The following is a 144,179-nucleotide window of genomic DNA, read 5'->3' as shown; positions in this document are numbered from 1 at the left end:
ATGAGCAAAAGCAATGATCAAAGCTGCAAAGAAAATGTTGTGAACAATTTAATAAAAAACAACAAACCAGTTTTTATTTTATGTGTGGCAGTAGCAGGAACAGTGGCATCTGGTGGGCAAAACCAGGTACTTTCACACTAATTTATGGGGGAAAATACAAGCGACTTCAATAGCTAATTTATCTGAACAGGGGGGGGAAACATCACCAAATGCACTGAGAATACATTACATAGTATGAATAAATAATAAACAATGCACTGCTTCATAGTACTTGTCAAACGTAGAGAACTGACACTGTATACTGGCCGATGGGGTGGGTGGGGTGTGGTGGGTCTGTCGGGGGGTTCTGGAAAATGTATTTGGATTAATCATTGTCAAGAAGTACTATTTTATTGAATGCTTTGAAGAGGCCAATTTGGGTTCAATCAATTATCTTATCTGTTTTTAACTACAGAAACGATTTCGGAACAATTGGCGATGGTGGGTGTCAAAATCCTCTTGTGCTTTTTCAGGTGGAACGAGTCCGTTGACACATCAGAACTGTTGTGCGCGCACTTTGATGGGTTCATGCACAATCACAACCCAAAATACACAGTCCCAGTGTATGTAATACCACTTACTTAGATTGTAATTTTGACTACAGTACTGTACATCAGGGCTTCACAAGTTCCTACTTTTGCCTTTATGTGCGCGACTCTCACCTTTATCACCTCATCGCCGGAGACCATCGAGACATCATCATGGTCTTGTTTCTGCTCTGTGTGGCCATCGTAAACAATGTTCCACTTCCCCCTTTGTTGACGTGGTTCTTACCTCTCTCGCAGTGTGGCAGGCTCCTCTTCAGACCCTTCAGTCTGACAGTACCACTGATTACCAGCCGGCAGGCCTGAATGGAGAGCAAACAGTCAGCGATAGGCTTATTATGAATGATTCATTTCAGAATGCATCTGCTGTTATAGGCTAAGGCGATATATGGGTTGGTTGAATGCTCACCACATGCCTTATTTTTCTATCTCTGTTTAAAACAGAATTTAAAACAGAACACGTGCTTGCAATCGTAGACAGGAGTGACCATCCATTTGTCCTAGTATTTCACACTGTCATGGCTACGGTGTGATATATGGCCTTCAAAAAGTTACATGTTAGAAGCTTAAACCAGTGTTTTTAAATGAATAAAATAAGTTTACTTTTCACTTTTTGTTTTGTTTTATTTGACTTGAAAGTGTTTTACAATTTGTTGAATGTGTTCTCCTCCTCGTAATAGGTTCCGGCTGTGCAAGGTACCACTTGGTTGCCCTGCTACAGTATTTCTATGTAAATGGCTCTAGAATGATTGCAAATGAAATTACAGTAATGCAAATGAAATCCCACCAGACTTCTATTTTTTTGTGTTGCTACCCCATTATCTATCGGAAACTACAGTTGATCTAATATTATACAATAAGTGAAATTGTGTCAAAGCATCATAAATCAAATCACATTTATTTATAAAACCCTTTTTACATCAGCAGATGTCACAAAATGCTTATACAGAAACCCAGACTAAAACCCTAAACAGCAAGCAATACAGATGTAGAAGCACGGTGGCTCGGGAAAAATTCCCTAGAAAGGCAGGAACCTAGAAAGAAACCAGGTTCTGAGGGGTGGCCATTCCTCTTCTGGCTGTGCTGGGTGGAGATTATAAGAGTAAATGGCCATTAAGGCCAAATCGTTCTTCAAGATGTTCAAATGATCATAGATGACCAGCAGGATCAAAAAATATTCACAGTGGTTGTAGAGGCAGTAAATGTCAGTTGGCTTTTCATAGCCGAGTATTCAGAGGTCGAGACAGCAGGTGCGGTAGGGAGAGAGAGAGTGAGAGAGGGTAGAAAACAGCAGGTCCGGTGAACAGGTCAGGGTTACATAGCCACAGGCAGAACAGTTGAAACTGGAGAAGCAGTACGACAAGGTAGCACATCTTGTGAACAGGTCAGGGTTCCATAGCCACAGGCAAAACAGCAGAAACTGAATCAGCATGTGCACAGCCAGGTGACATCAGGACAGATAGTCCTGGTGCATAGGCCTAGGGCACAGGTCCTCAGAGACAGAGAGAGTGAGAGGGAAAGAGATGGGAGGATTAGAGGGAGCATACTTAAATTCACACAGGACACCATAAGACAGGAGAATTTCACCCGATAGGAAAGACTGACCCTTGCCCCCTGGAACATAGACTATTGCAGCGTAGATACTGGAGACTGGGATAGTGGGGTTTGGGGGACACTTTGGCCCAAGAAAGTTTCTTCTTCTTATTGGTGTCCTTTTAGTAGTTGTTTCTTTGCAGCAATTTGACCATGAAGGCCTGATTCACGCAGTCTCCTCTGAACAGTTTATGTTGAGATGCGTCTGTTACTTGAACTCTGAATGATTTATTTGGGCTGCAATCTGAGGTGCAGTTAACTCCAATGAACTTATCCTCTACAGTAGAGGTAACTCCTGGTCTTCCTTTCCTGTGGCGGTTCTCATGAGAGCCAGTTTCATCATAGCGCTTGATGGTTTTTGAGACTTCACTTGAAAAATGGATGACCTTCCGTAATGACTGACCTTCATGTCTTAAAGTAATGATGGACTGTCTCTTTGCTTATTTGAGCTGTTCTTACCATATTATGAACATAGTCCTATTTGGTAAAAGACCATCTTCTTTATACTACCTTGTCACAACACAACTGATTGGCTCAAACGCATTAAGATGGAAATCATTTCCACAAATTAACTTTTAACAAGGCACACCTGTTAATTGAACGGCATTACAGATACCTCATGAAGCTGATTGAGAGAATGCCAAGAGTGGGCAAAGGGTGGCTACTTTGAAGAATCTCAAATATAAAATATATTTTGATTTGTTTAACATTTCTTTGATCACTACATGATTCCATATGTGTTATTTCATAGTTGTGATATATTCACTATTATTATACAATGTAGAAAATAGTAAAAATACAAGAAAAATCCTGGAATGAGTAGGTGTGTTCAAACTTTTGACTGGTAATGTATATAATTTATGGTAGAGTGGTCAGATGGAAGTCAGTCCTAAGTAAAAGGCACAACAGCCAGCTTGGAGTTTGTCAAAAGGAACCTAACGGACACCTGGCACCATCCCTACAGTGAAGCATGGTGGTGGCAGCATCAGGCTGTGGGGATGTTTTTCAGAGGCAGTGACTGGGTGACTAGTCAGGATCGTAAGTACAGAGAGATCCTTGATGAAAACCTGCTCTAGAACACTCAGGACCTCAGACTGGGGCTATTGTTCACCTGGAAGGCTGGGCCACTCAAGGACATGCTGTCTTGGCAGTTTGCTTAGGGTCATTGTCCTTAGTGGCCCAACCAGAGCCTTGACCCCGATAAAACTTCTCTGGAGAGACCTGAAAATAGCTGTGCAGCAACAATCCCCATCCAACCTGACAGCGCTTGAGAAATTCCCCAAATACAGGTGTGCCAAGCTTGTAGTGTCATACCTAAGAAGACTCAAGGCTGTAATCGCTACCAAAGGGGTTTAAAAAAAGTACTGAGTGAAAGTCTGATTACTTATGTAAATGTGATATTTTAGGGGGGGTTTATTTATATACATTTGCAAAAAATTCTAAAAACCTGTTTTTGCTTTTCCATTATGGGGCATTGTGTGTAGATTGATAAGAACTATTAAAAAAAACAAACATTTTAAGCCATTTTAGAATAATGCTGTAACGTAGCAAAATGTTGAAGCTGCATGGAACAACAGGTAGTCCCTGCAAAATAATCTGAAGTGTCTGTTCTATATCTGAGAGAGATGAGAAATATCAGGAAACATTTTTTTGTTTGTCAGACCTTGTTGCACACACACACACACACAGCAAGTGGTGTTTGGTTTAATCATTGCTCATTGATTTGGTTAGAACAACACGCACTGTGGGGGAATTTAGTCCTGAGTTTGGAACGTTATTCCCTGTTTATGCACTTTTATCTCTATGCGTATTCTGGCCTTGAACTTAAACATAAGGAAACCATGCATATGTGACCCGTTTCAGGAAACTAGGCGTATGTAGAGGGTCACGACTTCACAGGAGAGCCGTTTGAACTTTTTTGGGGGACACAGAAATGCCTTCTCGAACTTGTAAACTTTCATGTGCCTTAAAATAACAAATGTGTATGCCATCTGTAAATACAAATACAAATGTTAAATTACGAGCCTAGTTGGTTTAGCCACAGAAAAAGTGAGCAGCCTTCCCACTAGCCATGATCGGCTGAGATAATGAGAAGGCTGGACATGACGAGAAATGAGTTGGGATTGGTCTGCCATATATCACACCTTCTGTCTATTTGAGCTGGTCAGTATGTCTAGGTAATCCTGTCTAGCGCAGCTTTTTTTTTTAAATGTATCGTGTATTAAAACTGCGTAAGAGTTGCTCTCCACTTTCTGGAGGACTGAGTTTTGCTAGCTAGCTATATTTTCAGATATGACACATTTCTAATTTTAACAGAAAGAGCCATATGCTTAGCTAGCTAACATTGAACCTGGTTGGTTAGCTAAGTTACCTGCAGATTCATGCTGGGTATTAACGGCATGAGTTGTGATTATGGTTAATTGTTTACCTAGCTGGCTAACGTTAGCTGGCTGGCTCGCTAGCTAGCGTTACGTATATGACCTTATTATTTGTATCTCAGAGCCATTTGCTTAGCTAGCTATAGCCTAATGTTAGCTAGCTAACATTGAACCTGGTTGGTTAGCTACCTGCAGAGCTAGCTAGCTACATGTCTTAACAAAATACTCCACTATGCAAGTAACCATTTTGGGTGTGTTCATAAAAAAGTCTGTCCATCTACTCCAATTTAAGAGCACTCTCGTCTGAGTGTGCCAGAGAGCGCAGAATAAATTATGAATTTATAAACGCTCAACACCCGTTGAATATGGCTGGTGTCAGTAAACGTCTGCAAAAAAGTACAATTAAATTGTTGCCAGCAGAACAGTTACAGTCACCAACACTCTGGATAACATGAAAACAGCCTAACCAGCTCTGCTAGGGTGAGTAAAATGGTCAGAGTGGGGTGTTATCTCATTATGTGCATGTAAGTAGCTAGCAAGCTAGCCAATGTTAGCCATTTAGCTCGGGTGCTTGACAGCCGCTGTGAGTTTAGAACGTTTTAACCTGTTCAACTCTGACGCCCTCTGGTGGAATCAAAACAATGCATAATATTGTATACTACCCACATAAAGGACATTTCAAAACAGACAATCCTACAAACATATGCTTAGTAATGTTAGAAAGGTTAGACCTGTGGGACTTAAACAACCTGACTATTACAGAGGCCGAGATACATCTGGCCCCAAAAACGTACATTTATTTATTTATTTTAATTTTGTGGGGGGACAGTGTCAAAATCTGATAATTTACCTAATGGCTCGCTTTTAATGGGAAAATTCCAATAGGAACACAGACGTTGTAAAAGTGCAGGCAGGGCTTGTGCAAAGTCATTTTGGAAGCTTGGGACTATAATTTTCTATTTGCAAAAAGATACATCTGAGGTAATTGCCTTTAAAGTTCCAAACCCTCATTGGTTTGAATGGTGCCAGTGATTTTTTGAATTTAGCAACATGAATTGGGGTATTTCGATTAATCTATTGGTAAAAAAAATTGAACAGAACAAGGCTATGTCAATAACAACATTTGGACCAAAACGCAGATAGAAACTTATAGTTCCAAGCTCTCAATGTTTCATCTTACGGGAATCATGTTTTCATTTTACAGGAATGATATGCATTTGAGGAGAAAGCTGAAGTCTCTACATAGCGCATGTGCACCACACAACACTTGTAACAATAGCATTGAAAGGCATTCCTTTAGAATGTGTAAAGAGTTACCCAATTGTTTTCACATTGCACAGAAATTCACTTGAAGAAATGTTGGTTTTAACTGTGAGGCAAATGTCTCCACAGACACCAAGGCCAGCGTCCAGAGGTCAAGCTGTAAACACACAGGAATGAAATTGATCATTTCCACAAGTGCTTTCGACAGTGACAGTTTCAGCGGACCTTTTTAACAAACAAATCACTTCACACTTCCAAGTGGTGCTAGTCTGGCTCTGAGACACTAATCAAAATGTCGACAGATAATATTCATTCTTATGCACAAATCAAACGGAAAGCATCGTTTTATCCTCGTGAACGAGTGGGTACACGCCGAATATCGAATGCAAGGTAGTGAATGAGAGAAAACAGATGGGGTGTCATAGGTCAAATTAGACTCTGCATTTTTATGTCTGGAATTGTGACATGTATAGTTAAAAAGTGTATTTAGTGTTGATAATAATAATACTGCCTGCCAGTGCCAATAACTTTATTGTTTTCAAATATGTATTATCTTGTTATGGCTGCAATGCCACTATCGGGATAAGTGTCATCAACAACCGCTGAATAGCATAGCGCTACATTCAATAAATATTACTACAAATATTTATATTCATGAAATCACAAGTGCAATATAGGAAAACACAGCTTAGCCTTTTGTTAATCCACCTGTCGTGTCAGATTTTGAAATTATGCTTTACAGCGAAAGCAATCCAAGCGTTTGTGTAAATGTATCGATCGCACGATAAAACATTAAGTACACTTAGCATCAGGAAGCTTGGTCAAGAAAATCAGAAAAGCAATCAAATGAATCGTTTACCTTTTGATGATCTTCGGGTGTTTTCACTCACGAGACTCCCAGTTACACAACAAATGTTCCTTTTGTTCCATAAAGATTATTTTTATATCCAAAATACCTCTGTTTGTTTGCCGCGTTATGTTCAGAAATCCACAGGAAAGAGCGGTCACGACAACGCAGACAAATTCCAAATAGTTTCCATAATGTCCACAGAAACATGTCAAACGTTTTTTATAATCAATCCTCATGTTGTTTTTAAAATATATAATCGATAATATTTCAACCACTAATGTCTTTCACAGTAGGAGAGGGAAAAGCAATACCTATCCAAACTCTGTTGCGCGAGCAAAACTCTTGTGACCACTTGATGTGATGTTATCGCTCTGGCTCATTTTTCAAAATAAAAGCCTGAAACTGTGTCTGAAGACTGTTGACACCTTGAGGAAGCAAGAGGAAAAGGAATCTGGTTCATATCCCTTTAAATCCAGCAAAGGGAGGCTATGGAACATGGAGTTTTCAAAATAGAAGCTCCTGTTTTGATTTTCCTCAGGGTTTCGCCTGCAACATCAGTTCTGTTATACTCATAAACAATATTTTGACAGTTTTGGAAACGTTAGAGTTTTCTATCCAATACTAATAATAATATGCATATATTAGCGATTGAGGAGCTGGCCGTTTACAATGGGCACCTTTTCATCCAAGCTACTCAATACTGCCCCTGCAGCCATATGAAGTTATGCCTACCTGTGTTTATTTCAGTCTAGACAGGCTACGGCTGGCAAAATCGAGGAAATCTTTGCTAAATTCTTTATAAACTGCTCGGGTGTATTAGCTACAACTGTCCTCACGTTTGTGAACTAACGTAACAACTGTTTAGAGCAGAGGGACGGTGGCTCCCGTAGGACAAACAGTATAAGGTGAGTCAAAAGGAACACACAACAATAATTCACAAGAGCTACATAGTGAACATAACAAATACAACTATATTATGGATTATTGTGACAATTAAGTTGGCATACGCTACTCAGTGTATGTAAATTGACGCTCTCTAGCCAGTCATATAAATACGGTTCCCTTTAATATAGACCACATAGAAACTTTCAGAAAATCAACAGTTTGACATGTCTCTCATTATGTTTCTCTTTAACCCACAACACCAAGGTCTGGTACCTGAGGTGAATTCAACAAGGCTTCTGTTTGCGGCGACATGTTTCCAGGGTAACAATTTCAGTTGAAAGGTTTTAATGAATGTTCCAAAATATTATGATGAAACATCAAACTGCAATTTTTTGTGTATTTAAATGGAAAATGACTTAGCTATTCCTACTACATGCCAACAGGAAAGTCTACATGGCCGCTTTTTTAGAGGTGCTTTAGACCCAAAACAGACACTTATGTTCGCCACACACTACCTTCTCACACTGTTAGCGAGCAGTCGCGGCTCGCACAAAACAAATTGATTAAATCAAATCAAATCAAATGTATTTATTATAGCCCTTCGTACATCAGCTGATATCTCAAAGTGCTGAACAGAAAACACAGCCTAAAACCCCAAACAGCAAGCAATGCAGGTGTTGAAGCATGTTGGCTAGGAAAATCTCCCTAGAAAGGCAAAAACCTAGGAAGAAACCTAGACAGGAACCAGGCTATGAGGGGTGGCCAGTCCTCTTCTGGCTGTGCCGGGTGGAAATTATAACAGAACATGGCCAAGATGTTCAAATGACCAGCATCCTCAGAGAGAGAGAAAGAAAGAGAGAATTAGAGAGAGCATACTTAAATTCACACAGGACACCGGATAAGACCGGAGAAGTACTCGAGATATAACAAACTGACCCTAGCCACCCGACACAAACTACTGCAGCATAAATACTGGAGGCTGAGACAGGAGGGGTCAGTAGACACTGTGGCCCCATCCGATGATACCCCCGGACAGGGCCAAACAGGAAGGATATAACCCCAACCATTTTGCCAAAGCACAGCCCCCACACCACTAGAGGGATATCTTCAACCACCAACTTACCATCCTGAGACAAGGCAGAGTATAGCCCACAAAGATCTCCGCCACGGCACAACCCAAGGGGGGGGGGCGCCAACCCAGACAGGAAGATCACATCAGTGACTCTACCCACTCAAGTGACGCACCCCTCCTAGGGGCGGCATGAAAGAGCACCAGTAAGCCAGGGACTCAGCCCCTGTAATAGGGTTAGAGGCAGAGAATCCCCATGTCTAATATATTAGCAAACGTTAGCCAGCAATCGCAAACTATTTCCTTTGTTGAACGCACCTCTGGTGTGGTCGACATGAGCAGCTCTGTGTCAGTAACTGTTATCCTCATCTTAGTGTCTGGGGACTGAAGGGTCCAGCAGCTGTTTGGGACAGAGTTTATTACATACAGTGGGGAACGGTTGGTCTCAGTTGGCTGTCTAGTTTACTCATTATGGAAGTGCCACCTGACCTCCTATGACAAGTGTCTTAAAAAGACATGGTCAGTGGTAGTGTGAACTTTAGTTGTAGTGCCAGCATCCATTCTTAACATGCCAGCCGCAGAAGGAGAGTTGAATGAGGTTAACCTTGGTCGCGCTTTTAGCAACCCTACTGCTCTATCTGTCCCCCTTCTGCAAACAAGCTGGAAATAGTCTTAGACCAACTTTTCTTTATGAGAACTACCCTATCCAGCTCTGCTTTCCAAGATACATGTTGTGGTAATGATGCGTGTTAAAGCAATAAGACAATGAGATAATGTAATATACACCCAGACCATTAAGGTCTATACATTTGAACTGAACCTATTGGCTTTAACATGGTGGATTTAACATCAACATACACTGAGTGTACAAAACATTAGGAACACCTTCCTAATATTGAGTTGCGCCTCAGTTCGAATGAACTCTACAAGGTGTCGAAAGCATTCCACATGTTGCCAATGTGGACTTCAAAGTTTCCCGGATGTCCTTTGTGTGGAGGGCCATTCTTGAAATACACGGGAAACGGTTGAGTGTGAAAAACCCTGCAGCATTGCAGTTCTTCACACTGTCACACCTGTACGCCTGGTTTCTACTACCATACCCTGTTCAAAGGCACTTAAATAGCTTGTCTTGCCCATTCACCCCCTGAATTGAAAACATCCATGTCTCAAATGTATTTTTAAACATGTCTTCTCCCCTTCATCTACACTGATTGAAGTGGATTTAGGAGATGACATCAATAAGGGACCATAGCTTTCATCAGGATACACCTGGTCAACCTATGTCATGGAAAGACCCCAGCCACCCCAGTCATAGACTGTTCTCTCTACTACCGCATTGCAAGCGGTACCGTAGTGCCAAGTCTAGGACAAAAAGGCTTCTCAACAGTTTTTACCCCCAAGCCATAAGACTCCTGAACAGGTAATCAAATGGCTACCCGGAATATTTGCATTATGTGCCCCTCTAACCCCTCTTTTTACGCTGCTGCTACTCTCTGTTTATCATATATGCATAGTCACTTTAACTATACATTCATGTACATACTACCTCAATTGGGCCGACCAACCAGTGCTCCCGCACATTGGCTAACCGGGCTATCTGCCCCTTGATGAAGGAGCAAAAAATTTCAAATACAAATACTGAGCTACAGCATTATTGTATGCTAATACAATTTCTCAGAGAAAATTAGATATTTTTTTTTTTTTAAATGTTACTTTTTTTCCTCAACGATAAGTGACAAAGTTATTGGCACCCGTAAAGATTCTTACATAAACAACCCCCCCCAAAATATAATCTGCCTTAAAATTCTACATTTTAAGGAACTGTGTTGTCGCCTTCAATTGCTTCGTATGTCAGTGGGGTATAACTATGAGGTAACAAGTCCATTTTGTCATCCATGGCCATGGAAAAAGGCAAAGAATAACAGCATTGTTCAGGGAGGGTGATGATGAATTTCCACTGGTAGAAACAGTATGATTAGTTTGCAGTGCCTGTATGATATACATTTTTATGAAACATATACCTTTCAAATGACCATCTCTACGATAATGATACAACCTGTCAGACAGGCAGCACTTTGTGACCCTGGGGCCCTTCAAATCCTGAAGCTGTGCGCCAGAAGAGAAAATAACTTGTTCCGGTCATAAAAGCTGCCAGACCGCATGGTGACATTGCTTACAACCGTTATGACAGGCTCATTGTCCACCCAACCTCCCAAAAGCCTGGAAGGGATGCGAGAGCCAAGCCTCTGGGTTCATAGCTTCCACATCATAGCGCGCACACACACCAACATATTCATGGACTGTTTAATGTTTTATTTTTCTCTCTTGCTTTATTTGTTATTTTGCATATTATGTCTATCTAGCTACCCAGGAAAGGGCTGAACATAGCCCATATTAATATATGTAGGCTTAGAAATAAGGTTTTTGAAATCAATAGCTTGCTAACATTCATATATTAGTCACTTTGGATACAGCAGTAGCAATACAAGGATATAACACCTACAGAAGAGACGGAAATGCTTATGGGGGAGGAGTTGCTGTATATATTCAGAGCCATATCCCTGTAATGCTTAGAGAAGATCTCACGTCAAGTGTTATTGAAGTGTTGTGGTTGCAGGTTCACCGGCCTCATCTAAAGCCTTTTATTTTGGGGTGTTGCTGTAGGCCACCAAGTGCTAACAGTCAGCATCAAAAGATTGTCTGTAAAATGCTTGATAGTGTGATGTAAACAGATATCTACTTTCTTGGGGACCTGAAAATTGACTGGTTTTCATCAAACCTTCTCACTGTAACTATTGCCTGTAATCGCCTGCCATATGATTTCTGTTATACTCACTCACAGACATCAATCAAACAGTTTTAGAAACTTCAGAGAGTTTTCTATCCAAATCTACTAATAATATGCATATATTAGCAACTGGGCCTGAGTAGCAGGCAGTTTACTCTGGGCACCTTATTCATCCAAGCTACTCAATACTGCCCAAAGCCGTAACCGTAGCCGTTGGATGCAATGATCACAATATAGTGGCTATATCTAGGAAAGCCACATTTTCAAAACTGGACCTTAAATTATGTATAAGAGATTGTACAAATGATACATTTTTGGGGAGTCTGATACGATTAATAAGGTGCATCCAGATGCCTCACTGAAATTGCTTCTTCCAATAATTGATAAACTGACTGTTAAGGCTCCATGGAATTGAAAAAATGCATGGTTGAAAGAGATGGCTACTAAGTCAGCTGCACATCTGACTGGCTAACTTACTGTGAATGAATTAATTATGTGACTAGATTCAACAACAACAAGAATAACCTGTATTATGAAGCCAAGATCAATGACGTGAAGAATAAAGGAAAACAACTTAAGTACAGAAAGGCGAATTCAGCTCTATCTTTCATTGAATCAGATGGCTTATTCATCACAAAACCATTTGATGTTGCCAATTAGTTTAATGATTACTTCATTGGCAAAGTGGGCAAACTTAGGCAGGAAATGCCAACAACGAACAGTGAGTCATTATATTCATGCATAAAGAAACAAATAATGAAAGAAATGTATTGCAAGTACGAATTATTGTTATGCTCAATTAATGACAAACCTCCTGGCACTGACAACTTAGATGGAAAGTTGCTGCCGGCTCTTAGCAAACTGTTGGGGAAAATGGTGCTTGACCAAATACAATACTATTGCTCTGTAAACAAATTGACAACAGACTTTCAGAATGCTTATAGAGAAGGGCACTCAACTTGTAATGCACGGACACAAATGACTTATGATTGGTTGAAATAAATAGATAATAAGAAGATTGTGGGAGCTGAGACTTCAGTACAGCCTTTGATATTATTGACCATAACTAGGGCTGTGTCAGTCATGCAATTTTGTCAGCTGGTTATTGTCATGCAAAAGAGTGCCATTCTCACTGTATTTGACCGTTAATTTACATAAACACGTTTAGCATCTCCAGGCCTCCATGTATACAAGCCGCTGATGTGCACGCCTTTGGAACATGATTTTATTTTATATGATTGTATAGTAAGAAGAATATAGTTGAACTTAGCTGAATAAAATAGAAAGGATATTTTTCACCTTAATTATTAGGGCTCAAATCCCAACATCCGGTGAAATGGCAGAGCTTCAAATTATTATTATTTTTACTATAAATATTAAACTTTTGTGAAATCACACATGCAATACACCAAATTAAAGCTACACTTGTTGTTAATCCAGCTAACGTGTCCGATTTCAAAAAGGCTTGACGGCGAAAGCACACCATGTGATTGGGTTAGGACAGTGCCTAGCCACAAAACCATACAGCCATTTTCCAGCCAAGGAGAGGGCTCAAAAAAGTCAGAAATAGAGATGAAATTAATCACTAACCTTTGATGATCTTCATCTGGTGGCACTCCCAGGACTCCATGTTACACAATTTGTTTTGTTCAATAAAAAACCTCAGTTTAAATTGGTGTGTTATGTTCAGTAATGCATTGTCTCAAATAACATCAGTTGAAATTGCAGAGATACTCATCATAAACATTGATGAAAGATACAAGTGTTATACATAGGATTAAAGATACACTTCTTGTTAATCCAGCCACTGTGTCAGATTTCAAAAAGGCTTTACGGCGAAAGCAAACCATGCTATTATCTGAGAATAGCACCCCATCAAACAAAGACAGACAATCATAATTCAACCCGCCAGGCACGACACGAAACTCAGAAATAAAGATATAATTCATGCCTTACCTACCTTTGACGTCCCATAAACATCAAAAATGGTCCTTTTGTTCGATTAATTCCGTCGTTATATATTCAAAATGTCAATTTATTTGCCGCGTTTGATCCAGAAAAACACTGGTTCCAACTCGCGCCACATGACTACAAAATATCTCAGAAATTACCTGTAATCTTTATCCAAACATTTCAAACAACTTTCCTAATACAACTTTAGGTATTTTTTTACGTAAATAATCAATAGAATTTAAGACGGGATAACTGTGTTCAATACCGGAAGAAAACAAAGTGTAGCGAGCTTTCAGGTCGTGCGCGCTTCAATCAAACAGTACAATTCACTTGACCCTTGTTATGGACAGCCGTACTTCTTCATTACTCAAAAGAAAAACATCAACTGATTTCTAAAGACTGTTGACATCCAGTGGAAGCGATAGGAACTGCAAGGAACTGCCTTAATTCTAAATTCCCAATGAAAACCCATTGAAAAAGAGAGTGACCTCAAATGTTTTTCCTGGATGGTTTGTCCACGGGGTTTCGCCTGCCAAATACGTTCTGTTATACTCACAGACATCATTCAAACCGTTTTAGAAACTTCAGAGTGTTTTCCATCCAAATCTATTAATACTATGCATATCCTAGCTTCCGGGCCTGAATAGCAGGCAGTTTACTTTGGGCATGCTTTTCATCCGGATGTGAAAATACTGCCCAATACCATAAGAAGTAGCTATGTTGAGCTTTAAAAGTGCTCATTTGAAAAAGGTCCTTTATTAGGTTTAGTTATTTGGCAACTTTAGTTGTGAATGATTCAACCAGTATAATGTCATAGAAATCAAAACGCATAAGGGCTGTAAGGCTATTGATGATTGAGAAAGTAGCAAAAAAAAGTTTGTGCTCTCATCAAGAGATCATATTTTCACCCATCAGACTCTTCTCAATATAACCTCAGCTTTACTAATACGTAAAATTAGTTTTGATTTAGAATGGTCGATTTATCAAATGGGCAGTATCAGGGGCAAGCGGAAAAAGACATTTCATAGGTATGCACTCGAATAGCGAATGGAAGCCACGTACTTTCCCACCGGTCTGTTTTGTAAACTACTTTCAGATTGTTAGCGGAGGATCATGTGCTTAATATGGGCTGCTGAGAAATAAATATAAGAACACTTATTTCATTCCGCTCATCAACCGCTGTTTGAGGAGCGTGCTCTCACTGCCCCGACAGGTGATATTCCGCCTAAGCCATGAACTCTCCAACCTTGCAGCTACCCAGTGCTTAATTTGGGAAACCAAGTGAAATCTGTTCGGGAACATCGCAACAAACATATTTCACTAAACTGTTGAAAGCCTGTCTGTGTGCTCAAGAATGGAATAAAAGAGAGAGAGGAGATGGAAAAGCATGGTGGTGAGATACAGTATTCTGTATAGGTAATGGTTAAGGTAATGTGTAGGCTATTCAAATCCAAATTCACCAACGGTAAGCCACCCTGCACAATCAATGAACCAACAGCATCGCCTAGGGCTATACATTCTCTCCCAGACTCATGGATATACATGTTGGAGCATAGCATAAGTTAACCAGTCCATCCAGTATACGTAATAATACAGACCACACTCAAAGGTGATTACTCAAATGTGTTTAATTTTGGAGTATAGACTAGACCAATTATGTACCGGAAACATCTTAAATCAGTTTTGTTTAATGATTTATGCCACGCCTTATATGTGGTAAGCAGGGTTGGGTAGGTTACTTTCTAAATGTAATCTGTTACAGTTATTAGTTACCAATCCAAAATTGTAGTCAGTGACGTATCTTTTGGATTACCCAAACTCAGTAACAATCTGATTACATTCAGTTACTTTTAGATTACTTTCCCCTTAAGAGGCACTATGTTAAAATGTACATTACTGGCCATATATAGATGTAAAATTTGACTTTATGGTTTGGTTATGTAGGCTTCTTTTTAACCCATCGCTTACTACTACATATAATAATACAAATAAATTATATCTTTACATTAAAAACCAAAGTTTATGAGAATTCCAGTCATTCCAATAAATGTAATACGCCTTGATCTTCAAGAATAGGACTTAGAAATATGGAAGTAGAGAGAGGCCAAATTGTTTTACTTGAGCATAACCCCAAAACTAAGGACTTATTAGCCAGCCCTACTCTGCTGTTTATTGTAAATGCTGCGCTCATGGAATGGCATGCTTTGAGCTCTACTGAAAAGTACTATGTACTGTATATGATGAACAGAGAGTAGCAGTAGCGTAAAAGAGGGGTTGCGGGGGTTTGGGAGGGGGCTCATAATGCAAATAGTCTGAGTAGCCATTTGATTACCTGTTCAGGAGTCTTATGGCTTGGGGGTAAAACCTGTTGAGAAGCCTTTTTGTCCTAGACTTGGCACTCCGGTACCGCTTGCCATGCGGTAGTAGAGAGAACAATCTTTGACTGGGGTGGCTGGGGTCTTTGACAATTTTTAGGGCCTTCCTTTGACACCGCCTGGTGTAGAGGTCCTGAATGGCAGGCAGCTTAGCCCCAGTGATGTACTGGGCCGTAGGCACTACCCTTTGTAGTGCCTTGCGGTCAGAGGCTGAGCAATTGCTGTCAGTGATGCAACCAGTCATGCTCTCGATGTTGCAGCTGCAGAACCTTTTGAGAATCTCAGGACCTATGCCAAATCTTTTTAGTTTCCCGAGGGGGAATAGGCTTTGTCGTGCCCTCTTCACGACTGTCTTGGAGTGTTTGGACCATTCTAGTTTGTTGGTGATGTGGACACCAAGGAACTTGAAGCTCTCAACCTGCTCCATTACTGCCCCGTCAATAACAATGGGGGTGTGCTCGGTCCTCCTTTTCCTGTAGCCCACAATCATCTCCTTAGTCTTGGTTATGTTGAGGGATAGGTTGTTATTTTGCCACCACATGGCCAGGTCTCTGACCTACTCCCTATAGGCTGTCTCGTCATTGTCGGTGATCAGGCTGTTGCATCGTCTGCAAACTTAATGATGGTGTTGGAGTCGTACCATGCAGTCGCAGGTGAACAGGGAGTACAGGAGGGGAATGAGCACGCACCCCTGGGGAGCTCCAGTGTTGAGGATCAGCGTGGCAGATGTGTTGCCACCTACCCTCACCACCTGGGGGCGGCCCTTCAGGAAGTCCAGGATCCAGTTGCAGAGGGAGGTGTTTAGTCCCAGGATCCTTAGCTTAGTGATGAGCTTTGAGGGTACTATGGTGTTGAACGCTGAACTGTAGTTAATGAATAGCATTCTCACATAAGTGTTCCTTTTGTCCAGGTGGGGAAGGGCAGTGTGGAGTGCAATAGAAATTGCATCATCTGTTTGAGCGGTATGCAAATTGGAGTGGGTCTAGGGTTTCTGGGATAATGGTGTTGATGTAAGCCATTACCAAACTTTCAAAGCACTTCATGGCTATGGACGTGAGTGCTATGGGTCTGTAGTCATTTAGGCAGGTTGCCATTGTGTTCTTGGGCACAGACTCAATCAGGGACATGTTGAAAATGTCAGTGAAGACACCTGCCAGTTGGTCAGCACACGTCCTGGTAATCCGTCTGGCCCCGCAGCCTTGTGTATGTTGACCTGTTTAAAGGTCTTACTCACGTCGACTACGGAGAGCATGATCACACAGTCATCCGGAACAGCTGATGCTCTCATGCATGCCTCAGTGTTGCTTGCCTTGAAGCGAGCATAGAAGTGATTTAGCTCGTCTTGTAGGCTCGTGTCACTGGGCAGCTCGTGGCTGTGCTTTCCTTTGTATCCTGTAATACTTTGCAAGCCCTGCCACATAAGACAAGTGTCAGAGCCGGTGTAGTATGATTCAATCTTTGTCCTGTATTGATGCTTTGCCTGATTGATGGTTCATCGCAGGGCATAGCAGGATTTCTTGTAAGCTTTGGGGTTAGAGTCCCGCACCTTGAAAGCGGCAGCTCTAGCCTTTAGCTCAGTGCGAATGTTGCCTGTAATCCATGGTTTCTGGTTGGGGTATGTACGTATAGTCACTGTGGAGACGAGGTCCTCGATGCACTTATTGATAAGGCCAGTGACTGATGTGGTGTACTCCTCAATGCCATCGGAATAATCCTGGAACATGTTCCAGTCTGTGATAGCAAAACAGTCCAGTAGTTTAGCATCTGCTTCATCTGACCACTTTTTCATAGACCGAGTCACTGGTGCTTCCTGTTTTAATTTTTTGCTCGGAAGCAGGAATCAGGAGGATAGAGTTGTGGTTGGATATTTGTTGTACCGCAGCTCTCTAGGCACTCTACTGTTTTCTATTTTTACCAATGACCTGCCACTGGCATTAAACAAAGCCTGTGTGTCTATGTATGCTGATGCCTCAACCATATGCTTGACCGTTCAAAAGTTTGGGGTCAGTTATAAATGTCTATGTTTTTGAAAGAAAAGCAAAAAACAATTGTCCCTGAAAATAACATTTATCAGAAATACAGTGTAGACATTGGTAATATTGTAAATTAGTATTGTAGCTGGAAACGGCTGATTTTAATGAATATCTACATAGGCGTACAGAGGCCCATTATCAGCAACCATCACTCCTGTGTTCCAATGGCATGGTGTGTTAGCTAATCCAAGTTTATCATTTAAAAGGCTAATTTATCATTAGAAAACCCTTTCGTAATTGTGTTAGCACAGCTGAAAACTGTTGTACTGATTAAAGAAGCAATACAACTGGCCTTCTTTGGACTAGTTGAGTATCTGGAGCATCAGCATTTGTGGCTTTGATTACAGGCTCAAAATGGCCAGAAACAAAGACCTTTCTTCTGAAACTCATCGGTCTATTCAATGCTGGCCAGACTAGTTCTGGAGCTGGATTAGCCATAAGCTTTTAGGGAAAACATGACCACAGATAGAAACCAGTATCTTTGAATTTGCCATATATTGTTAATGTCCAAAGTTTTGGCATCTTTCATTAGAGACATTTTTGTACATTGTAATGGACACGTTGCTACCTTTGGTATGTGGGCTGCTGACAGGCTTTGTCTGTGGTACAGCAAAGCCAAGTCAGCCCCTGCTCATGGTTCTCACAGGGGAAGTTTAGCTGCACCAATCAAAGCAGTGAAGACTTAAATGGTCAAAACCATTCACCTTGGGGTGATGGGGGAGCAGAGTTGCAAAATGCAGTCATAACACTCAATTATACCATACATAAAATTGTCAGATATACAGTATATATGTTTTAATACAGACTAGCTCAAAATAAGTGAACATTTACAAATTATCCAATGGATTAGCTTGAGAAACAAAAGTGGAGGTGGAAAAACACAAGTTTACAACCTCTATTTTAATTTGCTCCATGGCTCATGTGGCCAAGTCTAGGCTACAGCGAAAAGCTATTTGGTTCAGCTCAGTCGCAACTCGCGAAGCGGAAGAACTTGCAGATGTTTCTGATGAATTAATAAAAAAAACGCCATGCTGGTTGGTGGGTGGTATCATTCAAATAACACCCAACATTGAAAATAATTAGCATGTTACAGTATATCAGAGCATTGATACCAAACAAATGTTAAGTCCCCACTTCGGATTTTCCACTTCAAGCACAAATATATCTGTGACTTTGACTAAAACGATATTGACTTCAATCGTCATGCAACATCGTGGGTAAACTCTGGGCATCGTATTTCACCTGAGAAAAAGTTCATTTTTGCTCTTTTGGTACTTCAAAGTAGCCTCTAAATTTTAACTGCCTTGATAACCTTTCCGCTGTTGTTTTACCCCAAGTATTTTTGATCTTGCTATTATTGTGGTGCCATGTTCCTTTTTTTGTAATGCACTTTATATTAGATATTAAATGTTTCACTTTGTAATTGTCCTTGTGTGTCTTGAAAGAAGCAAGTAACATGTATTATTATTCTATTTATATAAAAACATATTTAAATGAGATCCACACGGGTGATTTTCATTTCAAGAGGCACAGTCAATCCCTCCCAGGTGGTGAAGGCAAAGTTAAACATCCATAAATCACAATGGTTTGGGGTCAGCATTTTTATTTACTGGAGAGGAGGATTTAGTTAATGGCTTGTCATCAGTGTTATGATGGATTTGGAAATGTGTGGGATTTAAAACGAGAGTTTTAATGCGTCATTGGGAGAAGCTTTCTTCTTCTCTTTCTTACCCTCCCCTAACCCCCCTCCCTCATTGACCTGTGTCCCCCCTGGCCTGCTCGACATCCTTTTGCCATAGTGTTTGATCCGAGAGTGACGGGCTGTGAAATTAAGAGTCACAATAATGTAGCTGAAAGGTTCCCTGTCTAAGAGAGATGAGTGTTGGATAATTCATAGCATTCATTTGGGTCTGCCCTCTTCTAATGGTTCTTTAAATTATGTTTATGGCTTTGAATTAACACAAAAAAAGGAATTTCAGAATGCTTATAGGGACGTGACAAATACAGAGCTCGGTTGACACCACCAATCTCCTCAGCCGGTAAAGTCTCAGTCAGAAACATGGTTAAGCAGTAATCTGGCATTGACGCGATGATCGATTGTGTTCGGTTTTATTTGTTTTGCCAAATGGATAATCTTTTTTTATTTTATTGAGTAAACATTAAATCATTTTCTACAGTATAATTAGATGGCCCGCCTCCTATGCTGCTTAGTGATGCTGATGCCTTTTCTCACCCGTCTCTGTCTTGGCTGAATTTGCATGTCCCCGGCACTAACCCACACTCTGTCAGAGCTGATACATCACCAAAAGGTCAGCGTAGGGAATCTCCCTGGGCGCAGCAGTAAGTGCCGCTGACTTTCCCCGAAACAGAAAAAACTGCCAACAATACCCCGGGAAGCCTGGGAGTTACACTGAGACTGCCTTTTTCTGCCACCTAGGCTGCTGACAGCATCACAACATTGCCCCGCAGGCCCCGAAAGAGCCGACTCAGGGAATCCCATTTATACATGTAAATAAAAAACAACTCGGGTCATGATTCAGTAAACCCCTGTGACAGATTCAAATTTTCCTCATTATCATTCCCTGCGTGACTGGTTTTTAGCGTCCATGGCATTACTGAAATCCAAAGAGAAATTCAAAATATTATGTGGGACAAGAGATAATTTCCGATGTGTGGTCAAAGTTGCACTGCTAGTCCTGTGTTCATTTTCTCTGCTCTTACCTCCTATTTGGGATCCATTCTTTTGTTTTAGGTGACAGCACTGACGTACCCCAACAGACACCAAATTGTGTATTAAATGAAGATGTAAAATCGTGACTCGGTAATTACAGAAAGCTGTTTGTTATCGGATTAGGTGTTTGAGCAGGGCGTTCTCAATTGGCTGAGATGGAGGTGAAGGAGAAGCTTAGACAAACTGTAATCAGCTGTGGCTGTGCCCATCCCACGTCTGCCCCAGTCTCTTCACTTCCCCCCCCCCCCCCCAGGGTTATTCGAGAACAACGCAGAGAGTGTGAACCACGGCATCACATATCATTGACTGGATGGGAATTGTGATTAAAGGTAACAGAACGTTTTATATCTGACACTACTAAAGATTGCATTGGAGTAAGACGAGAATAGGCTTCTTTGATGAAGTCCACCATCACAATTTTCAGAACCTATTTTAACCAATTTTCAGAACCTAACTCCAAATAAAGTGAAGTGTGTTTGTTTTCCTCTCACAGCAGAGTAAACAAGACGAAGGCCTTTAAAAGTCCAACTGGAGCATAATGCATAAATTAACAGGCTCCCAAAGCAGTCAAAGGTGTACACGAGAAAGATTCCTTATTTGGTCTTAGCATAACATAAACATTTTATATGTACATATTTTATACGTATATTAACTGTTTTTATGGAAATGTGTGACCTGTTGTCAAAGAAGGTACTCAAATTTGACTAATTAACATTGTTAAAGCCATAATACATACGCATGAACCCTTTGAGCATACCTTGAACCCTCCCAGTGACAGAACTCCCTCTGGTGTTCTCAAGCTCTTAGAGAAATGATTTAGCCTGACTTGCCCACCCCAGCCCAACCTATATTTACCTACGTTAACTTTGCTAACCAGCCTGTGGTTATTCCTCAACATGGCCAAGCAGCGTTTTTTGCATCTTGTGCTCATGAGCAATAAATCACAAGGGAGGTTGACAACCTTAAATAATCATTTCCACGATCACATTACTGTGAAGCCCCTTGGGATTTATCTAGTACAATTTTCCTGCTTAAATTACCTGAGATCTTGTCAGTTGTGCATAGTCTGTGAACAAAATACTGATTAACAATGATGTATTAGTATGATGCTATGTCTGGAAATGGATATGAAAACTAGATTTGTTATTCCATTCTTGCTAATCCCTGTAACCAATGACTGTGGTGATGCAACCTCATGTAATGATACCTACTGGAAGAAAAGGTACATTTAGTCAGTGCTACCCCTTCCAGTCTCTTGTTTCAACCTGTAGTCTGAACCCTTGAGATTCCTACATTGAACCATATGGATGATTCCACGCCAGCTTGGCCCGCAAATATTTTTGACAATTCTACAATAGAAACTTCATCAGGCGGGAAGGATGTTTGATATGCTTTTTACATTTGTATCACAAACAACAACAGAAAACATAATGAATGTGTGTGTTTTTTTTTTACTTATACATGCTCCTGTATGATGCTATGATCTGTAAATCAAGATGATGCGGACATCTTGGTATCATTATACTCCTTGTAGTCTGCTCTAAAATATCGAGTAGATTCTGAAGTAAGTAGTGTCTAGACTAGAGTCTGAAATACAATTATTCATATGGATTTATTCAACATTACGAATATGAACTCTAAAGTACCCTTTTCAATATTTGTATTTTATTTTTAGACATATTGTTTTAAACAAAATACTTTACAAGTACATCACATTTCCAGAGTGGGCGCTCCCATACTTTTGAAGTACTGATCTATTATTTTAGCACCATCAACACAGTGAATGGGAAGATGGATTTGCTAAATGTGCAATCCTAAAGTAGGGCTTTGATTGGTTAATTACCTATAATGTAAATTTCTATGTATAAAATTGTTCCAAACACTATGTTTAAAAATAAGCTAAATCAAAAAGGATACTTTTGAGATATGCATATTCATATGTCTAATGTTTAATAAATGTATGTATCTTTTTATTCTTCTAGATATACTCCATTATTTAGAACACACTTTAAGGAGTATGACACCAAGATGTTGTCTGTATCATGAACGGTTCACGAAATATAGGTTCTTACAAGAGGCATGTATACAGTGCAGTCGGATAGGATTCAGACCCTTCCCTTGTTTCACATTTTGTTACCTTACAGCCTTGTTCTAAAATGCATTTAAATAAAAACAATTATCATTAATCTACACACAATACCCCATAATGACAAAGAGAAAACAAGTTTATCAAAAAATGTAAAAAAAAATATATATATATATATACACCTTATTTACTTAGGTATTAAGACCGTTTGCTATGAGACTCGAAATTGAGCTCACGTTCATTCTGTTTTCACTGATCATCCTTGAGATGTTTATACAACTTGATTGGAGTCCACCTGTGGTAAATTCAATTGATTGGACATAATTGATCAATATAAGGTCCCACAGTTGACAGTGCATGTCAGAGCAAAAACCAAGCCATGAGGTCAAAGGAATTGTCCGTAGAGCTCTGAGACAGAATTGTGTCCGGATCTGGGGAAGGGTACCAAAAGAAGTCTGCAGCATTGAAGGTCCCCAAGAATAATGGAGGCCCAGTGGCCTCCATCATTCTTAAATGGAAGAAGTTTGGAACCACCAAGACTCTTCATAGAGCTTGCCACCCGTCCAAGCTGAGCAATTGGTGGAGAAAGGACTTGGTCAGGGAGGTGACCAAGTACGCGATGGTCTCACTGACATGGCTCCAGAGTTCCTCTGTGTAGATGGGATAACCATCCAGAAGGACAACCATCTCTGCAGCACTCTACCAATCAGGCCTTTGTGGTAGAGAGGCCAGATGGAAGCCACTCCTCATTAAAAGGCACATAGATTTGCAAACATTTCTAAAAACCTGTTTCTGCTTTGTTATTATGCGGTATTGTGTGTAGATTGATGAGGGGGAAAATCTATGTAATACATTTTTGAATATGGCTCTAACGTATCAAAATGTGGAAAAAGTCCAGGGGTCTGAAAGTTTTCCAAATGCTCTGTAGGTCTGCAAAATAATTGTGATAAAAAAATTAAAAGAATGTCAAACATCCTTCATCCCAATGAAGTTACTTTGTGAGAATTGCCAGAACGATCTGAGATACCAAAAATATTTTCGGGCCACTTTGGGATGAAATTGCCCATATGTCCATAATGTTCAAGTAGATGTTTGGCGACAACACATTATAGTTTTCCATGTGTGCATGGTGAATGACTTGACTTCTAGATTACACGTTGATTTTCAAACCTTCAAGCTCACTGGTTAGCGTTGTGGTGCTGAACCATAAAGGTATTTCTGCTCTTTGCTTTGTCCTTGAGTTTTTTTCCTCACCCTGTTGCTGTGATATGAGCTTGGGAAAGGGAAAGGTTTCGCACCTCAGGCTATTTATTATACATCACCAAATACACAAACATGATATTTTAAAGGCATTAGGACATTCTCATTTAACCTGTACATTTAATTGTTTCAGAATTGTTTTATTTTAGCTCTCACGCAGAGCATATGATGCTTGCCTGTTGCCAGTTTATTGTTTCGTTAAATATACTTGTTGGCAAACCAAGACATTATACTAGTTTTATTCTCTAGTAAATCCTGGAAAGTCTTACTGTACCTCGGTCGATGTGGCCTTATACTTTCAGATCATAGTTTGTTTAATTATGCCAGTTTATTTCTGTCATTGTACATGACTAGAAGCACTGCAGCATTTACAGCTAACCAGAGAATATAGACTGTATTTTCAGTAAAAGACAACACAGATGGTACTTGATAGGGATAGTGTAACGTTTTCAGGGGGCCTGACAAGTGTTATGGACATTGCTGTAATCAGACGGCAGACCTTGTGCAGGATGCAAAAAGGCAAGCATGCTAATTATCAGTGAAGATGCTGTTGGAGTTGGACAGGTGTGACAGGACTTGAGAACATTGGCATCGAGAGAAAGCAAGCTAACAGCCTCCACAAACGTGTCCCCTTTAATGAATCTGTTTGATTTGAGCCAGTAAGGCGGAAAGACACTCATCCCCTGTATCTCGAAACAATTATTTGGAGCCTTGGTACCCTTCCCCAAAGCTCTGCCTTCAGGACATGTTCTCTAGATGCCTCAATAGCTGTGAAAGTGCCTCTCTAAAAATGTAGTAAATTAGCAAAGCTGGGAGGTAAGATCAACAATAACTTTAAATCGCTCAGTTGAGAAATCAAGAGCCTTGAGCTGAAAAACAACAAGGAAAATCTACTTTGAATCTAAAGTGTAATACTGGATGAAACTGAAAGGCTAATGCTGTGAAGACATTTGGTTACCATTATATAGTATCATCTAGCATGCTCTTTAGAACTGAGATATGCATTGTTATTTCAGATAATGTTGGAAAATGTGATTATCAATTAGTTTGTTTTGATTGAGTATGACAGTACGCTATAAGGCTTCACCTGTGCCCTGTATAAAATTTTCTTCAAGAGACCACCCATTCAGATATTTCCTTGTCATTATTGACAATCACGAGTCTACTAAGTAGTCGCCCTGATAGACCAGCAGAGACAAACTGAGCTCTATTTTTGACTAGCGTCAAACGCACGGTCTTCGACAATTTTTACTTGTAAAAGCAAGTGCTCTACTATTTTCCAACCCTGGCGCCGGGTTTGGTCATTTACCTGCCTTATATCAGCTCACTTGCTCTTGGATGGGAGGGGTGGAAATATTTGAGGTGTGACCCCTAAAAACGTGTGCCAATGTTCCAATTTCAGACAGCGCTGCTGATAATGATTAAGACTGGTCTTATCCGTAATGCAATTGGTTAAGGCATCGATTTTGCCAGTTGAGGCACACAGTAGCTTATTAATAAGTAGCCTATAACCAATGTTTTCTTAATATATCACAAGCAGCAAAACAGTCAACAGACATTCTTATTTTTTCTTTATAATGGACATAAGTTTTGTCTGTGCAGCTTCTGTGAAAAGTTTGGACTCATTAGGCCTATGTTTAGGAACATACAATAGACTGCTTATTGTTTTTCCTTTTTCATTTTGTAATTTTCCACTTTCTTGTTGGACCTAACTGTCAAATTGCAGGAATTCCAATCGCTGTCCTTGGTGCTGAATCAACTTGTAGCCTAGGCCATTTGCCTGTTTTTGTTTACCTTCTACGTGGCAAAGTCACTAACAGGGCATATCAATAGCGATGTTAGGCTAATCTTATAATGTTTGGGCAATGTCCAATTGTCTCGAACATGCAGTGCATTTTAGAAATGGGAGTGCAATGTTTGTAGACTAATATTTCCATTTTGAAGCCAATAATCAAAAACTAGATTGGCTACAGGTTTGTAATAACTAGGCCTATTGTCGGGTTAGTGTTCTATTTGATAAACTATATTGTTTAAAAAAATAGACAGATTGTTTTCTGTTCAATTTGGTTAAGAAACTAAATGATTACACTGACTCACCATCCATGGGTTTATGGTGAGAACGTACATGGCTCAAACGCATTGCAATTTTGTCTGCTATTTCTGGAAATTTGCAAATATGATTTGTAAGGTTTCATGATGTTTATAAAACATTACATTTGTGAGCAGTATAACGGTGAGGGGACATTCCCACTGTAACGGTGTGCGCTGAGAGTCGGGAAGCAAGTTCAGGGAGTGAGTGTTTTAATAAAATAAACGGAACATCATTTAAAAAAAACAAGAACCTCGAACAACGCACATACATGAAACAGAAACACCCAAGGGGAGTGACAGATATAGGGAAGGTAATCAGGGAGGTGATGGAGTCCAGGTGAGTCTGAGGATGCGCAGGTGCACGTAACGATGGTGACAAGTGTGCGCCATAACAAGCAGAATGGTGACCTAGAGGCCGCAGTGGGAGCACACAGCACATCCACTTTCTCATTATATTGGATCTTTATCCAGTTTGGATGTGCAAAAAACCCTCCAGAGTCTAAGTTGGCTTGTCTGTATTATACGACCACAGGGAATAATTATCAAAATTGCAACTGTATTTAAACAGAGCCTAAGTTGTTGTTTCGTTTTATTAGAATTTGATTAGAATTATACATGGGGTTTTTAGTCCTTATCAATAACCGAGTGAATGTAATATTGCTTATTGACTGTTTGGTATGTACATGTCCAGTCTGCAATTTAGAGTAGGACTTTCCATATTGAAGCAACGCAATTAATACAATGTAAACTGAAAACAGCAGGCAATTTAATGTACTAGGCTATAATGGACTAACATTGAAATTGGAGTTGATGACAATGCAATGTATAAAAGACCATAAATACACATCTTGAAGCAAGCACATGTTTAGCCATGGAGCACGTTCTGATTGGCCAGTGAGGGGCCAAGCCTTGACATACCCACAACTTGTTAATTCATCAAAACCCAGCCCTTTCGCGCTACTGCACTCATAGTTCTTGTTGTAGTGCGACGCCCCATTCGCAATAGCTAGAGCTTGCTTGCCATGTATTTATGTGGGTAATCTGCCTTGGAACAGGTTCCTAAATATATGTTGTCATCTAGCCCCAAACCAGAGATTCAGCCAGTGCCCTCTAAGAATATCTGAACGCCGATCCTTCCAGGCATTCAATTTAAAATCAGCTGATGATTTGAAGACTGCGGTCTGTTGGTCTCATGAGTAAACCAAAAGAAACAGAAAACAGGCCCAAGGGCTGATGGTGTTACAACTGATTAATAACACAGGTGTGTTGGAGCATGGCATCTCCAATCTCTTGTTATTGGCTGTGAAACTGGTTTGATTACAACTGGTGCAAACTTCAGCATGATGTCCTTCTGGAAAGCCAATTTCAGCATACTGTGGATGATTAGTATTTTACTGCTGCATGTTCATCATTAACCGTGATCCATTCCTCAGCTCATCTGCAGCATGGCAAACACAGGCCTTAGCTGTGACACAAAAGATGCATCTAGATTTGTGTGTGTCTATGTAAATGTGTATGTGGATTTTCCCTGGTACTTCATGGCATAATAAAGTACCAAAGGTTTGGACACACCAACTCATTCAAAGGTTTTTCTTTATTTTTTTGTATTTTCCACATTGTAGAATAATAGCAAAGACTTCAAACTACGAAATGACAGATATGGAATTATGAAGGAACCAACAAAGTGTTAAACAAGTCAAAATATATTTTAGATCTTAGATTCTTCAAAGTAGCCACCCTTTGCCTTGATGACAGTTTTGCACACTCTTGGCATTTTCTCAACCAGCTTCACCTGGAATGCTTTTCCAACACATGCTGAGCACTTGTTGGCTGCTTTTCCTTCATTCTGCAGTCAAACTTATCCCAAACCATCTCAATTGGGTTTAGGTCGGGTAATTGTGGAGGCCAGATCATCTGATGCAGCACTGCATCAATCTTCTTCTTGGTCAAATAGGACTTACACAGCCTGGAGGTGTGTTGGGTCATTGTCCTGTTGAAAAACAAACAGTAGTCCCACTATGCGCAAACCAGATGGGATAGCGTATTGCTGCAGAATGCTGTTGTAGCCATGCTGGTTAAGTGTGCCTTGAATTCTAAATACATCACTGACAGTGTAACCAGCAAAGCACCCCAACACTGTCACATCTTCTCCTCCATGCTTCACGGTGGGAACCATACATGCAGAGATCATCCATTCACCTACTCTGCATCTCACAAAGACATGGCAGTTGGATCCAAAAATCGCAAATTTGGATTCAGAAGACCAAAGGACAGATTTTCACCGGTCTAATATTCATTGCTTGTGTTTCTTGGCCCAAGCAAGCCTCTTCTTATTTTTGGTGTCCTTTAGTAGTGGTTTCATTGCAGCAATTTGACCATGAAGGCCTGATTCACACAGTCTCCTCTGAACAGTTGATGTTGAGATGCGAAGCAACCAGTTTCATCATAGTGCTTGATGGTTTTCACAACTGCTCCGTTTTGACTTACCTTCATGTCTTAAAGTAATGATGGACTGTTGTTTCTCTTTGCGTCTTTGAGCTGTTCTTGCCATAATATGGACCTGTTTTTTTACCAAATAGGGATATCTTCTGTATACCACCCCTACCTTGGCAATGCTGATTTGGTAGCTTCCATGGGCACCCGAGTGGCGCAGCGGTCTAAGGCACTGCATCTCAGTACCATAGGTTTGAATCCAGGCTGCGTCACATCCGGCCGTGATTGGGAGTCCCATAGGGCGGTGCACAATTGTCCCAGCGCCATCCGGGTTTAGCCAGGGTAGGCGGTCATTGTAAATAAGAATTTGTTCGTAACTGACTTGCCTACTTAAATAAAGGATACATTTAAAAAATGTAAATACCTTGTCACAACACTACTGATTGGCTCAAACGCTTTTTCTTTTTAACCTTTATTTAACTAAGCAAGTCAGTTAAGAACAAATTCTTATTTTCAATGACGGGCAAGGAACAGTGGGTTAACTGCCTGTTCAGGGTCAGAACGACAGATTTGTACCTTGTCAGCTCGAGTGTAGTCCAACACTCTAACCACTAGGCTACCCTGCCACCCCACATTAAGAAATTCCACAAATTAACTTTTAACAAGGCACACCTGTTAATTTAAATACATTCCAGGTGACTACCTCATGAAACTGGTTGAGAAAATGCCAAGAGTGTGCAAAGCTGTCATCAAGGCAAAGGGTGGCTGCTTTGTAGAATCTCAAATATAAAATATTTTTTGATTTGTTTAACATGTTTTTGGATACTACATGATTCCATAGTTTTGATGTCTTCACTACTATTATACAATGTCGAAAATAGTGTAAATAAAAGAAAACCCTGGTGTGTCCAAACATTTGACTGGTACTGTGTGCATCAAGGCAGTTGTTAATGTCATGATGTGTTGCAGCGCGCACCTTGTCTTGCACTCTGCATGCATATATTTATGAATCTAAATACATTTCTGGTCCCAGGAATCTGCTGCATGATCAAAATAAACATAGTAATATTCATGTCGCTGCAAGTAATATTTGAATAACAGCACTGTAATATACAGTAACTGTTCATCACTGAAGCGTACCAATGCTATTAGCTTGGTTTAGCTTTCCTGGCAGATACACACCCTCGAGCTCAGAGCATGCAGGGTATCGCAGTGGATTATGTGTCAAAAGTGTACAAAATTCACCATTAACAGGCATGAATTGACAAAGAAATGGATATATGAAAAAGCACCTGTGGAAGCCCATGAACCATGGAATGACCACATCCTCCTAACAAACCCTGTGAGGATTTCAATGATCATTTAGCCGGGAGGTTGCACTATAGATTAGCTATTATACCTGACACAACTGATTGACACAATTCTATTTTCAGTTATATAGACGCAACACAACCATTACATTGAACAACATTTACAATCATAACCTTGATCAAACAGCAGCTGCACTTACACAAACATATTGTATCACACAGTTATATATCACATTAGAAATGCAAACATACAACTATGTATATACTAGGAATTATGTAATCAATGTTTTTATTCTGTATTGGAAAATAATACACTTATCTTCTTTTTCCCTCATATGAAATGCATTGTCAATCATCCCACTTTGTTTAAAGTCTGTGCCTTCCTTCTGTCTGTGACATTCATTGGAGTGAAAAGTCCTTTGCGTCTTTGGGAGATGGGGACCAGGTTGAGAAAATGCTTCGAGACAAGGTTAGAAAATGTTCCACAGCCTGTTCTGTAGCTCTGAACTAGGACATCTCACGGGGATTTTGTGAGTCAGTGTTAGTTTACCTTCACAATGTTAATAGTAACAATGGCATGAACCGGGCATATCTGAAGGAGACGTTGGCAATGCTGATTTGGTAGCTTCAATTTCATAAACTCAGGTAACCTTGAGAGAACTGTTCTCACTCCTACAGCATCTGCACTTAATTTTTTGCTGTGCTTTACCTCAATTACAGTACCCTTCTACACACACCCTTGTCTGCTTCTTGGGAATGTTTTACCTTTATCTTGTAATTCTGTTATTCCAGGTTTCACCTTATCTTCCATGTTCTCCTGGGATAATGCATAATTCAGTTGGGATACTCTTCCTTTATCTTACTCTGGTACAGAAACAATAGTGCCGTTTCTTTTTACCACTGTCTTGAGTCGGTCTGGTTATTCACCAGGAAACCTTAAAACCTTGTTCCCACGTCCTGATCCCAAGTCCAGTATTGACTTTTCCACACCTTTTTTTATCTTCAATCAATCACTCTTTCATTGCCCTCTCTGAGATAGACATCCACTGGTGGAATATCTCTTCGTTCTTCCATTTGCGGATCTCAATCTTTCCCTCTGTCTCTTTTTCTCTCCAACGGTAGAATGAATGACCTGCCTGGTGAGTTATCTAAAGGTCTGCTGAGTTCAACCTCTGTGTCACTGAAGGACACCTTTTTAAAACAACTATTGGCTTTTCAAAGTTGTCTGATATTCTCAACATTCCCAAAGAACAAAGTTGAACATGGTGGTCTTGTGATGTATGCAGGTACACTTGCTAAACAAATAGGTGTGATAACAGGTGTGATAACAAATCACAATACAATGAATGAGCCAAAATTATAGACAAGATATTTTATTCACTACAGACAATTCCTTAAAATGTGTTTGTATAATCAAAAAACCTAGTAATTCAGGAAATTTGCATCCATAAGGATGTCTGCCTCAACAACTATGTTTACACTACAATGTTTTGTTGGAATCTCCTTGAGTATGCTACTTTCATCCCATCCCATCCACTGACTATACAGAAACTCCCAAAACTCATGCAGACTACTGTGTAAATCAATATGGTCAAACCTAACCTAGGCTAATTCTAAATTGAGTGATTAAGAAGGGATTGATTGATTGATTGGCATAGAACCTGAAGGAGTATGCTAGAGACAGTATGCCTGCTACTAGAGACAGATGGTTAAGAGTGAAGTACTTTTTTCCATAAATCCAACTGGGACTTGAACCCATGTCCCTCTGGTTTCTCCCAAGCAGACATGTTCTCCACAAGAGTTAACTCCCTTGGGGGAGCTTATCTAGGATGGCTACACTACTAATCCCTCTTTCTGGAGCTCATTAATTTTTGCCCGCAAGTCAGATGTCCTGGCAGCCTCATCCCACTTTTAACACCAATGTAGCAAATCTAAGGAAAGGACACAAATCAAAACCTCAAGAAAGTCAATTCCATTGGAGGATTTTGGAACACACCTATGATGGAGTGCTTGTATGCTTCAACGACACTATACATTAACAAATGTGTCCTGACCAACAATTTGGTCAAATTCCCTAAACCAAATAATCTGATTCATTCTACTGTCCTTTTGAACTTTTGCCCTTGCTCGGACTCAAGTCGATTAACTTCACTCACTAACTCGCTACTGACTGTGGTTCCATTTCTGAATCATCATTGTATCATCGTCTGTCGATCAGTCCCTAAAAGCAGTCATCCCTAAAATGACATCAACATTGTCAGGATCCGCTCTGCCACAGAGGTAGCAAAGAGAAACGTCTCTGAGGGAGTGAGCGCTGTGATCTGATCAGACAGGATTTTCAGACCACAAGCTGGCTGCTGTCCATGTTACTACGTGAGGAAACGGTGCTGAATTTCTATGCGTCCTCGGCCAGTCCGTGGTGATGAACTGACTAGCGATATGGCGAGTTCGGGCCCTGAAATCACAGTTTTCACTGGTGCGATTGAGTCACTGTGGTATCTAGTCTTAATCAATATTTACATTTAAATATAATAGCCTATATTACATTTTCAATCTACATGTGTCAGAAAGGACACACACAGCCCCTCTCTGCACAATCCCCATCATATGGCTCTGAAAAAAGTGGTTTGCGTGTACAACATTTCCTCAAATTAATCCTATAATTGCGCACGTTAAAATAATCATATAAAATCTCAAACATGTAAATTGAGCACAGTAATCCACTCCCTGCTGTGGGTTGGTTAATGTAGACGCTTCATCAACGCGCACGCATCATCATCCTAAATGGTGGGCTTTTTTTTCCTATTTGATAAGGAGTCCTCCGTTTTGTGATGGAGGCTTTAATGTCAATACGACGTATTCTTTGATAGCAGTCAATACACTGTCTCCTAAAGCAGAACACCGCGCTCGATGGCATGATTTGACAGTCATCGTTACCCTTATTTCTGATTTGTAATCCCATAAAGGCAGTACCATTTTGCCAATAGAAATCGGAGGTGGAAAGAGCTTGTGGCTGCGGATTGTAGCTGTGGAGAGGCTATGTTAGTACTCAGTGCACAGAGGGGCGCGATGCATGCGTAAACTGGCTCAAACCTCTCCCCAAAACGCCCCTCACTTCGCACCGTGGACCGCTGCCGGCCGCTCACTGCCTGTCAGTGCTGCACCGGACTTGCCTGGCTATCCAGACTCCTTGCTCCGGCCAAACGGTACGCCACGCCCACGGACGTTAGTTTCTTCTCCGCGAACTACAGAGCAGCGGAATAATGTAGTGTGAGTCGTCAGTTTAGCACTGGACACCACCGACTGAAACTTCTAGGTCTTCGCTCCAAGGATGTATATCTGATACGGATATTCCTGCCTCAACAAGGCTACTAACGATCGAAATTTGGCCGCGGATATGCTGGACTCAGCAGATTAATTTACAATCACTGCCACTATATGGAAGGACGATTGTGTTCTGGAGAAAACATTTGGAAACAAGTATTTTCTGTCTGGGTCGAGTCATTTGACGCTAAAACGGAAGAAATGTCATACTTGGATATCCCACGCATAGATGCTACTCATTTGTGTGATAATATACGTGGGAACTAATTGCAACGCAACTGCCCTCCTCGGTGCAAGTGAGTGTTCTTTGAGCACCAAGTCCAGAAATATTGGGTGGTTGTTGTGCTTCTTCACTCTGCTACTGGGGAAGCAGACCGGCGGCAAATCGATGCATTTCTTGCTCAAATCTACTCGGGCAATTTACCTCGTTGCATAGCCTACTGGAGATTGACAGACAACGGAGTGGTAACATCGGGCTCAGGAATAGAGGTAACCATATATCATCATGATTTCATTGTTTTCTCATATGAAAGATTTAGAAATTCGGTCATAACCGAGTAAGAGAAAATTGTTAATTGTTTCTACAGATGTGCAAGTATTGTCACATTGAGCTGTTATGTGACAGTGGAGTTCCATGTGTAAATGCATTTCATGGAAGGCTAATACGAGGTGTGGATCAGGTGTGGTTTGTTTGACGTTGTGGGGGTCTACAACAGAATGCTGTGTAATGGTCTATGGATAGGCTATTGCACCATTCAAAAGTAAAACCTCATGCCATGACTCGTTCGCAGATAGATGACTACTCTAGTCTCGTTTGATTGTCTCACCACAAACAACCACGGGAAATGTAGATGGGGTTATTAGCAAGTTTGTTCCCCGATCCAGATATTTACTCGTAAGATTCTTTTACCCAGTCAGTCTTGATTTGTGACAAATACTGCATGCACTCTTACAGCACATCAAACTGCTTTGAGACTTTGTGAAATATGCTTCTTAAGTCCATGTCCTTTTCTAAATCGATTCGATCGTGTGTCAAGTGCACCATGGCCTATCGGAGATGGTAACCAAAAATGTGACGAGAGTATTGAAGATGAAGAATACATTTGGAAATTATGTTCAACCATGTTGGCTGAACAGATCCTAGCCTACGTGTTTATTTATGTTGATCCTTTTCGAAAAGAAAGAAAAAGGGCGAGACCGTGTCTGTGAAATCGATCTTCAATCACGTTGCAATTCCACAAGACTATACAGGGTTTATGTTGGGACACTTATGTGCCTCACACAATCAATAGACACCCTGGGAGGAGGAAGTTCAGGAATGCCTGTGCATATGAGTAATGTGACAAGTATTGGAACAATTTAACGTCTGGTCTAGCCTTTTTTATTTTATTTTGTATTGTACACTGGTGGGCCTGTGTTTCTTTAATAATTCTAAATTACTTTTAATCATTCGCTTCCATTGGCATTGCATAACGCAAGACCACTTTTAATGAATCCGTTCCACCTGAGCTAGTTGGCTGTTCGGATAATGAATGTAGGTGAGCCTGTGCAATTCGGCTTTTGGCCACGGCCGAGGTCTCTCCTCCTCATTGCCCAATCATGGCAGTGTATTTTTCCACTGATGCAGCACCTAGCTCTGTATCCCTTGTACCGTAAATCCAGCAAGGAGAATTCTGAATGTCAAGCTGCAGTGCCTGAGAATGTCTTATTTTGTACCGCAGGTAGGGGGCCACGGAGCACCAGCCACAGCTTGCAGTTCCCTCCTCACATGAGCTATAGTCCGTTATGCTTCACATAACTTTGTTCCCACAGATATAAGAACATTGTCAACGTGCTACTAAACAACCCAGGTCAGCTATTACATGCATGTTTGTCTGGCTAGCTACAGGTAACTGCCACAAAAATGGAAACACTTGAGTAAATGAAGGATACAAAGTATGTTGAAAGCAGATGGTTCCACGGAGGTGTGGTTTCTCAGTTAATGAATCAATTAGCATCCCATCAGGCTTATGGTCCTGCTACACTACAGCCATGCTTCCTTTGAACTTAATGAAAGCTGCGCTACTGATGGTGTTGTGCTCGCGTTGCGTCGCGTCCAACGCAGCGTCCAGGCTCAAGACTTGTCCAAGGTTCCTTTCTCCACGGCTGACGCAGCAGTTCATTCTGCCTCGTGAATTGAAATAAGGATAAATAAACTTGATTTTGGTTGCGTTATGGCTTCGACTATAAACCACTGGTTATTTTACTAATATTCAGTCAAGAAGCTACTAGCTAGCAGAAACTCTAGCTACCTAGCTATATTGACTATGTTCACAATGTAAACAAAAGCAACTTGTGTAACTAGAAGATAATTTAGTACAACCACTAGCAACCCTTTAATGAGTACTTGCGAAAAGTTGGACCAAAGCTATTGTACTTACACATAATGGATTAATATGGTACAGAACAGTAGGGTAAAATAGAATAAAGTCACTCTTGGCTTCTGCCTCACTCTGTGTAGCAGGTAGATCGTTGCATTGACGCGCCCGCTGATGTTAAAGCAACGGAATGCACATAGTGTTGCTGAAGTGTTATGGTCATGTATAAAAATGCTGGGCAGGCCATTCATTTAGCTACCATTGCTATGCCCCCATAGGATGACAATGCCCCCATCCACAGTGGTCACTGAATGGTGTGATGACCATTAAAGCGATGTAAACCATACCATGGCCATCTCATTCACCAGATCTCAACCCGATTGAACACTTATTGGAGTTATCAAGTTTTATTAGTCCTATGGTATAAACTTACTTGCAGGTTACTTCTTGACAATGCAACAACAATAAGAAATAATAAAAGTTAAGGCAACATTTTGGCGTAAGTATAATACAGGAAGGCACAATTTACACCTGTTTTGGGGAAGGGGGGATTGGGGCGAAAGTGGTTAAATGATGCAGTATTTAGCAATCATAAAAAGAGTCTGGTGTAAATTGGTGATGGGAGAGCAGCAGTTGTGATGTGTGTGTTTTGGATGATATATCGTATCGTTTGGACAATTTTGCAATATCTTTGTGCTAGTTGGCTGTACCTTCACCAAAACATAATTGTGCTCCATCTTTTTTTTTAAATAAGGAGCCAATTTGTTTTCCGCACTTTTATTTCCAGCACTGATCCTAACTTGTTTTCTCATGGCTCTCTCTTGTCTCTCTGCAGCAGACATATGGTGAGAAATATGTTTTTAACATGGAATCACAATACAAGTACAGTATCGAATCGTGAGAATCGCAATGCATATTGCATCGGCACCTAAGTATCGTGATAATATCGTATTGTGAGGTCCCTGGCAATTCCCAGCCCTATGTAGGACAAATGTATGTATGTGTGTGTATATATACATGTATATATGTATGTATGTATTTATGTATGTATGTATGTATGTATGTATGTGTACTAAGGTGTGGAGAATCAGTGCAGGTGGTCAGTTCAAGTGTTCAGCAGGCTGATGGATTGTAGATACCAACAGTCTCAGAGACAGTTTCTATCAGACCTCATGCTCTGATACCGTCTGACCGATGGTAAGGGAATTAATAGCTCATGGCTGTGGTGTGTGGGGCCCTTCGTGAAGATGGGTGGGAGCACGGTCCCAGTGATGATTCTGGAGCGGCGCCTGAGACAGGGTTTTCCACGAACATCAACAAAACCCCAAATTATGGAATTGTTCATGGAAGAAGGGTGTCTCATCCCTCCAATAGAGTTCCAGACACTTGTAGAATATATACCAAGGTGCATTGAAGCTTTTCTGGCTCATGGTGGCTCAACACCCTTTTAAGACACTTTATGTTGGTGTTTCCTCTATTTTGGAAGTTAAATGTTGCCTTCTGCATTCTTGTATTGATCCCCTCCCTGTGTGTGTTAATGGGTAGGCTGATATTGGCTCTGGGTTGTTTAACAGCTGCCAAGGATCTGTGTGCATGTGTGGACTGTTATCTCCCTCCTTTTATCATTCTGCTGTGCCCTTGAGGTGACAAATAAGACTTGACATCGGAATATTGAGATACACTGACCTCAAATTGACAAAGAGTGTATGCGCTCCAGAGGCATCTCTCGAGATATATTAGTGCTGTCTGGCGTTCTTTGTCCCGCAATGATGGATGGATATCTGACTTTCTGCAAGATTCTCTCTCTCTCCCACCGTCTAACCCTCTCTCTCTAAGACAGGTGACAGGCAGGGACAAATAAAATGACAGTGCCCTCCGCCCATGTAGGACATCATGCCGCCAGTCTGTGGCTGTCAGTGCCAGCATGGCTCTATAATAAGGCACATGGCTGCACCATCTGCTCCTGGTTTCGCTATTTAAATGTGAGAATAGGCCTGGTGGAGCATCCTGGCCTTGGAAGGGTTTGTAAGGATTGTCCTGAAATCAGTTGGATTTTCCAGAAATAAGATTTACAGCTATAATTGTTTTACTTGAAGACCTTAACATGTGTGCTTTCATGGAATACAAAATCATGTCGAGACCAAAAGGAACGGTTGAGTTTTTTCCCTGAAATGTCACAAAATGTATCTCTCTAAAATGAAGACAGTTTAACATTATTTAACTAGAATCTCAGACCTACATCCAGATGAAAGGTGCGTGCATATTTCATGATGCATTTTGAAAATTCACGTGTAGTGTTCTATCGCTTCTGTGCGGAGAATTAGCTCAGTCATTTGTGATTGCCTGCCAGAGGGTCTCATTAACGTTTTGGGGGAAAAAAATGTTTAGTTCTATGTTGAGCAGAGCCTATAGGCTACAGTTACCATGTCCACCGAGGTGCTAGATTTCAGCAGTTTTGGACAAATCTGATCTGTTCATAATGCAGGTGTTGGTTCCTGCTTAGCAAGCGCTTCTTAAACGGGTGTTCTTCCATCCAGTCCGTAAGGCCACTAATCATTTAAAGTCAAACTCAAGTCATGGGCTTATCAGTCCGGGTGGCATGTTTAGGGAGCACTTCAGAGGGGTAATTAAGTTTAGACCGATGGGAAACCCCACCTGTCTTCCCCCCCCGGTGCCGGGGGAAAACCAAATCATGCCCCAAGATAGAGGCAAAAAGACAGAACTTCAGGAGTAGCTGTATGCTAATGTAAAATTTGGTAAAGTGATGTTATCCTAAAAATGTGCAAGGGGTTTTCATCACACGTACAAGTATGTTGAGATGGATGTGTCAGACACTTATTAATACTTTTCCTGTTTTTGTGAAGAGAGCTAGGGAAGTGCTAGAGTCTCCCGTGTCTCAGCAGCAGACTGAATGAAGTCTTATCATATACAGTACCTTGATGTAGCTGGCATCTTTGACAATGCTTCATGTCAGCTACGCCATGAAACCTGGCCTTCATTATCTGCTCCCGTGCTGATTGTTTCACAATGACTATGCTCTTACTAGCATGTGTTATTGATTTGATCCGTGCATCAGTTAAAATTAATCTAAGTACATTCCTTTCGGACAAGGCTTTTCCAAATGTGTGTTATGGTTGGGTCTTCCCCAAAAGAAGGCACCGCACCAAATGGGTTTCTTTGAGGAAATTTTTTATGCATTTCTCCCTGGGATTGAGACTGAAATGTCTACACTACAGTAGGCTGGTAATCAGCATGGTGCTTTATGATAACGACAGAAAGTCTTCCTCCCCGATGAGCACAGGGAGCGTGATTTACAGGAAGTGTGTTTTATGCATTTATAATTATGTTCTACAAAGACTAACATCCCAGCCAGCAACCAGATCTCTTACTTAATGACACTGCTTTCCCTGTTCGTCACGTATGTCAGCGCCCCAGTGCTCATAGCACCCCTCCCATCACCAGTACCACCCCTTAACCCCTCAACCCCCCTCCACTCCATCCAGTACTTAACACCACTAAGGGTAGCTCTCCACAAGCACACTAAGCATTTCCACTATACTGCATCACAATGGACCTTTTCCACTGTGGATCCACAATCAGCCCAGCATGTAATTTACCAATTGATCCTTATCAAGCTCAAATATACTGCTGTGGAAGTATATTTGACTAAGCTCCCCCATCTCTCTATTACCCCCCACTGTGATGGAACAGATGTGAAGACCAGGCTTATGACTGAAGTGGGGGGGGTCTGTCGCTCCCCTATCTCACTCGAGAAATCAGCCTTTTACGATGGAAGCAGATTGATACTGTGCTTGAAACCTTTTTACACCTCTGAGTCTGAAAAGGCGGGCAGCAATTGCAGTGTCAATTTCTTGGGATCTCATGTTGGCTGTTACCGTGGCTATGCAAGAAAGGAAAGAGACTGTGGCATCTCATAGTGTATAATTTTCTAATTTCCCCAAAACTTTTCCATTCGCAAATTCTTATTCCATATATTGTACAACTATTACTATCTCGCTAAGACACGTTCTTTTTAATTATGCCACTTGTCTATTTGACCTTTCTTATTCGTTTGGATGACATCAAAGCGAGAGGATTACGCGTCTATGGCACCTCACCGTTAAAATTTAACATTGTAATTGCAATCATTTGCTAGCAACCTTTTAGGAAGGCTCTCGTTTGATTCCTAATTACTAGCTAAGCAAACGAGGATCTTTCAGTTCCATTGGGTTTGCCATTTTACACTGAGGTAGAGGTTAAGTATGGGAGTAATGACTTTGTGCTACTTATAAATATATGCTTACCTTATCTCATTAGGTTGGCTATAGAATATTAAATATCATTCACTGATGGAATATTGGGATTCAGAAAGTCCCATCCCCTGTTATTACACAAGTCAACGTTAATTTCCTGCACCTCATTTATTTTATCTCAACAGTTCCTTCCTTTGACTTTATATCCTGGCCTGTATTCTGTGCTCTATTCTTGCCCGACCACCTCGCTCGCTCTCTCGCTCACTCTCTTGCTCTCCCGCTCTGCTGTAACCACTGGCACAGACAGAACTAATCACTTGCCGAATCCCCTCTGGGGAACAGATCTGGCTCTGTGGGGCTACTCCTCCTCCCGGCTGCCGCATTCCGAGGTGACTCAACCCTGCTGCATCCTGCCTATCGAGCGGCCAGAATCTCAATCAGCCTGCTTCTGACCTCTGCTGTCAGGCATCTGGACCGGTGCCACTCACTGCCTAGTGAGATGGGGTATTAATGGATTGCTACTGTGCTGTGCCGGGCTGGGCTGGGACAGACCTCACGGCCAGGTCTGCTTCTGTGCCGTGCACGTCCAAAGTCACATATCTCTGCCTGGACCTTATATATTAATCCTAGTGGGCACAGCACTTGGCCAGCAAATCAACCATGACACACAGCAAAACCTGTGAATATCAGCATCCTCCCACCCCCCCCCCCCCTCCCCCTCCCGCAGCCTAGTGCAGCCTGTTGGGTGGATTATATACAGTAAATAAAAATGTTCTCTATAACCATCCGCGTCCTTTCCAATCAGACGGAGGGATCAGACGGTGGGATCTATACAGACCTATCCGGGTCAGTGTCACCAGGCAATGCTGCCACATCTGGGCCCGTGTACATCCAACCAGCCGCATTAGCATTAGTGCTGCCAAGGTTAGTGTGCCAGTCGAGAGGATTCCTGAGCTGAGACTTTAGTGACACACATCAGGTTGGGATAAGGGCCGGAAAAGGAGGCAGATGTGGTTGTGCCAGGTTCATGATCAGGATTATACAGGCAGGATCACATGCCCCAACTGACTCGCGACAAAGAGCCTCGAGCAGATTGGTCCTGATCTAAATATAAAACAAAAAGCAGAGGATCTATTCATGAGCAGAGGATGAGGGATGGACATGCACGACTAAGTAGGAGAGCTGCTGCTGTGGAAATGTCCCAACAAAGAGCAGTACTTGAGGCTGCGTTCCGTACAGTACTGTCTGTATCCCGCTTAACCCCTTCCCCCACAGTGCAACGCTCCAGGACGCTCGCCTCTCTCTTTGTTCTCCCTCCGGCTTTGCATCCAAACAGCTGCAAACATAAACAAAGCACCTATGATTGACAGAGCCTTTATGGAACACGATCTGGTTACTGAAAGGTTCTTATCACGACAGTATTTTGACCCAGGCCCCGGTGAGAAATTACACATGTTGTGTTAGCACACACGCTGTACACTTTAGCAGCAGGCTAAACAACTACACAACCCGCTCCTCAAGCAGTGGCGGAATGCATCAGAGCGGTGGAGCGGCATTGTCCAAGTTGCCTGTTTACGTCTGTTTATGCCAATCTATGTGAGGAGGTGGATGCTGCGCTGGCACATTTCTCTGAGTCAGGGGGTCAATGTTCTCCATAGTATCTCTGCCACATCCTCACATTGCTCCAGCGCCCTGCATATGTTCCCTGTAACAGCTGTGTGGCTTGGCATGTGTGTGTGGGCACAGGGTGGGTAGACACTAGACATACTTGAACCTGAGTGCTGTGCGGCACATATTGAGGACAACTGTGGTGAATTATTCCATGCTAAACTATTGTACACTAGTTTACGTGGAGTGTGGTGATTCTACTGGGTGACATAAATTGCATGTCTGTAATTAGGTCCTTCATGGGCCTTGGCTATCAGGCAGCAGATTACTTGTCTAGCTGGTTTGAGAAATACTTTGTCAGCATCTTTTTGTAGTTCAAGTCAGCTGAAATCAATAGCACTTTCTTGTTTTTTCTTACAATTCGGTAATTGGAGAGAAGATCCAGTCCAGAGCCCTGAATTGAGTTAGGTTAGGCCAGGGCAACAGAGGTTAGGAGATCAGTAATGTTGTTGGAGGCCTCAGGAAGTCATGAGAGCCATCAGGCTGATCCAGAGTATTAGCCTAAGTTTTACTATATAGTACTGTGTGTGTGTGTGTGTGTGTGTGTGTGTGTGTGTGTGTGTGTGTGTATGTGTATATATATATATTAGTGCATTTTTATCCATGTGTTTTACTGCATACAGAATACATTAAAGTCAATCACAGATAGTGTCTGCTAACCAAGCACAACTCCAGGTTTCCCCCTGCGAGCTTAGGTTTGAAGAGACACCAACTCCAGGACACATCACAGGCATGGGTATGTACAGCTCGCAGTGAGTTAGGGTACTGTCAAAGTGACAAAGATCTGTTGGCAGATATCGCTCCACACATCGATATGGGTAGTGGGGGTGCATGCTTCAACAGGCTCATTTTCACGTGACTTTCATGGCCAGCCTGAATGGAGAAGCCACATTCCGTCTCCTCTTGATGTGTGACAGTATGTAATATTTTATACTAGTTATGAATCCCATTAGTTTATTTATGTACCCCATGAAAGCTAGTGTTATTGTTATTGCAGTGTGAGATGCATTGAAAATAACATAGCATTTAACAAACTGAAAGCAAATACATATTTTAACTCGGACTTATAAGCCATATTTTTGTAAGGCAAAATGGAAAGTTCCTATCACGTATTTCACACGTTTCACTTTTCATTTTTGTTCCCTCGGCACAAATTAGCTATGATAATGTTGATGGTTAATTTAAATAGGTACACCAAGTGCACTCTATCAGAAGAATACCATTTGAATCTCAAACCTTCACATCTCAACTGTAAAAGGTTCCCGCTGCCTCTGGGTGGCTGTCTGCCAAGGGTAATATATGTTAATGGGGACATTGTTACATATTTAATAAGGGCCTTGTTTTATTCATAGGGCCCTTAGATATGTGTTGTTCCTGAGCAATAGGAGTGCTCTTTTCTACTCGTTCTTCCTAACCCATACGTACACTCTTAGGAAAAAAGTCGGAATTTCTTTCTGTTGGTTTGTGTTTTTTTTGTTTGTCTTGACAACAAAAAAATATAAAAACTTGATCACTATTTTTTTTTTTATAAATATGTGCTATCTAGAACCTAAATGGTTCTTCAGCTGTCCCCAAAGGATAACCTTTTGAAGAACCCTTTATGGTTCCAGGTATAACCCTTTTGTGTTCCATCTAGAACCCTTTCAACATACAGTTTATACATGGAACCCAAAAGGGGTTCCTGGACCAAAAATGGTTCTCCTATGGGGACAGCCGAAGAACCCCTATAGAACCTTTTTTTCTAAGAGTGTATAGTTTGTTTATTAGGCCTAAAGTAGTTGAACCAACGACATCCGCTCCACTCTCACTGGCTTAACTCGACTTAGATATAGGTCTCATGCTGTTAACCCCCATACTTGTTTTGACCTCTCTTCTTACTTCTCGTGTTTCATGGCCATAAGTGGCTGAGTTAGAGCTGAATCTGTCTGCCATTTTCACCACTTGAACTCTACTCTAAGTGCATGGTAACATATGGTCTATAATATGCCTTCCTGAGTGTGATCAGTGTGTCCTAACTGCTGTTATGTAAGAGTATGTGTGTGTGTACATGACAGGCTCTCCCCTTGATGTATTCTGTTGCCTGGCTTCAAGTCCCTTCTCTCAGATGGGCTTGGCACCAACTCAACTGACCTGAGTGTGTGTAGCGGTCACATGACAGTCCTAGTTGTGCTGCTAGACTAGCAGAGATGTGATTCGTTCAGAGGGTGACATCTGTCTACTCTGCTCCCCAGTGAGAGAGCGGGAGAGGCCGTGGTGAGAGAGGGGAAATTACACAGTGATTTATTTCTATTTGGGGATATCTCACAGATTTTATTATTCTGTTTAATGCCCTGCCCTTTTCACAGAAATGAGAAGAAGCTTGAGAAATGGATGTTGGAATGTACACTGAGTGTACAAAACATGACGAGCACATTCATAATATTGAGTTGTAGCCGCCCTTTTGCCCTTAGAGCAGCCTCAATTTGTCAGGGCATGGACAAGTGTTCCACACACAGGGATGCTGGTCCATGTTGATTCCAATGTGTCCCACAGTTGTCAAATTGGCTGGATGGCCTTTGGGTGGTGGGCCATTCTTGATACACACAGGAAACTGTTGAATGTGAAAAACCCGGCAGCGTTGCAGTTTTTGACACAAACCGGGGCGCCTGGCACCTAGTACCCTGTTCAAAGGTACTTAAATATTTTGTTGTGCCCATTAACCTGCTGAATGGCACAGATACATGATCCATGTCTCAATGCTTAATTCCTTTAACTTGTCTCCTCCCCTTCCCTTTTCTATAGACAGGTCAAATCATGACCAATCAATTGAATTTACCATAGGTAGACTCCAATCAAGTTGTATAAACATCTCAAGGATGATCAATGGAAACAGGATGCACCGGAGCTCAATTATTATTATTATTTATTTTTTTTGTGAATTTTACCCCTTTTTCTCCCCAATTTCGTAGTATCCAATTGTTGTAGTAGCTACTATCTTGTCTCATCGCTACAACTCCCGTACGGGCTCGGGAGAGACGAAGGTTGAAAGTCATGCGTCCTCCGATACACAACCAACCAAGCCGCTGCTTCTTTAACACAGCGCACATCCAACCCGGAAGCCAGCCGCACCAATGCGCCGGAGGAAACACCGTGCACCTGGCCACCTTGGCTAGCGTACACTGCGCCCAGCCCGCCACAGGAGTCGCTGGTGCGCAATGAGACAAGGACACCCCTACCGACCAAGCCCTCCCTAACCCGGGCGACGCTAGGCCAATTGTGCGCCGCCCCACGGACCTCCCGGTCGCGGCCGGTTACGACAGAGCCTGGGCGCGAACCCAGGACTCTGATGGCACAGCTGGCGCTGCAGTACAGCGCCCTTAACCACTGCGCCACCCGGGAGGCCCTTCGGAGCTCAATTTTGAGTCTCGTAGCAAAGGGTCTGAATACTTATGTAAATAAGGTTTTTTATTTTTAAGAAATTCGCAAAAAAATCTAAAAACCTGTGTTTGGCTTTGTCATTATGTGGTATTGTGTGTAGAATGATTTTATAAAATTACATTTCATTTTAGAATAAGACTGTAACGTAACAAAATGTGATAAAAGGGAAGGTGTCTGATTACATTTTGTTGCATAGTATATTAGACAAAAGTCAACACAAATATACTTTGAATACACCGTAAGTACATTTTATGTATATTTATTCTAAATTACAAATATACTGAAATGGTATTTGAATTAGAATTCCTGTATTTTCTTTACAAAAAAACTGTATGTGTTTCAAATTTCCTTTTACAAATAACCTTCCACCTTGATTGACGAGGATCTTCTCAGCCAATGTTAACATGTTATTTACAAAGCAGCTGTAGATGGTTCAGCAACTTATACGGAGCACTCCTAAGAACTGTGTACTATTAGTATTTCATACTTCAGTTGTTTACATTATGGTAGTACATTAACGTTTCAATAAAATGTGTAAATTGTAATTGAACATCAAAACATTTGAATAAGGTAAATATGAGGAAGAATCAACTTCAGCTGCAGAAAAGGATGCTGGGTAATATGCAAATGTTTGTGCACATGCAAGTAGCTTTTAAATATATTTTGTGGACATTTTAAGTTAAATATTTTTTCGGGAAAGTATATTTTCTTGGGATATGAAAACGTATACTCTCAGGAAGCATGTTTTTTTAGCTGTGCAGTATTACTTTAGTTCCTTGTTGCATATATGTATGTTTTGGAAAGCATTTTATTCTGCATATTTTTATATTTTTCACTCTGCCATTTAAATCATTATTTTGGAGTCACTACAATGTTATTGATACATTGAACTCTAACTGTTTTACGTTCACAATGGCCTCATGGTTTCACTCCTGTCCTGCAGCTCAGTTCAGAAGGATGACTGGGTATATGATATGTTTAATACATAATCCATAGCATAATTATTAACTCGACCATGCTTGAGATATTCAATGTCTGATTTCATATTGTTACCGATCTATCAACCACTTCCCTTTTATGAGGCTTTCAAAAGGCTCATAAAAAAAAAACATGTAACATATTCTGTGATTTGCTTAGCTAAATTTTACTCCTGAACTAATTTAGACTTGCCTAAACAAAGAAGCAGAATGCTTATGCAATGACTATATCTAATATGTATTATACATTTTTTTTTACAGTAAATTACAATACAATTTTAATCCCACTTTTTAACCCAATTTAAAGGGGTATGAATGATTTTGCAAGGCACTGTATAGAGTTTCATGGAGAATTTTTTTTTTTTTCATCCTTCAACGTAAAAACAACTCCAAGTGTATTTTGAATGAATATACTAAATTTAAGTACAGTTTAAATTAGTGTTTTTAAGTTTAATGATAATGAGCATATAGTATACTTAATAAAGACTGAAAACAATTAATTTAAAGTATTTTAATAAGTGTAGTGAAGGTTGATAGTTTATTTTTAGTATACTAAAAATCTGAAAAAAACTATCAAATCTAAAGTAAGCTTTTAACACGTGTATTGAAGTGTGATGTTTTTAAAAAATATTTTAATATGCTATGACTATAACGTTCACTTTTAATATGTATGTTAAAGTGTAATACTATTACATTTATAGTATATCAATGGGGTGGCATAGCCTAGTGGTTAGAGCATTGGGCCAGTAACCAAAAGGTTGCTAGATCGAATCCCCGAGGTGACAAAGGTCAAAACCGGTTGTTCTGCCCCTGAACGAGGCAGTACCTAGGCTGTCATTGTCAATAAGAATTTGTTCTTAACTGACTTGCCTAGTTAAATACCCAGGCCTCCTTTAAGACTTGCATAATGTTTCATCTGTAGCTGCTACAAAGAAACAATTGGTTTCATATAGAGCTTTACCACTTGCTCTGTAATATGATTTTTTTTTTATATCAATAAAAAATAAATGCATTAACTTATGAATATTGAAAAATGTAAACATTAATCTGTTTCATTTATTTAGATTTGGTCATTTTATTATATATTGTTGAACATAATACTCAATGGGCATATGAACGTTTCAGAATGGGATCTCTGCTAGTTTAGATTTACGATTCAATTTGTAAGTGTCTATGCCATTTTGTAAGCACCATGCCAATTTCTCTCTATAAAATGGGTCATAACCTTAAAACTAGCAGAGATCCCATTCTGGAACTTTGATATGCCCATAGAGTATATTATGTTTAGGCTATTTTTTTCAATATATTGTTAATCCAAAATGGTGTTTTTCAATAGTCTTAAATTAAAGTGCTTTTTAAAAATCAAAACACTTCTCGTGTTACAGAGCAAGCAGCACAGCTTCACACACCACGCATATTTGCTTTGCACCTACAGATGAAACTCTTACTTATTTCTTACTTATGCTTTTAGATGCAAATGTCAAACAAATGTCAATAATTCTTCCTCCAAAGAACTATTCTATGGATTATATTTAGTGAAAATCCCCCAAATCCTGGTCTTTTTTTTGTCCTGGTTTCGTGATGAATCACTCACATATAAAGGTTAATCTGTCTGATTCAACCATTTTATACGGAGACTCTGTAAAAGGGGCACTCTAACTTCTGTAACCTCTACTAATTAACACCGCATGCGTGTCTAGTAATGGACGCTGACATTAAAGTTTGATGTGCCAATCTACGTGGCCTTTTTTTTATTGATGCACTTGATGTGATTTTAGGGTTTAGGCTGTACTTATGATTCTGAGAACTAGAATAAGCTCTGGCTGTATCTAGTTCTGTGATGGTATGACACATTCACACGAAAAGGAAAACTCTGCTATCGTCTAGATGCTGAGATTGACAGGCAGGTCCAATGTTCCCGTGATATGGTGTAAGATGTGTTTTTTTTTTTACTGTGTGTGTATTTTTTTTCTTCCCTGTTTGAGTTATATTTCAGCCACACAGATCCACACCAAATATGAACGTTCATGACACATCAGGAATTACATAAGACACATGAGCACAGCTCCACTGCATACACTTGAAGTCAGAAGTTTACATACACCTTAGCCAAATACATTTAAACTCTGTTTTCCACAATTTCTGACATTTAATCATAGTAAAAATTCCCTGCCTTAGGTCAGTTAGGATGACCACTTTAAGAATGTGAAATGTCAGAATAATAGAAGAGTGATTTATTTCAGCTTTTATTTCTTTCATCACATTCCCAGTGGGTCAGATGTTTGGGTGACTTTTGGCCCATTCCTCCTGACAGAGCTGGTGTAACTGAGTCAGGTTAGTAGTTCTGCCTATACATTTTATATGGCATTTAGGTCAGGGCTTTGTAATGGCCACTCCAATACCTTGACCTTGTTGTCATTTGCAAATTTGACACAACTTTGGAAGTATGCTTGGGGTCATTGTCCATTTGGAAGACCCATTTTGCGACCAAGCTTTAACTAACTAACTAACTGATGTCTTGATGTTGCTTCAATATATCTACATAATTTCCCCCACTCATGATGCCATCTATTTTGTGAAGTGCACCAGTCCCTCCTGCAGCAAAGCACCCCCACAACATGATGCTGCCACCCCCGTGCTTCATGGTTGGGATGGTGTTCTTCAGCTTGCAAGCCTCCCCCTTTTTCCTCCAAACATAACAATGGCAATTATGGCCAAACAGTTCTATTTCTGTTTCATCAGACCAGAGGACATTTCTCCAAAAAGTACATTCTTTGTCCGCATGTGCAGTTGCAAACCGTAGTCTAGCTTTTTTTATGGTGGTTTTGGAGCAGTGGCTTCTTCCTTGCTGAGCGGCTTTTCATGCTATGTCGATATAGGACTCGTTTTACTGTGGATATAGATACCTTTGTACCTGTTTCCACCAGCATCTTCACAAGGTCCTTTGCTGTTCGGGGATTGATTTGTACTTTTCGCACCAAAGTACGTTCATCTCTAGGAGACAGAACATGTCTCCTTCCTGAGCGGTATGATGGCCATGTGGTCCCATAGTGTTTCTACTTGCGTACTATTGTTTGTACAAATGAACGTGGCACCTTCAGGTGTTTGTTCCCAAGGATGAACCAGACTTCTTCAATGTTTTTTCTGAGGTCTTGGCTGATTTCTTTTGATTTTCCCATGATGTGAAGCAAAGATGCACTGAGTTTGAAGCTAGGCCTTGAAATACATCCACAGGTGCACCTCCATTTGACCCACATGATGTCAATTAGCCTATCAGAAGTTTCTAAAGCCATGACATTTTCTAGAATTTTTCAAGCTGTTTAAAGGCACAGTCAACTTAGTGTATGTAAACGTTCTTGTGTCAAGCACAAAGTAGATGTCCTAACCGACTTGCAAAAACTATAGTTTGTTAACAAGAAATTTGTGGAGTGGTTGAAAAATGAGTTATAATGACTACATCCTAAGTGTATGTAAACTTCTGACTTCGACTCTCTCTCCTCAATGCATCCTCTTTATTGATCTGTTGATCACGACAGTGTTCTTTCTTATTGTAAGCAGGCACGAGCAGAGATCGGGCTCAACCAGTGCCTGAGCACCTGCCCTTTTGCCCAGACAGCTTGGTGTAGTTTTTGAAATAAATTAATTACTTTGATTTCATTTTTGTGTCTTTTCATTTATGAGTTGCACATCAAATTAGCTAATTTCATAAGCTCTTGAAAATCAGGTATGGATCTGCGAGACTAGTAAGAGGCTAACCTAATGTAGCAGGGGTACAATAAACACTTTTTTTGGTCTTGATGAGAAAAATAAACTGTTGGAGGGTTTCTTCTGCACTGTTCAACCAATCCAGTAATAGTGGCCTTGATAATATTCCAGGTGGAAACAACTTCAGAGAGAAAGCTAGCAAACGTAACGTGGATGTCGAGTCAAACTCAAATCAAATAAAAACTTGTCAAGGGAAAATTAGGCTTTGTCACGCCCTGATTGGTTTCACCTGTCCTTGTGCTTGTCTCCACCCTCCTCCAGGTGTTGCCCATCTCCTTATTATCCCCTGTGTATTTATACCTGTGTTCTCTGTCAGTTTGTTGCCAGTTTGTCTTGTTCGTTCAAGCTTACCAACGTTGTTTCTTTCAGCTCCTATTGTTTCCCAGCCTCTCTTTCCTCGTCTTCCTGGTTTTGACCTTTGCCTGTCCTGACCCTGTTCCTGCCCGCCTGACCCTTAGCCTGACTGTCGCCTTGTACCTTTGCTCCAACTCTGGATTACTGAACTCTGCCTGTCCCTGACCCCAAGTCCGCCTGCCATCCTGTGCCTTTGCCTTACCCTGGATTTTCGACCCCTGCCTGCCTTGACCTGTATTTGCCTGCCCCTGTTGCCACAATAAACATTAGTCTGCATCTGAGTCTTACCTTGATCTCTGATAGTACTGTCACGCCCTGATCCGTTTCATCTGTCCTTATGCTTGTCTCTACCCTCCTCCAGGTGTCACCCATCTCCCCTATTATCCCCTGTGTATTTATACCTGTGTTCTCTGTCTGTTTGTGGCCAGTTCGTACTATCAGAGATCAACAGTTGGTTCTGTGATGAGGACTAACATTCAGCCTGGGCCCCAGCTGAGCCAAGCAGTCTCTTTCTATTAGTGACAGGAGCCTAGCTCTGCACATTGACACTTCTTCTCTGGTGACTTCATCATGCTTATGTACTGTAGTGAAACAACTTAACTTATCCTGAAACAGCTCTTTTCTTTTATTTCTGTTAATGGGCATCACCGAGTGACAGTTGAAAGAGGCTAAGAAAAACTTCAAATGAGATTTGTTGCTCTACAAAGTCTACACACTGCAAACAAAGTGTTTGACATATCTTTTCTAGGTCCTTTTGACATGGCAAACTTTGCAGAGTTCTTACATTTCTCGCTGTCACAGTGTGCCAACTGTCGTAGTCACTGTGTGATTTAAAAGGGTCCCGGGTGTTGGTGGTTGGGTTGGGGACAGGGGGGAATGCTTCCATTGGCTGATCAAAGGGGAGGTGTGCGGTGACAGGGCCTCTGTTAGGAACCTGATCTGTTCCTGGATCACAGGGCTAGGAATGGGCTCTGCTTCCCCAGGAGCCACATATGTGATTTGGGGCTAGCAGCTTCCATTGCAGTGAGGCTCCCAGGGAAGGGGGTCTGTGTAGACACACTGCTGTGTATGTTTTTTTTCTCATACCCCCTCGGCAGGCTGACAATCTCTCCATTTTACTGGTACGCTGCCTGGGAAAGTGGATAACTTTCACTCGCTTTCATGCTGCTTTGCAAAGCATCGTGGGCCCACGCCTTGGTGCAGATAACGTGTTAACAGAGCAATGCGTTAATATTGTATGTGGCTGTACCTTTTTATTAACCTATCTAATCCTTTCATCTTGCCCAACCAAGAAAAATAAACGGTGGACTGTCCCCTTCCTTCCCTCTCCCCGTGTCCAGCCAAGTCAAATTCGATTTTGCGATTCAGATGCTTTTTATCTGTCCAGTTCCTCTATTACTACTTGCAGCCTAAACCACTCAAGGTCATTGGCCCCTTTTTAAACTAGCACAGTTGGAGGAGAGCCTACAATAGCAGTAGATTGACAACCTGTTTTCCGGTAATATTACCATTATGAGGCTTTAAAAGTTGCTTTATTGCTAAAGCTTGTATCAAGATGGCCCAGCTGTGTGAAAACGTTGAGGAGACGTCGAGACGAGATGCCCGGTTAGATTTTTCACCAATACAGGCGAGACGGAACACAACTACACTGCGATAACAAATGAGGGGCCTTGGAAATGTGTGACCTGAGCATCACGGCACAAACATACAGAATCCCCTGTCTGGCGTCTCACAATGAAGGCAATACGTAGCAGATGTTCCCTGTGGTGGGCGACTGTTGATGTAAGGGATAAAAAGTGTGTTCTGGGGACAGGTATCTTTGACTGCCCATCTGATGGGACAGCAGGGAATGAAAGGCCCTCATCCCTTTCAAAGGAGAGATACTGGGATGTATTGCATACCTAAACTCACTCATTACCCCGGCAGCCCTTTGATAGGTTGCAATACTGTACGAGTGCACCAGGAGTGTGTGATATGATATTCTAATGAAGGGAGCAACAATAAAATGTACATGATTTCATCCCCTAGGTCAAGGAGGGCAAAGTACGGCTCGCCGGGCACTTCAATCCGGCCCACGAGACATTTACAAACAAATACACATATATATATATGTTTTTATACCCTTTTTCTCCCCAATTTCATGGTATCCAATTGGTAGTTATAGTCTTTTCCCATCGCTGCAACTCCGGTACAGACTCTGGAGAGGCAAAATTCAAGAACCACAATGCCCACTTAACTCAGAAGCCAGCCGCACCAATGTTGTCGGAAGAAACACAGTACACCTGGCGACCGTGTCAGCGTGCATGCGCCTGGCCCGGCCGGAGTCACTAGAGCGCGATGGGACAAGGAAATCTCGGCCTGCCAAACCCTCTCCTAACCCGGACGACGCTGGGCCAATTGTGCACTGCCTCATGGGTCTCCCAGTCACTGCCAGCTGTGACAGAGCCTGGGATATAATCCGGGTCTGTAGTGACGCCCCAAGCACTGCGATGCAGTACCTTAGATTGCTGCACCTCTCGGGAGGCCCCTGCAAATTGTTAAAATCAAACAATTGGCCCTCCATTTATTTTTTTAATCACATTAATTTTTAATGTGGCCCTCGAGCCAATAAGTTTGCCCACCCCTGCCCTAGGGGGCCTATGAAGCAGAAAGTGGAGGAAGTGCATTCTGGTGTCTTCTTTGACACCACACTCCCAAAAGAAAGTCTTGTAGGTTCTAGTTTTGTCTTATCTTGATTATTGTCCAGTTGTGTGGTCGAGTGCTGGAAGGAAAGACCTAGTTAAGCTGCAGCTGGCCCAGAACAGAGTGGCACAGCTTGCTGTTAATTGTTATCAGAGGGCTGAAGTAAATACTATGCATGCCAGTCTCTCTTGGCTAAGATTTGAGGAGAGACTGACTGCATTGAAAATCCCAAATTGTTTGCATAGTCAACTTACACACAGCTCTGACACACACACTTATGCCACCAGGGGTCTTTTCACAGTCCCCAAATCCAGAACAAATTCAAGAAAGCCTACAGTATTATATAGAACCATTATTGCATGGAACTCTGTTCCGTCTCATATTGCTCAAATGAAAAGCATACCTGGTTTAAAAAAATAGATAAAGCAACATCTCACGGCACAACGCCTCTCCCCTATTTGACCTAGATAGTTTGTGTATGTATTGATATGTAGGCTACGTGTGCCTTTTTTAAATTAATGTAGTTCTGTCCTTGAGCTGTTCTTGTCTATTTAATGTTCAATATTATGTCATGTTTCATGTGGACCCCAGGAAGAGTAGTGGTGGTTTAGCAACAGCTAATGGAATTCATAATAAAATAGCAAAACACAAATCATTATCGCCATGAGGAGAACCTATAAGAGCTTGAACATGAATGCAATGAGAAACCAATGTTTTAGTTTCCCATATGCTTGTTGAACCACTGGGAGGGTAGTAGCACTCAGTGGGTGGAAAAGATTGCTCAAAATGGCTGAGATGGTATGCCAGGCACATTCTCCAATTCAAAGGAACTCAAAGGCTGTATCTAACAGTTCTGACTCTTTGTGCTGTCATGCGTATGTCTGTGTGGTCTGATGGAGGCTGTGCATACGTAGTCTGATGTGATGTGTGGACTAGAGGTTGACAGGAATGGGCAGTACAGGTATAGTTTTTTTTTTGGGGGGGGGGGGGGGGGGGGGGGGTAGGTAGAAATATGTAATGCATGGAGCATTTCTGCCACACCCTGATCTGTTTCACCTGTCTTTGTGCTTGTCTCTACCCCACTACAGATGTCGCCCGTCTTCCTCATTATCCCCAGTGTATTTATACCTGTATTCGCTGTTGCCAGTTCGTCTTGTCAGGTCTAATCTGCGTGTTTTCCCGTCTACCTGCAATCTAAAGTTTTGTTTCCTAGTTTCCCCGATTCTGACCATTCTGCCTGCCTGCCCTGATTCTCTGACCGGTTTACAAACATCTGCATGTCCTGACCACGAGTCTGCCTGCTGTTCTGTACCTTATTGACTCTGCCCTAGATTACGGACCTCTAGCCTGCCTTTGACCTGTCTTTTGCCTGCCCCCTGTTTGGGGCAATAATAATCTGTGACTATAGCTGTCTGCATCTGGGTCTTATCCTGAGTTCTGATAGTACAAACTGGCCATGACTGACTCAGCAGACACAGACGAGCTCCACAATGCTGTCTCCCTGCAAGGATCCACCTCTTGGAAGACACGAGGAGTTACTACAATGTCTTATGGAGGGACTCCATACCCTGGCAGAACGTCATAACCAGGCAGTGTATATTTTGGAGCTACAGGCCATTTCGTAGCTTCCTGCCCATTAAAAACCCAGGCTTATCAAGAAGGGGCAAGTACTCCGGTGGGCCATACGGAGAACTTTTCCTCTCCCCTTTCCATGCCATCCTGCTGTGGGGGAACCAGTCAATCTCTCCGGGTACTCATCGACTCTGGGGGCAAGTTTTTTGGACGCTACCCTGGCGTCCGAGCTGGGCATTCTCACTAAGCCCCTCTGAATTCCCATGGACTTCAGAGTGCTGGATGGGCACTCTATAGGCCGGGTCACTCACAAAACCACTCCCATCAACCTACAAGTGTCAGGGAACCACAGCGAGGAAATCCAATTTATGCTGATTAAGTCTGCCTGGGATAAGGTTGTGGTATTGGGATTCTCTTGGTTCCAGTGACACAATCCCATCATAGACGACTGCTAGTGTCATTATGGGCTGTAGCCTGTTCTGCCACCCATTGTCTGAAGTCAGTGCAGCCTGTCCCGGGACGTCTTCCTGTGGGCTCGGAAGTTGCCCCAGACCTCTCCGCCATTCCAGCGGATTACCAGGACCTCTGGTAGGTTTTTAGGAAGGCCCGGGTCACTTCACTTCCTCCGCACTGAACCTATGACTGCGGGATCCACCTTCTCCCAGGCACCACACCGCCCTGGGGACGACTGTACCCTCTGTACCTTTCCGGAGGCCAAGGCTACGGAGACCTACATCGAGGACTCCCTAGCTGCAGGATGTATCCATCCTTCTGCCTCCCCTGCCCGTGCATCAACTACCGGGGCCTCAATGACATCACTGTGAAGAACCGCTACCCGCTACCACTCATTGCCTCTGCCTTCAAGCCACTCCAGGGGGCCACCGTTTTCTCCAAGTTGGACCTGGGAACGCCTACCATCTGGTGTGGATACAGGAAGGGGACGATTGGAAGACTGCCTTCAACACAGCCAGTGGCCACTACGAACACCTGGTCATGCCATTTGGACTTACCAACACCCCTGCTGTGTTCCAGGCCCGGGTTAAAGACATTATCCGCAACATGTTGAACCGTTTCGTTTTTGTCTACTTCGATGACATCTTTGCTTTATCCCACTCAGCTCAAGAACACATGATCCATGTCTGATAGGCCCTCCAGCGCCTCCTGGAGAACCAGCTTTTTGTGAAAGCGGAGAAATGTAAATTCCATTGCTCCACCATCCACATCCTTGGTTACATCATCGCTGCAAGGAATGTACAAATTGATCCCGGGGAGGTAAGAGCGGTGATGGATTGCCCCCGCCTACGTCCAGAGTGCAGTTGCAATGCTTCCTGGGATTTGCCAACTTCTATCGCCGGTTTATCCAGGGTTACAGCACCCTGGCTTCCCCCCTGTCTGCACTCACCTCTCTCAAGGTTCCGTTCACATGGTCCCAAGCTGCTGACTTGGCGTTCCAGGACCTCAACCACCTCTTCCCCACTGCTTCCATATTGGGTCATACTGGCCTCTCCTACTGACCAGGATCCAAGAGCATCAAGCCAGATGCGCTGTCACGCCACTATAGTCCCGCGGCTACACCCTCAGACCCCGTGACCAACCTTCCCACCTCGTGTTTGGCAATGGCAATCAGCTGGGGAATGTGGAAGCAGGTCAGTGAGGTGGAGCGTTCCCAGCCGGACCCCGGGGGGTGGGCCCAGATAACCAGATGTTTGTGCCTGACGCTGTCCGCTCCTCGGCTCCCATCGGATCCTGTCCTTTGTGCGACAACGCTTTAGGTGACCTACCATGGTCTCGGATGTTTCCGCGCTCGTAGCCGCCTTCACAGTCTGTGTGCAGAACAAGACTCCTCTGCAAGCTCCGGCTGGTCTTCTTTAAACACTGCCTGTCCCTCACCATCCCTGGTCTAACTTAACACTGGACTTTGTCACGGGTCTTACCTGGTTTTCCAGAGCCGCCCACTTCATTCTTCTCCCCAAGCTAACCTCTGCCAAAGAGATGGACCAGCTCATGGTGCAGCACGTCTTCCGGATTCATGGACTCCCGATGGACATGGTCTCCGACCGGGAACCTCACTTCTTGTCCTGGTTCTGGAATGCGTTCTGCATGCTCATTGGGTCATCGGCCAGCCTGTCCTCCGGGTACCACCGGCAGTCCAACAGTCAGTCGGAGCGAGCCAATCAAGACCTGGAAACGACTCTTCGATGCCTTGTCTCCGACAACCCCACCACCTGGAGCCAGCAACTCAGGTGGGTTAAAAACTCCCGCAACACCCTCCCCTGCTTTTCCACTGGGCTCTCTCCTTCTGAGTGTTCCATGGGGTGTCAGCCCATGCTCTTCCTGGAGGAAGAGGTTGGCATATCCCCTCGGCCCAGATGTTTGTCCGCCACTGTCGGCTCTTCTCAAGACCACCTCCGGGTATCAACGACAAGTGGACCGCCACTGGACCCTGGTTCCCCGGTATTGTCTCGGGCAGAGGGTACGGTTGTCCACTCGTGACCTGCACCTCCAAGTGGAGTCCCGCAAACTTTCCCCTCGCTTTATCAGCCCTTTCCTTATTTCCAAAATCGTGTCTTTTCTTGCCCCGTACCCTCCGTATTCATCCCACTTTTCATGTGTCTAGGATTAAACCTATGTCTCACAGCCCTTTGTCTCCGGTTTCCAGTAGAAGGACTGCCTTCATTGCCAAACTCTCCTAATTTGTTATCAGCTGTGTGTGCAGGCAACCATCTCATCATCGCCGAGCAGCAGACAAACAGAGCAGTTGCTATGGCTGCTCACACACAGAGCAGACAGACAGATGAACGGCTAACAAAGGAAGTTATTTCTGATGTGTGTAATAATTTGAACAGGGTGGGACTGCAGGCCGCCTAGCATTCAAGAGTATTGGGCCAGTAACCGAAAGGTGTGAACTAGGTGAACAAGTGAACTAGGTGAACAATCATCTGTTAATGTATCCGTTAGCTAGGCATTTAACCCTAATTGCTCCTGTAATTCACTCTGGATAAGAGTGTCTGCTTAATGAAACAAAAATAGAACTGTTTGGCCATAATGACCATCGTTATGTTTGGATAAAAAAGAGGGAGGCTTGCACCATCCCATTTGTGAAGCACAGGGGTGGCAGCATCATGCTGTGGGGGTGCTTTGCTGCAGGAGGGACTGGTAGACTTCACAAAGTAGATGGCATCATGAGGAGGAAAATATATGTGGATTTATTGAAGCGACATCTCACGACATCAGTCAGGAAGTTAAAGCTTGGTTGCAAATGGGTCTTCCTAATGGACAATGACCCCAAGCATACTTCCAAAGTTGTGGCAAAATGGCTTATGGAAAACAAAGTCCAGGTATAGGAGTGGCCATCACAAAGCCCTGACCTGAAACCTATTGAAAATTTGTGGGCAGAACTGAAAAAGCTTTTGCGAGCAAGGAGGCTAACAAACCTGACTCAGTTATACCAGCTCTGTCAGCAGGAATGGGCCAAAATTCACCCAACTTATTGTGGGAAGCTTGTGGAAGGCTACCGGAAACGTTTGACCCAAGTTAAACAATTTAAAGGCAACGCTACCAAATACTAATTGAGTATACGTAAATGTCTGACCCATTAGGAATGTGCTGAAATAAATCTCTACTATTATTCCGACATTTCACATTCTTAAAATAATGTGGTGACCCTAACTGACCTAAAACAGGTCATTTTTACTAGGATTAAATGTCAGGAATTGTGAAAAACTGAGTTTAAATGTATTTGGCTAAGGTGTATGTAAACCTCCGACTTCAACTGTAGCTGTCCCTTCGTGGCAATACATTAATCCATGTTAACATCATCTCTGTACATGCTGCCAACACTAATCACACATGCCTGCATACACATACAGTACACATGCTATTATACACACACATGTATGCACACTGACACGCATACACTGAGTGTTCAAAACATTGCTCTTTCCATGACATTGACTGACCAGGTGAATCCAGGTGAAATCTATCATCCCTTATTGATGTCACCTGTTAAATCCACTTCAGTCTCTGTAAATGAAGGAATGGAGACTGGTTAAAGAAGGATTTTTAAGCCTTGAGACATTGAGGATTGCGTATGTGTGCCGTTCAGAGGGTAAATGGGAAAGACAAACCCTGCTGGGGTTTTTACGCTCAACAGTTTCCCGTGTGTCTCAAGAATGGTCCATCACCCAAAGGTCACCCAGCTAGCTAGACACAAATGTGGGATTGGAGTCAACATGACTCCAATCCCACAGCTTCCCTGTGGAACTATTTCGACACCTTGTAGAGTCCATGCCCCGACGAATTGAGGCTGTTCTGAGGGCAAAAGGGGGTGCAACTTAATATTAGGAAGATGTGCTTCTACACCTGCATTGCTTGCTGTTTGGGGCTTTAGGCTGGGTTTCTGTACTTTGACATCAGCTGATGTAAGAAGGGCTTTAGAAATACATTTGATTGATTGATGTTCTTAATGTTTTGTACACTGTGTATTTATGCAAACAGACTTGTAGAGAGGACCTGCCATCAACACAACACGTGAATTGTTAACAGCTCATGGTAACACCCCAGTCGCATCAAGGTGGTTGTTACTCCCTCAGTACCACAGAGACAAGCAAAAATAGCTACATACAGAATATAACCTGTTGTCGAAGGCTTGAAGTATGTTCAAGGTTTCCCTTAGGTTTCACATGCTTGAATGTTGAAGTGTTCCTGTTGGATACAACATCAAACCCAACAGGTAGAATACATAGCCCAGTATGGTCTTCTTTTCGCTCTCTACCCTATCTTTCTATTACCCTTTTCTCTCTCTTCCAACCATTCACACCCCTATATCAGAGCAGCCCTTGGACGGGAGGGGAGAGGTGTTAGGAGGTAAGGGGGGACGAGGAGGGACAGAGATGGAGCAGGAACACTGCTATTGTCTCGGGAACATTGTATAATGTTCAAGGCCCTTTTCGCCAACCAGCACTTTGTGTACATCTGTCTGTCATACGTTCCTTTCATCCTTGCATCTCCTCCCCCTCTCCCCTCTTTATCCCCCTGTCTTCGCACTGTGTCTCAGACCCAGAATACCATTAACCTTTCACTAATAGTGCTCCTCCAGAACCTGGAACACATTGTCAATCCACAGTTATTGTGTCTGAAATGCATTTCCACAACACTCTGTAGTTGCTTAACTATTCAGTGCATCGCACAAGCCTCTGAAGTTGTAGCACACTGTTTCTCCAATGCTTCTGCCATGACAAATTTGGCGTGTGGGACATGCATGTGTGGACACAGAGCATTTTACGTAATTAAAAAAGTAACTAATTGATTCCTTTCAGGTACGTCAATAATTTTGGATTGAAAAGGTCAAGGTAGCTTAGCCAACCCAATTAAATATAAACCAAATTTGATCACATTTACATTTTCAGAAGTTGATTGATGTATTTATAGCCTATTTATTTGTGTTCCTAACCAGGTATGAATATATGTATATAACATTACCACCTTAGCCTGGCCAAAGGGGACAAGGCACATTGGCTGTAGCATAGCAGCTGCGGTGGTAATCGGTATTCTACAGTTGATCGGACTGAAAAAAATCATCTTGTTTTCATCCCATACAGCATGTCAGATCGATAATGTTTAGGTGTAGGCTACTGCAACATTTATTTTCTGGGAGTTGCCGTGCCCTACCTTTCCCCCTTTTTCTGAGTCAGACACAAAGAAACAAAAGCCATGGATCCAATTAATAAATCATAGAGGAACAAGGACAAGGACAGCTCAGGGAGATTGCTAGTATTGTTGTTTTGCCGTGGTCTTGCCGTGGTTGCTGTCTGCATCACCACACCTTTAGTAGCAATCAAACACTTCAAATGTGATTGATCGCACCTTTTCCCACAAGCCCAGAGCTGGAGCCAGAAATATCAAAGAGAAAGAGCTCTCTACTTCACACAACGTGGTCTCCCTTCTTTGTTCAAGGGCATCTGTTGGACATGTAGTTTTAGTCAGAACTAGAAGCACAAGCATTTCGCTACACTCGCAATAACATCTGCTAAACATGTGTATGTGACCAATGACATTTATTTGAATAGATGTGAACGTATCTGGTGTAATTTTCGAGCAAAAACAAAGGTGATTAATATGCAACACTTATTTTGGGAGAATTAAAAGGTCTTTCCGTTAGAAAGTAAATGTTAGGAAATGACAATTCAAAGGGAGATATTTATTTTGGCTTAACCACCACTCAGTTTTCCAACTCCCTTTATAATGTTGACTATCGGCTTATTATACCCACCTAGGGACATGCGAGAGTTGTATGTCACCATGGTCGGTTTTTAATGCTTAAATGAAAGGTTCACCCATTTTGACTGTTATAATGTTTTTGTGCATCTCTGTGTGATGTTCTATCGATTCCCTAGGTCATTCCTAGTGGCGATTTTAGCATGTAAATCTTGGTGGGGCAAACAAACACCCCAAAAATGGGGAGGCGTGCTAGCAAAGCCACTACAGATTGCAGACTCCTAAATTGATAGTTCAGTTTGTTTAGGCGATGCTACAGCTAACTAGCTACTTTACATGCTGATATTGTCTTTGGTATTATTGTGTGTAGCTACGTTAGCCAGCTAGCCAGCCCATAGACAGAGAGCATTGCATTGTGGGTTTTTGACTTGAGCTGCAACATATTTCCAAAATGATTTTCCATGTTGCTACCAACCTTTATTATAACACCAAAATGGAACATTTGTTCACAGAAAATATTGCTATCACATATTGGTGTTATTTAACATGGTCAATTAAATGATTGAGTGGTTGTTTGTGGATTTCTCCTTTAAAAGGTACAGTACATTAATAGGTTTGTAGTGAAGCCGCTAGATTTAAATAAGAAGACCTATCTACCAGAGCTGTAAAAGATGGCTGCGGTTATCCCGTTGCAGTTCCTCCTAGATTGCCTGTCACCTCACTGGAGGAAGATCAGATGAGAGCTCTCATTTCCATGAGGCTCCTGTGGCTGATGGATGAGAGGGGGTGAGTAGGTAAGAGCTCCCTAGCACAGGTATCCACAGGAAAATGTTATTTACCCAACTTTTTGTGGCGTCGGTAGGTTCTGTCACTTTTATTTTCAATCTGTGAAGCATTGCACGTAATATGTCAACTATAACCAACTGAAGCACGTTTCCTCGCAATCAGCTGGAAGTGTTTGCCGTCAGGTTAGGCTCGGCCATAATGTGCAAGTGTTTGTCACGTGCGCATTGCATCAGTATTAAAGCTAAAAAACGGAAATACATGTCTCACATTCCTACCTGTGAAAGAACCAACAATATGGACAACCAGTAAAGTATAATTATTGTTCATCATTCTGCCTTGTAGAGCTTGTGAGAGCAAACGTTCCTGATCCAAATGCTCATTTCTGCCTGATGTAGAATTCTGTGCAATTCAACGTCAGGTCTTCAAGCTAGGGGATCAAGATGTGTATTGTACTGTTATGGAGGGGATGCTTGGTAGGGGCGAGTAGTGTAGGGTGCAATGGTGAGAGAGAAGAGGTTATCGTAGTGTGAGTTCAAGGCTCAGCAGTGTGTGAAGGTGAGACTGAACAGGAGGCTGCTACTCCTTTGCTGCTGCTACTCTTCCCTGCACATTGACTCTGTACCGGTACCCTCTGTATATAGCCCCACTATTGTTATTTACTGCTGCGCTTTAATTATTTGTTATTCTTATCTCTTACTTTTTTTTTGTGATTTTCTTAAAACGGCATTGTTGTTTAAGGGCTTGTGAGTGAGCATTTCACTGTAAGGTTGTTGTATTCTGTTTTATTCGGCACTTGTGACAAATACATTTTGACTTGAAGGGAGGCAAACACACACACACACGCAGGCAGAGGAGAGGCTCACTCTGACTAATGATTCTCAAATCACATGTGAATCCAGCCCCTTTTTGAAAAGAGCTCCAATCTCCTCTCCCACCCCCCCCCCATCCCTCACTCACTCTCACACTCTGCTCCTCTATCATTGTGCCATAGAGGCATGCTGTTCAAACCGGTCTAGATGAGCATTTATGAAATCTCCCAAAAGAGATTGCCACTTTAGTCATTTTGAATAATTGATTACCATAATCACATATCGGTGATATTGATCGGTATCAATAGATGGGTCCAGAGTACAAGAGGATAAGATCAAACTGATTAACTATTAACATATCCACTAACAGATTACCGATCAATAATTTACTCTGCAGCCCTCATGGTACTGAAGGGGCCAAATGACAATATACAAATGAAAGTGCTTGGAAGACATGTGAAGCAATGGATTAGGTAAGCGTATTGAAAGTTCCAGTTGGACTTCAGTCAGTAGATGGACCCAAATCTTTCTCACCTGCCACAGATGTCATGTCTGACAAACTGTTGACAAGTGGTCCAAGAATTAGCTCAACAAGCTCAAGTCCCGGAGCAGAAAATCGATTAGAGGAGAAAACAGAAACAAACCCAATGTGTTTTCTTTTGACCCATTTATCCTCTTTTCAGGGGGAAGACAAACTGTAGGCCATTGCTACAATTGATCACAGAGAGTCGAAATAAAGAGTACCACATCTATTTTTACTTCATATCAGTCAAAATAATCAAACTCAACTTTTTTTTCATCACAAAGGCACAGTTGGCCCTTGGCTGTACATCTAATCCACGCAGATGTGAGCTATGCCATAGATCCACAACATTACCGCAGGTGTCAGATACATGTGCCTTAGTGATTGATTGCGTCATTACATGCCGTGGATTGATTGGCCCAGGCAGACCCATTGTGCATGTTTTGTTGTTGAACATATTGCAGTAAAGGAGTTGCTGGATCATAGCAGGCACCTGATGCTAGCTAGTGAGTCAGGCAGGGGAGCATTTCTAATTAATGACCTATATTAAAACATCTGTGCCTGCAGCCACCTGTATCCGTAAAGGGAAAACAGTAAACCTAATAGCTCAGGAGGATCACACAGCAACTCTTTCAAAATGGTGGACAGGGTGAAACAAATGATGTACAGTACATTCACATATGGATGGTATGGGAATGGGGTGGTGAGTCAGATGGGTCAATGGTGGTGAATGGTCGGCCAATGAGGGATGCGGCGTGCAATATGAACTCCTGTATTCCCATTGGAATTGCTCCGTCATGGATGTCTATTGATTTCTGTAGTCTAATGCTGTATCCAGGTTGTGCAGCGATGGAGGGACTCCCAGCAGGGTGTATTTCTGTGGTGCAGCAAGGCCCCGAGGATCTGCATTAAGGAAGCTGGTATGAAGGAAAAGAAGACTGATGTTATTATTTTTACAAATATAAAAAAAAAAAAAAAAAAATTATGGAAGAAACAGTCCATTGAGGATGATGTGCTGCCGCCCTGGTTTCAGGCTTGAATAACAGAACACGGAGCAGTCATTATACAGTAACTTGAAGAGTCATTGTCTGCTCATTGTCTGTTTTTTTTCTTCCACTAACCTCTATGAGGTGGAAATATGGTCATGAGTAAAAGATGATGTCTTCAACATGCAGTGTTGCGAGCTTGAGTGCACGACACATGAACTGTAATTATTTTGTTAATGATGTTAATTATTGTGCTAATCATCTATCACAGTAGACCAGTATTTACTTGGCACCATTTATAATGCTGTGCGAATTTCAGTACTGTATCTGTTGCATGTGCACAGTGGGGTCTGAAATTATTGACACCCTTGATAAAGATGAGCAGTAATTAATGTAGAAAATAAATCATTCAAATACTGAGCTATGTTGTGTGCTCCCCCCAAAATTGGGACATTGTATTATTGTATACTAATACAATTGCTCAAAAATGTAGGGGTCAAAATTCACACCCCTGTTTACAATGCATATCAATATTTCACATTGCGAGGAAAATGGCACGGAACCTTTTTCTTTAATGTTTTATGAGTTGAGGAACCCATTTAGGAGGGATCTTAGCCATTCCTCCATACAAAATCCTTACAGATCCTTGATATCCTTTGTCTCTAATTCAAACCACAGGTTTTTAAAGGGGTTGAAGTCCGGACACAATTTTGTTTTTTGCCAATTAACCATTTCTTTGTGGATTTTGATGTGTGCTTGTGATTATTGTCTTACTTTACTGACTTTATTGTCCCCATGGGGAAATTCTGTTGCAGTGTCATGTCATTGCCAGCAGCATACCACCCTGCATCCCACTGCTGGCTTGCAGTGGGAGACCAGATGCTGCTGGCAGTGGTGTTGGAGGGCCAGTAGGAGGCACTCTTTCCTCTGGTCTAAAAAATATTACAATGCCCCAGGGCAGTGATTGGGGACACTGCTCTGTGTTGGGTGCTGTCTTTCGGATGAGATGTTAAACGGGCGTCCTGACTCTCTGAGGTCATTAAAGATCCCATGGCACTTATTGTAAGAGTAGGGGTGTTAACCCTGGTTTCCTGGCTAAAGTCCCAATCTGGCCTTCAAACCATCATGGCCACCTAATCATCCCCAGCTTACAATTGGCTCATTCATCCCTCTTCTCTCCCCTGTAACTATTCCCCAGGTTGTTGCTGTAAATGAGAATGTGTTCTCAGTCAACTTACCTGGTAAAAAATAAATAAACATGTTTTATATAAAGTTGTTTTGTCAATTTGTTTTGTAACAGTTACATACCAATAAAAAGAGACTACCCTGCTGGCCTTACTGGGTCGTTAGCCCAAGCTATTTAGGAGGATTACCACACCTGGCACAAATTATTTCTTGTTCTGTTTTTCCTGCCAAGGGGTGCCCTATACCTGCGCCCAGAGGGGAGTAGTTCAAAGTCCGGGTACAGGGGGTGGGGCTTGGGTCTAAAATTATTTTGTGAGCCTTGCAGAGGACCCTGACCATAAAGATCTCATCCAGGCACATTGCTTGCTGTGGTGATAATCCTTCTAGGCATATTTCTCTGGTTGACAGTGGAATTGCCAAACCAACAATCACTACAAAAAGTTAAAATACTCTCAATTAAAGATTTGTAAAACAGAGTGAGTATAGTACAATTAACATTAAAAGATCCCAGATTTTTAAGAAGTATAGTCTCTATTTTGTAGATCAAGTCTGTACATTTACTCCACTGAGGCTTATTGTCCAAGAGGACACCCAGATATTTGTATTCGTCTACAATCTCCATGTTCTGACCTCTGATAGATGTTTCAGAGGTAGGTGGTTAATCCTTCCTGAAGTCTATGCAAATCTCTTTGGTCTTATTGGTATTGAGGACCAAGTGTGATTCATCACACCACTCTAAAATGCCATTTAGGCCCGTGCCATGGTGTTCCTCGTCATCCTGCAACAGGCTGATCAAGGCAGTGGCATCAGTGAACTTGTCTTGCTGGAAATTTCAGCCTCCTGGCAGAGGCAACCAGGTTTTTTTTAGCTAAATACTGGGTAAAGTTCACAATGATGTTGACCTTAACAAAGGCCCCAGGGAATTATCAGGAAAAAGCCAAAGAGACCCATAACATCAAAGATCCATCCCCATATTTTACAGTAGGTACGGGTTATTTTCTTTTCATTGGTGTGTGTGTGGCCAAAGAGCTCTATTTTTATCTAACCAAAAGCACCGGTGCCAATCCAAGGTCCAATGCCTTTTTAGCAAACTCCAGATGTTTACATTTGTTGGATGACATGAAAGTAGAGCTCTTTGGCTATGCACACCAGTGATGGGATTGGCATCTAAATAAGGATGCATGAGCAGAAAAGAACCCCATACCTACTGTAAACCATATGATGGTAGATCCTTGATGTTATGGGGCTATTTTTGTGTTACGGGACTACATCTAGAAAAATGTATAAGCAATGCAGGTCTCATCTCAATATGTCATTTAGAGGAAATTCATGCCAACGTATCTTTCCTCGCTGAAGATATCTACTATCATGCAAATGAAGTGGTAAAAAGGTGGATAAATATTATATCAGCAGAGGCCGGTCCCATAGAGGCACCACTCATCCTGGAAGCATGTGTTCCTTTGCCAAAGCATTCCCTCCTTCCCTCTCCGCTCTCACTGTAGCTTGTTTGGAAGTGAGTAGCGGAGTTGCAGACTGTCACAGGGATGGGGATCCTCCATTGAGAGCGATCACTTGACTGGAACACTTTCTCTTCCCCCCCACCGCCCTCTCCTCATACTTCTTCACCTCCAAGAAGAAAAGTGGAGCAAAAAAACATTATTAGTCTTGTGGCAGGAAGGTAACGGGACAGATACGTAATGCAGGAAGCCTGGAGTTTGCCGGGGAGTCTAACGATGCGGGGCTGCAGTCAGACTAGGGATATTTAAAACTAGCTGGCTGCTGAAAGAGTGAGAGCCTGGCTGCTGACAGATGAAACCTTAATGCCGGCCCATCAGATGTTCTGCATGAGCCTCAGATCACCTACTGTTAGAGATGGGGCTCGGTCTCAGCCCACACAATGGGCAGCACTGTGGCTTTTATTGGGGGGGGGGGGGTTCAAGAGATAAGCTTCTGACCATTATAAAAGGTGCAAGGAATACGTATCTCTTCACGGTGAAAGGTTTGAGAAATAAAATGAGGATCATGTCTATGCTCAGCGGTTTTAGCGTTGCCACATCTGATGTCCGTCGAGCAAGCTTGACCATGGGTTGAAGGTTGAACACACCAGCTAAGACTCACCCCCCCCCCCCAAGCCATCCTAGCTGATATGTGAATACATCCCTCCAGAATAGAAGAATGGTTCAGTCCTTTCAAAGTAAATGCAGCCTGCAGTCATCGAACTCCAGGGGGTGGGGGGGGGGATTTCTGGTTGTGGATTGTTTCCATCCCCGTCGGGGTCCCTTGGAAAAACAGGTGGTTTTCTCTCTGTCTGCGTCACTAATCCCGCTGAGAGAAATAGTCTGTCACCCCAGTCATTTTCACAAACAATCTAGAATCTTCTGCCCCTTTTGCAAGCAATTCTGACCGCAAGCAATTCTGTGATATTAGCTAACCTTGTTGTTTTCTAGACATCAGTCTATTGCCACTGTCACTTGTGAGCAACAAGAGCAGACAAGAGCAGACAACATGCTCTTATTACATAGACCCATACACATGTTTGTGTCTGTAAAAATTGCTAAATCTTCCATCTCTTAAACATATCATTGGGTAGTCAGTAAAATTTAGCTGGGCTCAAAATTCCCATTGAGCATATTGTTGTGATCTATTGAAGCAGTGGTTATATGTGGGGGTCGTAAAAAAATAATTAATTTTTTGTTGATTGCAGGTAGATGGGGGGGGGGTGAAGACCCCTGTAACTGCTTCCCATTACTCTGCTGTTGGATGAGATTTCGCAGGTTTCGTTATTGACCGCTTAAATATTGTCTAAATTGTGTGTGATCCCGCCTGCTCATGTCATTCCTTTTCCTGAACTGGCTAACAATTATGGCCTCAGGCAAGGTAGCAGAACTCCACCGCAAAGCTGCTGAGGCATCACTACATGTTATGTTCGTTTGTTGAATGGCATGTGCTTTAAGAAAATAAGTACAGTCCACCGTATGTGTTCAATGGGCCTATGATTCAAATTCAAGTGCCGAAATAATAGATTTTGACATCCACTCTCAGTCCTTTCCCGCCTCCCTTTTTATGTAACAATGTCATCCCCAAGGAGATGGACTATAGCTATGTGTGTGCAAGGTAATTGGCCATCTCACAGGGAGACTGGATGTAGACACTTTTAGCGGAATGTATGTTGATAAAGAGCTTTTAAGATGTGACAAGGTTGGAGGGTTTTGAAAGACTGTGCAATTTCAAACGGCATATTCTGTAATAGAGGTTTAGTGAATGTACATTGTATGTGGCTCTAATGGCTGTTTTATGTATGTTCCAACACCGCAGCCCATTATCGTGTCTGCTCACGTTGCCGGTCTGTAATGATGGGGTGCCTCACCAGGGTGCCCACTCTTCTGCCCGTCAAAGTCCCTATTAGTGGAGCTGATTCTGCTGTACGTGTGGCAGAGGGCACAGAGGCAGGGAGACACAGGGGTGTTCATTAAGCAACCACCTCGTTACACTGTCTAGAGCATACCGGACTGTTAGCTGAAGTGGTCCATCAGTCAATTTCTTGGGCTACTATACCTATTTTGCCAATTGGCCTGGACCCTTTTACTACACAGACCCCTGCTGATCCATCACGACTGGTCTACCAACGTAACCGCACGTAGGGGCTACAACCGACTTCTTCCGTCGCAACATCCCTCTAAGGCCCTTCTGCTAGCCCCAGCCCGCTAGCTGTCTGAATCGCCGTGTCTCCAGCCCGTCCAGCTACTCATTGGACCCTATGATCGCTCGGCTACACATGATCTCCCTAATGTCAATATGCCTTGTACATTGCTGTTTTGGTTAGTGATTATTGTCTTATTTCACTGTAGACTCCAGCCCTGTTCAATATGCCTCAGCTAACCCTCTTCTTCCACCTCCCACACATGCAGTGACCTCACCTGGTTTAATTGATGTCTCTAGAGACAACACCTCTCTCATCGTCACTCAATGCCTAGGTTTACCTCCACTGTATTCACATCCTACCATACCTTTGTCTGTGCATTATGCATTGAATCTATTCTACCGCGCCCAGAAACCTGCTAATTTTACTCTCTGTACCGAACATACTATACGACCAGTTCTTATAGCCCTTAGCCGTACCCTTATCCTACTCCTCCTCTGGTGATGTAAAGGTTAATCCAGGCCCTGCAGCGCCTAGCTCCACTCCCATTCCCCAGGCGATCTCATTTGTTGACTTCTGTAACCGTAAAAGTCTTGGTTTCATGCATGTTAACATTAGAAGCCTCCTCCCTAAGTTTGTTTTATTCACTAACACTAACACTTCACTAACACACACACTCTGCCAACCCGGATGTCCTAGCCATGTTTGAATCCTGGCTCAGGAATGCCACCAAAAATCCTGTAATTTCCATTTCCATACCCTTACTATAACATTATCCGACAAGATAGAACTGCCAAAGGGGGCGGAGTTGCAATCTACTGCAGAGTTCTGTCTTACTATCCAGATCTGTGCCCAAACAATTTGAGCTTCTACTTTTAAAAATCCACCTTTCCAGAAACAAGTCTCTCACCATTGCCGCTTGCTATAGGCCACCTTCTGCCCCCAGCTGTGCCCTGGACACCATATGGGAATTTATTGCCCCCCATCTATCTTCAGAGCTCGTGCTGTTAGGTGACCTAAACTGGGACATGCTTAACACCCCGGCCATCCTACAATCTAAACTTGATGCCCTCAATCTCACACAAATTATCAATTTATTTTATTTTTATTTTACCTTTATTTAACCAGGCAAGTCAGTTAAGAACAAATTCTTATTTTCAATGACGGCCTGGGAACAGTGGGTTAACTGCCTGTTCAGGGGCAGAACGACAGATTTGTACCTTGTCAGCTCGGGGGTTTGAACTCGCAACCTTCGGGTTCCTAGTCCAACGCTCTAACCACTAGGCTACCCTGCCGCCCCGAACCTACCAGGTACAATCCCAAATCCGTAAACATAGGCATCCTCATAGGTATAATCCTAACCAACCTGCCCTCCAAATACACCTCTGCTGTCTTCAACCAGGATTTCAGCGATCACTGCCTCATTGCTTTCACCTCCGGATGAAAAGCATGTCCAAAGTAAACTGCCTGCTACTCAGGCCCAGAAGCTAGGATATGCATATAATTGGATTTGGATAGAAAACACTAAAGTTTCCAAAACTGTTAAAATAATGTCTGTGAGTATAACAGAACTGATTTGGCAGGCTTGTATTCTGAAAAATGAGAGTAAGACCACTCTGAATGAGTGGACCCTACAGTGTCCCAGAGGTTTTTCATGCGCTCGTCCGAGAGCGTGCCTATCTTGTTTACCTTTTATATTGACGACGTTATTGTCCGGTTGAAATATTAGCGACCGTTTAGACTAAAAACAACCTGAGGATTGATTATAAACATTGTTTGACATGTTTCTATGAACTTTATGGATACTATTTGGATTTTTCGTCTGCCTGTTGTAACTGCATTTGAGCCTGTGGATTACTGAACAAAACTGAGGTTTTATTGAGTAAAGAGTAAATGGGAGTCTTGTGAGTGCAACCATATGAAGATCATCAAAGGTAAGTAATTATCGCTATTTATGACTTTTGTAATTCCTTTACTTGGTTGTAAAATGTTTGTATGCTTTTGTAAGCGGGGCGCTGTTCTCAGATAATCGCATGGTATTCTTTCGCCGTAAAGCCTTTTTGAAATCTGACAAAGCGGCTGGATTAACAAGAAGTTAATCTTTAAGCCGATGTATAACACTTGTATTTTTTATGAATGTTTATTATGACTATTTCTATCCAAATGATATGTATATCCTAGCTTCTGGGCCTGAGGACCAGGCAGTTTACTTTGGGCACGCTTCTCATCCAGACATCGAAATACTACCCCCAAGCCATAAGAAGTTTTAAGCATCTCCATTCCAAAATGAAATCTAGAATCGGCTTCCTATTTCGCAACAAAGCATCCTTCACTCATGCTGCCAAACATACCCTCTTAAAACTGACTATCCTGGTGATCCTTGACTTCGGCGATGTCATTTACAAAATAGACTCCAACACTCTACTCAACAAATTGGATGCAGTCTATCACAGTGCCATCTGTTTTGTCACCAAAGCCCCATATACTACCCACCACTGCGACCTGTATGCTCACGTTGGCTGGCCCTCGCTTCATAAGTCTTTGCTAGGTAAAGCCCCGCCTATCTCAGCTCACTGGTGACCATAGCAGCACCCACCCGTAGCTCGCTTTCCAGCAGGTATATTACACTGGACACCCCCAAAGCCAATTCCTCCTTTAGCCACCTTTATTTCCAGTTCTCTGCTGCCAATGACTGGAACGAATTACTAAAGTCACTGAAGCTGGAGACTCATATCTCCCTTACTAACTTTAAGCAACAGTTGTCAGAGCAGCTCACAGAGCTCACACTGCACCTGTACATAGCCCATCTGTAAATTCCCCATCCAACTACCTCATCCCCATACTGTTATTTTTATTATTATTTGCGCCATGGCACCCCAGTATCTCTACTTGCACATCTATCACTCCAGTGTTTAAATTGTAATTATTTCACCACTATGGCCTATTTATTGCCTTACCTCCCTTATTTTATATTAAAAATGTATATTCTGTTATTGACTGTATGTTTGTTTATTCCATGTGTAACTCTGTCGTTGTTTGTGTCGCACTGCTTTGCTTTATCTTGTCCAGGTCACAGTTGTAAATGAGAACTTGTTCTCAACTAGCCTACCTGGTTAAATAAAGGTGAAATAAAAATGAACACCACGATGCCCTACCAGGTGGAGAGGATAGCGGCTCGTCACAAAATAAATAAATGGATAAATGAGGACAGGTGCAGCCGGAGGGGAGGCTGATGCGAGGGATGGAGCGGGTGAGGAAGGGCCATGATGTCTCAAGGTCAAGCTGTTTGCTGGAATGAGAGACTTGGGGGGGGGGGGGGGGGCTTTCTAAAAGAGGAACATTGTGTTGTTGTTCCAACGTTGAGATGAAGGGGGTTCAGTCCTAATCAGCCTGAGGATGCAGGCTAGCTTAAGTCTTCCACCCTGGTGCACTCGGGCTGTCTCGGAGTGGAGAGAGTGAGGCCAAGTTTCTGGCATCCAGCAGCCACAGAGCTCCCGAAAGGTCAGGAGGATTTGCTATTAAATATAGTCCAGGCTGGAGGACCTTATGCCCCGTCTGATCGAATTAAGTTAATTTAGTGAACAAAATATCACAACAAGATGGCAAAGCACCTCCCCAACAATTTCATGGCAGAGAAAGTCAATGAAGAAATATAGTCCTACTTCCAAGTGCCTGAAAAGATAAATGGTTTCAAGAAGTTAAAGAGAGCTAGAATTGTTCCCAATCTCTGGTCTGTATTGTACAGATCGACTGAGTTCTCTGTGTCTGGTAAAAGTATAACCTTAATTGATTTTGAAAGTGCATCTAGTTCATTCTGCTATTACAATTTAGGCTTGTCTCAACAGCAAGTTGAAAGACCGACTGAGTTCCCCAAAAACGAATAAAGAAAAAACAACCTATAATCATCTGGTTAAAGAGCAACAAATCCCTTTAAAACTGCCTATGTGGCGTCAATATGAGTCAAGCAGTTATTCTATCGTCACAATTGACCACAAAGGGTAAATATTATAATTTTTGCCATAAACTCAGTCTGGTCTAAACCAGAGTTTTGAGCATCCGTGATTTGACGATGTCCATTTGCCCGCTGACGTGGAGTGAACAGCTTTGGAGATTGCTCTCTATCCAATATCATAGACAGGGAGACAGACCTGCCCAGCAGCTCTGACTGTTTACATAAGACAACACTTCACACATTTTTTTACTTGAGAACTTTTGCGCCAAACACCTTAGTTAAATGTAAAATTGTGCGACTAAAACTGAATGAAATACGGATTTCTTGAGTTATCTTAACATTCGAGGAAATTAATAAATAGGCTTCCGCAACTACAGTGTCTCATGGAGGACAAACATCATTAACCAAATGCAGAATCGGTCAGGAAACACACCTCCACTACAAATCTTTTTTCTTCTTCTAATGAGCAACAGAAAAACACGTGCCAATAGCGGTACTCAGTGGCTCTTTTTAAGGCTGGTTTATACATGGTCTAACAACATGTCTGTAGACCATTAGAATGTGACAAGTGTCGCTGGTCAATTCAAAATGTAATTTATAATCCGGTGGAATGACTGTAGACTGTCCTGCGACTGATGGTTTTCCATGTCTCAGATGCATTCAAAAAAATCAAGTTTGACCTTGTCTCAGCGTCTGTTGTCATGGTTACCAGCAGCGAGTCAGTGCACACCCATAAAGAATGATAGAGCGGGTGAGGGAGGCCTCTAATGACCAGAAGGTTGTTTTAGCATGGGCAGCGCCATTGAGGGCTTCCACCATTTTAAAGTAGTCAACTTAGTGGGGATATCTAAGCATTGTAGCCTTAATGGTGCTGCCCATGCTGTCACAGACGCAGGTGCAGTAAAATACTTGTGTTTCTAACTCCAACAGTGCAGGAATACCTACCAATAATAATATACCCATATCCCATAACAAGTTAAATAGGATTAGCCATGACTAAAAAACACTATATACTGTACATATAAAGTTGGTGAAACAGTATGCAAACATTATTAAAGTGACCAGTGTTCAATGACTCTATGAACGTAGGGCAGTAGTCTCTAAGGTGCAGGGTAGTGTCCCAGGTGGTAGCTGGCTGGAACAGTGACTAAGGTTCAGAGGCAGGGTACTGGGCGGAAGGCTGGCCCTTAGTGACTGTTTAACAGTCTGATTGATGGCCTGGAGATAGCTGTTTCTCTGTCTCTTGCTCCCAGCTTTGATACACCTCTACTGTCTCCATATGCTAGATGGTAGCGCGGTGAACAGGCCCTGACTCAGTGGTCGAGGTCCTTGATGATCTGTGACACCGGGTCCTGTAGATGTCCTGGAGGGCAGGTGGTGTGCTACTGGTGTTGTGTTGGTCTGCACCACCCTTTGGAGAGCCCTGCGGTTGTGGACGGTGCAATTGCTGTACGAGGCGTTGATACAGTCTGGCAGGATGCTTTCAATGGTGCAACAATATACGTTTGTCAGGGCTTTAGGGGCCAAGCCAAATTTCTTCAGCCTCCTGAGGTTGAAGAGGTGCTGTTGCTCCTTCTTCACCACATTGTCTGTGTGAAGAGACCATTTCCGTTCATTATCTATCATTACCATTCGACTAAATATGTGTATACGACCAACAACATTTGTTTTTCATTATCTTATCATTATCAGGTAATTATCATTACCTTGTAAATGATTACCTTGTTGTGATTTTATCTTCCTGTAATAATGAAGACAAATTAGCTGAAGTTAAGATGTCAGCTATGCTCTGGTCATTATTTGAACTAGCTAATGTTAGGAGATTCCCTAAAAACACGCCACTTTGCTACAGCTGTGACTGGAAGTGACTTTTTTGTAACAGGTTAGGATGATTAGGTTAAGGTTAGGAAAGGGGTTAGCAAAAAGTAACTTTCGGTCGTAGCTGTATCAAAGTGGCGTGTTTTTAGGGAGTGCCAGCTAGCTAGCTAACACGCTAGAAACGAACCGAAACATTGTTTAGAACGTTGCTTTTAGTTGCCTGGCTTGCAACATTGACATATACTGAAGTAAAATCCAGCAATTATGTCATTTGGACCACCATGCTGTTGATGTCATACAGCCGGTCATATTTGTTTATACTTTTACATAGCGACAATGACAAGTTTGATGTTGGGTGGCAATAGAATGTTCATGATGTCACTGCGACAACTGTATACAGCAGAGATGGGAATGGTGTAACAGGAACAGAACTGTCTCCGCCAGACGTTCTGGATTGACTGCAGTAAGACCCAGAGACCTCTGTACTATCTAGCAGAAGAACAGAGAAACAGGCAAACGTCTCTTTCTTTTTCAACTCTCTTTTATTTTCTCTTTTACTGCACCTCCTGTGCTCACATTTTCCGTTTCCCCTGTGATCTTTGACACAATCGTCAAACTAGCAACCAGCAAAGACTGAGCCTTTCACTCAAACAGCATCATTCTTTATCCACGCCAAAATGTCTTATTATTCTGCCTGCTGTGGAGTTTTAATGAAATGGGGTTTAGATACATGGGTCTGGTGTGAGGCTAGAGCAGGAGATGAGAAAAGCAGGCAGGCAGACAGAGAGGGGGGTTATATATAGACTAAATCATTAGTGGTGCTGGCAGAGTGAGAGGAGAGGCGATCTGGGCCCTGCTACAGCCACTGCCGAGACAGACCGGGAATAAGCTGAGGAGAGAGACGGTCCACTGCATTGTCTGGAAACAGTCCTGTACCTCCATAGAGGTGTCAGAAACCATCCACACACACATCTGGCAAATGACAGCCACAAGGAGGGAGGACATTAACTTGAAATAATCAGACCTAAAATAGACTCCAATCAGCCTAAAGTTATGCCGCTGGACGCTTGGGTTTGAAGGTGTGTCAAGACCATTTTGCATACTTGTAATGAGGAGCAAATGTGATGTCTTTGCTAAAACATAGCTAAATTGTCCCCCTGCTTGCACAGTAGATTATTATCTGTTGGCAGTAATGCCGGGAAATGTTCCCTTGGGATTTAGCTAGGCCCACATCTGCCGGTCAGTTATCAGCTGTCTTGCATCTGTCGCCTTGGTACCAAAGCTGGGAAAAAAACGTAGAGAAAAGATAAGAGTGGACCATTTGCATCGCATGTGTTCACAGGCTTTTTAGCGTGACTTATTTGAAGGTATTATAGGGAGCACTAACCCATCAGTTTCACACCGAGTGCCTCACTCCTCAGGTTGGTCAGGGTTGTGTGACTTGGAACGCTGCTGTAATACGAGTGACTGGATTCGTATCACGCTGAGGCCATTGCTCTCCATCCCACCGATCACAAGCGTGAGCTCCAATTACAAAGCCTTTGTTTTGCTCAACACAAAGTAACATCTCTGCATCTATCTCCCCACAATGCTTCACCCACTGTTCTGGAATAAACCATAAGACTGGCTAGAGCCCTCTCCAATCTGCAGACCTGTATAGGGAGCCTTGATGCACTCAGAATCACAATTGTCTCACTGACTGCCATATTAGAACCAACATGGTTTATCTTTGATGTATTTAAGTGTGTACTATGCATGGACTCCAGAATGAGCTTTTCAGTTTATTTATGTGACTGACTGATTCCTTTGTATGTTAAAATCTAAATCTATAATCCTCTCCTCATGATCAGCTGCGTGAGGTCAAATATTCAGAGTTAATATCAGCACTCTCAGAGGGCTCGATTCTCGCACAGCGTTGCATGTCCCTATGGACAGATAGATTAACCTCTGAGAGTGCTGATATATTAACCTTGATTAACCAGGATCGGTGTACCCCCCCCCCCCCCCCCCCGCGGGATGGTTGAGCTAACATAGGCTAATGTGATGAGATTGAGATTGAGATTGCATGAGATTGTAAGTAACAAGAACATTTCCCAGGACATTGACATATCTGATATGGGCAGAAAGCTTAAATTATTGTGAATCTAACTACACTGTCCAATTTACAGTAGCTATTACAGTGTAAGAATACCATGCTATTGTTTGAGGAGAGTGCACAGTTATCAAATTGAAAATGTATCAATAAACGAATTAGGCACATTTGGGCAGACTTGATACAACATTTGAACAGAAATGCAATGGTTCTTTGGATCAGTCTAAAACGTTGCACCTACACTGCTACCATCTAGTGGCCAAAATCTAAATTGCACCTAACTGGAATAATACATTATGGTCATTCTCTTGCATTTCAAAGATGATGAATGCTAAGATAGTGCAAAGCTGTCATCATGGCAAAGGGTGGCTACTTTGAAGATTTTCAAGTATAAACAATATTTGTTTAACACTTTTTTGTTACTACATGATTCCATATGTGTTTTTACGTAGTTTTGATGTCTTCACTATTATTCTACAATGTAGAAAATAGTAAAATAAAGAAAAACCCCTGAATGAGTATGTGTCCAAATTTGCTTTATACACATACCCAGTCCTGCACTCACACATTAGTTTTCACACTTGCACGCACACACATTTTAAATACTTTATTTGAATCCACCAATCAAATTTACAAAAAAAGGATCCAATCATTTCAAAGGTCCCTGTATGCATGGCACTCAAGGGTACAGAAAGCACCTCCTTCACCAAAGAGCTAGGCTGCCCACCACAGCTAAAACAGAGCAGTACCTAGCCAATTGCTTTGCCCTAGTTTTTGTCAGGCCTGCAATGTGGAGGCCACACACTGCAAGCCTGTGTACGTGGCTGAGACTGCCGAATATCAGCGCCACCAGCTTGCACCTACACCAGAGGCTGTCCAAGAAAACAGAAAGCAGCTTATTGGCAAAGGCCTGCTCTATATAGCCGTCAAATGAACAGCCCACTTCCAAAATGAGCACCTCCTGGCCTCCTCAACAACAATATCTGACGTATTTGGCACACAGGAAAACACATCATCATCAACATCGAACCAGCTTCCCCTTATGCATATGTGCGGTTGGTGAGACCACTTTTCCCACCTTGCTGGCTATCAGGTCAACAAGACGGTCATGTTTAGCAATGTAAAAATCCTTGTATGAACAGCAGCCATTCACAACATGGGCAATGGACTCCATTACTTTTCACTCATGTAGAATACAAAATGGGTCATGGTTTGCAGGGTACCAGAGTGCTAGATTATATTTTGTTGGTAGAATTTGCAGCCTCGCTTTAAGAGTAAAGGTGAGAATGTCCTTGCCAATGGCAGCATTCTAGTACATGGAATGAGAGACAGAGTGGTCAGCACAGTCCACACACACACACAGTCTCCCTTCCCTACTGTGCAGTATCGACCCATGCTGAAAGGCTGCAAGTTCGTAATGGAGAATTTGGAGAAGAGAGATGGTCTCGATTGGCTTAGGAGAACCAGCCCAAACCCAGAGGTGCTTCTAGAAGCTTACGCTTAGGCATGGGTGGCCAGAAATCCATCACGGCTTTTTAACCCAGCTTAATGTGGTCTCTATTTACTCAGGATACTCGTGCCTAAGTGGATATTTTCACACTGTCTCACAGACCCATGACAGGCACGTTTACCCAACACTCTCCACCCACGCTCCTCATCCACGTACAGTAGCTGCCAGTATTCCCTGTCTGATGTTTGTGTTGTTGTTTGGAAAATGAACATCTTTATTGTCTGATCAAAGTAACCCACCGGCATTGTTATTCCGCTGGTTGACAGGGCTCTTGAGCTGACGGTTACATCTGATGAGCGGGTGATAAATCACTCACAGCTCCACCATGACCGGTCACTGAGCCCAGATGATAAACTTGGATTAACTAACACAACGTGTCATTGGAACACAGGAGTGATGGTTGCTGATAATGGGCCTCTGTACGCCTATATAGATATTCCATAAAAAAAATAAAGAATCTGCCGTTTCCAGCTACAATAGTCATTTACAACATTAACAATGTCTACACTGTATTTTGAAAGACAAAAAAATTGTCTTGTCTTTCAAAAACAAGGACATTTCTAAGTGACCCCAAACTTTTGAACGATAGATTACGCAAACACACAGTCTAGGATATTGATTCGAACTTAGTCCAATGAAACAGGTCCCTAGCGGGCCAACACAATATGACACGTGTTACACAAAATAGGGATTTCAAAAGAGAAAGAAAGAGCGAGAGTGCACGAGAGAAAAGCACACTTTGGGACATTTGAAAACTATGCTTAGTTTAACCCTGACCTTGCCCCGAACTGCCACTCTTATGGGTCAGAATATAATGATGTAATTACATTTTGACAGTCTCCGATGGGGTCTCTCCTCGTGGACCAAGTTCCGACCTCTCCTCTGATGGCGACACTTCTGTTGTTACCGGGTGTAACTCTCTGATTGTCCACGCGATGTCAGTGTCCTTTCTCTTAGTGGTCTGTTTCCTCGCCCTTGTTCTGAAAGAGGGGTCTTCTGAGGGTGGCTAATCAGCCATATAGGTGGTTCCAGCGTGGCAATGAAAGCAGTGTAGACGCACGATTCCTTGGAGAGAATAACCGGGTGGTCCTGTTTGAATTCACCTTCTTAGACACAGCCACTCATCCGTAGCGTAGATTGTTAAAAGGTTCCTTTGTCTTCTTCAGCCTGGTGTTGCGTTTTGGGGTTACAACTAATCGGACCTTGGCTGCAGCTCGTGGGCCCTAGTCATAATGTTAATTCTTAACTCGCATGTTTTACACCCTCGGGTCAGAAATGGCCGTTTGCGCCTTTAGGGTAAATTCTCTGGGCGTAACTCGTTGCGAGGCAAGGTCTGGATTTTACTCAGATCCAATTTAGACAACTAACTTCACATTTCATCCTTACATAAGCGTTCTCTTTGATCTGGACATTTTCCACAGAACGTACAGTATGCAAACATCAAGGGCATATTGTGAAAACGCTTTTCAAACGTTTAATAACAGAACAAAAACTACATTGATTTTCATTTTCCATCTGTCGTCATTAGTATCATTTTGGCTGACGAAACATATTGTTCCAAAGTCCACTTATTGCATGTTACTGTTCAGAGGTAGCTTCTCCATAGACCCATCGGGGCGGCAAGTAGCCTAGTGGTTAGAGCCTTGGACTAGTAACCGAAAGGTTGCAAGATCGAGTCCCGGAGCTGATAAGGTAAAAATCTGTTGTTCTGCCCCTGAACAAGGCATTTAACCAACTGTTCCTAGGCCGTTGAAAATAAGAATTTGTTCTCAACTGACTTGCCTAGTTGAATAAAGGTAAAATAAAAATCATGCATTCCATACTGAGAGGACGAAGGGATATTGTCTGCTCCCTTAAGATTTACAATGGGCATTGAGGTGTCCTAAAACCCACCCCCACTAGCCTCGTTAGATCATGAAACCAATGAGAGCATATGGGGTTTATTTTTATTTTTTTATTGCAGATGCTAATGCGTGGTTGTTTAATTATGTTCATATTGATCAGAGAGGGAGAGAGGAGAGAATAAATATAGAGGGAAGGTGGGAAAGATATTTGTAGATAAATACTCTGATTGAATAAAAACACAATTCCTTCCTGTCTAGTTTGAAAGCAGGCCAGTGATGTGAATAACCCCAGAGTTAACCATCAGTCTCTTTTTGTTTGGGTTCTGTGCGAGTGAGTGTGTTATTTTCTTCTCCCTTTTGTAAAGTAAGGACTTGACAGTGCATCAGTGTATTATTACGCACTGCTTTTCTGCTCTGCATATGCAAATGAGGTCTGATACCCTAGGGGCATATTTCCGACCACATGTGCAAAAAGTTCTACGCTGGGCTGATTTTGGAGTCGCTGCAGAGTTTAACTCGGCTCTCCCGCTGAGGTCAGCCGTGGAGGAACATTTTAGAGGGAGACGTATCTGTCATGTACTCTAAGATTATACTGTAAATAGAATATAATAAAGTTGAGAATGTTATAGTTAAGTCGAGCATATCCTATAAATTGATCAAATAAAACAGGATTGCGTACAGTCTGGTGTAGAGTGGAATCAGTTTGCTACTCCCTTGTGGAATGTGTTTCGTCACACCACATAGCTGTTCTCTGATTTTGTTTTCATTGTTGTCTGCCTATTTTTTTCTCTGAAAACATATCAAGGGTTAGTGTACAAAACATTATGAACACCTGCTCTTTCCATGACGTGGACTAAGTCCATGTGAAAGCTACGATCCCTTACTGAATACACTTCAATGTGTGTAGATGAAGGGGAGGTGACAGGTTAAAGATGAAGGGGAGGAGACAGGTTAAAGATGAAGGGGAGGAGACAGGTTAAAGATGAAGGGGAGGAGACAGGTTAAAGATGAAGGGGAGGAGACAGGTTAAAGAAGGATTTTAAAGCTTTGGGACACGGGTTGTGTATGTGTGCCTTTCTGAGGGTAAATGGGCGAGACAAAAGATTTAAGTGCCTTTGAACGGGGTATGGTAGTAGGTGCCAGATGCACCGGTTTGTGTCAAGAACTGCAACACTGCTGAGTTTCTCTTGTCACCAGTTTCCTGTGTGTATCAAGAATGGTCCACTACCCAAAGGACATCCAGCCAGCTTGACACAACTGTGGGCCAGCATCCCTGTGGAATGCTTTCGACACCTTAGTAATTGAGGCTGTTCTCAATATTGGGAAGGAGTTCTTAATGTTTTGTACACTCAGTGTATATAATGCTGTCTTTCTCTCTCTCACCCCTAGGTTAATGGACATCCTCCACAAGGGTCCCAGTTGTTTCCTTTAGTCCCCAGTGCCGACCTCCAGATGCTACTTAGGTAGTCCCCCTTACCCCCTGCTCAGCGGCACCCTGACCACATGTAGCTGCACGTGTCTGCCCTTCTCTGCTAGGCCAACACAGCCCACACAGTCTTCATGAGGATCACGACCCTGCCAGACCACACCAGATAGAGGTATGTATATCAGTGCAGTGTACCTCGATACAGCTCGTCTTGAACAGCACTGCCCATCCTGGGATGTTACGCAGTGTGCATAATGGACAGACTTTCTTTTGAATATTGTAATGAGGCAGCAGTGGCTTGATGGTGGACAGCTGTCTTGGTCTTGATTTCAATGGTGTGAAGAGGCATGAAGGGGGAACGTTGACATATCCAAGACAAGAGACAGCTCCCTCACACTGTCAATCTGCTGGCCATCTGGCCCATCAATAGTGATGATTTTGATGATTTAAGTCACAATCCAAATCCACGGACCTAACCCTAAACAACCAGTTGGTTTTTTGGGGTCTAATTTCCCCAATAACTGAATTGATTGAATTTAAAGAAAGCCTTTCCCATTCCTGTTCATCTGAGGTTTAAGGGCTGATATTTACTTTTCACAACCGGTTGCCATGGCAGCACCTGCTACACCTTCCCTCTGGGACAGCTGTCCTTAGTGTTTAGAGGTTTAAGGTCAAAGGTCAGTGTCGTAGCCTCTATCAAGTACAGGGACCTGCTGTAGCCTGTCCCCTGAGCCAGCTGCCCCTGTCTGGCCTGGGGTCAAAAGTCACCCTAACACAAAGTGACAGGCATTTTAACAGGAAGTTAAACCTACCACAACACCATCACAACACCATACATAAGTAAAATCTGCTAGTCCATTAGCACAAACTAAACTACTACTTGTAACATTGGAAAGAATACTGTAGCTGTGCCTATGTGCAGCCAGTGATTTATTTTGTGCCAGCCCATGCAGTCTTAATTCATTCAGGCACTTTCAATGTTGCTTTAAAAGCCAGAAACATTGTCGCTCACCCTACATTTAGCGGGGAATCGATCACTGAACTAGCTGTAACAAAGAAGAGAAATAGGGATAATGCATGAAGATAACACAGTATGCAGTCTGAGTGAGTCATTTTGTAATTTGCCTGGATAGGTCTTGCAGAATTTCTCAGCTATTCTGAGACCTTGACATTTCTGTAAAACAAGTAACGGACCTCAAAGTGCCCTTTTTGTATTTGCATGTTGTTACGGTTTTTAATTTAAGGAAAACACTGCGGTAGAAATGCCAACAGGTCATTTGGGGGCAGGTGGTGGTGTTAAATGTGCATGAATTGATATTTATGCATCTTTGAGTTAATGGAGAAAAATGGAGAAGAAAAACAGATTCCCTTGGAATGATTTGAATATTGATATTGACATTACAGAGGGGGTGGCTGGTTGGGTAGCTGGGTGGTGTTTAGGATGGATTCATGGATGGATGGGTGGGTGGGTGGGTGGATGGGTGCATGGGTGAATTGCTGGAATGATGGATTGTTTGATGTGTAGTACACGTAGGGCAGGTGATGAAGATCAGAGCGAGTAGGATAGCAGGATCCCATATGGAAAAGATATAGAAGAATTTAACAAGATTGCTTTATGTTCTACCTGTAACTTTTAAGTAAAACATATGACAACAAGTACACTTAAAAGATTCAAAGAAGATTCTTGTAATATCTGACTTATACGGGTGGTTAAAATGTAGACATAACAAAAATGTTGCATGTATTATTTAAAAAAAAAACGTAATGTCTCGTGCATGTTTTAAAGGAGCAACGACTGTATGTACATTTTCATGTTTGGAGTTTCCATGGTTAAGGTTAAGCAGCACCTCCTACTGGACAGTTGATTTATTTACAGCTATACCTTTGGTCTCCCAACCAGGGTTTTAACCAAGCCCATCCCTACTTAGGTTTTATATTTGTCACTGGCTACTACCAACGTGCTACCTTCTAAGGTCTCACATACATCAGGCAGGGCACACAGGAGACCGGGGTTCAATTTCCTGATGGGGAGGAATAAGTAGGCTGTCCTTGTAAATAATAATTTGTTCTTAACTGACTTGCCTAGTTAAATTGAATCTGGAGTGCCTGCGCTCATAAATTCAGAGCGTTGTCAGTTTGTAAATTCAGAGCGTTTTGCTCTCGGAGCATACACTGGACGTTTAGACTGAGGAGTAGGGTTGATTTGAGTGTTCTGGCCTTACAACGCCAGTCAAGCACCCAAGTTAATGTTGACTAGCTTGCTAGCTACGTCCAGACACAAATGAGACCCCTCTGACCATTGTACTCGCCCTAGCAGAGCTGGTTAGAATGCTTTTGTGTTTACCAAAGGCTTGGTGACTGTAACTGTGCTGCTGGAAACAATTTAATTGCGTTTTTTTGCCCGACGGGTACTGACACCGGCCATATTCAACGGGTGTCGAGCGCTCGTAGAAGAATTATTCTGCGTTCTGGTACACTCAGACGAGAGTGCTCTGAAATCGGAGTACTGTAGATAGCCAGAGCGAATTTAAGAAAACACCCGAATGTCCACTGAGAACGCACAATAACTACACCCCAAGAACACAGTGGCCTCTATCATTCTTAACTGTAAGAAGTTTGGAACCACCAAGACTCTTCCAAGAGCTGGCCGCCTGGCTAAAGGGAGGTGACCAAGAACCCGATGGCCGAGCTCTAGAGTTGCTCTGTGGAGATGGGAGAACCTTCCAGAAGGACAACCATCTTTGCGGCACTTCACCAATCTAAGCCTTTATGGTAGAGTAGCCAGAGAGAAGCCACTCCTCAGTAAAAGTCACAGGACAGCCCACTTGGAGTTTGCCAAAAGGCACCTAAAGACTCTCACACCATGAGAAACAAGATTCTCTGGTCTGATTGATCCAAGATTGAACTCTTTGGCCTGAATGCCAAGCGTCACGTCTGGAGGAAACCTGGCACCATTCCTACGGTGAAACATGTAGGTAGGTCATCATTCTGTGGGGATGTTTTTCAGCGGTAGGGACTGGGAGATTAGTCAAGATTGAGGGAAAGATGAACGTAGCAACGACAGAGAGATCCATGATGAAAACCTGCCCCAGAGCGCTCAGGACCTCAGACTGGGGGTGAAGGTTCACCTTTCAACATGACCCTAAGCACACAGCCAAGACCTTCGCATGAGTGGCTTTGGGACAAGTCTCTGAATATCTTTGAGTGGCAAAGACAGAACCCGGACTTGAACCCTATCGAACATCTCTGGCGAGACCTGAAAATAGCTGTGCAGCAACGCTCCCTATCCAACCTGACAGAGCTTGAGAGGATCTGCACAGAAGAATGGGAGAAACTCTCCAAATTCAGGTGTTCCAAGCTTGTAGCGTCATACCAAAGAACACTTGGCTGTAATTGCTGCCAAAGGTGTTTCAGCAACGTACTGAGTAAAGGGTCTGAAAACATATGTAAATGTGATATTTCTGATTGATGAGGACATACATTTTTTTTAAACAAAAATGAGAATAAGGCTGTAACCTAACAAAATGTGGAAAAAGTCTAGGTGTCTTTCCGAAGGCATTGTAAGTCCACACATATACAAATACACCACTGATATAAGGCAACACATACACATTTTTACCAGATTATTATTAGATGTTTTACAAATCATCTTCTTCTGCCATATAAAAATCTTATTTGATATTATCTTATTTGATTTTTCATATGGGATCTTATGTTGGAGATTATGATGGACGGATATGGGAGTTGAGCGCAAAGGTGATAGAGGATGAGAGATATGAAGGAATGTACTGTAGATGAGGGACATGTATAGATGGGTTCAGTGGGGCAGTGGGAGGAGGGTCTTGGAGACATGGACCAGTCTAGGCAGATATATCCAGAGCGGGAGTGTGCCTTCGCCCAGGGTAATTCACTGGGAGTTGCTGTGAAATGGAGCAAGTCTGCTGAAGCTGACAGAGATTATTCAAACATTTTCCGGGGAGTTGTGACAGAAGAGAGTGGTTTTGAAATCAGACTCAATCCATAATGTACTTGGTCCCATCACAGACTGCAGAGTTTTCCCTTGGGCACCCATGCAGCACAAATATAATCAAAGAAAACATAGGCAAAAACCGAAGCATATTTGCAACTGTGGGACAGGGGAGAAGTCATACATTCTCTATGCATTTTGTAGGTTTAGAAATACTAGTCAAAAAGCATCGATTTACTTACAAAAGAGTCATGGAATCCCTGATTTCAGCTCGATTTGCATAGGAAAGTTTGATGAAGCATAATCAAGTGGATTTTATAACGCTCTGAGGCTGAAGGACTAGATATTTTTCACATGATGGAGGGATAGGAAGTAGGCAAACTGACAGGAAAATGCCTACTTTTTATTCCAACGTCACATGGATAAAATTCCCAGTTGAGCAATTTGAAATGTTTGCTTGATTTCCATGTACGGTAGTTGTAATACCTCAACGGTTTAGAGCATGGTTCTGGCAACAGCAGGGTTGTGTGTTTGATTCCCACATGGCCTAATACTGTGTCTTACTCTTTGACAGCTTTGTGAAGTGTCTGCTAAATGACCATATTTTTTGGGATAGCATAGCATCATAGGCTATACACCATATGCCACATACCACCATATTCACTGTTATTTTTTTGATCCTCACTTTATGCAAGCTACAGTATTTTATCTGAGAGAACCGTACAGTAATGCAGTGCTGTGAGAGTCAGATAAAGACTTCAAAGACTGTCTTTAAAGGAACTGTGAGATTTGAGGAAGGATCTGACCATTCAAAACCATTGAATATCTCTCACTATCTCTCATCCAACGTAATAACAGTAATAGTGTAACAGATGAAACAGCACACAGATTTAAAATTATAACCTAATCAGCAGTCTGAAAAGTATGCCAGCTATGCAAAAATCGGTATGATTGAAATGTGCAAATTTAACCATGTCTGATTCAATGTAAAACAAAAACAATATTTTTGTTCTATTTCACATTTGACAATTCTACCACTTTCCTCTAGTTCGTCAGCTATGTGTGATGCTGGCACATTGAGATGGAGTTGATAACCGCAACGTAATTCGCCAAGAGGGGATAAATTAACGGAACAATCAAAACAAAATAAAGCAGCATATATCTTTAAACAGTTAATCTTATCTCTTCAAATAGAGGAGCCCTAGAGGGACAGCTGCATGCAGTGATCATGAATGGAGCTCAGTTAGCACTGCTGACTACCAAGTAGGGCCCCCGCCTCGCCTCTTCCAGCTAAAAGGGGCTTTCAAAGGGAACCCGGCTTCCCAGTGTCACCGCGGTAAAGTCCACAGCCAACAGAATGTTTTCTTGGTGTTTTGATTTCACATTCATTTAAGGCTTGCTGTGATGACTCTGCAGGAAATATACACACCCATAAATGATGATCAGTTATGTTAGGTTGCGGTTGTCGTCTGCGTTACGGTTGTAGGATGCTTTAGAGGTATTGTGAGAGAATCATTCAATGTGCAGTGCTATGTGTTCGAGGCTGTAGCCCCATTAGACACTCTGAATCCCCTGTGTGGCTTAGATCTCGGTAGTGATCCCGGCCAACGTGGGGATGTGTGGCGAGGGGTCCGTCGTCTTTGAGCTACAATGCTGATTTTAGGGTTTCACCGCAAAACATTTGATCTCTAAAGGCTCCGGTCATAGCTTGTTCTTTTGAAGGCTTACTGGGTTTATGGGACGGTAAGTTTACTGAACCCGGAGGATGTTTGCCTTGCAATAATCAAGTAATGTTGTACTCTAACTTAACCACTGGAACACACTGAAAACGGCTCCAAAATGCCCTCTGGGAAAGTCTCTACAGTGTCTAGCATCATACAACACCCAGTTAATGTGAAGTGGGTGTGGTTATTCCTTTTATTTGACGAGCGCATATGGCGGGAAACTTTTTTGCCTTGTTTTCCCATTAAAACTGCATAATTGATGACACAGAGCAAAGTTCATCATTAAATGGATACTTTTGGGATTTTAGCAGTGAGGCCCTTCATCTACTAGCATTAGCACAATTACTGGAAGTCTATGGGATATCTACTCGCATGCTGTAAATGTACTATATAGGATAGATTGGTATGTTGCCCCTCAGTGTTTGTGTGTCTCATGATATAACTCAGTAGCTGAGGCCGTGTGTCAAATGATTGATTCTCTGCGGTCTCCCACCTTCTGAGCACCGCCGCAGTCCATCTCAATCCTCGCAGACCCAAGCACAAACAACACAAGTCTCCAAAATGTACAATATACTGGCTTTTGAAACCCAATCTCCTTCTCCTAGAACCCTGGTCTGCCTGTTCATCTGCGGTTGCTATGAGACAAACACCTTGGAGCATGCCTTGAGGGTCACCCTGACCAATAATAGAGATGCATGGCTCAGCGTCTTGCTGAAGCACTATGTTTTCTCTCTTTCCTGTCCATCCCTTTATCCGAGGAAGAGAGTGGTGGTGCGTAATGGGGTGTGTAAGACAGGCCTTTGGTCCATGGCCCTAATGGATAAGCTCCAGACCAGAGCCGCCTTCGGAACAAGCGCACAAACCGGAATCGGCTATTTACCCCAAAACAATTTAGAGAATATCAGCGTCATACCGTCAGGTAGGGAAAAAAAACACTGCGGTGATATTAACTCATTACTTGCCACATAAAACGATAACACGAGCGCACATCCGTCAAAGCGTGTCAGCCAGACACGCAGGATGTGGTGCCACGTTGCCATGATAAATGAACGTTTCACGCGACATGATTAATATCACGCAGCGATACGATTGTCATGGCAATTAAGTTATTGGCAAGTTGAGACGACAAACATCTGCATGTGCCAGATCTTCTCAGTCCGTTTGTGTGATGGGCCCTTCTGAGAAGGAGAAAGAATCACGCTGATATATTCCTGTATCGGTCCTCTTTGTAAGGTTATTGGTGTACTACTGTACTATGTTCTACCAGGCTCCTTTCATCTTGCCTCATGTTTCACATTATACTGTAGAAGCTTGGTAATTTATATGATTAAAAACGAATGATGCTCATGTTTTAACTACTTAGTATTTACACACGCCTGTAGCCTGTCTTGTACTATCAAGACCAGAATACATTAGTGCTCTTGTACAACTCTTCAGCATTAAAGTGAAAACATACTGACAGTAAGCAGAAGCCCGATTCCCTGAATAACAGAAGGACAAGCGATCCCATTTTCTGTTTATCCCAGAGTGGAGGAAACGGCAGCCATCAAGTGTCGCCCAGACTGTCTTTACTCCATGCGTAGTGAACCGCCCTGGGTCTTGCTCCTATTCTCTTCTCCCTCAGCCCAATCCCTTAGGCGGCGGGGCATCAGATCTCATTGACTGGGACCTCCCTGGGCCCCTGGGGCATTGCAGGCCGTTCCACTCCACAGCCGACAGCCTAATCCATCTCCATTGTGGGGAGGCATAGGAGTCAGAGAATTCTGTCTGAGCAGAGCAGAGTGGACACTCATCCTGTAAATAAGCTCTGGGATGTGGACTGTTTCCAGTGTCCACACCAAGATTCCCCAGAGAGCTGATGGCTAGCTGCTTGGCATTTCCAGCTCTCTACCTTGGAGAATTCTGCCCATATACTGTAACGATGTTTCCCGCTACAGCCGACAGGGCTGTGGTTTTAGTAAACATGATATAAGAGGAGCTGGAGATCAGGCCCTCATTCTTTGGACAGACTGTTTACCTTTAGATGATGGCAGATGGTGTTGTCTCACAACAACTTAGCCTGAGTGAGATGGGGAGAGTGTGAGTGTGAGAGAGAAATTTAACAGCATCCGTGTTATTTTGTCATTTACCTGCATTTCCTCTTATCAAGTTGAAAGTGGCCTGACCGCCATTAATTCAACAACGGAGCAGCATGTTCCTTGTTAGTCTTTATTTGTATGTACTGTATTCCCAGCGAAACGGCAATTTACAGTTGCTAATAGCTGTTGGCATGTCTTTAAAAGGACAGTTTTTTTCTGTTGTCTGGCAGTACAGTTAATTCCTTTTTAATTATGAGGAGCCGGCAGGTAAGCGTTTTTCAGAGCATCCATCATGCTGCCCTTTTTCATCCATTACGGTATGTACGGTATGGTGGCCTAAATGTCTCACACAGTGATTTGACCTTGAGAGTAACCGCACCAGTGCAGTATGCTCCAGTGCACCAGTGCATACTGCACCTCTATTCTAAAAGATCAAATGTGTTGCAGAAAACAAAACAACAACAACAAAAAAGTCTTCCAACGTGGCCTCCGTGGCGTTACTTTCGTTCGGTATTCATCATAGCGTTAGCCCCGTAATCCAAGGTACAGCTGGGAAATGGGTTGGTGAAATGAGATGCATATGGGCAGCTGCTCTGTGTCTGTTGACGCTGCATGGCTGATGGCCACTTCGTCTCACCAGAGAAGCCATACAATAACCTCATACTTCTCCATTCCAATACCATTCCCTGGTTTTATTAAATTCACAGCACAGACAGGAAACAAAAGGCCTATTTAATGGCCTATGACAAATCCCATGCAGATCCTGGTGTATTAAGTTGTAAAGCTGAAAACTGTTACCGCGGAAATGCTATCATCATTACAGATGGAGCGTGTGTGTTTAAGGTACGTCGGCATGAACAAGGAATCACCACGATAAAAATATTAAAGCACCGTTTCACGGATATGCTTCATACGAGAAAGAGAGAGAGGATATCTATATATCTCGGACATAGTCAGTTCATAGCACTTCAAATCTGTCCCGCTACCTCAGATAGAAAATGATCTGTAATAAGACTAGCAATCTTTATTTAAAGAAAAAACAGTATCTGCCATACCTGGAAGCAGGGTAGATATGATACACTGTGTGTTTCTGTGTTTGCATGCGTGTGTTTATTTTAGAGAGCATATAAAAAAGTGTTCGTAAGTGTGTGGGTGGATGACTGCGTGCTTTTGCTACAATTGTATATGCATTGCCAGTTGGCGTCTTCTATATGGATACATTTCTGTTTTCACTCATATTGGAGATGTATGTAGCTATTTAAAAGACTGGCTTTTAGAGAATCCACAGAAGCTGTGATAAACCCCTTATTAAACTGTGCAGCCAACTAACTTGGTCCAGGGATTGCATGTTGAGTTAAATGATTTGCTAAGCTATAATTACACAAACATACTATTTGTCCTTATCTCTTCATTGGGCATATTAGCACGACACGTGTATAATTCCCTAACATCTTAAAGAAGTTCCGATGAGGAGGAAAATAAGATACAAGCTGTTAAGAAAATTGGCTCTCTTGAAACATCACCTCAACCTTATGCCTCTGTGCTAAACATTTAATTTGAGGTATTGCGCATTCATTTAAATGCATTCACATACATTTACTGGCTTTAATCACCTGAATGCACTTTGAACACTGCTGTTTTGCATCCTGATCATGGCTGATAGAGATATTTAGTCTCAGTTTGACCACTGTGATAGCTAAACACATAGATATACATCTTGATTCACCTAGTGAATTCCTCACCTGGTGTCTCACATCATGACCAGTGCCTCTCTCCTTTGCCTTGCAGTTTCCCAGAAAGCCGGAGGGAGGATGGACCGGCTGATCTTCTCCTTGTTGATGCTGGCCGTCTCCACCAGGGGACAGCTGTGCCCCAAGCGCTGCATGTGCCAGAACCTGTCCCCCTCACTGGCCATCCTCTGCGCTAAGACGGGCCTACTCTTCGTGCCCACAGTCATCGACCGGCGCACCGTGGAGCTGCGGCTCACTGAGAACTATATCACAGCCATAAGGAGGCGGGACTTTGCCAACATGACTAGTTTGATCCATCTGACGTTGTCCCGCAACACCATAAGCCAGATCATGCCTTACACCTTCGAGGACCTCAAGCGGCTGCGAGCGCTGCACCTGGACAGCAACCGGCTGAGTGTGATCAGAGATGACCACTTTCGGGGGCTCACCAACCTTAGGCACCTGATCTTGGCCAACAACCAGCTGCACAATATCTCTCCACACGCCTTTGACGACTTCACAGGAACCCTGGAAGACCTGGACCTGTCCTACAACAACCTGGTAGACATCCCCTGGGAGACGATAGGCCGTCTAACCAACGTCAACACCCTTAACATGGACCATAACCTTATAGAGCACGTGCCCCAAGGGATCTTCACCAACCTGCACAAGCTGGCGCGTCTGGACATGACGTCCAATAAGCTTAAGAAGATCCCACCGGATCCACTTTTTCTGCGCATCCCTGTCTACGCGAAAGCCAAAGGATCTCCTCAGTCGTCATTGGTGATGAGCTTTGGTGGAAACCCGCTCCACTGTAACTGTGAGCTGCTGTGGCTGAGGAGGCTGACCAGAGAAGACGACCTGGAGACCTGCGCCTCTCCTCCAGACCTCACAGCCAAGTACTTCTGGACCATCCCCGAGGAGGAGTTCATCTGTGAACCTCCGGTCATGACCAGGAAGTCTGCCAAGACCTTCACCATGGAGGGCCAGCCTACCAGTCTGAAGTGCAAGGCCAACGGAGACCCGGACCCAGAGATTCACTGGATTTCCCCCGAGGGCCGTCTGATCTCCAACACGTCACGGACTGTCACCTTCAGCAACGGCAGCCTGGACATCAACATCACCTCCCTGAAGGACTCTGGAACCTTCACCTGCATTGCCTCCAACGCGGCGGGGGAGTCCACGGGCCAGGTGGAGCTGGTGGTCAACCTCCTCCCCCACCTGGCCAACAGCACCAACCGGCTACGGGAGCCCGACCCTGGTCCTTCAGACATCCTCACATCGGCCAAGTCCACCTCAACCACGGGCAACGACACACGAAGGAACCAGGAGGGAAGGGTGCTGATGGCAGAGCTGACAGCTAGCTCAGTGCTGATCAAATGGCCATATCAGAACCACGTTCCTGGGATCAGGATGTACCAGGTCCAGTACAACAGTTCCCTGGATGACACGCTCATCTACAGGTGAGGAGGGATAGGGATCTAAACATGGGTGATGGGGAAATAGTCTCTTGGTTAGATTGAGTTAATAACTTTGAACTGTTTTTTTTTTGTATTAATGACCTACTCACGGTTTTATGATTAAATACCATTTTGACTCGCAGATGTACAATTACGAAATGTCTATCAGTAGCAATCATAAGAACACCAGAAACATTTCATCTTGTACAAATGTATGTCATTATAATGAGATGATAATTAGGTGGTAATTACTCATCGTTATTTGCAAGAGATAAACAAGGACACTTTTTCATTTGCTCTGAGAAAATGTTTCCTTTGTTCTTGTTCCAAGGTAATACTTTTTTTGTTTTGATGCTTCCGTCATTGCATACTTCAGGTCCAACATCAATTTATATCAATTTGTAGAGTTTGTATCGCTCTGATAGATGCTGATGGCTCGTTCTGTTCCGCTCATTAATTATTTTGGTCCTCAAAAAGTATTGGTTTTCATTCAAGTCTTCTCACGTCTTCTTACAGGGCCTGGCCCAGGGCTGTATGCAGGCAACTTTCTTTTTTTCTTCTCTGATCAATGACAGCAGCCACCAAGGGAGAACATTGATTTAGGATGTCATTTAGGGGCGTCCACGCCGAGATTCTTGGTGGCAACTCTTAGTGACCGAAGATAGGCAGTCCTGTCCCACTGTGGAAAATGCACAGCGACAGTAAGAGAAAGAGAGAACTTTTCCATCTTTGTTTCAAGGGAAACCTATTCCCCAAGCGGTGTCTGTTACCACGGGGAGTTGGAGGGATGATTTTGAATGCTGGACACGTAGAGGAGCATTGTGCACAGAGAGGCACAGTTTGGATTGTGGACAGTTTTAGAGCAGGTACACAGTTTATAGACTGATGCTTCTGTGCTCTGATGCACTCTGTCTCAGCGGATAGTGTGGGGTGCCTAAACGAATGAACATGGCAGCTAATTAACTGAGTGGACAGGAGAGATGTTACTGTAGGTGAATGTATCTAGTACTTAAACTAAACTATCTAGTACTTATCTAAGGACTTAAACCTGGCTCCCTGATTCTTGTTCCTCATTGACTAGTTGACTGATTTGTTTATTTGGGGTGGGCAAGCAGTGAGCCCACACACACACACAGATGCGCGCGCACACACACACACACACACACACACACAGTTATGTAAACCTAGCATATTACAGTATGTATCTTTCACTTGTCTACACACCCACTGAAGGGTATGAGCACATAGTACACTCAAAGGCATTCAATACACTAATACAAACACACACCCACACAAACAAAGCAAGTACAGTACATTTCTTAAACAACTCATCATAAAAAAAACATATTTAGATGAATCAGAGGTTTTGTTCGACTCTAGGGCAGCAAAGCTTGCTTAAATTCAGCCTCTGTCTTCCATATTGATTTGGAAGAAGAGAGGAATGTGCATAAGGGACATGTTTCAGGGGCGAGGAGCTCAAGCTAGCAACAACACCCCGAAGCTGTAATTTATAGACATTTTTCAAAAGCTGTGCAGAGGAATGGCGTAACAGCCACTGCCAGGTCCCAGTACACAACACGCCGCAGCCCAAAAATTATTACGAGCGAATCAGTATAATGCCCACAGGAACTAGGTCGACCAAACGAATGGTCCAGCCTGCCAGCTCGCTACGCATTAGGGCTATGGAAATGTCTGCCGGTACCCTTCTGCTGATTTGGCCCTTTGCAAATTAGCTGCTATGTTCACTTTGCTCTGTTCCAGCTCCTACTCAAAATGTGTCCTTGATCATTTTAGCCATTTCTGTAAAAAAACAAAAAAACATGTCATTTCAGCTTGATAGTCCTTCCCTTCATGTCCGTGGATCTGAAATGACTTGACAAATACATTTCATACAGTGTAAATCAATGCTCTCTTTATCACATCAACAGCCAGAAAAAAAATTGACTATTAAAAGGAAGCCATCTGACAGTATTGGGACATGGCCCCTACCATTCCTCTGATGTAGGAAGTGATTGATAGTTTATATCAGAAGCACCCGGGGCCGGCTGTGAGAACCATTGGGTTCCACTGTATATTTGCTGGCACAGTCACTTGGGCGGTACCCATCGATGGCATTGATAGTGTATCCATGCGAGGTGTCACCAGGGAACAATGGGACCCAGCTGGACTTATGCGGTAGTCACTCTTCCTCAACTCCCCTTAACGCCTCAGTCCCTCTCTGGGGTGGGGCCCCGGTGAATAGAGGCCCCGCCACAATAGAATGGCACCGTCGCACACACACACACTCCTTTCATGCCCTGCTTTCTAAATCACCTCGGCATGAGGTTCTATTAGGGATGGGCGGAAGAGCACTGGAGGGGGGAGAAAGGAAGAATTGAGGAGAGAAAGAATGAGGGAACAGAGATTTTGTCGCTGTGATATCACGACTATCAGCTGAACCATATTACTAAGGGATGGACGTTTGTTCGGTCGTTTTAAATCGAGGAGCAGGCTCAGAATGTGTAAGCGCTTCTACTACATCTTCTACAGCTATATAGTATTCACAGTTGAATAGACTGCTAATCCACTTGTGTGCAAGTGGACTCATGTGAGAGGGAGGAAGGAAGGAAGGATGGAAGGAAGGAAGGCATTTACTGTTTGCTCACTCATACCATTGGTTATTTTAATACTTTGTGAAGACCAATGAGCTCACCGATCTACTCGCTTGACAGACTTGGGTCTGTTTACACTTGAGTGATTATTAGTATACATGCCACATTCATTCACCTATTTATTTGGAGCCTTTGTTGGCTCTTCTGAGCTGGGATGGTTTTTTTGGGGAGAGACAAAGCTGGTTCAATCATCGTTGTTTCCACGTCATTTCAATGAAATGGCCAACATGGAATAGATGTTGAATTGACGTCTTTGCCCAGCGGGATCATTGGTATGCAACTATTTTCCCACTTGAAGTGTACCTGCGATCTCTCTCAGACAGTCCTTATAAGGACTATATATAGTCCGAAACAAATGAAAACACTGAACATTAGGGATTCATCTGAACAAAGGCTTGGCAAAGTATGATGCGTGAAGCAAAACAGAGCATTGCGTAAGTGAATTCCCCAAATTATGGTTTTGACAAGACTCGGTTGTCAACAAGTTCATCCTATTTTCAAATGTGACAGGTCATTTCCTTTTGGTGCTGTATTTGAAGGCCCCCTGCAAAGAGGGCACAATGACATGTTCACAGCATTGCCTTGTGAGAAATCAAAATAGAATCAAACAGAAGAGCATGACATTGCTGTACACAGCTTCTCCTGAGCAATGGGTTATACCATCAATGTAGTTGTCTCGCTGTGCATGATGGTGCAGCATATCGCCTGTACAGAGATGGCTAGATAGACAAAAGGCTAAATCTGTAGGTTTTGGCTGAGGGAACAAGCCGGCTGAGGGAACAAGCCAGTCTACCTTGTTCTTTTGTTAATCACTCGTTACTATGCGGTCCTCTGTGTTGGAACTAACCACCAAACTTTAAGGCCTAAAGGATGACTCATCCAGTCCACATAGTATGTAAGATCGGATCTCGCATGGAGATCTCGAATAGGGATCCAAGAAAGACAATGTTGTTGCCTAGACTTTTGATGGCCTATTTCAACAAAGAATGGCAACATAATGTTTTGTTGTTATCAGATGCCCACAACTGTAACATAAGCGATAAGGCAAACGCGCCTTGTATAAATCGACTGTCGAAGATTGAGTCAAAACACAAAAATCTCTATTATTAATCTCTAAAGTGGTTGGTTTTAAAGCTTGCCAATACAAATGGAACCAGGCGTTGAGTTGAGAAGGTTGGTGTGTGGGACAGATGGTTATCCCAACCTGTTCTTCCTCATCTACCTGCCCACTTCAAAGTTATATGCCGTGATGGCATGTAAGTTATGTACAGCAGGAAAAAGGTGGGGAGTCTGATAGGCTGCCACCACGTGTGATATCTAATTTGTATGCATACAGAGTGCTAAAGCTTTCAACTGGTGTTTGTGATATCGCGCATGTTATGCTCAGCTGCACATTACCATGTGCACTACACTTATACTCAGAGACACAGGCGTACAAGTGTGCAGACTCTCTCACTCACTCACTCACAGCTCTACTAACTACCATGCAACGTCTGACTCTAAATCTCTAAGCTTAGCCTTTTTCTTTTAAGTGTTCCTTCTTCTTCGTTGCTCCCATTTTCAATGACTGGCCTCTTAGAATCCGGTGATGTTCCCCTTTTTCCAGGTTTATCCATCTTAGTGTATTCTCCTCACGTATGCCTCTGTTGGAAAGGGCAGCAAGGGGCCGATTGGCTTTATCCCCTACCAGAAGCACCAGACATGAACCCATCTGGTTGTCTCATCTCCGCCCCCCAAAAAATCTCAGTTCCCTAAATGTATTCATGCTTGCTACTCCGGCATGCATATCAATCAAATCAACTTACTTACTTGACTATCATTGTGCGGGAAAATAAATAGTAGACACCTCTCTGGAAAGATATTATAGCAAGTTAGACGACTAGACTGCTGAGGATCAAGTGTTTAAAATCAACAGGAAATGAGCTGGAAATATGGACCGATTCCCTTGAATTCTGATGTGGGTGATAGGGGATTATTTTCAATTTGAAGCCAGACCTTTATCTCATGTGATAATATGAACTTGCATGAAGACGAGGAGGTACAGCATGTCATTAGGCTCCATGTAGTCGTTCTGGAAGCTGCAATCCATCAGAGGTGATTGGCAGATGGTTAATGTGTGAACCCGGGGATATAGCATGGAGAAGAGACTAAGCCTAGATAGATAGTCTTCCCCTCCAGGCTAGTGAATGATTGATGGGATGAGAGGACGTCTCCTTGCTGGAAGGCTGCAGGGTATGTACTATGTGGCCGGATGACCCATAACCCTAAAACCACACACTGGTATTCTTGTTTCAGCTCTGGTATGATCCTGAACTTAAGTTTATAGAAGGAATGTTGTGTCATTCTTAGGGCTGCAAAGGGAGGATATATTTATGGAAACATTTGAGGTTTACCAGTAAGCTACCAGCATTTTTGTATCTTTCAAAGATTGTATGTAATATATCACAAGACATCTAGCGGGCCTTTTTGGGTACGTAAGATTATTACATCTCTGGACATCTGTGCTTTATCGCATGTAAAATATGTAAAATCATGAAATAAAAACGCTCTAAAATATTATCAAAAAATATAAACCATGAACTTTGCGAATACCGTTGGGGTTTAATATGAGGGTTTCAGCATAAAATATTATTTATTACACTATGTCAATATGTATTTGTTGTCAATGTTTTGGCATCAAACTGATGGCAGTTTGTCAATAGTTGAGCGAGTTGCAGGGGAATTAAAAATAATGCCATTGTTGATTAGATGCTTTTTTAAAACCCTCCTGTTGTGTTTGTTTCATGTTAATTAATTCTGTGTTTCCCGTCCAAATTGACCTCCCCATTATAGCTGATTTATAAATCCATAATAGTATATATATTATCACCTAATGTTGCGTTAGCTCTTTTTATCAACTTAAGTTCTTGTGAACATTACACATTTTGAACTTCTATTTGCTATTTATGGCCTGTAGGCCTCATTGACCTGAGGTCATACAACTCGTTTTTGAGTAAAAAAAAGCATAATGTATGGAATATTTTGACTATAACAAATACTCAGATGAAACTGTCAGTTTCCTGGCCTCTCTCCTCCTCACCGGTGATATGATCAAGAGCCTCACATATATTATATCGTTTTGTCATTGTGCTGCCACAGAATGAATTTTGAGCAAGGCCTCAAAAAAGCTTTATAAACCAGGGCTGTGAGAAAAGTTCTATATATTATTGGAACAATGTTGCGATTGTTTGTGAGAATGCCAACAGGTGTGGTTCCCGTGGGGGAATGATTCTATTGGGGAAAGGTTGCCATGGAAGCCAAGAAGGGGAGTGAGGTGTGTGTGTGTGTGTGTGTGTGTGTGTGTGTGTGTGTGTGTGTGTGTGTGTGTGTGTGTGTGTGTGTGTGTGTGTTCAAACACACATACATGTGGGGGTCTAGGAGAGGAAGTGTGTCCATCTGATTAATGGGCATGTGCCTGAACTCAATTTTATACACTAATTGTAGTCTCAATCATTCATTTCTAATGACCGGTCATTTTTGACCAGGAACACCACAGGTGTATAAAAGCTAAATAAAACACCCATAATGTAATGAAAATCATCTAAATGTATTTTATGTGTTCAGATGCCCTGTGTGGACAAAGTCATGGAACCTTATGACAATCAGATTACAGAGAGCAAACTTCGGTCCAATTCGACCGGAACACAACAGGAGGGTTAAATAAATTAGGCTATTTCCTTTTGAACCATATGGTCTATCTACTAGAAACTCACGGACAATTATGGACACAAAGTTATAGAACTAAAAATTGACAAAATTACTGAAGATATCAGGTAACTTTGGTAAATTACTGGTAGCTTTGTAACCCTAGTCATGGTATGTTTTATCGATCAATGGGACAATGTGTAAGCAGTGTGTTTCTCCCTAACCCTTCTACTGAGCCTGAGTCTTGCCAGTTGTTAGTTCACTTACGGCTCTTGCCTTCCTTATTTACCTTGTAATTCTCTACTAATATGTGTGTACACACAAATGGCATTACGCACTTAGCTAATCATTAGGCCATTGTCCTCTAATTCAATGATTCACTTAGTATTAACTAATTGGATTACACCCCCTAACATCAACTGGGCATTCACACAAGTACCAAATACCTGCTTCAATGACTGCCAATTATACTCAACCCATGAAAAATAATGGATGTTATCAAGCTCTACAGTTCAAAAGAGTCACTTCGCTCTAGCTAGTTACATGGGCGTGAGTGAGGCCCTTTTGTACTGCACAGTCACCACAGTACTTTTTCCATTCTCTCCTCCTCTGGTCCAAATCTAGCTGTGCTCAGCGAAAGGCCCGGTCACCTCCCCAGACCCATACTGATGTGCTGGTCCTTGGCATCTTGCTCAGAGTTTTCATCACCCTCCCCAAGCCCCAGGTCATTTTTTTATAATGGGCGTCGACACCCCCCCCCCCCACATGTCCTCCATCCCCGAGTGTGTTTAGATTAATTAAGTAGACAGACATGCAACAGCCGTAGCGATAACAAGGGAGGGAGGGAGGCGCTGGCCCAGTTAGTGATTTTAATCACCGACAACAGGTCACTCTTTTTATAAAGGAGTGAAGGCAGCAGAATGTGACAGAGATGCTGTTGAGTTACCTATTGATGGATATCATAACGGAGGTGACTACGTCATTGAATGAGGAGGATGGATCGAGTCGATGCACCGGAAATGATGGGCAAAGGCCAATGCGTTTGTCATTACTGTGTGGTAATTAGGAACACTGTTCCGTGTCTTCATGAACAGTCCATCATCTGAACACAAATTCACACACATGCACAAACGCACGCATGCACACACCCAGTCACATGCTTTCTCTCTCTCTCTTTCTTGCTCTCTCTCACAACCACACACACACACACACACACAGACAGACACGCAGAACCCATCCAATTATCCTCCATGGGATTTTCAAACAATGTACTTTGTATCATAGATTAATACTATTAACAAATTAGATTCTCTATTTGATGCACCATGATCAACAGCATCCAATAGAGATTCTAATTTGCTTGGAAGAACTGCAACTCATTTGGCTATTTACATCAAACTAAGCATGACATTAATTTGGTTAGCAGGAATGTTATGAGAAGCAGTAGTAAAGTATGCTCCTGCTCTTTTAAGTGTAAATCCATCACAGAAACAGTTTGATTGAAATACTAATTTCTTTGGAAACACTCAAGCCTGCACTGTGAAGTAAAACAAACCCCCCCCGAAAAAACTTTGACTGACTTTGTCTACTTGTCTTCTCCCAAAACATGTCTCACAATGATTTTAGGAAGTTTTCCAAGCAGATTTAATTCCTGAAGTACTATAGTAAGGCAATGTAAGCCAATGACCGCTGATAGTAGATCAATTCCTATAGGCTCTTGGGGTGTTTCTGGGTGCTTTGGGGTGCCTCTTCTCAAGGCCTGTAGCTAAGCCCCTTAGTGATAGTGGGTAACTGGGATTTATCTGAAATGCATTAAGGTGTTCTGACCCCCCCCCCCCCCCCCCCCTTCTTCAACTCAAAGCCATTTCAAGTCATCGGGCAGATTTGAGGAAGCGTGGCAAGTGCCATATTTATCCTCCATTTATCAAATCTATCGATCCGCAACACGTCCACAGAGAGACGTATACTGTCATTGTGTTCTATGTGTCCGAGCGGCTCCTACTGTAGTTTTGCTTTTCATTGCGGGTTGAATCTGACATTTTACAGTTATGTCTCAACGTATTTTATGTTTGGAAACATTGAGAGAGAAATGGTCTCCATCTTGGGGCTCTGCTAAAAATGTATGGGCAGTTTGAGATGGCTGGAAATCATGCAAATCATAAGACTCTGAGTGGTGGCAGGAGTGTGTACCATGGGTTGAGGGCAGCCTAGCAGGGAGTCTCTCTGCTATGTGTTAACTGATGGTCCACTTATATAGCCTAAGCCAGATGGCCATCAGTGTAAGTGGGCTGAACTAGCCCTGTCTGCCACCTGAGGACCCGACAGAGGGAAGCAGGTGCTCTGGACAATTGGGTGTGTGGGTGTGAGGGGATGGGTGTGTGTGTGTTCCTGTGAGAGTGTGTATGTGTGGCACACAACAAAGACCTTCTGTGACTCTCACACACACACACACCAAACATTGGGGAAGAGTAGAACTGTATTAACTGCCAGAACTACTAGACCCAGTGAGACTCAGGTGCTACAAAGACCAGGTCCTGACTTCAACCAAGGGTGGTCACATGGCCACTGTCATGTTTCCAGTTAGATGTTTCTGTGGCTTCTTGTGGCTCTTCTGTGGCTCTCCTGAGAATCTTGAGGCTCTTGAAATGGAGTTGGTCAGCAGTGGTGAGCGCTTTGAGGAAGAATTGGGCCTACCTGCGGCGACAGTCGTAGTGGAGATTTCTAATGTTTGCCCTGAGAATCCTACCAGAGATTATTTTGGACCGGTTGGAGTGAGAGTTTTGGAACGAGTGCATTCCTGCTTTTAAGCCGACCCATATGTTGTGTCAAGCTGGGAATGGTTACATCTATGAAAGTGTCAGGAAATGGAATTGTTTCTAACATTTTTTTTGAGTATCTACCGCTTAGAGGAAGTGGGCGCTTTGAGTCACGCTGCTCGGGCTCAACCTGTGGCGTGTTTTGCTCTCCAGGGCAAAGCACAGCTCAAAGAAGTAATCCGTGGGGTAGGGTTGAGCGTTGAGGTGGATCAAATTAAATGGATTATTCCTAGTGTTTGTGAGCCCGCCGTTTGGTGAGACGTAGACCCAATGGCAAGAAGGCATAGTCAGAGGGTTGGGATGGAGAAACTACTGTGTGCCACTGCCAACTGTGGGGGAGAACAAAATGTGCAATCCGCACTCCAACCTGTGGAAGGAAGCAATACGCAACACAGCGTTTATTCTGCCAGAAAGCCTAAGGAAGAAGAAGTAGAACACAGGGTTAAAGGTCATTCAAGTACAAGATGGTGCACGAATATGCACATTACATGTGTTGATTGACATGGTAATGGACCAATAGTATTAGAGAAAAGGTGAAAAAACGTACCCCTCTGACACGGTACGGTACTTCGTGACGTTTCACGATGTAACTTACAGCATAATGTAACTCATTGTGTGCCGTACAGCCTCTTTCCACCAGGGGGAGCACTTCTCTCTGAGTTTAAAAACAAGAAATGATCAATGGTTAGTGTAAAGTTAATTACTCGTTAGTTCATCAATAGTTCATTCAATCGATAGTAAATCTTTCGCGTCATCACTGCGAGTCATCATGACTCTCAAAAGCCGCAGTTTACTTGTGAAGATAACTTTAGCGCCACCCTAAAAACTCTATTCAAATTCGACACAAACCTTCAAATTGGTATGTAATGACACATTATATAAGCTCTTTATGGTGTTTTATAAACACTTTAGAGGTGATACGTTTGACAGGTCAGGTGAAAAAAGTTGTTTCCCCACACAACATATTTCCCTCTTTCGCTATCACTCAGTAGCTCAGAAGGCAATGGAGCTCCATTACCTTCTTCAGTCATATAGAGACGGGCAGCAATGAAGGTCTCGTCATTGATTTTGCTTGATTGTGCTTTACAATGGTATTCATATTTACAGTTAACCTGGAAGTATTACATGTTTGGGGCGCTAAAATAAGGTCATATGTATAGAACACTGCGATGTGTGGAAGTTTGCTAGTTCTCACTAAGTCATTGGACGAAGGCGTTTTCTGTGGGCGGGGTTTAAATCTCGGTCAGAATGTTAACATGCGTCACTTGCGGTACGGTTTTGGAAGTATAAGGACCTTATCTTTCATATCAGCGAGAAATCATTTAAAAAGAAAAGAAAAAAGGTTAAATGAATACACAACTTTATAGGGTTAGTTAATGTTCTCACACGGCCATGTCTCCATGTTACAGCGCTTGTTTGCGGAAGACAGACGGACCACCTGTGCTAATTAGCTGTCTAGCGGGCTCCGAACACTTGTGTGCAATGGAAGAAGTCCGTCAGAAACGTGTTGTCACTGAAAAATTCTGCTGGTTTCAACTGTGATGAGAAGCCGTTTAAAAACAGTGTTGAGCATGCGCATATTTTGCATTTGTGAAATGATTTTGATGTGACATGAAAGTAAAGGGCTTTATGTTTCTAGAACCGCAACGCAATTGAGAATCGATTCGCGTTTAGATGGAGTTTTAGCTGCCAGAGCCAGTCTATCTCTGAAAATAACATAAGATCCTTGGACCTTAAGGAGTAAAGGTTCCTTAAAGAGTACATCTTGGGCTGTTAGACTCCATATACTGCATTGTATGATGGCTCTTTCTTTTGCATCGTGACTTTGGAGTTTGAATTATGTATTGCTCTGTATTTACACATGAAGTTCTTAATTCTCACTCATATTTGATGGAGTATTTTTAGTTTCCTCCTGAATCATTAAAGTGGACTGCGATAATCTTGACTCCAGTATTATGATAAGGCATTTCAGTCATACCATACTGTAACGTGAAGAGGACAGAACAGACAAGTTCTGCCCATAGCAATTACTGTACACCATGCCAACTATTCAAGGTTAAAGCTAGACATTCCCCCAGCCTGCTCACTGTGCCCTCAGGGGGCTCCTGGTACATTTTATTTTTCATATGGTTTGGTAATGTCCGGAGGTTTTACGTTTCTGGAGTTGTGTTTCATCCTGTCTCTCTGGCATAATGTGTAGACATGTACCATGTTCACCATCTATGTCACTGTTAATTGACGATATCACTTTAGACCTATCTGTCAGACGGCGACGTTGTAGCGGTATTTATTAGAGAGGGGTAAAGAAAGATTTTGTTCAGGCGCCAGGCAGGTATTAACCATGCCGAAAGGAAAATAGTAGAATAGAGAGAACCACTACCAGACCCACACACATCAGCAGAAGAGACTGCCTAGAGTGTAGCCTGTTTACCAGATAGCCAGTGGAGAGAAAAGAGAATACACACCATATAAAACCCACATCACAGCACAGGGGTAACCCCAACAAGAATACCTCATACAATAATACTAATAATGGCAGAGCAATTCAACAGCAACTTCATACAAGAACGAACCCAGTCATCAACAGAGGATTTGCAATAATCTGTATTCCTTTCTAGTGGATGAGTGCAGAGGGTATGAATGTGGGGGGGGGGGGGGGGGGGGTGTTCATCGACACAACAAAGGCCTTAAAAATGTCCACAGTCTTCTCGGCCACATGTCATTAGTACATCTCAATACAGTTCACATAACAATCCACAACTTGCAAACAACCTCCCTTTTAACTAAAATGTCCAAATACTTCTGGCAGGGCAATAATAGTCCAGCTCTAATAAACTTCAATGGGAAGTGCATTGGAAAAATAGAGAGTCTGTTGCAGGGTAAAGCACTGGAACGATAGAGGGAAGAGAAAAAGAGAAAGAGAACAAGAGAGATCTTAGCTGTGGTCTTCGGGCGTGCAGGTGTACTGTCTGACTGTCCGATGGTTTGTTGGTTTGCATGTTAAAGCTTCGCAACAATGTTGCTACTAATCCATGCGATCCATAACGGGCGCGGTCCCAAACGAAAACAACCACGACCTAGAGCGATTACACCGATGATTGAGTCAAATAAAAACCAAACAAAACTTCTGCAGCACAGCACACACAATCAAACTGTCGCGCCACCAAAGAGCCCCTCCCCAAAGAGCTAAACGAGCTCTCTTTATTTCCTCCTTCCTTACTGCTCATGCGCTCTTAAAGTGGCAGTGCATGGTGAAGGCTCCGTGCAGATTTCGCCACAACGTATTTGGCTGGCGGGATTAACAGCGGCCAAGAAGAGGATAGCCTCCCGTTGGCAGGCTCCTCATTCTTTAAAACAGACAGCAGTGGCTGCTATCATTCCTGGACATTGTAAACACGGAAATGTCTGTAGCACGTACGCATGGGCCGAGTGAAAGAAACATTACTGCTCTTTCATCAGCGTATGACTGTAAAAAGATAGCTATTGTGAACTACTAGTCCTGTGGGGGGGTGGTAACTCTGTTGTTCCATCTTGTCACCTCTGTCCATGTGTACCTGTTTTGTGTACCTTACTAAAAACAATACAAACATTTGATCACAAAAAGAACAGACACATGAGTGGTGTATGCAATGTTAACTGCATAGCAAGCAGAAAATAAGTACACGGAGATTAGCCGTAAAGGGATGCTAGTTATATATTAAGAGAATATTTGCGATGCTTTAATGGTGCTGTGCATCACCTAATTCGGGGTCTGATGTGTTTACACAGCTTAATGGCATGCAAACAAAGTGTCCTCCCTGTATCGTGAGGCGAGGATCGCTAAATGCATTGTCAGCAGGGTCTCTTGCATGCCGTACGGTACATGCAGACTCTAATTGCATAAAATGTGCCCTCTTACCATGACCGCCTACAGCTGTTGCCGAAAGGAAAGATACATTACTTTTATACCCTCTGTTATTCTTAATCTCTCATCGCGCCGGTATGTACTGTATTCTCCATTTTTATCAGCCACCACACAATTAGCACTTACACAAATGTCCTCCTCTTCCAGTGGAATAAAAGCAGGAGAGAACACTGTCGAGAGCTACTGCATTCATCACTAGCCATTACTAATATGTCACGCTGTGGTGGCGTACAATCCATTAGAGACAAGGAGCGCTACAATAACGTTTTTTACAAAAGGTATAATTAGTTGTTCATTTTAATGAAAAACGAGAGATCATGTTATTTTGCTTTTACTCTCGCGGCGGGTGAATATGCATTCGACAATATCGAGGGTGCACTGATGACGACGGCTCTGACGAAAACAACTTTATTAATGGAGTTTTCATATGGCGGTGGCGGTCATGACGACTGTGATGATGGTAATTATTCGGCTGTTGACGGTGACGAGCAGAAGCATATGACATATATGGCAGGCTTGACAGTAGTGACTGGTATCAGTAATGACATTATTGGCCTCTATAATTAGGATGTTGACGACGGCCGTGACAATTTATCCCAAAGGGGTTACCAGCCAACTCTCTCCGACTTGCTCAGAGTCTGGCAAACCATTCTGTGATTCTCCCCTCTGTATCGATAATCTGTCTGTCCGTTGGCCGGTGACGCGTCTCTCCTCCCTCTGCAACATGCTTGGAAGAGCTTGCATCACACCACATGAGCGAGGGAGTAAAGTCGACCCTTATCAGCGTGGCGCGAGCCCGCAGTACCACCGCAATCTCAGTCCATAGATTTTTCACACGGAGGGTGGGCAGGACTGACACTGGCAGATGGGCAGCAACACACATCCAACCGCACATCTCACCCAGATAACCCAAATTTGAAGATTAGCACGAGCGCAATGTAAATCCTTGCCTTTGCCAGAGTCCCCTACTGTAACCAATGTGTGCTTTTGTCTTTAACTTTGTGTGCCGTTGTCATCGCAATCCAATCCGTGTAGCCCTGTCTCCCGGTCTACTGTGCCAGTGTGCTCCATGCCCGGGTGTTCCACGTGTTTGTCACTGAGGGGGCTTCTTTAATTCCCTCAAATGAGTCTGGCTGCCTCTGTGAAGATACGAGGCTCGTGGAGTTGACGCCACACTCTCTGCAGCTAAAAGGATCTTGCATCCTCCACAGGGGGTCTTATTATCCCTTCCTCTTCCATAAAGACAAGGAATTAGCCCGCCCCCAACACTGGGGTGAGGGAACGCAGCAGTGCGGGAATATAAATAGCTCCTAATGCTGAGCACTGATATCAAAATTCCATTCATCCTACCTTTTGATTCGTACCCAATTCGTTTTAGCGAGATCCTCGATGGTTGGGTTTGTTTTTTGTGAGAGAGAGAGACTGACAGTCTCATCTGGGGATAAAACGCTGAATGACAGAGAGGCTGCTGGGTAAATGGAAATGTTTTGCTGTTAATGGTGGTAGACTCTGGGAACTCAAGGCTGTTGCATATGTTTCACTGGTCTCTGATGTTTATCACTTGCTGGTTGGTTGCTTTGCAACAGCATGAAAGTGGTCAAGTTCGTTTTGCATGGCCCGGTGCCCCAGGTAGGGAGCGTTTCTATCGGTCCTAAAGTGAAATCTTCACCCACCTGGAGCACCAAGCCATGCAAAACAAACTCCACCACTGATTCAAAGGCTACATTAGAATGGGCCTTCCAATGGATCCCTATATATATAGGTGCATACTAAAGGAATGCATAGTAGGTACTTAATCTGCACTGGGAATGGGACACACAGCGATTATGAGGGTAGTACAGATGCCACATTAAAATCCGGTTATACCTTGGATAGATATTTACTGCAGTGTTTCCCGGTTTGACCGTGTGTGTTTTAAGACATAAGCAGTATCTGTGTGTTTTACAGATGAGGTGAATGTTTTATTGCCGACGTCACAGGGATAGTAAAAGGAGAGACCTCTGGGTATTCATCTGAAGTCTTTTATCCACTCGGTGCGAGATGGCTCCAGTACACAGAAAAATAAGACAGACAAGGGCTCTGTCTTTAAGATGCACTGCGGGGTAGTCAGGGAGAGGAAGGGGTGGTGTGGAGAGAAATGGCAGCATCCTGCCATAGCCTGTAGGGAGAATTACAACATAGCTGTTTAGGCTCATATACAATAACATTCTCACACTTACCGTCTGCATGGCCAGAGGACTCTGACACAACACTCTGACAGAACCAGGTTGCAGGGCAAAGGTCATCGTGCAACCATTTTGTGTTGAGGGCTGCGAAAATTAAATATTCACATGGATTCATTTTCTAACCAGTCCTATTTATTTCTATTTACCTAAAGCGCATATTGTCGAGCTTGAAGCGCCCTGTTGTCGACCCCTATTTAGTATCGCTCATCATATGATGCAGCTCTGAAGCGCTCACTCTGATTAGCATGGTGGGGAAACCTAGCATGGTTTACAGTGCTTCCTCTCCACCAGGTAGAGGGCACCGAGGTTAGCTCATGAATAAATGATGAAATAATTGCTGTCTGTTTGAGAGGCTGGTCATGCCTGTCCTACTCTCCCCTTGCCACAGTTCTCTCTGCTTGGCTGAGGCGCCGGCTCAGGCAGAGAGGCCTTGGGCGTGTTCTGTGCTGGTTAATTTCTCGTGGACAGATTTCTCGTGGACGTTTAAAAGGCTAGAATCTGTCAAGACCCATGTAGAATTATGTGATTATGAGCAGCTGTAGTTATATGTACCTATATTTGTGGTGTGGTTTTCATATAAGCCCTTTTTTGGCTTCCAACCTCACCTGTACACCATTTTTTTTATTTGTACTGTTTTGTCTTTCACTTATTTTCTTTGGTGTGAATAAATAAAACCTAAAACCTACTTCCTGGTTTTGTGTTTTATTCATAGATTTTTTTGGGATGGATATGGATTAGGCAAAGGCCGTGCTTAAACTAGGGAGATGATTACAAGCTCTGTTCGCAGTAGTTGTTGTACCTGTGTGGGAACACTGACGACGGACCGTTCGTTCTACATTTATATTTTCATTAAATGCCATGTTTCACATTAACACCCCCAAAACAATCATGCGTAGTGCATATACAGTGCCTTGCGAAAGTATTCGGCCCCCTTGAACTTTGCGACCTTTTGCCACATTTCAGGCTTCAAACATAAAGATATAAAACTGTCTTTTTTTGTGAAGAATCAACAACAAGTGGGACACAATCATGAAGTGGAACGACATTTATTGGATATTTCAAACTTTTTTAACAAATCAAAAACTGAAAAATTGGGCGTGCAAAATTATTCAGCCCCCTTAAGTTAATACTTTGTAGCGCCATCTTTTGCTGCGATTACAGCTGTAAGTCGCTTGGGGTATGTCTCTATCAGTTTTGCACATCGAGAGACTGAAATTTTTTCCCATTCCTCCTTGCAAAACAGCTCGAGCTCAGTGAGGTTGGATGGAGAGCATTTGTGAACAGCAGTTTTCAGTTCTTTCCACAGATTCTCGATTGGATTCAGGTCTGGACTTTGACTTGGCCATTCTAACACCTGGATATGTTTATTTTTGAACCATTCCATTGTAGATTTTGCTTTATGTTTTGGATCATTGTCTTGTTGGAAGACAAATCTCCGTCCCAGTCTCAGGTCTTTTGCAGACTCCATCAGGTTTTCTTCCAGAATGGTCCTGTATTTGGCTCCATCCATCTTTCCATCAATTTTAACCATCTTCCCTGTCCCTGCTGAAGAAAAGCAGGCCCAAACCATGATGCTGCCACCACCATGTTTGACAGTGGGGATGGTGTGTTCAGCTGTGTTGCTTTTACACCAAACATAACGTTTTGCATTGTTGCCAAAAGTTCAATTTTGGTTTCATCTGACCAGAGCACCTTCTTCCACATATTTGGTGTGTCTCCCAGGTGGCTTGTGGCAAACTTTAAACAACACTTTTTATGGATATCTTTAAGAAATGGCTTTCTTCTTGCCACTCTTCCATAAAGGCCAGATTTGTGCAATATATGACTGATTGTTGTCCTATGGACAGAGTCTCCCACCTCAGCTGTAGATCTCTGCAGTTCATCCAGAGTGATCATGGGCCTCTTGGCTGCATCTCTGATCAGTCTTCTCCTTGTATGAGCTGAAAGTTTAGAGGGACAGCCAGGTCTTGGTAGATTTGCAGTGGTCTGATACTCCTTCCATTTCAATATTATCGTTGCACAGTGCTCCTTGGGATGTTTAAAGCTTGGGAAATATTTTTGTATCCAAATCCGGCTTTAAACTTCTTCACAACAGTATCTCGGACCTGCCTGGTGTGTTCCGTGTTCTTCATGATGCTCTCTGCGCTTTTGACGGACCTCTGAGACTATCACAGTGCAGGTGCATTTATACGGAGTCTTGATTACACACAGGTGGATTGTATTTATCATCATTAGTCATTTAGGTCAACATTGGATAATTCAGAGATCCTCACTGAACTTCTGGAGAGAGTTTGCTGCACTGAAAGTAAAGGGGCTGAATAATTTTGCACGCCCAATTTTTCAGTTTTTGATTTGTTAAAAAAGTTTGAAATATCCAATAAATGTCGTTCCACTTCATGATTGTGTCCCACTTGTTGTTGATTCTTCACAAAAAAATACAGTTTTATATCTTTATGTTTGAAGCCTGAAATGTGGCAAAAGGTCGCAAAGTTCAAGGGGGCCGAATACTTTCGCAAGGCACTGTATGTATCAATATGATATGTCACTTTGTTTTTTGTTTTATTCAAGATTGGAAATTTGAGATAAAAACGACGCGGCTGTGCCGATGAACAGCTCTGGAGCACTGCACCAGGTGGCTGTATCCCGAGTGGGTTGCTTTTTGACCACAAGGTACCAGACTGTCTACAGACATAATGTTTTTTAACCTAGAAGAAGACCCACGTGACAAGAGTAGGCATGAAGGAGTCGAACAGGATTGGCAAGAAGAATGTGGCGTTGTCCTGAAAGCATGGTAAGCCAACGTTAAGGAGTAAGTGTGAGGCTAGCTACAGTAGCTATCTTATTGGTTAGAAAGCTAGCTAGCTAACGTGTTGCATTTTACAGGCAGACTGTCAGTTTAACACATAACTAGCTAGATAATGAACTAAACTGCAATTATTGTAAACCATTATGTTGCTAACTACGGTAGATATATCTGTAAGATGTATAGCTAGAAGGATTGTGGCATGTGTCAGAAGCAATTAATGTTGACCAGCTACCTCACGCTAGCTAGATCCCGTTAGCCATCTATATCCTACAGATGTAACTCAGAGGTGTAACGTAAACTCACTCACTTTTGTACATCGCCTTGGTCCGTACAATTGACCTTATTTTTGTCCCCAAAAAACGTAACACTTCCAGATCTACTGTAATATCAATACCAATGTAAAGCACAATTTCTCCCCTTTCCAACAAAATTAATGACGAGACCTTCATGATGCCCATCTCTGCATAATTCAAGAAGTCAATGAGCTTCGTCGGGTCTTTTTAAAAATGTTGTGGGGGGGCGGGGGGGGGAGGCTACATAGTGATTTTGAAAGGGGGAAATATGTTGTGTGAAGAAACAGGTTTTTTCAACTAATCAACTTTAAAATGTAAATTAAACATAGTTTATGTAATGTCTCATCACATACCTGTTTGAAGGTTTGTGTCGAATTTGAAGAGGGATTTAGGGCTGCGCTAATGTTAGCCTCACAAGTGAACTGCAGCTGTTCCGGCTTTTGAGTGTCATGATGGCTCGCAGTAATGTTGCGCAAAAAAATGCAATTGGCACCCTAGTCATGAAATATTAGTTTAATAATTTAGACAAATCATGAATAATTAAGCTTTCTTACAAGTGTATATGGTTAAGTATGATTTTAATCTGCGAGAGAACGGCTACCCCTGGTGGAAAGAGGCTGTACGGCACAAAATTAGTTGCAAATGCGTAGTGACACGTCACGATGTAACGTACAGCGTCAGAGGGGTCAGTTTTTTTCATATTTTCTCCAATACTGTTAGTCCATTACCATGTCAATCAACTCAATCGAAACGTAGTTCACACCCCGGATTTTGATGCCAACACAGTCACTACAGTCCCATTCGTTTTCATTGCAGCCTCGTTTGAATGTCACGGTTATGCATATTTGTACGGAATGGGGTGAGTTTACGTTAGCCTACTTAAGCAATAGAGTAGATACTTATAGAGTTAATAGGGTTGTCACTTAGCTAGCTACCTAGGCCATATTTGAGTCAGTTTGGCTGCAAAATTGGGTTTCAAAAATCAGTTATTTAAGTTAACAGCTAGCTACAGTAAAATAAGGAGGAACATGATGCTGTGATGGAATGAGTCAAGGTAGCAATTGTTAGTGATATGAGACGTGGTGACATAATATATTTCACTTGGATGGTGTATTTTATTTATTTTTTTATATTTTATATTTATATTTTTTTACATGTTTTTATATTTTTTCATCTCTGCACGTTTGTCACCTGATGTCGCAGAGCCTGGTGGAGCTGCCACCATTCTACAAGGCACATATGTATATGCATCCAGGTTGAGGCTTGCTACCAGCAGGAACATGGAGTACTATGTGTTAGTTAGTCATATTGTTTTCCTTTACATTGCATGATTGTACTCCTGTATAATCCTGGAGTAATTCTCTGTCAGACAGGCTGTGATTAGAGGATTATGCAGGAGGACCTGTGCCAGTGGGAGGTCAGGTGTGAGGATTGTAATTTCAACTGTATTTCAAGACCACCTCGATGTGTTTCTCTCCAGGTGATACAGAGACAGAATGGTCCAAGGACCTCTCGAGCCTTCCGACAAAGGACCTGCAATCTCTCCAGAGCGCAGAGAAGTAAGCTCGACTCGTAATAGTATACTTGATGCACTCTGTTCATCTCCTTTACTATGGCAGTCTGCCTATGTGATCAGGCCACTGGTTGGATTGGATTTAATGTACTCACTCAAACTCATTCTCTCGCCTCCCCTGTAAAAGTCTCACAGATTTGTGTAAAAACTAACTTGTGTGTCCATCCCTCTGTCCCCAGGTGAGTCCTCTGGGCTATGGAACTCTAGAACAGCAGATCACAAAAAACTGCCACCCTGTTGTCAGCTATCCACAGATGCTTCCAAATGCGATAAAGTTTTGTATAAGCAATTCATTTTCACTTTTCGAATTGTTAGATTAAAAACAATAACTTGTTCGTAGCATGTTTGTCACATTGGTCTTTCTTTTTTTTAACTCCTGTGTTATCTTCAACATCAAGGTAGCACTTAGAGTTTCTGATTCAAAAGGTCATACCTTTTAATTTGTGTGTCTCAGACACGTCACACATGCGTGTCAACTAAAATATACTGTATATCCCAGTCAAGATTGAAGAATGGGTCAAATGGACTAAGTGAATATAAGTCTATGCTTTTCCCCATAGTTCTTTGTATGAATTTGAGAGGAGACATACAATACACGTTGACAGAATGGCTGTGAGAGAGAGCCTGTTGCTGTGCTCCGAGGTAAGGCCATGGCTTCCGGTAGCACTGAAGGCCCCAGTATTCAGTCAGGCAGCTGGAAGATGTGTGTCACCATCCAGGCCCATGAGACGGCATGACAATAAATTGATGTGTACCTTTCATCAGCAAAGCCATTTTAGCATTTACTGCACATGTTGCTGAACAATTCAACCCATTTGTTAGTGTCACTGATCCACTACATATGAAAATTCCCTTATATTCAGTTCCTATTGAACTGTTCCTATTGAACATACTTCTTTCAGAAATAAATGTTATAGTTTGATTAAATTATATACGGGCCCTGGAATGAAGCCGTTGCTTTATTCCAGGGCCCGTATTTAGTGTCTAAAGAGTATGAATGGGTGATCGAGGACCAGCTCCCCCTTGTCAATGTAATTATATTCATTGTGATATACAGTGGGGCAAAAAAGTATTTAGTCATCCACCACTTGTGCAAGTTCTCCCACTTAAAAAGACGAGAGAGGCCTGTAATTTTCTTCATAGGTACACTTCAACTATGACAGACAAAATAAGAAAAAGAAAATCACATTGTAGGATTTTTTATGAATTTATTGCAAATTATGGTGGAAAATAAGTATTTGGTCACCTACAAACAAGCAAGATTTCTGGCTCTCACAGACCTGTAACTTCTTCTTTAAGAGGCTCCTCTGTCCTCCACTCGTTACCTGTATTAATGGCACCTTGTTATCAGTATAAAAGACACCTGTCCACAACCTCAAACAGTCACACTCAAAACTCCACTATGGCCAAGACCAAAGAGCTGTCAAAGGACACCAGAAACAAAATTGTAGACCTGCACCAGGCTGGAAAGACTGAATCTGCAATAGGTAAGCAGCTTGGTTTGAAGAAATCAACTGTGGGAGCAATTATTAGGAAATGGAAGACATACAAGACCACTGATAATCTCCCCCGATCTGGGCATCCACGCAAGATCTCACCCCGTGGGGTCAAAATGATCACAAGAACGGTGAGCAAAAATCCCAGAACCACACGGGGGGACCTAGTGAATGACCTGCAGAGAACTGGGACCAAAGTAACAAAGCCTACCATCAGCAAGGGCATTGAAGATGAAACGTGGCTGAGTCTTTCTGCATGACAATGATCCCAAACACACTGCCCGGGCAACGAAGGAGTGGCTTCGTAAGAAGCATTTCAAGGTCCTGGAGTGGCCTAGCCAGTCTCCAGATCTCAACCCCATAGAAAATCTTTGGATAGAGTTGAAAATCCGTGTTGCCCAGCAACAGCCCCGAAACATCACTGCTCTAGAGGAGATCTGCATGGAGGAATGGGCCAAAATACCAGCAACAGTGTGTGAAAACCTTGTGAAGACTTACAGAAAACGTTTGACCTCTGTCATTGCCAACAAAGGGTATATAACAAAGTATTGAGAAACTTTTGTTATTGACCAAATACTTATTTTCCACCATAATTTGCAAATAAATTCATAAAAAATCCTACAATGTGATTTTCTGGATTTTTTTTCTTCTCATTTTGTCTGTCATAGTTGAAGTGTACCTATGATGAAAATTGCAGGCCTCTCATCTTTTTAAGTGGGAGAACTTGCAGAATTGGTGGCTGACTAAATACTTTTTTTGCCCCACTGTAGAAGCCAAAACTGATCCTAAGTCAGTACTGCTATTCTAAGATGCTTTGTGAATATGGGCCCTGGTCTGTCTGTAGCATCCTGCTTTCTGTGGCCCAACTCCCTCGCCACCTGAAATGCAACAACAACATTAATAAGAATTAGCCTAGTCAGTCAGTAACTTAGCTAATTAACGAAACATTAAGGTAAATGTGCACATGCCTAGTCAGCCAAACAACAAGCCTATTGTCAGTCAAATCTGGAGAGGCATTTAGCAGTATTGCCAACTTTTTCAGTTGCATCAACAGGCAGGGGAATGAAGTAGTTTGACAAAAGTGTTTCATAGTCAGTAACTAGTCAATTTAAAATATAGCTAGCTAGTTATTTTCTAGAAGCCTAGTTAGCTAGGCTAAAGTGAACCAAACGCAAAGTGATGGTGGGAATTAACTTAGCTAGTTTTCCGCCCAGAAGTTTCAATCTAGCGAACTAGTTAAAAATCTCTTAAGGATCGGGGTCCCGCTAGCGGGACAACTTCCGGTGAAACTGGAGGGCGCGCAATTTAAATAAATTCTAAGAAATATTTAGGTACATATAAGTGTCTTATGTCGGCTGAAAGCTTAAATTCTTGCTAATCGAACTGCACTGTCAGATTTACAGCGAAAAACATGCCATGCGATTGTTTGAGTACGGCGCCCCACATCAAAATATTTTTACACCGGCACAGGTTTCATACATTCACATATAAAAATTAAATATTCACTTACTTTTTGAAAATCTTCCTCTGATTTGCCATCCAAAGGGTCCAAGCTATAACATGTTTACAGATTTACTCCTCAGATACCATAAAATGTAATCAAACTATAATATTTATTTCGGAAAGAAGTGTGTTCAATAGGAAACCGATTTTAGCAGGTGCGTAATTTCTTCATCGCACGCCCAAACACGGATTTCTAAAACTGTTATTTCTTATTTGTATTTGAAGTTACAAGCCTGAAACCTTGAACATTGACACCCCGTGGAAGCCATAGGAATTGCATCCAGGGATAATTTACAATATGACCTTTCACTTGTATTTCTAAGAGGATGGTCTCTCAAAAAAAAGTGTTTTATTATTTTAACATTTCTACAAACTTCAAAGTGTTTTCTTTCCAATGGTACCAATTATATGTATATCCTGGCCTCAGGGCCTGAGCAACAGGCAGTTTACTTTGGGCACGTCATTCAGGCGGAAATTGAGAAAAAAAGGGGCCTAGCCCTAAGATGTTTTAATGGCATTTTTCTCAACTTCATCAATCAGATGGATAGCTAGCAAATATATTTGTTTTTCCTTGCATCTACAGTAAAGCTGCCTGATACAGTGGGCCAGTTGATAGTAATGTAGAATGAATGATACAGCTAGCTAACTGCCATGCCAATGGCAAGCCAGAGTTCATCTGAAATGTATACTTACCGGTGAACAACAGTGCACACATCGTCCACTGCCAGTCCTATCAACCGCTTGTTGAACATGGTTGTTTGAAGACATTTTTGCCATACATCGCTTCGTGTATGTTGCTAGTTTGCGAGCATGCGAAATCGTCCTCTTTGCCAGTCAAACATTTTATGCACAACTGTTGCAGTGGCTTAACCTGATGGGTAAGGTGTTCTGCTAGCGGAACCCCACGACAACATTCCTCTGAAAAGGCAGCGCGCGATATTCAAAAATATTTTTGGGAAATATGTAACTTTCACAAGTCCAATACAGCAAATGAAAGATACACATCTTGTTATTCTACCCATGGTGTCAGATTTCAAAAATGATTTACAGCGAAAGCACAACATATAATTATGTTAGTTCATAGCCAAGTCAAAAAAACACAGCCATTTTTCCAGCCAAAGATAGCCATCACAAAAAGCAGAAATATAGATACAATTAATCACTAACCTTTGATTATCTTCATCAGATGACACTCATAAGACATCATGTTACACAATACAAGGATGTTTTTGTTCGATAATGTGTATATTTATATCCAAAAATCCCAGTTTACATTGGCGCGTTACGTGCAGTAATGTTTTGATTCCAAAACATCCATTGATTTTGCAGAAATACTCATAATAAACATTGATAAAAGAGTGCAAGTGTTATTTACAGAATTAAATATAGACTTATCCTCTATGCAACCAATGTGTCAGATTTTTTTTTTAAATGTACGGAAAAAGCCTAATCTGAGAACGGTGCCATCTTGGAGTCAACATTATTTAGAAAAAACACTATAAATATTCACTTACCTTTGATGATCTTCATCAGAAGAAACTCCCAGGAATCGCAGTTCGACAATAAATTACTGATTTGTTCCATAAAGCCCATCATTTAGCCGCTTGTTGTTAGTGTGTTCAGCCCAGTAATCCATCTTCATGAGGCGCGAGCATTTTCTCCTTGACAAAAACTGGTCGTAGAAACAAGTCAAATGATGTATGCAATCCATCTTTAGGATGTTTTTAACATTAATCATCACTAAGGTTCCAACCGGAGAATTTCATTGTCTGAAGAAAAGCATTGGAACAAGAGAGTATGCTCTCGTGACCACGCGTCATGAGACCGAGGCTCTCTGCCAGACCACTCACTAAAAGAGGTCTCATGAGCCCCTCCTTTATAGTAGAATCCTAAAACTAGGATCTAAAGACGGTGACATCCAGTGGAAGCCCTAGGAAGTGCAAGCACATCCATAAATATCAGGGATTTCAATAGGCATTGTTTTGAAAATCGACTTCTCACTTCCTGTTTGGATTTCTTCTCAGGGTTTTGCCTGCCATATGAGTTCTGTTATACTCACAGACATCATTCAAACAGTTTTAGAAACTTCAGAGTGTTTCCTATCCAATACTAATAATAATATGCATATATTAGCATCTGGGACAGAGTAGGAGGCAGTTCACTCTGAGCACACTATTCATCCAAAAGAGAAAATGCTGCCCCCTATCCCAAACGAGTTTTAAATGATGGGATGGAGTAGACACTGCTAAGATTCTAAATATATGTGTTGAAAACATTCAGTACTCACTCAATCATCCATTACTACTGCTTGGCGCCTGTCCACCCGGATCATAAATACAGGTAAAATTAGCATAAGGGAGGGGCTTGGCCGAGAGTTTCCTTTTGCGAGGGAAGAGACTTCGCTTCTTTCCTTCACACAACGGAAATCACAATTTCATAGCACATTCCCCCCAGAGGTTTAACAGGAAGTGATTACTTTTATTTCTGGGTAACCAAGATTATGTGCTGGCTAACTGTCTCTTCTGCCTGCTCCTCACCGCAGTGGGGGCCAACCAACATCAATAATGCATCAGACCCCTGCTTACAGGTGAAGGGAGAGCTTGGCAGGCAGGAGTGGGCACTTCCCTTTCTGCAGATATTTTATCCATGACCAGATTCCTCACCACAGACAGGCCCTTTTAGTCAAACACACAACATTATGGACAGAATTCTGTCTGTGCTAAGGATCAGGAGGGTAGAGGCCTAGTTCAGAAGGGAAACGGAGAGAAGGTATAGGCTCTGCTACACGCAGACTGATTGTCCCTGCCTGTGCTCCGGTGGCAGCGCTTCCCTGATGTTCTGAGGGGAATGAATAATGGGGCGTGGCACGGAGTCTCTGTGGCAACCAGGCCTGTCGGCACAATACAGCCACTTTCACACACTTAGAGAAGCTGACAGGCAGTTGTGTGTGTGTTTGTGTGTATATGCATGTGCGTTCATCCGCACGTGCATCTTTATGTGCTTGTGTAGAGAAATCTGCGTAACCTTGAGAGCAGCGGCGCTAACAGTATTTCAATTTTTACTATTTTATCAATCAACTTCTATTTGAATCATTGACTCATCAGTATTAAATTGATGTTTGTAACTAATTTAAAATGCAGTGGAAATGCAGCCTGATGCGTGGAGATTTAAGAAGGGATTAGTGTTTGTGTGTTGGTCCTAATCTGTCCCCAAACAGAGCTTCTCAATGACCCCGAACTGGCTAAGGAAATACCAGGGGAAAATAGCTTCAGCCCCATGAATCAAAATGTAAATCCTCAAACTGAAACTTTTTATGAAGAATCTTGTCTTTCTCTAATTGAGTTCACCTCTGGCTTGTCTATCCTCCCAACCTGGTATAATGAATCCTGTCAAGCACATTTATTTTACAAAGAGCATTACATATTTCCCATCAGAATTCCATTCTGGGGCCGCCTGACGCGTACCTGATATGAATGGGACAACACAAGAGAGTCAGAGGAATTGACTGTCACTTATCCTTAACCTTCCTTTTGTAAAAGCCCATTTGGGGAAACTGGTAGCACAGCCTTGGGAGAGTGTGTGTGTATGTGTGTGTGTATATATATATATATATATAGTGTGTGTGTGCACGTGCAATGATATGTGTGTGCGTGCAATGATTCAAAGTTGCATGCACTACCACTCTCCCTACCCCCTCAGACAATGGGGGCTGGTTAGTAACCTATTCAGGTGTGTCTGAGACGACAGCTAGCTCTGATAATTGTATAAATAAATGAGCATGGTGTGTAAGCATACATACCTCACTAGCGATACGCCTTTATTTCCCACTGCTTCCCCGATACGCCATCATCCACGATGCAATTTTTTAGGTCAGTGTTTCTCCGCCAGACTGCATGCCAATCATTCAGGAAATTATACAGTGCATCCCTACAGATGGGATTATGTGGGAAGGAAATGTCGTTTTGTCATATTTTTGTGTTCATACTTATTCCTCTTGAGAAAACATGGAGGCTGATTTTAGTAAGAGCTACCACCAATATTAAATAAGTGTATGTCACAGGAAGAAAGACTGCACCTGTAGCACAAATGAATTATCACCCCTCTAAAGATTCCAGACAAAGTACAATATATACAGTGCCTTGCGAAAGTATTCGGCCCCCTTGAACTTTGCGACCTTTTGCCACATTTCAGGCTTCAAACATAAAGATATAACACTGTATTTTTTTGTGAAGAATCAACAACAAGTTGACACAATCATGAAGTGGAACGACATTTATTGGATATTTCAAACTTTTTTAACAAATCAAAAACTGAAAAATTGGGCGTGCAAAATTATTCAGCCCCCTTAAGTTAATACTTTGTAGCGCCACCTTTTGCTGCGATTACAGCTGTAAGTCGCTTGGGGTATGTCTCTATCAGTTTTGCACATTGAGAGACTGACATTTTTTCCCATTCCTCCTTGCAAAACAGCTCGAGCTCAGTGAGGTTGGATGGAGAGCATTTGTGAACAGCAGTTTTCAGTTCTTTCCACAGATTCTCGATTGGATTCAGGTCTGGACTTTGACTTGGCCATTCTAACACCTGGATATGTTTATTTTTGAACCATTCCATTGTAGATTTTGCTTTCTGTTTTGGATCATTGTCTTGTTGGAAGACAAATCTCCGTCCCAGTCTCAGGTCTTTTGCAGACTCCATCAGGTTTTCTTCCAGAATGGTCCTGTATTTGGCTCCATCCATCTTCCCATCAATTTTAACCATCTTCCCTGTCCCTGCTGAAGAAAAGCAGGCCCAAACCATGATGCTGCCACCACCATGTTTGACAGTGGGGATGGTGTGTTCAGGGTGATGAGCTGTGTTGCTTTTACGCCAAACATAACGTTTTGCCTTGTTGCCAAAAAGTTCAATTTTGGTTTCATCTGACCAGAGCACCTTCTTTCACATGTTTGGTGTGTCTCCCAGGTGGCTTGTGGCAAACTTTAAACAACACTTTTTATGGATATCTTTAAGAAATGGCTTTCTTCTTGCCACTCTTCCATAAAGGCCAGATTTGTGCAATATACGACTGATTGTTGTCCTATGGACAGAGTCTTCCACCTCAGCTGTAGATCTCTGCAGTTCATCCAGAGTGATCATGGGCCTCTTGGCTGCATCTCTGATCAGTTCTCCTTGTATGAGCTGAAAGTTTAGAGGGATGGCCAGGTCTTGGTAGATTTGCAGTGGTCTGATACTCCTTCCATTTCAATATTATCGCTTGCACAGTGCTCCTTGGGATGATTAAAGCTTGGGAAATCTTTTTGTATGGCATTCTCTCAACCAGCTTCACCTGGAATGCTTTTCCAGCAGTCTTGAAGGAGTTCCACATATGCCGAGCACTTGTTGGCTGCTTTTTCTTCACTCTGCAGCCCAACTCATCCCAAATCTCAATTGAGATTAGCCTTTACACTGCCTGAAAGTCTGTTGGGTCATTGTCCTGTAGAAAAACAAATTATAGTCCCACTAAGTCCAAACCAGATGGGATGGCTTATCGCTGTGATAGCCATGCTGGTTGAGTGCCTTGAATTCTAAGTAAATCACAGACAGTGTCACCAGCAAAGTCCCCCCACACGATCACACGTCCTCCTCCATGCTTCACGGTGGGAACTACGAATGGGGAGATAATTCGTTCACTTACAAAGACACGGCGGTTGGAAACAAAAATCTTACATTTGGACTCATCAGACCTAAGGACAGATTTCCACCGGTCTAATGTCAGTTGCTCGTGTTTCATTGCACAAACAAGTCTCTTCTTATTATTGGTGTCCTTTAGTAGTGGTTTCTTTGCAGAATTTCAACCTTGAAGGCCTGATTCATGCAGTCTCTTCTGAACAGTTGATGTTGAGATATGTCTGTTATTGAACTCTGAAGCATTTATTTGGGCTGCAATTTCTGAGGCTGGTAACTCTAATTAACTTATCCTCTGCAGCAGTTCTTTCAAAGTTCTTGAAATTTTCCGGGTTGATTGACCTTCATGTCTTAAAGTAATGATGGCCTGTCGTTTCTCTTTGCTTATTTGAGCTGTTCTTGCCATAAGATGGACTTGGTCATGAAGCTGGTTGAGAGAATGCCAAGAGTGTGCAAAGCTGTCATCAAGGAATAGGGTAGCAACTTTGAAGAATCTCAAATATAAAATATATTTCAGTTACTACATGATTCTATATGTGTTATTTCATAGTTGTGATGTCTTCACTAATATTCTGCAATGTATAATACAGTAAAAATAAGGAAAAACCCTTGAATGGGTAGGTGTGTCCAAACTTTTGACTGGTACTCTTTGCTCTTTCATATCTCCTGTCTTAGGGGATCAATACCTCTCTTACTATAGGCCAATGTTGTATACTGTATGTTGTTTAGAGTATGCATATGTGGTGCATTTAAATAATTATATTAGCAAATTGGTTTTTAACACCTACCAAATAAGGATTTATCAATATTAGTGATCCAACGATGCATTTTGGGATCAACAAGCTGATTGTCGTAGTTATTTACCAAGAAGCAGCATTTCATTTGCATTCCATTTCAAGCTTCATTCGTCTCATCAGGCTCTTCACTTAGAGATTTCAATCAGCCTCGAAAAAAAAAAATAGCAGTTTCATTTCTCTGCCCTAAATTTCCCACAAAGAGAATAATTTGCTTCCCTATTCACAATCGGCACCCGGCTTCATTGTGGAGTAATTTAATTTGGGGTAACTGCCGCAATGATGTTTCATGAATCAGGAATCTGTCCCTCTGCATCTCTCCAATACCTTTTTTGTCTACTCCTTTTTGTAACTATGTTCATGTGTTTTACACCTAAAGTGTCTAATGTCTAATAGCCTATTCCAGAGCTGCCACGTCCATGATAAATCCCACAATAAACCAAAGCACAAAAACATCAGATAAAGGTCCTCTACACAGCCCAGATCAAGGCGACTTTGTTCAGCATTGTGCCATGAGGATTCTAAAGGCAGTCTGGATGTCATCCCTATACAGAGAGAGAGAGAGAGACGGAATGAGGCAGACTCTGGGCTTCCAGTCAAAATGACAGGCAAACGTGAGGCAAATAAGAGGACTTCAGAGTGGCTAGTCATAGAGCACCTCCTCCTCCCTGCCACACTTTAATAGGATCCAGGATTGAGATCTTCTTTTTTCCCCCTACAGACCACAACATTAACTATTAACGGAGAGAGGAAGAGAAAGGGGGGACAGACAGAGAGAGAGAGATGGAGAAAGAGAGAAACAAATTGTCTTTGCTGACTCGTGGAGTAATTAGAAGACTTTTCCGTGATCCTAGTTGGATTAGGATAATTCTTCCTCAAACAGGTGCTCTCGTTTTAGTAGTCGATGGGTTGGAGGAGTTCCCGAGCCAAACGGCCACCTCGGGGGATCCGCAATTAATAAACAAATGTCTTCTAGCACTGTCTTTCACCTTTTTAATAGGAATACACTCAACCAATTTCCTGCCAATGTAAGTGTGATAGTGATTCTAACACAAGACCATTGATACTAGAACATTGACCAAGATAAATGGAAGAACGTTATATCAGCTAAAACCTATTTAAATTCCTATATTCTCCAATCCCCGGTAAGGCCTTTTGTGTTACATGTGAAAGAGGAATTCCCTTGGACTCAGACATCTGATATTAGTGTAGCCAAGACTGTCTGTAAGAGCATTAGCTTCAATGACTCTTAAAAAATTGGGGTTAAGACCAAGGCTAAGGTTGGTTGATTGTCTGAATAGAGAATGTGGATTTGAACCTTGTAGTTGACACGTCACTTCTCTAGCTGGTGCTGGTTTGGGGAAAGCCTCTAGAAGAAGATGCAAAGATAATCTGGGTGAATAAAGATTAGGAAGAGGTTGCAGTGGCAGCAATAACATTTCTGGCTGGATGTCAGGGTTACGATTATTGTTGCTTTTCCCATGTACTTCATTTTGTCAATTCACATAAGTGAATTCATTTTCTTGTATGCAATAGATTTTTTTGGAAGTGCAAACAACTCAGAGAATATTTCCTATTGAATTATGTCTGGTTTGCGCAACAGCTTCCTCTGCTAGTAGAACATGTATTTGACAAATGAAAATTATATTTACAAAAAAAAATCTGTCCTTAGTGTAAATGTTAAACCTCCAGCCAGAAAAGTTTGAATATTTCTTGGTTTATATTGAATAGGGGTTCTAATGATCTCCGGCTCAAGCTGGAGGCACCTTGTGATTTAACACTGTACTGAGCAATGCACATTCTCAGTCACTGTGTCTCGGTGGAGGACATTTCGGGATGGACAGCTCAGTACTGTAGTAACAAGGTCCTAGCCTAAGTCACCCGTTCTTTCAACCCTGTCAACAATGTCTTCTCCATGTCTTCAAAAATAATGGTTAACATTAAATGATGATAATTTATTTGAACAAGTCCAGGGGAGTTTTCTTAACTTATATGAAGTGTTCTACCTCAAGCAAGGCGGCTTAATGAGATGACACTGGGCATTGTTTACCAACTCAGCTTTTAGAGCTGTTGAAGTGAATTTAAATGTCAAGACTTGTTAGCCAGATAACGATACACACGTAATGAAAATGGGAGATTTGGAAGCTTTTGGGAGTTATGCGAATGGAGACTGACATTTAATCACAGCTCAAGATGTCGCTGGCATCACATTTAATGACCGTCGTCCTCTCCTTTTTCCCTAATGATAGAGTTCCGGACATATTGCGGAAAATCCACTGCTCACTTATACTGTCAGAAATCACACGCATGACCACACACTATCAAAGTGCCTTTCAGTGGTCTATACTACAGTGTTGCCCGACTTTGTTTTCTGTCACAACAGTCTGCAGATTGTTGGCATTGCAAAGGTCGGATTCACCAGAATATTATCACGGGGAACGGTGTCTGCCAACGACTGCATAGTTTTATTGTCTCCTCGTTCATGTCTTCTTTCCTGACCTTGTCCATGATAGTGCCGCACAGCTGCAGGAATGGGTCAAGACCATTGGCATAATCTAGAGAAGTGGAGCAATCCTGAAAAATTACCTGACAAATGGAGTCCAATCGTATACAGTAGTTTCAGTTTAGTGCTGAAAGGGGTGATTTCAGAATGAAAAGGTATGGCACCAAAAGGAAAATGAGATTTCTTGTGTTGGAGCAACATACAGTACCTCCTGATGTTGATAGGCTCTACAGTGCTTCTGAAGCCTACATGCACCCTATTATCTGCTAGTGTTGGCACCTATTGGGCACATGCTTTACTCCTTGGATGGACATTGACCTCAACATGCTCTTTCTCTACAAACTCATTGGACCAGGGTTAAGATGATTGACTGTGGATGTGAGTCAAAGCTTCAGAGAATCCACAAGGGACCCTTACACTGATTACTTTCATCCATAATATATTCCATGTTACACATTTCTGGTAAAGCCATTTTATGGCCCTTGAATATTGATTTTGAGGTTTGTCATTATGATTGTCCCACTAGTAAGCCCGAATGGGCTATTCCAGTTTGATCGCACCACTCATCTCAAACCAAGGGTTGTACCATAACTCTATAATACTGTGGAACAATTTTTTAAGATAAAAAGTATGTCTTAGCAAGTAACTATCCATATTGATTCACATAGCCCTATAGACAAGTCCAGTATCTACACTACCTTTTGTTACTCAGAAATAATCATATTTTGAACATATGTCCCACCTACAGAGTTTTTGTTCCTGTACATATATCGTGCCAGTCATCAATCCTAAAACATGTTCCTCTCTCTAAATCAATAGAATGATCCCGTCCACCAGTCAGGACTTCCTGGTTCGTGACCTGGTGTCAGGGCGTGAGTACGACCTGTGTGTCCTGGCGGTCTACGACGACGGCATCACCTCGTTGACGGCCACGCGGCAGGTGGGCTGTGTCCAGTTCATCACGGAGACAGAGTACAGCCAGTGCCAGGCCCTTCACAGCCAGTTCCTGGGCGGCACCATGATCATCATTATTGGTGGCATCATCGTGGCCTCCGTGCTCGTCTTCATCATCATCCTCATGATCCGCTACAAGGTCTACAGCCACCAGGGCATGGACACAGGTAAGGTGGGCACCATGGACAACATCTGTGCCCAGACCAATGGAGGACAGGCTGGGGGACAGGTGTCCCACTCTGGGTCTAAAGTTACAGAGAGCCAGGAGGAGCAACAGGCCTTAGCTGGGGTGGGAGGGGGGCCAGGGACATTGGGAGGAGGGGGTGTGAGTGGAGTGGCATCACCTAATGCCACCCAAAAGGACTCTAACACCATGGCGCTGGTGGTTGGCTGTGAGAATGCGGTGCAGATCTCAGACATGACTGCTGAGGACCTGCTGTCGCCTAGTAAGAGGCGTCACTCCAGGACTGCCATTGAGATGAAGAGGAGAGCTTCGCTCACACCCAAAGAGGCCACCAATGTGAATGCGGGGGGAAGTAAGTACTTGAGCAATAGAGACAGATACAAATGGTTGCGAATGGGGTTAATGAGAGAGAATGGCAGTGAATGACATTTTTTTTTTTTTTACGTTTTCAATGTGGTATCTCTATGGCATGTCTGAAACATCTGGCTTGTAATTCATTTGTATTCCTTCTGTGACCTAGAGTAGGTATCGGCAGCTAGAGCTCTGCCACTGAAAAGGAGTCCATTGCCTAGCCCAACCCAGCACACATCATTGCAGCACATGAAACGCCAATTCAGAGACATGTAATTGCTAAGAACAGTGCTATTCTACTGACACAATGGGCCACAGACAAGTAAATTTTCAACAGCCTCTCCAGAGTGAGAAACTTGGATACATTGTTCCAATCGGATAATTGCACTTTCTGAATGAGTGACCATGGATTTCCAGAGCCTTGGCCTTGTAAATCACTAAATCAATATGGTGAATTAAATCAGGGTCAGGGGGAGACAGGCCCTCTCTTTCAATAGTGTCAATCACTCAGTGCAGCTGCAAAATACATTTTGGTTGAAATTAAGGGACATAATGAACCAAAGTGATCAATCTAGACTGAGGATAATTTGTCAATGAAAACGGTTGAGTTTGGCTGCCCTTGAACCTACCAAAACCTTTGCAGCCAACCACGTTGTCACAGTCATTGCTGTGTAATGCACACTTTCACTGCAATGCAGATAATGAATTCCCTAATGGTGCTGCAGTGAACAATCACTCTATACATTTACATTCACCAGTAGAATCGTATGTGACACACAACCAGTAAGTAAGTGCAAGGCTACCATGAGATCGGAGTCACTTTGCCCGGATCCCATATCAGATCTGTGCCAAAAACCTGTGTAGCTCCCGTGTGGGACAAAACGGTGCCAATTTGGTACAGATGACACCGGGCCATGAATCACATTCCCACGGCCATGTCTGCAGGCTCCCGAGTGCTGTGTCCCTGAGACGAAGGCTGAGGGATGCACTGCGCCGTGTCCAGCCTGGCTGTCACTAACTCTACCCGCCTCATCTCTCACCTCTATTTGTCTCTTCCACCAGACACGCCGGCGCCCACGGCTGCCGACGACGACAAGAGGGCTCACAGAGACTGGAGCGACTTTAAAATTTGATGACTCCTTCTGCTTCTCGGTGAGAAGCAGCCATCAACCTCCAAGAGTAATGGTGCCCTTCTTTCCCTGTTCCTTCTTTCCCTGTTCCTCTCCATTAATCTACTTGAGAGAAGAAGATAAGAGAGGGGGGGGGGGTCTTTAGTGTAAGACAGATGAATAGATACAAACTGAGACAGAGAGATGGCTGTGTGAGAGAGAAAATATCACTTAGTCAGAGCTAACATATTACTAGCCACGTTACTGCCAGAGACCTCCCTCAGGAGTCTGTTCCCACACATATGCCATATTCAGCGAGACTAATTGCAGAGGACACACCCTTAGCACTCAGTGCTGCACTTTGATAGCAGCAGACATCCAAACAACATAATGCAAAAACATGAATTACAATTACTTACATTTTCATCCTACACCAATACACTGCAGCAGCAATACAAAACCGATCATAGCACAGTGGCAATTACAAACAAACACACAATCTGATCCACCAACCAGTCAAAATCATCATTATAAAGTAAAATTACCATTCAAACAATTGCACATGTTTTCATGATCAGTTGTGATTAATGTCATGCATTCAACTCGATCAGTAACCATTGCTCATGTTTATGTTTTTCAGAATGTTCCAGGAAACAAGGAGATTAGATGATAAATCAGGAACATTTTTAGGACTTCTGTCGGACTTCCTCCTTGCGACCCCGGAGTTCACACTGTATCCATGGACCCTTCCATGAAAACACACCTAGATGGATTTAATAAGGACTCAATTCACCATCATAATCTATTGGAGTGGAACTAGACGGGCCAAAGGCCTCGCCGGTGGCTTTTGAAACGTATTGCCTTGTATCCCTTTGTGGCTGACTGTCTGTGTATCCGCTGTCATTACCACAGCACTACTACTGTTCCTGGACCAGGACTTGCCAATACCTGGACCTGTTCATGTACCTGGATCTATTCCTGGACCTGCTCATACTGTACCTTACTTGACCTGACTGTCTTCAGACTCAGGATGGGGACCCAGCCTAAGGTGAGTGTACACAGGATCATGTACTCTATGTGGGTTGGCCAGGAAACACTCCCTGGTCGGGTCAATAGGTCAGAAAACCCCCCAGGACTTCCTCGTGATTTAACCAAGTTGACCATATATTTCAATCAAGCCAGCAACCGATACAGTGGCTTGCGAAAGTATTCACCCCTTTTTGGCATTTTTCCTACTTTGTTGCCTTACAACCTGGAATTAAAATAGATTTTCTTGGAGGTTTGTATCATTTGATTACACAACATACCTACCTACCACTTTGAAAATGCAAAATATGTTTTAACGTGAAACAAACAAGAAATAAGACAAAAAAAATATAGCTTGAGCGTGCATAACTATTCACCCCCCCCCCAAGTAAAAACTTTGTAGAGCCACCTTGGGGTATGTCTCTATAAGCTTGGCACATCTAGCCACTGGGATTTTGCCCCTTCTTCAAGGCAAAACTGCTCCAGCTTCAAGTTGGATGGGTTCCACTGGTGTACAGCAATCTTTAAGTCATACCATAAATTCTCAATTGGATTGAGTTCTGGGCTTTGACTAGGCCCTTCCAAGACGTTTAAATATATTCCCCTTAAACCACTCGTGTTGCTTTAGCAGTATACTTAGGGCCATCGTCCTGCTGGAAGGTGAACCTCCATCCCAGTCTCAAATCTCTGGAAGACTGAAACAGGTTTCCCTCAAGAATATTAGTGTATTTAGTGCCATCCATCATTCCTTCAATTCTGACCAGTTTCCCAGTGCCTGCCGATGAACAACCTCCCCATAGCATGATGCTGCCCTCACCATGCTTCACTGTGGGGATGGTGTTCTTGGGGTGATGGGTTTGCGCCAGACATAGCATTTTCCTTGATGGCCAAAAATATCAATTTTAGTCTCATCTGACCAGAGTACCTTCTTCCATATTTTTGGGTAGTTTCCCACATGCCTTTTGGTGAACACCAAATATGTTTGCTTATTTCTTTCTTTAAGCAATGGCTTTTTTTCTGGCCACTCTCCCGTAAAGCCCAGCTCTGTGGAGTGTATGGCTTAAAGTGGTCCTCTGGACAGATACTCCAATCTCTTCTGTGGAGCTTTGCAGCTCCTTCAGGGTTATCTTTGGTCTCTTTGTTGCCTCTCTGATTAATGCCCTTCTTGCCTTGTCCCTGGGTTTTGGTGGGTGGCCCTCTCTTGGCAGGTTTGTTGTGGTGCCATATTCTTTCAAATCAAATCAAATTTTATTTGTCACATACACATGGTTAGCAGATGTTAATGCGAGTGTAGCGAAATGCTTGTGCTTCTAGTTCCGACAATGCAGTAATAACAAGTAATCTAACTAACAATTCCAAAACTACTGTCTTGTACACAGTGTAAGGGGATAAAGAATATGTACATAAGGATATATGAATGAGTGATGGTACAGAGCAGCATAGGCAAGATACAGTAGATGGTATCGGGTACAGTATGTACAAATGAGATGATTATGTAAACAAAGTGGCATAGTATAGTATAAAGTGGCTAGTGATACATGTATTACATAAGGATACCGTCGATGATATAGAGTACAGTATATACGTATGCGTATAAGATGAATAATGTAGGGTAAGTAACATTTATATAAGGTAGCATTGTTTAAAGTGGCTAGTGATATATTTACATCATTTCCCATCAATTCCCATTATTAAAGTGGCTGGAGTTGAGTCAGTGTCAGTGTGTTGGCAGCAGCCACTCAGTGTTAGTGGTGGCTGTTTAACAGTCTGATGGCCTTGAGATAGAAGCTGTTTTTCAGTCTCTCGGTCCCAGCTTTGATGCACCTGTACTGACCTCGCCTTCTGGATGATAGCGGGGTGAACAGGCAGTGGCTCGGGTGGTTGATGTCCTTGATGATCTTTATGGCCTTCCTGTGACATCGGGTGGTGTAGGTGTCCTGGAGGGCAGGTAGTTTGCCCCCGGTGATGCGTTGTGCAGACCTCACTACCCTCTGGAGAGCCTTACGGTTGAGGGCGGTGCAGTTGCCATACCAGGCGGTGATACAGCCCGCCAGGATGCTCTCGATTGTGCATCTGTAGAAGTTTGTGAGTGCTTTTGGTGACAAGCCGAATTTCTTCAGCCTCCTGAGGTTGAAGAGGCGCTGCTGCGCCTTCTTCACGATGCTGTCTGTGTGAGTGGACCAATTCAGTTTGTCTGTGATGTGTATGCCGAGGAACTTAAAACTTGCTACCCTCTCCACTACTGTTCCATCGATGTGGATAGGGGGGTGTTCCCTCTGCTGTTTCCTGAAGTCCACAATCATCTCCTTAGTTTTGTTGACGTTGAGTGTGAGGTTGTTTTCCTGACACCACACTCCGAGGGCCCTCACCTCCTCCCTGTAGGCCGTCTCATCGTTGTTGGTAATCAAGCCTACCACTGTTGTGTCGTCCGCAAACTTGATGATTGAGTTGGAGGCGTGCGTGGCCACGCAGTCGTGGGTGAACAGGGAGTACAGGAGAGGGCTCAGAACGCAACCTTGTGGGGCCCCAGTGTTGAGGATCAGCGGGGAGGAGATGTTGTTGCCTACCCTCACCACCTGGGGGCGGCCCGTCAGGAAGTCCAGTACCCAGTTGCACAGGGCGGGGTCGAGACCCAGGGTCTCGAGCTTGATGACGAGCTTGGAGGGTACTATGGTGTTGAATGCCGAGCTGTAGTCGATGAACAGCATTCTCACATAGGTATTCCTCTTGTCCAGATGGGTTAGGGCAGTGTGCAGTGTGGTTGAGATTGCATCGTCTGTGGACCTATTTGGGCGGTAAGCAAATTGGAGTGGGTCTAGGGTGTCAGGTAGGGTGGAGGTGATATGGTCCTTGACTAGTCTCTCAAAGCACTTCATGATGACGGATGTGAGTGCTACGGGGCGGTAGTCATTTAGCTCAGTTACCTTAGCTTTCTTGGGAACAGGAACAATGGTGGCCCTCTTGAAGCATGTGGGAACAGCAGACTGGTATAGGGATTGATTGAATATGTCCGTAAACACACCGGCCAGCTGGTCTGCGCATGCTCTGAGGGCGCGGCTGGGGATGCCATCTGGGCCTGCAGCCTTGCGAGGGTTAACACGTTTAAATGTCTTACTCACCTCGGCTGCAGTGAAGGAGAGACCGCATGTTTTCGTTGCAGGCCGTGTCAGTGGCACTGTATTGTCCTCAAAGCGGGCAAAAAAGTTATTTAGTCTGCCTGGGAGCAAGACATCCTGGTCCGTGACTGGGCTGGGTTTCTTCCTGTAGTCCGTGATTGACTGTAGACCCTGCCACATGCCTCTTGTGTCTGAGCCGTTGAATTGAGATTCTACTTTGTCTCTGTACTGGCGCTTAGCTTGTTTGATAGCCTTGCGGAGGGAATAGCTGCACTGTTTGTATTCGGTCATGTTACCAGACACCTTGCCCTGATTAAAAGCAGTGGTTCGCGCTTTCAGTTTCACACGAATGCTGCCATCAATCCACGGTTTCTGGTTAGGGAATGTTTTAATCGTTGCTATGGGAACGACATCTTCAACGCACGTTCTAATGAACTCGCACACCGAATCAGCGTATTCGTCAATGTTGTTATCTGACGCAATACGAAACATCTCCCAGTCCACGTGATGGAAGCAGTCTTGGAGTGTGGAGTCAGCTTGGTCGGACCAGCGTTGGACAGACCTCAGCGTGGGAGCCTCTTGTTTTAGTTTCTGTCTGTAGGCAGGGATCAACAAAATGGAGTCGTGGTCAGCTTTTCCGAAAGGGGGGCGGGGCAGGGCCTTATATGCGTCGCGGAAGTTAGAGTAACAATGGTCCAAGGTCTTTCCTCCCCTGGTTGCGCAATCGATATGCTGATAAAATTTAGGGAGTCTTGTTTTCAGATTAGCCTTGTTAAAATCCCCAGCTACAATGAATGCAGCCTCCGGATAAATTGTTTCCAGTTTGCAGAGAGTTAAATAAAGTTCGTTCAGAGCCATCGATGTGTCTGCTTGGGGGGGGATATATACGGCTGTGATTATAATCGAAGAGAATTCTCTTGGTAGATAATGCGGTCTACATTTGATTGTGAGGAATTCTAAATCAGGTGAACAGAAGGATTTGAGTTCCTGTATGTTTCTTTCATCGCACCATGTCACGTTAGTCATAAGGCATACGCCCCCGCCCCTCTTTTTACCAGAAATATGTTTTTTCCTGTCTGCGCGATGCGTGGAGAAACCTGTTGGCTGCACCGCTTCGGATTGCGTCTCTCCAGTAAGCCACGTTTCCGTGAAGCAAAGAACGTTACAGTCTCTGATGTCCCTCTGGAATGCTACCCTTGCTCGGATTTCATCAACCTTGTTGTCAAGAGACTGGACATTGGCAAGAAGAATGCTAGGGAGTGGTGTGCGCTGTGCCCGTCTCCGGAGTCTGACCAGAAGACCGCCTCGTTTCCCTCTCTTTCGGAGTCGTTTTTTTGGGTCGCTGCATAGGATCCACTCCGTTGTCCTGTTTGTAAGGCAGAACACAGGATCCGCGTCGCGAAAAACATATTCTTGGTCGTACTGATGGTGAGTTGATGCTGATCTTATATTCAGTAGTTCTTCTCGACTGTATGTAATGAAACCTAAGATGACCTGGGGTACTAATGTAAGAAATAACACGTAAAAAAACAAAAAACTGCATAGTTTCCTAGGAACGCGAAGCGAGGCGGCCATCTCTGTCGGCGCCGGAAGTAATTTGTTTGATAATGGATTTAATGGTGCTCTGTGGAATGTTCAAAGTTTTGGATATTTTTTTAATAACCCAACCCTGATCTGTACTTCTCCACAGCTGTTTGGAGAGCTCCTTGGTCTTCATGGTGCCGCTTGCTTGGTGGTGCCCCTAGCTTAGTGGTGTTGCAGACTCTAGGGCCTTTCAGAACAGGTGTATGTATATACACTGAGATCATGTGACAGACCATGTGACACTTAGATTGCACACAGGTGGACTTTTTTAAAACTAATTATGTGACTCCTGAAGGTAATTGGTTGCACCAGATCTTGTTTAGGGGCTTCATAGCAAAGGGGGTGAATACATATGCACGCACCACTTTTCCATTCTTTTTTTTAAAATAATTTTTTGAAACAAGTAATTTTTTTTCCTTTTGTGTATGTCCATTACGTGAAATCCAAATAAAAATCCATTTAAATTACAGGTTGTAACGCAACAAAATAGGAAAAACGCCAAGGGGGATGAATACTTTTGCAAGTCACTGTAGCTCTGAGATGAAGGAGAGTGATGAAAAATGAAACTCAAATCAGGAAGCTAATTTAGGGTTGTGTGTGAGAGTGTGTTCTGTGTTGTATTTAGCCAACCATGTTAGAAGATCCAGACAGTTCCAGTCTGATTAACTTGTGGTTACAGACAGGAGAAGGAGGGTGTTTGAGTATAAAGTGGTTATTCTGGAGGAGGAAAACCACTCCAACTCAATCTTTCTCCCAGAGACATCTCATGTTTGCCTCCCATCTCCCCCCCGTCTCCTCCCTGCCCCTTCCACTGGTTCCTCTGGCTTAACTAAGAACCTGGCTAAACGGACGGGAGATAATTATGGGTAGACAGGCAATTAAGGAGTCAAATTTTGTAAGCGATCAGCGCAATTAGGTCCTGAACACACTGATGGAGGAACACAGTGGGAGAGGATCCTAGACGCATCACTACATCTGTCTGGAGCTAATCCTACTTTCTCTTTCAACTCTTTTTAAAAATGTATCAATTTATTAGGATGGCCATTGGCGACAGCTAGTTTTACTGGGGTCCGACACATAACTAAACAGACAAAATACTTTACAATTGACGTACGTGTTACACATACATGTCAGTACATACATACAACAAGTAGGTTACATGGGGAAGAGGCGTAGTGCCATGAGGTATTGCTTCATTTGTTTTTTGAAACCAGGTTTGCCGTTCACTTGCGCTATATAAGATGGAAAAGAGTTCTATGCACTCATGGCTCTGTATAATGCTGTACGTTTCCTTGAATTTGTTCTGAACCTGGGGCTTGTGAAAAGACCCCTGGTGGCATGTTTGGACACACCTACTCATTCAAGGGTTTTTCAGCATATGTGTGAACTCCTTCAAGACTGTTGGAAAAACATTCCAGGAGACGACCTCATGAAGCTGGTATCAAGGCATAGGGTGGCTACTTTGAAGAATCTCAAATATATTTTGATTTGTTTAACACTTATTTGGTTACTATATGATTCCATGTGTTATTTCATAGTTTTGATGTCTTCACTATTATTCTTCAATGTAGAAAATAGTCAAAATAAGGAAAAACCCTTGAATGAGTAGGTGTGTCCAACATTTTGACTGGAACTGTATATACATATCTACCTCAATTGCATTTACCCCTGCACTTCGACTTGGTACTATACAGTCGTGGCCAAAAGTTTTGAGAATGACACAAATATTAATTTTAACAAAGTCTGCTGCCTCAGTTTGTATGATGGCAATTTGCATATACTCCAGAATGTTATGAAGAGTGATCAGATGAATTGCAATTAATTGCAAATTCCCTCTTTGTCATGCACATGAACTGAATCCTCAAACATTTCCACTGCATTTCAGCCCTGCCACAAAAGGACCAGCTGACATCATGTCAGTGATTCTCTCGTTAACACAGGTGTGAGTGTTGACGAGGACAAGGTTGAAGATCACTCTGTCATGCTGATTGAGTTCGAATAACAGACTGGACGCTTCAAAAGGAGGGTGGTGTTGGAATCATTGTTTTTCATCTGTCAGCCATGGTTACCTGCAAGGAAACACGTGCTGTCATCATTGCTTTGCACAAAAAGGGCTTCACAGGCAAGGATATTGCTGCCAGTAAGATTGCACCTAAATCAACCATTTATCGGATCATCAAGAACTTCAAGGAGAGCGGTTCAATTGTTGTGAAGAAGGCTTCAGGGCACCCAAGAAAGCCCATCAAGCGCCAGTACCGTCTCCTAAAGTTGATTCAGCTGCGGGATCGGGGCACCACCAGTACAGAGCTTGCTCAGGAATAGCAGCAGGCAGGTGTGAGTGCATCTGCACACACAGTGAGGCGAATACTTTTGGAGGATGGCCTGGTGTCAAGAAGGGCAGCAAAGAATCCACTTCTCTCCAGGAAAAACATCAGGGACAGACTGATATTCTGCAAAGGGTACAGGGATTGGACTGCTGAGGACTGGGGTAAAGTCATTTTCTCTGATGAATCCCCTTTCCGATTGTTTCAGGCATCCGGAAAAAAGCTTGTCCGGAGAAGACAAGGTGAGCGCTACCATCAGTCCTGTGTCATGCAACCAGTAAAGTACCCTGAGACCATTCATGTGTGGGGTTGCTTCTCAGCCAAGGGAGTGGGCTCACTCACAATTTTGCCTAAGAACACAGCCATGAATAAAGAACGGTACCAACACATCCTCCGAGAGCAACTTCTCCCAACCATCCAGGAACAGTTTTGGGATGAACAATGCCTTTTCCAGCATGATGGAGCACCTTGCCATAAGGGAACTCGGGGAACAAAACATTGATATTTTGGGCCCATGGCCAGGAAACTCCCCAGACCTTAATCCCATTGAGAACTGGTGGTCAATGCTCAAGAGGCGGGTGGACAAACAAAAACCCACAAATTCTGACAAATTCCAAGCATTGATTATGTAAGAATGGGCTGCCATCAGTCAGGATGTGGCCCAGAAGTTAATTGACAGCATGCCAGGGCGGATTGCAGAGGTCTTGAAAAAGAAGGGTCAACACTGCAAATATTGACTCTTTGCATCAACTTCATGTAATTGTCAAGAAAAGCCTTTGACACGTATGAAATGTTTGTAATTATACTTCAGTATTCCATAGTAACATCTGACAAAAATATGTAAAGACACTGAAGCAGCAAACTGTGTGGGTATTAAAATTTGTGTAATTCTCAAAACTTTTGGCCACGACCATACGTTTTCTCAACAACTCACAATAACGTTACAAAATTCAAACTTGTAATTATTTTCTTTCATTATTAGTACAACGGCTCACTGATAGTTGTTGGCATTTCCTGTCTAAATTTGCCCACTTTGACAATAAAGTAATCATTCAAATAATTGGCAACATCAAATGGTTTTGTGATGAATAAGCCATCTGATTCAATTAACGTTTAGCCTTTCTGCCCCCCCCCCCAATCAGGCACTTCCTGATTGGATTTTCCTCATGTTTTCACCTGCAATATCAGTTCTGTTATACTCACAGACAATATTTTTACAGTTTTGGAAACACTTTAGAGTGTTTTCTATCCTGATCTGTCAATTATATGCATATTCTAACATCTGATCCTGAGAAATAGGCCGTTTACTTTGGGTGCCCCCTAGCTTCAAGAGGTTAAAAGATCCTTCACTTGTGATAGAAAGACACCGCTGTCCTCAACAGCACTTCTGCCAGCTTTGGTCTTTGTCATGGTAGCAATGTAGGTTATGCTGTTGCTCCTCGCAGTTCCAGAAGGGCAGGTTGCAGGTAAGATTGAATACAACAACTAACAGCAGCGATCTAGACAGCCACAAGCCCGGCTTTACCGTAGCATGTTTAGTAAACCAACCAGTAGAGTTCCATGCTGAGCGCGGCTATGGCTGTGTTCATTAGGATAAATGTTGTGCTTTTTGTGTTTGGCTGTGCTGACTTGAAACATTTTGTTTACATAAGTCAATAAATACGTTTCTTGAAGGACATGCATATGGTTGGTAATTTCCGGGACGCCTTACGAGGTCATACTTAATTATTCTCACATCAAAGATAGGACAGTGCTTTCTAGAGATTTATCCAGTCATCTTTGTCATAGCTTAGGTCTATGTTGTCATAGTATACCATTGTACAGCCAAACACGGATGAATCCCATTAACGTTTGATCCCACAACTCATTTGAAGTTGATTTCTTACCCTCGCTCACCATGTGTTCAGACAGGCCTGTGTCTCTGTGATGGCACTTCTACAATTTGTACAACAAGGTGATTACACAGTGATCTGGCCCTATCGTGTGATGGAGAGGAGGGATGTTGCAGTGAAAGGGCCTCTGCTATTACATATCGGCTTTCTGAAACAAAGCAAGGGAGGTATGCATAATTGATAATAGCAGCTAGTTCTTGCCACAGATGTTAACCTTGCCATCAATTCCCCTGTGAAGTCTTTCTTTTACCTGCTAACATCTGAGAGCATAGAAGTGTGTCGAGAAGGGAGGGAAAATGAGCAGGACAGTTCTGGAGCATCGCTGTATGTCCTAACAAATAGTTTCATCATACTCTCACTCTGATGGCTTTAGCCTTTGATAGTTGAGAGTAAACTCACCCGTACTATATTTTATCAGCAAACTAATGTTGTGCCTGTCTGATTAATAAAATGTCGAGTGGCGGGTGGACATGTGCTTTTGTTTTGTATTCTTTGTTGGATATTAATGTGGAGAGGGTTGAGGTGTAGTGATGTGTGAAATCAGGGGACCCCATTGTTCTTAGCCCTCACCGTTCCCCGAGTGGACAGGGACAAATGGAAAGGCTCAGCCGGCCGTCAGCGCCAAGGCCTGGGCCATGAAATCACTATTGATCAACCCATATCTCACCATCAAGCAGGAGTTTGAGAAATTGGACTGGTTTAAGGTTAGACTTGAAAGAGATGAGATGAGGCGAAGATGGATGTGTGTTCAAAGAGCCTGGTATCGTAAATATTCTGTCTCACAAAATAACATGAGGATTGGAAAACAGAACCACTGTAAAAGGATCGTAACCGTGCTGCTGGTGTAATTTCATAGTTAGTGTTTGCAAGGGAGATGTGGAGACAATCTGTAGGATACCTGTGCGGGCTGTGTGTGTTTTCCAACATACGTGTGTGCGCGCGTGTGTGTGTGTGTGTGCGCGTGTGTGTGTGCATACCTGTGTGTTTGCTTTTTGTTAGAACACCATCCTACAAAACAAAGACCACACAAACAAAAAGCAGATGATGCTTTACATTTCACAACCACTGCCAAATGTAATTAATTACTGCTGTACCAAGAGGCCCGCAAATGTCAGCAGAGGAATTTATTTTGCTAATTTTGCAGCTTTCTTTATTGCCATTGCTGTGTGTTTGCTTTGATCGAGGCCGTAGTTTCTGCCTTCTGTGTGTGTGAGGCACTGGGCCTCGGGACGCACTGCAGCTCAATTTAAACTCAGCACTAATTCCAAACAATGGCAAAGGCATTGATTCTGTTTCTTTTTGTCACACAGCCCGTCTGCGGCCAGAAAAATATGTTTGTATACCGAGTGGCAATTCCATTCTTGTCTCTTCGCGTTTGTATTGAGCGAGAACAGAATTGAGTTAGGGGTTTTTCTGCCTCTCCTTAAAGTTGTATTTTCTAGCTACGTGTTCTATGATCCTTATTGCTCTGGAGACAACAAAAAATGATCACAACAACAATCAAAATTCCTCACGGATTGACATCACAACTAGATTGCTATCAACCATTTTGCTAAAATAGGCCTTGGAGAAATCAATGACATGTTGTATGGCTTGATGGCGCCCATCTTCCAATCCTCCCACACTTAGCATTATGTTTTGTCAAGTTTCCAGCCTCGTTTCTCTGGCAATTAGAGTATAGCTATGTGGCAAGTCATTGCTCCATGCTGATGACGCAGCGATGAGCATGTTACCCAATGTATCAGCAGCGGCATGGCGCCTGATGATCACAGGTCCCTGGCATCAATAAACAGGTTGTTTTGAGTGAGATCACAGAGGTCTCCCCACTAATGGAAGTCAAGAACAGCAGGCTAAATGGTCTGTGCTGAACTGTCTGAAATCTCAACCATGGCATCACTATGCAGACATTATGCAAACAAGTTGTTTGTTGGGAGACAGAATGATGTTCGACTCAGATATCATGGGGCAGAAGCGAGGCGTCAGGGGACATTAGGTTGTAGGCTCTATTTGTTTTCATTTTGTCACTTTATCATGTTCTTCTGAGCAGGGAAAATGTAGAGGAGGCTACTGAGATTCACAATACCAGAGTTATGGTTTTATTAAACAGACTTTGCCGGTTCTGATGACTAAGAGGCATACCTAAAAACCAAGGGCAAAATACTGTTGATGTTATCACACTACGCAGACAATGTAAAACAGCAATAACAACATCCCATGTAAAAAGGTGAGATGATGAAAGTTGGTATGGAGAATAAATTACGGTCTCCCCCTGAACAGTTTATGGGTTGGCCGGCAGAGGATCGCAGTGGATGCCGTTCGGAGAGAGATTTGTGTGGCAGACACACTGAGGTGATTCATATCAGACGATGATTGGGCGATTGCCCCGGGGGTGGTATTCACTCCAGAGTTCAGCCGGTCCCAATTGATTTCTGCTGCTCAGGCCACATTTAATTGCATAATCAATACGTGCTGATGAGAAACAAAGTGTGATGATGGGAATCATAATCAGGGTTGCAAAATAAGAGTCGGACAATGTGTATCGCACTGACCCCTCCGTGGAATACACTTTCTCAGGACAGGAGAGCCGCCATGCCATGACCCCGGGACAGCAATGCTGGTCCAATATCCTTTCTCCTGGATGGTGAAGAAGATCATATTTTTAGCTCAATAGTGCATGCTCAGCACAATGAAGCATGCTTTGTTTGTAAATAGCTGTATATGAAGCTATTTCAAATACAATCACTGTCAATAGCGTTTCTGGAGATAGTGTGTCATGCAACACCATGAATGATTTGGAGCAAGTAAGCTACGGTATGATGCTATAATTCAGTGTACAAATAGGTCTCCTGTGCTCAGTTTGATACGTCGACTTAAAAAGTGGTTAAGGAATTACTGGAATATATTTCTGCACTTTTGCTGAATCCAAGCGCTGCATACTATGTGGTTGTGCTTTAAGAGAGACTCTCCTGCTGTGCCAACAAGAGAGTAGTACAGATAGGCAGGTTTTGCTTTGTGTAGACGCTAGCTGAATTTATCAATGCTCCCACGCTGGGAGGGAGAGGCAGAGAACGCCCATGGTCACTAAGGTCCTGGAGCGGATTACATCACACTTAAAGCCATACATTTTTCACAGGATAAAACCCGCTATAGACTAGTCCTGAACGTGAATGTGAATGTAGAATGTATTTTGTTCAAGTCATGTGTTACAGTACACTTTGCGATGAAGGAGTAATGGCCCCTATGTTTTGAATGGACAATCTATTTCTGCCTTGTGAAGTCAGCGTAAAGTGCCTGAAAACACTTTCATGCAGTTGTGTTTTTTTGACATAAACATCATGCTAGTACATTCAGCCAACTGAGAAGCAAAAAAACGTACCCTCTCAACTCCTTCACTTTATAGGCCTCAGTCCACTCAGGGCTTTCAGCGTCAAACATGTTAGCCTGACACAAGGGATCAGCATTTCCAAAATGGCATCCATCATTGTAGCTATTGCTCTTGCACCTCTTCCGCCTCTTCTCCTCTCCAATACAAACCACCTGCAGTGCCAGCTAGTCAGCTATATCCAGGTGCCATACGTGTCCACCAGAGAGCCTATATCCAGCACCATTTTTCAAAGTGCCTAGTTCCATATGTAGATGTAAGCCGAAGTATTATATTTTAAAATGTCTGCCAGGCTTGTGTTCAGCTCACCACCTGCCATGCATCCAGAGCCATGATATTCCCAACCCGCGGGAGGCTTAGTCAGACTACCGTGAGGGCTGGGCTTGTCTGAGCTGACCGGCTTAGCTCCTATCACTCTTCTGTGGACAGTGCGTGAGACATTGAGGATGAGTCTAAGGCCGAGGAGTCCCAAATGTAATCTTGCACTATACTGGAAAAGCATCTGTTCACTTCAATGGCTGTTTAATGGCACTGGGTTGTTGTTTTATAATCCTGTTTCGTTTCATGGCCACGTAGGCAGGCCCGCCACGGTTTGGCCAGTGCTGTTAGGGAAGCTGCCAGTCATTTACATTTGTATCAAACAGCAGTAGAGCACAACACGGATCCAAACAGAGGGCATTGTCCAAGCACGGTGGTCGTATGGCTGCCAGTGTTTGTGAAGCTTCCTGTGTTTGTATTAGACACACAGGTTATTCAACTGATGTACTTTGGTCTATTGTCATCATGGAAATGTTTGAATGTTCTCGGTTTCATTAAATAAAGCCTTAGTATGGCAGGGATTCAATGACTCGAACACTGGTCAAGGAGAAACAGTGTCATCACCATACTTCAGGGGCTACAATGTTGGCTGATCTTCATGAAGCCCTTTCAATGATCAACCTGGATTAAGTGGACTTGTATGTGTGGTCAATCGTAAACTAATGAAAGGGCAAAACGGTACATATTCCTCACTGGTTTCGCTCTCTCTCTTCTCTCTGCAGGTATGGGCCGAGTTTACCCCATCTGGACTCCGAGGACAGAAGGATATAAAGGAGGAAGAACTAACAGGGACTAAGCAAACTGAACCGCATGTCTGTGCATCACCACCACCTCTTCGTCATCATGGTCTTCATCACCCTGTGTTGCGTTTTTTTTTTTCTTCTCACCTTTGAGCCGAACCCAGTGAGAACGGAATCAAAACAGGCAGACTCAGACAAAAAGCTCAGAGCTGGGGACTCACCTTCTTCTGTGTTCTCCGTCACTTTTTAGTTGGCTTTATCTTTTGTATCTGTACATAACGCAATTCCAAATCTTATAGTTTTGTACATGTAATTTTTATGGTGTGTGAAATTTTTCTAATAAAATAAAAAAAGTGGATTAATTCCCTAGAGACTAACAGGCCTGTTTGTGGCTGATGAGTTAGCATATGTTACACCTGCTTCTCTCCTCTTGTATTCCCCTTATACAAACCTAGTACTGTACACCCACACCCTATCCCCGCCTTGCCTATCTCTGCTTCATGGCACCGCAAAGCCAATAACATGTGTTACCTGATGGTTGTAGCACAATGGCAATCAATCCAGATTACTTTAGAGGGAGAAAGGGATCCCAGAGGTAAAAAATAAATTAGGTTTGAATCATCCCATAGCATCCAGCCCTTTATATATATTACCCCACCAGTTCTACAGCCTTCTCCATATAGACACATTCAGCATCAGGGTTAGCCTCTCTCCCCCACCTAGTAGGCTATAAATTCTGCCAACTCAATTCCACTGACTTCTTTTTATGTTTTTCCCCCTGACCCTCAAAGCCGACATGAATTTAAACACTGCAATTTGCACAGAATCTCTTGTGGTGGTTTTCACCATCTGGTGCAGTGAATCTGATCCAGGTCAGGCATTTAACCAACAGAATGCTTTGCGTGAGTTGGATATCTTATTGAAAGTGCTAAAGCCTGCCTTTCGTGGCTGTTTATAGCTATCCTAAAGTCCTCCTTAAGGCTTGCTGGGTGATGTGTGCCATGAGAGTAATGACTGTCTGCCATTGTGCTAAATCATCATTTTTGCTGTTATTACATACATCACAAAATGGAGTAATCATCACTATTTCCTCATGGCAAGAGATCGAATGATTTCACTGTCATTAATACAGGGGAACATCGAGGTGCAGAGAGAGGGGGTTGCCCAGAAGAAATTAAATGTTAACATCAGTCACTCTGGGAGTTAAAGTGAGTTTGAAAATGTCTCCCCTTTATATGCCCTAAACCAGACAGTACTGGTTTCTAGTCGACGGAATGAGAGACAGAAGTGATGGTAAAAGGCCATGTCTAATGGATTTCTTGAGGAATTAATTTTGTGGCTTGATAACAGTACTTTTGTAATGTTCACTTCTGCAAATGTGTGGCCAATGGTCATAGAGGAAATCTGCACTCATCAGCTAACTGGAGACGTCTGTCTGTGAAACGGTAAATTCCCATTCTTGAAAGTGATGTTACACTCGAAGTCGGAAGTTTACATACACTTAGGTTGGAGTCATTAAAACTCATTTTTTAAACACTCACCAAATGTCATGTTAACAAACTATAGTTTTGACCAGTCTGTTAAGATATCTACTTTGTGCATGACACAAGTTACTTTTCCAACAATTGCTTCCAGACAGATTATTTCACTTATAATTCACTGTATCACAATTCCAGTTTACATACACTAAGATGACTGTGCCTTTAAACAGCTTTGAAAATTGCAGAAAATTATGTCATGTCTTAAGAAGCTTCTGATAGGCCAAATTACATAATTTGAGTAAATTGGAGGTGTACCTGTGGATGTATTTCAAGACCTACCTTCAAACTCAGTGCCTCTTTGCTTGACATCATGGGTAAATCAAAAGAAATCAGCCAATACCTCTGAAAATAATTGTAGACCTCCACAAGTCTGGTTCATCCTTGGGAGCAATTTCCAAACGCCTGAAGGTACCACATTCATCTGTACAAACACCTTGGGACCACTCAGCCATCACACAGCTAAGGAAGGAGACGCGTTCTGTCTCCTAGAGATGAACATACTTTGGTGCGAAAGAGAACTGAAAAAGTGTGTGCGAGCAAGGAGGCCTACAAACCTGACTCAGTTACACCAGCTCTGTCATTAGGAATGGGCCAAAAACGTTTGACCAAAGTTAAACTATTTAAGGGCAATGCTACCAAATACTAATTGAGTGTATGTAAACTGCTGAACCACTGGGAATATGAAAGAAATAAAAGCTGAAATAAATCATGACTATTATTCGGACATTTCATATTCTTAAAATAAAGTGGTGATCCTAACTGACGTAAGACAGTGAATATTTATAGGATTTAATGTCAGGAATTGTGAAAAACTGAGTTTAAATGTATTTGGCTAAGATGTATGTAAACATCCGACTTCAACTGTAGTGAAAGTAATAGACTGGCTCTACTCAACATTGGTGCTGACTGCGTGAGCTAGATATTTATGTTGTACTATAAGTTATTCTTTATACAGATTGGGAAAACAAATGGTTCCTTAAAACCCCTTGACACATATATTACCAGTCAAAAGTTTGGACACACCTACTCATTCAAGGGTTTTTATTTATTTTTTACTATTTTCTACATTCTACGAGTAATAGTGAAGACATCAAATCTATGAAATAACACATATGGTCAAATATAGTTACCAAAAAGTGTTAAACAAATCAAAATATATTGTATATTTGAGAATTTTTCAAGTAGCCACCCTTTGCCCTGATGACAGATTTGCACACTCTTGGCATTCTCTCAACCAGCTTCATGAGAGAGTCACCTGGAATGCATTTCAATTAACAGGTGTGCCTTGTTAATTTCTTTCCTTCTTAATGCGTTGGAGACAATCAGTTGTGTTGTGACAAGGTAGGGGTGGAATACAGAAGGTGGCCCTATTTGGTAAAAGACCAAGTCCATATTATTGCAGGAACAGCTCAAATAAGCAAAGAGAAATGACAGTCTATCATTAGTTTAATTAAAACATTAAGGTCAGTCAACACGGAAAATAAAATGTAAAGTTTCAAGTGCAGTCGCAAAAATCATCAAGCACTATGATGAAACTCTCTCATGAGGTCCACCATAGGAAAGGAAGACCCAGAGTTACCTCTGCTGCAGAGCATAAGTTCATTTGAGTTACAAGCCTCAGAAATTGCAGCCCAAATAAATGCTTCAGACTTCAAGTAAGAGACCGGTCTCAACATCAACTGTTCAAAGGAGACTGCGTGAATCAGGACTTCATGGTCATATTGCTGCAAAGAAACCACAAGTAAAAGACACCAATAAGAAGAAGAGACTTGCTTAGGCCAAGAAACATGGGCAATGGACCGGTGGAAATCTGTCCTTAGGTCTGATGAGTCCAAAATTGAGATTTTTGGTTCCAACCACTGAGTCTTTGTGAGACAGAGTAGGTGAACGGATGATCTCTGCATGTGTAGTTCCCACTGTGAATCATGGAGGAGGAGGTGTGATGGTGTGTG

At 42.6% G+C, this 144,179-nt stretch overlaps 1 protein-coding gene across 2 annotated transcripts; it reads left to right on the top strand.

Moving 5' to 3' along the window:
• The first annotated feature begins 32,836 nt into the window (after positions 1-32,836).
• On the top strand, positions 32,837-141,063 carry LOC139386276 (leucine-rich repeat and fibronectin type III domain-containing protein 1-like protein). Of its 2 annotated transcripts, none has more exons than XM_071131772.1 (7): positions 32,837-33,495; positions 80,802-81,010; positions 90,396-91,800; positions 124,526-125,196; positions 126,258-126,374; positions 126,945-127,352; positions 140,669-141,063. In XM_071131772.1, the coding sequence occupies exons 3-5, from the start codon at positions 90,419-90,421 to the stop codon at positions 126,326-126,328; spliced, it is 2,124 nt and encodes a 707-aa protein (XP_070987873.1). In that variant the 5' UTR covers positions 32,837-33,495; positions 80,802-81,010; positions 90,396-90,418; the 3' UTR covers positions 126,329-126,374; positions 126,945-127,352; positions 140,669-141,063. The 2 variants fall into 2 exon arrangements, with proteins under 2 accessions (XP_070987873.1, XP_070987874.1); XM_071131773.1 differs by having other exon boundaries at positions 32,963-33,495; positions 126,258-126,347.
• The last annotated feature ends 3,116 nt before the right edge of the window (positions 141,064-144,179 follow it).

This window comes from Oncorhynchus clarkii, chromosome 27, assembly GCF_045791955.1.
Source record: "Oncorhynchus clarkii lewisi isolate Uvic-CL-2024 chromosome 27, UVic_Ocla_1.0, whole genome shotgun sequence".
In the NCBI taxonomy this organism is placed as follows: domain Eukaryota; kingdom Metazoa; phylum Chordata; class Actinopteri; order Salmoniformes; family Salmonidae; genus Oncorhynchus; species Oncorhynchus clarkii.
The sequence above is the reverse complement of the archived record's forward strand: the minus strand, read 5'-3'. Positions and strand labels throughout refer to the sequence as shown.

What these genes read in the sequence shown, in the direction of transcription:
- LOC139386276 (XM_071131772.1), top strand. Translation starts at nt 90,419, where the DNA reads ATGGACCGGCTGATCTTCTCCTTGTTGATGCTGGCCGTCTCCACCAGG. An exon ending in GATGACACGCTCATCTACAG is followed by an intron (nt 91,801 to 124,525) that starts GTGAGGAGGGAT and finishes CTAAATCAATAG; the next exon opens with AATGATCCCGTCCACCAGTC. An exon ending in CAATGTGAATGCGGGGGGAA is followed by an intron (nt 125,197 to 126,257) that starts GTAAGTACTTGA and finishes CTCTTCCACCAG; the next exon opens with ACACGCCGGCGCCCACGGCT.